We start from the raw sequence: 110,562 nt of genomic DNA, 5'->3' as shown, positions 1-110,562 counted from the left end.
GTCTAACCTAGCCAATCCAGGTGACCCTTTCCTCTTTTCCATCAAGACTGATTCAAGGAATTTAGGACTAAGCCAATCACAAATGGCAACCCTTGGCCACTCGGATTATTTCTAAAGTGGTTTGATCAGTTAAAATCTTAGGGCTCTTCAAACACGCTCCCAAACGTCCTTTTGCCTTAACATAGGCAAACACATAGTCCACCAAGGACATGGGCTACAAATTGCTGACAGCCAATCTTCAGCCCTGAGGGGGTCACTGGCCTTAAGATGAAGTAGGTACTTTAGAAAGGTACAGCAGGAAGAAGGAAAGAAATGGAATTCCAGATGACTTTATCAGTTCAGTCGCTCAGTTGTGTCTGACTCTTTGTGACCTCATGAATTGCAGCACGCCAGGCCTCCCTGTCCATCAACAACTTCAGGAGTTCACTCAAACTGATGTCCATCGAGTCAGTGATGCCATCCAGCCATCTCATCCTCTGTTGTCCCCTTTTCCTCCGGCCCCTAATCCCTCCCAGCATTAGGGTATTTTCCAATGAGTCAACTCTTTGCATGAGGTGGCTAAAGTACTGGAGTTTCAGTTTTAGCATCATTTCTTCCAAAGAACACCTAGGACTGATCTCCTTTAGATGGACTGGTTGGATCTCCTTGCAGTCCAAGGGACTCTCAGGAGTCTTCTCCAACACCACAGTTCAAAAGCATCAATTCCTCGGCGCTTGCTTTCTTCACAGTCCAACTCTCACATCCATACATGACTACTGGAAAAACCATAGCCTTGACTAGACGGACCTTTGTTGGCAAAATAATGTCTCTGCTTTTGAATATGCTATCTAGGTTGGTCATAATCCTGAAAGATGATGCTGTGAAAGTGCTGCACTCAATATGCCAGCAAATTTGGAAAACTCAGCAGTGGCCATAGGACTGGAAAAGGTCAGTTTTCATTCCAATCTCAAAGAATGCTCAAACTACCACACAATTGCACTCATCTCACACGCTAGTAATGTTATGTTCAAAATTCTCCAAGCCAGGCTTCAGCAATACGTGAACCATGAACTTCCAGATGTTCAAGCTGGTTTTAGAAAAGGCAGAGGAACCAGAGATCAAATTGCCAACATCTGCTGGATCATCAAAAAAGCAAGAGAGTTCCAGAAAAACATCTATTTCTGCTTTACTGACTATGCCAAAGCCTTTGACTGTGTGGATCACAATAAACTGTGGAAAATTCTGAAAGAGATGGGAATACCAGACCACCTAACCAGCCTCTTGAGAAACCTATATGCAGTCAGGAAGCAACAGTTAGAACTGGACATGGAACAACAGACTGGTTCCAAATAGGAAAAGGAGTACGTCAAGGTTGTATATTGTCACCCTGCTTATTTAACTTGTATGCAGAATACATCATGAGAAACGCTGAGCTGGAAGAAGCACAAGCTGGAATCAAGATTGCTGGGAGAAATATCAATAACCTCAGATATGCAGATGACACCACCCTTATGACAGAAAGTGAAGAGGAACTAAAAAGCCTTTTGACGAAAGTAAAAGAAGAGAGTGAAAAAGTTGGCTTAAAGCTCAACATTCAGAAAACGAAGATCATGGCATCTGGTCCCATCACTTCATGGCAAATAGACGGGGAAACAGTGGAAACAGTGTCAGACTTCATTTTTTGGGGGGTCCAAAATCACTGCAGATGGTGATTGCAGCCATGAAATTAAAAGATGACTTTATAATAGCTCATAAATCAGACTGAATCCAAACCTAACCTAAGCTACTACCTCTGTAGAATTTCCAGTGCTAGGAGCCAATAGTAAGGTAAGCTAAGGAATCCCTGAGTGATGTTCAAGCAAGCAGACTTTTATGTAGTGCTGACTATGCCTGGCACTGGTCTAAGTAGTGGGGTATAGAAATGAACATGGTTCAAATCCTTCCCTGGACAATGGGTTAAAAAGAGAAACCTAAGGATGGTGTTTTTTAGAAAAGGTGGTAAACAGATTACTGGGCTGGAGTAGGGGCTTAAACCCAGAAGGAGGAGGTACGACTGAGGAGACTGTCATTTGAAGGAGGCGATAATAAACTAAAACTTTATAATATGGAGTCAGAATGGCTGGACGCTCTCTCTTTTGACCACATCTGTCTTCTGTCTCCACTCTTCTTTTTCCAGGGGCCTAACAGGGATTCAGAAAAGAATGGGAGTTCTTTTCCCTCTTTGCTATCTGGCCTATTCCAACATGGCATCATACTCTGAGCTGGGAATGACTTTCCCTTTAACCTAAGGCAAAGGCTGGTGGTGACTAACACCGCAATCATCACATGAATCTGAGCATACTTAACTGCTGACTACTTCTGCATTTCCTCTCTCCTACCTGGAAGGCTGTGGTAAAGCTAGTGAGCCCTGGCTAATACAGTAATCAGTCTTATTAATCCCCTATGGCTATTCCATTAGTTACAGAACACAGCCATCATAACTATTCTTTCCTAAAATTCAGTGTGTGTGTAGAGGGGGTGGGGTCAGTGGGTATCCTCTGAATTGACCTAATTCCATCAAAACTAGTTTAATAACTTCATTAATCCAACAAGACCCTGTAATAATGATTGTTCTCCCTCTAGCAAAGTCTAGACCTATATTTCTCTGAAGACACTGCCCTTCTAAAAACAATGAGCAGTGAAAAGGAAAAGAGAACAAAGAATTTAGAAATATTACAACCTCATACCTCAATGTTTCATGACTTTTCTTGATTGATTTCTGTGTATGTATTCCTCACTATTCCTGGGACCCTCAAAACTCTCTCAAATAAATGTGTCTTCCCTCTTCTCCCTCAACATGTTTCCCCCTCGTTTTTGGTGCATATCTTTCTCCTGCCTGACAAATTGCTTGATGTCTGGCGTTGGGGGGAACCTCATGTGCTACTCAGAGGCACTTATAAAGAGGATAAACCAAACAGTGCTCTACTGTCACGACCCAACCCTACTGCACACTCTGTCCCTGTGTTCCCAGAACAATCATCTTAGGGCAATAAAATCTGGATTTATTTTTAGTGTCCTCTAGGCTGGAAAAAAATTCCAAGAAGAGAACATCAAAAATCACAGAATCTCCATCTATATTGAGATCAAGGATTCCAGAGCTGGCATCTGAAAAGCAGGAGTTCACCCAGTGGGAATCAATTGTTCCCAAGTTTGCACAGAAGCAAACCCAAGTAAAGAAAGATTCCCTCACATTAACACAGTCTAGTACAAACCATTTAACATAACAAAAATATAAATGAGCTTTAAATTTAAGGTATGATACAAAACTTTAAAACATGAATTTTTCCGTTATAAATTTGGTTGGGTGAAATGTAAGCACTGCTCTAGGAGTGTGTGTTATACTGAAGATCGAATATAAACAGTGGAAACTGCAGCATTAAGGACAGTTCACAGCTCCAAACGGAGAAGGCAATGGCAACCCACTCCAGTACTCTTGCCTGGAAAATCCCACGGACAGAGGAGCCTGGTAAGCTACAGTCCATGGGGTCGCTAAGAGTCGGACACGACTGAGCGACTTCCCTTTCACTTTTCCCTTTCATGCATTGGAGAAGGAAATGGCAACCCACTCCAGTGTTCTTTCCTAGAGAATCCCAGGGACGGGGGAGCCTGGTGGGCTGCTGTCTATGGGGTCGCACAGAGTCAGACACAACTGAAGCAACTTAGCAGCAGCAGCAGCAGCACAGCTCCAAAAAAGACCATTCAAATCAAGCAGCAGCCAGGATCAATTAAGACTGCATTGAATCCATCTGAAAAAGAATTCAGAGTAATGACAGTAAATATGATCCAAGGTCTCAGAGAAAGAATGGAGGCAAAGATCAAGAAGATACAAGAACTGTTTAACAAAGAGGTAGAAAATCTAAAGAATAAACAGAGATGAACAATAACTGAAATGAAAAATATGCTAGAAAAAAATCAATAGCAGAATAAATGAGGCAGAAGGATTGGTAAGTGAGCTGGAAGACAGAACAGTGTAAATTATTGCCATGGAACCAAATGAAGAAAAAATAATGGGAAAAAAAAAAAAAAGGATGGTCTCAGAGACCTCTGGGACAACACTAAACACACAACTTGCATTATAGGGGTCCCAGAAGGAAAAAAGAAAGGACCTGAAAAAAATATCTGAAGAGATAATAGCTGAAAACTACCCTATCGTGGGAAAGCAAATAGTCATACCCAAGTCCAGGAAGCATAGAGAGTCCCAGGCAGAATAAACCCAAGGAAGAGTGTGCTGAGAGGCATAGAAATCAAACTGACAGAAAATATTAATACATTATTGACTGGGAGATTTCTGCAGAAACTAATGCCTGTGGCTGGCAATTTCTTATGTAAGTGAATACTGAAATGCTTCCAGTGAATAATGCTTGGATAACAGATATATTAATATGTCTCCAGTCATTAAGTTGTTAAAAGCAACAAGGGAAAAGCAACAAATAACACAAGGGGGAAGTTCTCTGTTGGTCCAGTGGTTAGGATATGGCACTTTCACTGCCATATCCCGAGTTCAAGAACCCTGGTAGAACTCAAATCCCATAAGCTGCACAGTGGAGAAACAAAACCAAAAATAGAAACCATATATAAGAATTCCCCTAAGGTTATCAGCTGATTTTTCAGCAGAAATTCTGCAGGCCAGAAGGGAGTGACACATTATATTTAAAGTGATGAAAGGGAAGAACCCACAACCAAGAACTCCACCCAGCTGGACTCTCATTCAAATTTGATGGAGAAATCAAAAGCTTTACAGACAAGCAAGAGCTAAGAGAATTCAGCACGAGCAGACCAACTTTCCAACAAATGCTAAAGGAGCTTCTCTAGGTGGAAAAGAAAAGGCCAAACTAGAAACAGGAAAATTATGAATGGAAAAGCTCACCAGCAAAGCAAACATATAGTAAAGGTAGGAAATCATCCACATACAAATATGATATCAAAACCTGCAATCATAAGAAGAGGAAAGCACAATGCAGGATATTGAAAATGCATTTGAAATTAAAAGACCAGCAACTTAAAACAGTTTTGTTTATATATAGACCACTGTATCAAAACTTCATGGAAACCACAAACCAAAAATCCACAATAGATGAAAAAAAAAGAAAAACCAACCCACACACAAAGAAAAGCAATCCAAAACAACACTAAAGTTAGTTATCAAATCAGAAGAGACAAGAACAAAAGAGGAAAAAAGACTTACAAAAACAAATCCAAAACAATTAACAAAATGGCAATAAGAAGATACATACCAATAATTACCTTAAATATGAACGGATTAAATGTTCCAACAGAAGACAGAAACTGCCTGTCTTAAAAGAGACAAGACCTATTTTTCTCTCTCTACAAGAGACCCAATTCAGATCTAGGGATGCATACAGACTAAAAGTGAGGAACAGAAATCTCCATGCAAATGGAAATCAAAAGAAACCTGGAGTGTCAATACTCATAGCAGACAAAATAGACTTTAAAATAAAGACTGTTACAAGAGACAAGGAAGGACACTACATAATGATCAAGGGATCAATTTAAGAACAAGATATAACAATTGTAAATATATATATGCACCCAACATAGGAGCATCTCAATATTTAAGATAAATACTAACAACCATAAAACGAGGAAATGACAGTAACACAACAATAGTGAGGGACTTTAAGACCCCACTTTCATCAAAGGACAGATCATAAAGACAGAAAATTTAAAAGGAAACACAGGTCTTAAATGACACATTAGACTACAAAGACTTAACTGATATTTACAGAACATTCCATCCCCAAATCAGATGAATACACATTCTTTTCAAGTGCACATGGAACATACTCCAAGAATGATCACATGCTGGGCCACAAAGCAAGTCTCAGTAAATTTAAGAAAATTAAAATAATAGCAAACATCTTATCCAACCACAATGCTATGAGATTAGAAATCAATTACAGGGAAAAAACTGTAAAAAACACAGACACGTGGAGGCTAAACACTGTTACTAAACAACCAATGGATCACCAATGAAATCAAGGAGGAAATTAAAAAAAAAAAACAAAAAAACCTGTAGACAAACAACAGTGAAAACACAACAACCTAAAACCTATGGGATGCAACAAAACTAGTTCTAGAAGTAGAGAGAGGTTTAAAGCAATATAATCTTACCTCAGGAAACAAGAAAAATATCTAACAACCTAACCTGACATCTAAAACAACTAGAGAAAGAACAAACAAAACCCAAAGTTAATAAAAGGAAATAAATCCTAAAGATTAGAGCAGAAATAAATGAAATAGACACACACATACACACACAAACCCAGAAACAGTCAATGAAATTAAAAGCTGGTTCTCTGAAAAGATAAAATTGATAAACCTTTAGTCAGATTCATCATGAAAAAAGGGAGAGTGCTCAAATCAATGAAATAGAAATGAAAAAGATATTACACTGACATCACAAACATACAAACGATCATAAGAGACTGCTACAAACAACTATATGCCAATAAAATGGACAACGTAGAAGAAATGGACAAATTCTTAGAAAGGTACAACCTTGCAGAACTGAACCAAGAAGAAATAGAAAATATGAAAAGATCAATCATAAGTACTGAAACTATGATTTAAAACTCCCAACAAAGAAAAGTCCAGGACCAGATGGCTTCACAGGCAAATTCTATCAAACATTTAGAGAAAATTGTACATCTATCCTTATGAAACTATTCCCAAAAAATTTCAGAGAAAGGAACACTCCTTAATTCATTCTATGAGGCCACCATCACCCTGCTACTAAAACCTGACAAAGATGCTACAAAAATAGAAAATTAGAGGCCAGTATCACTGATGAACATAAATGCAAAAATACTCAACAAAATACTAGCAAATCAAAGTCAACAATATATTAAAAGGCTCATACATCATAATCAAGTGGAATTTATCCCAGGGATGCAAAGACTCTTTAATATACACAAACCAATCAAGGTGATACACCATCAAGAAACTGAAGAATAAATACGATCATCTCAATAGATGCAGAACAACTTTATGACAAAATTCAACATCCATTTATGATAAAACTCTCCAGAAAGTGGGCATAGAGGGAGCTTACCTCAACATAATAAAGGCCATATATGACAAACCCACAGCTATCATCACACTCAATGGTGAAAATCTGAAAGCATTTTCTCTAAGATCAGGAACAAGAAAAGGATGTCCACTCTTGCCACTGTTACTCAACATAGTATTGGAAGTCCTAGCCATGGCAATCAGAGGAGAAAAAGAAATAAAAGGAATTCAAACTGCAGAAGAAGTAAAACTTTCACTCTTTACAGATGACATGATACTATACATAAAAAATCCTAAAGAGGCTACTGGGTAACTACTAGAGTTCATCAAGGAACTTGGTAACATTGTAGAATACAAAATTAACACACAGCAATCTGTTGCATTTCTCTACACTAACAATGAAAGAGAATTAAAGAAACAATCCCATTTTCCATTGCATCAAAAAGAATGAAATACCTAGTAATAAACCTGCCTAAGGAGACAAAAGACCTGTACTCTGAAAACTGTAAGACACTGATGAAAGAAATCAAAGATGACACAAACAGATGGAAAGAAATACCATGTTCCTGGACTGGAAGAATCAATATTGTCAAAATGACTATAATACTCAAGGCAATCTACAGATTCAATGCAATCCCTATTAAATTACCAGTGGTATTTTTCACATAACTAGAACAAAACATTTAAAAATTTTTATGGAGACACAAAAGACCCTGAATAGTCAAAGCAATTTTAAGAAAGAAAAATGGAGTTGAAGGAGTTAGGTTCCCTGACTTCAGACTATACTACAAAGCTAGAGTCATAAAAACAATATGGTACTGGCACAAAAACAGAAATATAGACCAATGGAACAGGATAGAAAGCCCAGAAATAAATCCAAGCTACTATGGTCAATTAATCTATGACAAAGGAAACAAAAATATACAATGGAGGAAACAGAGTCTCTTCAATAAGTGGTGCTGAGAAAACTGGACAGCTACATGTAAAAGAATGAAATAAATTTTTTTAAACACCATACACAGAAATAAACTCAAAATAGATTAAAATACCTAAATATAAGACCAGATACTATAAAACTTAGAGGAAAACATAGAGAATGCTCTATGACATAAAACACAGCAATGTCTTTTTCATTTGACTCTGAAAGTAATGGAAATAAAAACAAAAATAAACAAATAGGACCTAATTAAACTCAAAAGCTTTTGCACAGCAAACTATAAACAAAGTGAAAAGACAACCCACAGAATGGGAGAAAATATTTGCCAATGATGTGACCAACAGGGATTAATCTCCAAAATATACAAACAACTCATGTACCCTAACATCAAAGAAACAACCTAATCAAAAAACAGGCAGAAGACCTAAATAGACATTTCTCCAAAGAAGACATACAGATGGCCAATAGGCACGTGAAAAGATGCTCAACATTGCTAATTATCTATCACCTCACATCAGTCAGCACGGTCATCATCCAAAAGTCTATGAACAACAGATACTGGAGAGGGTGTGAAGAAAAGGGAAGCCCTCCCCACACTGTTGGTGGGAATGTACACTGGTGCGGCCACTAAGGAGAACAGTACAAAGGTTCCTTAAAAAACTAAAAACAGAGCTACTATATGATCCAGCAATTCCACTCCTGGGCACATATCTGGAGAAAACCATGGTTTGCAAGGATTTGTTGTTTAGTTATAAACCACATCTGATTCTTTTGCAATCCCATGTCTTAATTCATGCACCCATATGTTTACTGCAGCACTGTTTACAATAGCCAAGACATGAAAGCAACCTAAATGTCCATCAACAGATGAAAAGATAAAGAAGATGTGGTACATACGTACAATGGAATATTGCTCAGCCATAAAAACAATAATGTCATTTGCAGCAACATGGATGGACCTGGAGATGATCATAACTAAGTGAAGTAAGACAGACAGACAAAGACAAATATCATATGATAATGCTTATATGCAGAATCTTAAAAAAAGATGATACAAATGAACTTATTTATAAAACAGAAACAGACTTAGAGAACAAATTTATGGTAACTGAAGGGGAAACATGAGTTTGGGATTGACATATACACACTATATTTAAAACAGATAACTAACAAGGGCCTATTATATAGCACAGGGAACTCTACTCAATCTAAATGGGAAAAGAATCTGAAAAAGAACAGATACCTGAATATGAATAACTGAATCACTTTGCTATATACCTGAAACTAACACAACATTATAAATCAACTATAACCCAATATAAAATAAAAACTTTTTTAAAAGACTGCATTGAATAGTATCTGATGATCCCACTCAAGACATGCTTGAAGTCACAGGATTTTCAGTCATTCAACAATAAAATGAGAAGAGTAGAAACCATTCTTTCAGAAAGTGGTCCATGGAGATAACAATCAAAGACCTCAGTAAAGTAGAGATGAAGGAAAGAACAGTTTTTCAAAGTTGTTAGTTTTTAAATGACAAGATACCTGGTATCTTGGCACTGACCTTGCAGGCAGTAGGGTGGAGAATGTTCCTCTGGAAAAACTGAGCACCCCAAGGGGAAAAATATATTGATAATGATACTCGAGAGTCCAAAGAAATGACTCACCCAGTCATTCCATATAAAACCCATGAACAGAGAACTTCTAATCGACTTTTTATTGCCTCATAAATAAATGAATGAACAAGGATTATCAAGACATTTGCGGAAAGCCTGCAACATAAAAGAGCAAAACAAAAAAGAAAAAAGAAAGAAAACCCAAATGTCCAAAAAAACCAAAGCAATAAATTATGGTATATCTATATAATAGTTTCTTTGCACTTATTTTTAATTTGCTTTCAAAGCATGATATAATATTAAGTGTAAGAAAAATGCAATAGCATGATCCTAATTTTCTTTAAAATAAATATTAATAAATGGATCAATGTTACAGAATCAAGAATCCCTACAAGAGACCCACATAGTAGTCACCTAATTTAATAGAAAGGTACCACTGCAACTCAGAAAGTAAAAATTAGTCTTTTCAATAAATAGTGCCAATTATTCTTATGGGAGAAAAAAAATGATCTCCATCCTTATAAACCATGAATAATTCATACTACACCATGGATTTTTATATAAAAGCTAAAGCAATCATACCTTTAGAACAAAGTTTATAATATATTCATGACTCAGACAGTATTTACCTTATGACCTAGCAACTCTTCTCTTAGAAATACACTGAAATAAAATGAGTGCATAAGCACACCAAAGATATATGCAAGAATCGTCAGTGACTTCCCTGGTGGTCCAGGGGTTAAGATTCTGCACCTCCAATACAGGGGGTGTGGGCGCTATCTCTGGTCAGGGAACTAAAGATCCCATATGCTGTGTGATCCGGACAAAAAAAAAAAAAGGTCAAAGCAGCTTGATTTATTATAGCCCCAAACTGGAAACTATCCAAGTGTTCATCAACAGCACAACAGAAAGATTACAGTATAGTCTATCAAATAGAAACTGCCCACCAATAAGGAAAGAATGATTACTATCTGCAGCAACATGGATGAGTCAAACAGATAATGATCAACGAAAAGAACCTGGACTTCGTATTGTTAAGATTCCATTTATATGAGGTTCAAGAACAGCCAAACTGAATCTACGGATATTGACTGGAAGAGGCACTGGAGGTGACTTCTGGGATAATGGAGATGTTCCCCATCTTAAGCTGAGTCATGATTACATGAATACTCCTGGAGTTGTACATTAAGATTTTCATGCTTTAAATGTACAGTAACAGTAGACAAATAAAATTTGGCTAGATGGGAAAAAAAAAAAAAAACATTTATAGTGGTTTTCCCTGGGTGCTAGAATTACAGGCAATTGTTATTTATTCTGTATTTTTAAAAATTCCACAGTCAGAAAAAAATTGTTTTCTTAGTGCTTTTTGGTGTTTTCATGCTACCCACCTATTTTTTTTTTTAATAGCTAGAATGCCTCTGTAAACCTTCTGTCTCCTTCTAGTACTAATTTCCCTTCCTATTACTAAAAATTCTCCTTTATGGATAAATTACTTTATATCTGCTCATCACTGCTTTTTACAGTGATTTTTGTAATTGTGATTTTTTTTTTGGTTATACCACGAGGCATACAGGATCTTAGTTCCCAACCAAGGATCAAATCTGTGCCGCCTGCAGTATAAGCTCAGAGTCTTAACCATTGAACAGCCAGGCAAGTCCCATGATTCTTTTCTTCACAAGACACCACAGTTCCTTAAGCTGTTTACATGTTTTCTTCTGCTTCAAACTGAGAAGTCATTTGGCTAAGTGACAAACTTGGGGTTAAAAAAAAATTTCTCTAGGTTACATACAGACTTTCCCCACCTTGGAACTATTCTTATATTCAAAGCCAGAAGTTATGCTTATCCCTCTCCCTTTACATATCCTTTTTGGGATTTTACAAAACTGCAAAGTTTGAAAACATGAAAGCTGATCTTATTCTAAAGACCTCCTCTGTGTCTTTTTTTGAACTCCCTAATTAGCTGGCCTTTTAATAGGATCTTTGTGAATAGATTATTTTGTATTCTAGGTTGCTCAGGTTTTTTTTATTCTCATACCCATAATTTTGGGTATGACTGTGCTAAAAAAAAAAAAGCTTTAGAATTACTAGTTCTGTGCTGCTCTACCATCTCAGGTTTATAGTTTTCGTTAATTTTGGTGTTGACATGTTTGTTTATTCTATTCACAGTCATCTGGCCATTCTAAAAAAAGCAGAGACAACAGGTCAGGGGAGTCAGAGAAGGCTTTTAAGAAGAAGCAACGATCACACCGAGAATTAGGCAGAAAGAGGAATTCAGATTACTCAAACCTCACACTCTTGTCAGAGACAACACTCAAAAACAACCTTGCTAAGAGTAAACTTTCAGGATCATTGCAGCTTCTTTTTCTATTATAACTTTTTCTAGTTATTCTTTATATCTTTTAGTAGGATTCATGCAATTTTGTTTGCCTGGCAGAAAACTATTGGCAAACCTGATCATTTGTTTATTCAACATTAAGTACTTACTACCTGACAGGCCCAGTAATGAAGATATCAGAGGAAGAACTAACTCTAGCTGGCTTGCTCTTCCTCTTCAGTACCTCTGATAATAAAAATAAAATTATCTTTTCCATTTGTTGGTTACTGCATCAGATGGAAAAATCTGGAAGTTCACCAAATTTCAAGAGTATGGTGTGGGTGGTTTGGCTAAACAGACCAGATGCTTTGCCTGGTTCAGAGGGCAGTTATTGCAAAGAGTTACTCAAGTTTACTGAAACTCATGTACAAGTAGAGAATGACCCTGCCAACAGAGGAAGTGGGCCACATAGTGTGAGTCTACTGTGGGCCAAGAAAAGAAGCAATGGCATCAAATCCAAACCCCAAAGCCACAAGAACAGGCATTCCACAGCCACAGGCCTTCATCTAGGAAGAACCTACTCCTGACATGCAAGCTTCACACTGGGGCCCTGGGGAACAGCAACAGCAAGGGTTCACTTCTACTGAATTTTTTTTTTTGGCCATGCTGCATGGCTTATGGGATCTTAGTTCCTGGACCAGGGATTGAACCTGTGGCCTCCTCAGTGAAAGCACAGAGTATTAACCACTGGACCACCAGGGAATTCCCAGGATTCCCTTCTAAAAGGTGGTAGTGACATTCACAATAACAGAGCAACACCAGGAGACTCTGACAGTTGATACTGTGACATAGACAAGATCTTTGTTTTTATGACTTCCTCGCAATGGGTAACACATTTGGCTATGTTACCACTTCCTAAGTTGTTTTTCTTTGGGGAACAGGCGGGAAGGAGACAACCTGCTGTTTTATTCATTACTGTCTAAATACTGATTCTGGTATCAATCTCCCAAATATTATTAACCATCCCTACTTCATTCATGATCTTTCGTTTGCCAGAGAGTTAACCGGGCCTGGAGCTGTCCTCACATAATCAATGAATGAATAAACCAGGGCATGCCTTTTGTATCAGCATTTTGGCTTGTGGCTTTAGCATAGTAGCCTCTCAGTGGAATGCACAATGACACAGAGCTCAGAAATGGGCTTTTCACTGAACAAGGGCCTCAAAATGAACAAGGGAGGCAAAAAAATAATAGTGGATCATCCACCCCCGGAGGCCCTGTCCTAGAGTAATGAAGAATTTCACAGACTGTCTTGTTTCCCCTTCTTACAAAGGCTATAAAAACTATTTATTGCTTATATAACTGAGTTACACATGAAACTAAAAAAATCTACGAATTGTTTAGTAACATGGCTTGCTAAAGCCACTCAGGTAATTGCTTTAAGCCACTATCTCCAAAATTAAACTAACACAAAGATATAAGCATTCTCCATTTGTCCTGATATATTAGATGAAGAACAATGAAGTCTGAAAAGTCATACACACGTTAATAATCCACAATAGTTCAATATTATTTGAAAACATGGCTATAGCCAATCTCATCTCCCTCCAACAATAAACTTGCAGCCTTGGAGACTGTGAGAATCCAGAGAAGTTCCCCTCAACACAGAAAACATATCATCTGCTAAAATCTCACTGCATAAAGCTTTCTATACAGAATCTCTGGCTGGATCCTAGGCCTGTCACTCTCTAAGGAATAAGATATATAACCTTTACTAAACAGCCCTCAAAAAAAAAAAGCTTCCTGAATTACTCAACCATCAAAAAGAATGAAATAACATGGATGGACCTAGAGATTACCATACTAAGTGAAGCAAATCAGAAAGAGAAAGACAAATACCATATGCTGTCACTTAAATGTGGAATACAGAAGACAATACAAGTCAACATATCTGTGGAACATAAACAGACTCGCAGATACAGAGAACTGACTTGTGGTTGCCACTGGGGAGAGGGAGTAGGGGAGGAAAGGACTGAAGTCTGGGATTAGCACAGGCAAACTTTTATGTATGCGACGGATAACAACAAGGTCCTACTGAATAGCACAGGGAACTATATTCAATATCCTGTGACAAGTTATGAGGGAAAAGAATATGGATAGAATATACATGTATGACTGAGTCACTCTACTGTACAGCAGAAATTGACACAGCATTGTAAATCAACTATACCTCAATAAAATTTAAAAAGAGAAATGCAAATGCAAAAACAACAAAAATCGCTCTCTGAAAATATCTACCAACAACTAAAATAGTGTATGCTGAACCATCCACGCATCAGAATCCCATTCCTCTCTAATGTTTGGAGGAAACACCCTTTCTTTTTACTGAGAGTTCGTTCTTTTTCCTTATAAATTCTTCAATAAAGACTCATTTTTAAGTGAAACTTTCAAAAAATAAAAAGAAGTCTATTCTATGAACGAGAAATTCCTCCTTTAGGATTTATCCTACAGGTTATAGACTAGTGCCAGTATGCCAAAAAAAAACACACCACTTACACAATTTTATACCACAAACACAAATACATACTATAACATTTGTTTACAACTATATAACATATTATATATAAAATACATACAAATACATATATATTTGTTTGTTGTTTAGTCACTAAGTCGTGTCCAACTCTTCCTCTGTGCATGATATTTCCCAGGCAAGAATACTGGAGTGGGTTGCCATTTCCTTCTCCAGGGGATCTTCTCCACCCAGGGATAGAACCTGAATCTCCTGCACTGGCAGGCTGATTCTTTGCCACCACAAACACAAATATTTATTATAACATTTGCTTATAATAACTATATAACATATATTATATATAAAATACATACACATACATAAATGATAGTTAACATCCTAAAGGTCCACCAATATGGGGACAGTTAAATAAGCAACGGAATTTCCAAACCACAGAATTTCTATTTGACCCTTAAGAAGAATGAGGTAGAATTATATGCACTGATAATGGAAAAGTGCCAACACAGTGAAAAAAGCAAATTACAATACAAAGCATTCTTACTATCTCATTTGGGCTTAAAAATAAAGTTCTATTTCTAGACCTGAATAGGTTACAGTTATATTAGTGAATATAATTATTCATTAAACTGTACTTTTTTGTCATACACACTTTTCTACACAGTTGGCCCTCTGTATATGCAGGTTTCACAACCTTGGATTCAACCAACAGCAAATTAAAAATATTCAGAAAAAAAAATCCCAGAGAGTTCCAGAAAGGAAAGCTTGAATGGCAACCATTTATAAAGCATTTACAATGTGTTAGGTATTACAAGTAATCCAGAGATAATTTAAAGTATTCAGAGGATATGCATAGGTTATATGCAAATACTATGTCATTTTATCTAAGACATTTGAACATCCACATAATTTTGGTGAGAGGGTCCTGGAACTACTGAGAGGTGACTATACATGCTAAAAAATGGAAATTATCTTTAGGTAAAGTCTATTTCATAGCTTTTAGGAGAACCCAGGTGGTGCAGTAGAAAAGAATCCACCTGTCAATACAGGAGACATAGGAGACTCAGGTTCAATCCCTGGATGGGAAAAATCCCCTGGAGGAGGGAATGTACCCACTCCAGGATCCTTGTCTGGACAGTTCCATGGACAGAGGAACCTGGCAGGCTATAGCTCATAAGGTCGTGAAGAGTCGGACACGACTGAACAGGCACACAACCTATTTCTTAACTTATTGAGCTGGAAAGCCATGCTTCTAGATGCTTCCAACAACCATCCAACTACTACTGAGAATATGTTTTGTTCCAGCTTCAGGGCAGGATCTACAGCTGTGAACAGACCCATAGATTCTAGGCAAACCTCACCAAGGGCTCCTTCTCCAGCCTTTATTAATCTTGGATGGTTCTCTGCAGAAACCACAGGATACCTGAATGCAGGGCAGACTACTGTCTTCAGCTTCTGGAAGGACTCCTCAAAGGTGGACCTCACTCAGCCCCTTGTCTGACAGACAGCTCCCCAAATGCCAGTAATTCCCCCACCTCTCAATACCTCCTTTGGAACTCCAATGTCCAGCTTCATCCGACCATAAGTTCAGGGACTCTGGTCAGTACCCCACTAATGTAGCTATCTGAAAGCCATGGGGAAGTGAAGACTGGCTCCTCCTCAGAAAGAAAGGCTGGGATCTCTGAATTACATCTAGTCACTTGGATGTACAAGATGGCATTGTCACTCTGCAACTTCAAACAGCCAGTCCTCAAAGTGACAATGGAGAGAAAATGAGTTCAGCAAGAGGGAGGGCAGAAGCGAAAGCAGCAGTGAACAGAAGGAAAAGTAAAAGGGAAGAAAGCTGTTAATAGAGAAAGTGAGTTGAGGAGATGAAAGGACAGGTTAGAGCAGGGAGAGAGAAAAAAGGGAGGAACTCTGCCCCCTGCCAACTTGAGAGGACACACTAGAAAGGCACAGGTCCGTCCCTCCTACAAGCTGACGAGGCCACTTCCCAGGCCAGGTCCCCCACCAGCACAGCCCCTGAAAGACGGGCTCTGCCTGCCCCCTCCCAGAGCATTAGACTAGGCTTTGTGGGAAAACTGAAATCTTGATAGCTTAGAAAGAGGCCCCTACAGCTTCATGTGCTGGTAATGTAACTGAGCACTCCTGGTTCCTGCTGTCTACCAGACCGGCCCTGGCTTTGCTTCATCATTAAAGCAAGCTCTCCTGACCCTCTGCAGGAGCCACAGCTCAGTCAGCACTGCAGGGCGGCTTCAAAGGACAAGAGTGGATTTCACTGCGCACCAGCAAGTACCAGTCACACCTGCCATGTGGTCACCCCAAGGACCAGACAACCCAGGGCAGTTCATTTCTTCCTCCTTTCTTTTCTTCATTTTCTTAGAATTTTTAAAATAGGCATTACAGACAAAAAGGTTACACAAAACAGAGGCTAGATGCTAACTTCAGAGTTCTGTCATTAGTTACACCCACCAAGAGCAACTGTATGTTAATATATGGAAGCCAAGGAGATCAAAGGAGTATGGGGTGGTGATTACTTGAAACCAAAACAAAAAACACAAACTGCATCCACCCTGAGCAAAATTTTGAGTTTTCCAAGCACACACTTGCACAGAAAGAGCAATAGAACACAGCACCAATAAAGTCACATCCTTGGCAGAGGGCCTAGAATCTATTGATGATATAATATACAGGTTCAACACCACCCAGACCTCCTTCTGGCAAACCTCCTATCAAAACAGCAGTGGTTTCAACTGACTGCATGCATTTCTTTTTAGTTCCTAGACCCTTCACTCTACTGTCTTCCTGGTATCACAGAGCCACTAGGAGTGTCAAGAGGTGGGGTTCAAGGGGCCCTCTCTGAAACCTGGCTACCCTCAAACCATCCCTATCACCTGTCTACTGCCGCCCGAAAAAACTCACAGTGAGTCATATCTTTGGATGAAGGCAGTATTTTTCCAAGTGGGATACATGGCAGGTGTGGGGAATGTGGACAATTGTAACAGTTATGCTTTTTAAGATTTGCCTTCTATTTGTGTCAGGTGATAGCTGTTTCCAATTTAAGCCAATCATAGTTTTCCCCTGAAATAACTTCTGGAGGGTTTTTTTATAAATGGCACATTTTAAAGAAAAAAATGTTAACAGTACTGACAGCAAAGAGATAAGACAAAAATCATGCAGGTGGAATACAAATGAACTGTGAGAAACAGGTAAAGCATCCACCTCCAAGCCCTTTGACTTTGCATGCAACTAGCCCTCACTGGGGCCTTCCCAGGTGGCTCAGTGGTAAAGAATCCACAGTGCACGTGGGTTCAATCCCTGGGTTGGGAAGATCCCCTGGAATAGAAAATGGCAACTCACTCCAGTATTCTTGCCTGGAAAATCCCATGGACAGAGGAGCCTGGCAGGCTACAGTCCATGGGGTTGCAAAAGAGTTGGACATGACTGAGCAACTAAATAGCAACAACAGCCATCACTGGTGTTTCTACTGCCACCATCACGTATCAAGATTTGCCAAGGTTTAGCTCCACAAAGTCAGCAGAACCAGAAGGATGCAGAAACTGCATCAGAGACTGAAGAAACAGTCTTAATGAGGGTGTTGCAGAAGAAAGGCTGGGGTGGGGGGGAAGGAGGGACACTGGGTCTGGGGTCTATGGGAAGCTGGCAGGCAGCAGGAAAGCAGTAAAAACAAGCTTAAAGATAAGGGCTCATGAGCTAGGCACATTCCTACAGAAGTCCCCCTCTTCACATGTCTTGTACCCACATGATCCTACCCAAGGTCCCAACACTGAAAGCTGACGGGCGAAGTACTGAGGCCAGAAGCCAGGCACCACTTCCCAGGTCTTCTTCGTCCCAAAGAACTTTGCAGCTCAACAGCCCCCAACCCCTACCTTTTTGTGAACACTGGCCATGAGGTCAGATAGTTTTCAGTCGTGATCTACACTATTTTCTGAGCCAACTCTCTTGACACTAATAACTCTTTAGCACAAATCAGAGAAGTGATAAGAGGCATCCGTGAATAAGGCATTACTAATGAGTAAATTCAGGTAAATCAAACCCTCTTCTCACCATGATTACCAAGACTCCCTTATATCATTTACTTGCATCATCACAATAAACTGAATATCACAATAAAGCAACTAACACAAGTTTTTTGGCTTCCCAGTGCAGATAAAGGTTATGTATTCACTATACGATAGTCTGAGGGTGCAAAAGTATTACGTCTAAAAAAACACTGTACACACCTTAATGTACAACCTCTGATGCTGGTAAAGACTGAAAGCAGGAGAAGGGGATGACAGAGGATGAGATGGTGGGATGGCATCTTCGACTCATTGGACATGAGTTTGAGAAAGTTCTGGGAGTTGGTGATGGACAGGGAAGCTTGGCGTGCTGCAGTCCATGGGGTCGCAAAGAATCGGACACAGCCGAGCGACTGAACTGAACGCACCTAATTTAAAAATATTTTATTGCTGAAAAATGCTAACAAACATCCAAGCCTTCAGTAAATTGTAATCTCTTTGCTGGTGGAGGTTTGAAGTATTGTGAGAATTACCAAAATGTGACACAGACACACAAAGTGAACAACTGCTGTTGAAAAATGTCATCGACAGACATAGGGTTGCCACAAACCTTCAATCCCTAATAATCGCAGTATATGCAAAGCACCTAATAATCGCAGTATATGCAAAGCACAACGGAGCCAAGTACAATAAAATGAGGGAGGCCTATTGAGAAATGGAGTGTTTCCTGCCCGATTAGTAAACAGGGATATCACCATCATTAGCAATTCAATTGCAGCCCTCAATCGTGAGCCTGAGCCAGGCAGCCCCAAGGGAACTCAGGAAGGAGAATGCCTGCCATCCAGCCTCCCTCAGACTCGAGCCTCTTCCTACGGTGAGAGTAAGCCCTGATCAACTGAGGATATTCATTCACAGGATACTGGCCTGATAGCTGAGGTGTGTATCAAAGGAATGATTTCAGTTAGCTCAGCCTCTCACATCTTCCACATACAGAAAATAGATATATTCCTTAACTTGGGTTATCTGGTTTTCTTTAAATAATAATAACCTTTTGATGTTCAGACTACCTACCTGCCTTTTGTTGCAAAATTTCTATATAACCTGGCTCCCCTTCTCATCTCCTTGGAGCAATTTTCTCAGGATTACTTCAGAAGCTGTTTTCTGGGCTTAAAAGTCCTCAAAATTCCCACCAAATAACACTCAACTTTAAGTTGTGAATATTTTTTAAGTCGACACTATAATCGAAAGGTTCAGAAAAATAGACACTATCTCTTGTTTTTGGCAAAGACATAAAAGACTTGCTGCCTGCCCACAGAGACTGGATTCAAAGCATTTATCTCCCTTGCTTTAGAAGGGAGGGCCCATTCAGTTTCCCAGCTCTGATTCTGAGGCTTAAAAAAGTACTAATATTCCACACAGCCCAGTGAAAGTCGCTCAGTCGTGTCCGACTCTTTACAACCCCAAGGGCTACACAGTCCATGGAATTCTCCAGGCCAGAATACTGGAGTGGTTAGCCGTTCCCTTCTCCAGGAGATCTCCCCAACCCAGGGATTGAACCCAGGTCTCCCATATTGCAGTGGATTCTGCAGTAATATTCCACATGTGCCTCTGAAAAACTACAAAAGAAGTCATTCTCAGTTCACTTCCTTTTGAAGAGCCCTTTATATACAGTATCCAAGATGGTGTGAACTTTTTGGTCAGAGCTTGGAGGGTCAACTCATGCCCACTCCCCTTGCTTCTAAACTGCTGGGTTTTAATTACTGACTCCCATTTTACAGCCAAGTCAATTAGTAGCCTTGGTTAAGTGTGAGGAGGTTGGAGGCCTAAAATACAGCTTTCAATTCAGCATGAGAAAAACAGGAAGCCTCTCCTGTCAGCAACTTCCCTCATGTGATAACTATGCCACAAGTCTAAGAGATGGATTTTGTAGTTCTGTAGGGTCCCTGGATGCTTCAGCAAGCACCTGAATCCCTACCTGACCAAGGACTGGCAGAGTGACATAGTAGGAGAGGGGAATTTTAAAAGGTGACTATTTCACTCCTCATTCAATTTAGTGAGCATTATTGCTCACTTCAGTCTCTGAAGAGCTTAATAACTAACTCCTGGGTTGAAAGGATGCTGGGTCAAAAGCCCAAGAGGCTGCTAGGTTACTGGTTTACTCCAGACACTCTAAACCAGCTGGATAAAATGTAAAACAGTCTGAACTTATTTACATATGAAATACAAACATGAACTTACCCTTAGGCCTCCAGATCACACTATTGGTTTACTGGTGACCAAACCCAAACATACCAGGAAACAAAAACAAAAAAACCTCAGGGTGCTCAATGAAGCTTTTATAAAAATTCAGAATGTTCACCTCTTTTTTTTATTTCACGGTATCTCAAAAAAATACCATTCATCCAACAAAGCAAAATATTTGCTTTGGAGGAGCTCAAATTTCATATAAGCGTCCTATGAATACTCCTTCAGAATCTCTGTGAAGAGAGCGCTGCCCATTACCCCATTTCAAGGGTGAGGAATGTTTCCAGCCAGGAAAGGAGGGACTGCTGTTGGGTGACAAAGGCATAGGCCTAGAAGGTTCCATGGGGGTCTGGCTCATACCCCAGCCCTGCCTCTCTCTCACCTGGGCCCAGTTTCCCTTAAGGGAGGTTATTTCTGTTCTTCAACAAAACAACCAGAGAGAGGCAAAGTGACAGATGAGATTTACTAGAACAAGATGCTTGTAAGGTTTACAAGCAGGCAGGCAAGTGTTGCACTGCCCTGAGTACTCAGTGGGTTACATTTTTATAATCAGAAAAAGAGAGGGGTAGGGGAGAAGATCTTTGTCTTTCTTGAGTAGTGTCACACTTCCATGATCAGTTCTTTCCCCAGGTAGAGCAGGCAAGTTTTCTTGTCCCTATTGGATCAGGCCAGGACTGTCACAGCACTTTGGAAAAGTTATTCAGGTCTCAGTACAATGTGGGTCTTTCATTTTGAAAAGTCACCTTCCCATAAATGACTGTTTTTGTGTGCACATAGCACATCCTGAGGGTCATTAACTTGATGACGCCACTGGGTAGGTTGTGGGCCTTATTCTCTACTATTGTTTTATTGCTTGGGGGGCACTGTGCAATGAACATGTCTTAGGGGTCAAAGAGTATGTTTTAGGGGTCATTAACTCACTGAGCTCACTGAGTAGGAGGTAGGTCTCATGCCACCACTGCTTTATTGTCTGGGGGCATGTCTTGTGCTTCTGTTGCATGGTTTTGTTGCTAAGCAGGTTAGATTTGATTTTATTGTTAAGCCAACCAATCTGGCTTTGATGCTAAGTGACTTGTTTTGCTTTGTGAGTCAAGCAAGCGCACATGGTCTCAGAATCTTCCCATTATTTTCTTGAGTGATCATTAATCTTACTGTAGTCTCCCAAAGCCCCCTGAAGTTCCCTCTCTATCTACAATTCCCTAACCGGGTTTCTAAGCTAACTGTTTGCTTATCCTTGTGCTTGCTTGCGTGTGCGCTCAGTCCGACTCTTTTCGATCCCATGGATTGCAGGTCACCAGGCTCCTCTGTCCATGGAATTTTCCAGGCAGGAATACTGAAGTGAGTTGCCATTTCCTACTCCAGGGGATTATCCTACTCTATCCCTATTAGTTATCGTGTTTGGAGGGTGGGGGGACCGTTTACAAAGAAAGCATGATTAACTGGCCGTTTCAAATGTTTCCAAAGAGATTTAGAAAATTGATAACAATTTTTAAAAAATGTGGCCCAGAAATCTAATCTCCAGTGATTCTTAAAATTATGGGGCTCCTGGAGAGCCCAATAAAAAACACTAACAAACCCTACCAATGAATAAGCACACAAGGGGAAAAGCTCTCCGGCTTAGTAGAAATATGTTGTAAACACACATTGCTCAATGCTCAAATGGCCTGTCTTAAGATGTCATTTACAGAGAATGATGTTGCTGATCTGACTGGAAGTTCGCTTTGCCCAGATACCACCACTCTGGATTTGTCCTCCCTTGGGTGCTGTGCTGGTTTCTCCATTTATACACAAACCTTGCCAAGTTCTCAGCAATTCCCTCAACTGGCTTTTACTGTACAGGATCCCTGGAGGTTCAATTCTGTTTTCTGGAGTCAAGCAAATACAAAACAAGTTGGTGAGAAGTTTCAGCTATTTCACTTCCTCCAGAAAAGAGAAGTTTGTGGAAGATTCAATATAAAAGGGACAGCTGTTTTGTTTTTTGTTTTTTTAATTTTTTTCCCCCCCACAGGATCAGTAAATTTCAGAGTTGGAAAAAATTGTACATCAATCATTCCTCTTCAATAATCAAAATATCTTCTTCTCACTTCTTAAGAATTTAAGACAAAAATGGCCAATTAACACTTATGCAGCGTTACCTGGAAAGCCCACACACTGAAAGTAGTAGGTAGGAAGGGGGGAATCTGTTCTACAATTAACAAAGAGCATGGAACTCCTTTCAGCTTCCCCAGTGCCCCCATATTCATGTTTTGGGCACTGATTATCCTTCAAGAACTTCTGTGCCATTAAATCTCCTATCATTCACTTGGACTTTGGGTTTCACCTAGGAGAAGGCAATGGCAACCCACTCCAGTGTTCTTGCTTGGAGAATCCCAGGGACGGGGGAGCCTGGTGGGCTGCCGTCTATGGGGTCGCACAGAGTCGGACACGACTGAAGCGACTTGGCAGCAGCAGCAGCAAGGTATAAGAGGTGTTGTAGAACACTCTGAAACCTCTAAAGGGTTAAGTGCTGTGGACAATACAACCTCAATGCATATGGAGGAAGGCAAATCCCGTAAACAGTCATAACTGATCGGATCAAATGAGATAAGAGAAGGCAGCTGGGTGCTTCTTTTCCCTCAGAAGAAGGAATTATTTAAAAATCTAGGATAATTGGCACCTGGCTGCCTACGCCCCCATCCCTGTCTCCTACAAACATTTCCGAAGCAAGGTTTCCAGAATCCCAACAGATTAGAGTTCTAGGCGTTGTCATCTCTTTTCCAGGCTGTCACAACAGCCTCCTCAGTCTCCCCATACCAGTGTTCCCCCTACCGCAATCCAGCCGACGCTTCAATGGGCTCCCACCCACAAACCCTCAGCTAAGCACTCAAAAGAGTTTTTTCAAATGGGCCCTAACCTAACTTTCCAAACTTCTCCTCCGACCCCAAAACCTCCCTAGCACTCAATCCAGTAAGTCTTTCCTTTACTTCCAGCTCAAGGTCTCTTTCCCAGAGGTCCCCGTTTCCTCCCCCTACTCTTCCAACCCCCACAGCTGCCGGAGATTAGCCCCATCCCTTGGGGCTCCGCTCAGATTTCACTCCCCCCAACAGGTCTATTCACATTTCTATCAACCGCACTCAACAGGATTGAAACATCTTTTCTGAACACCTCTGGTCCCAGCTCCCGCCCGGCCTCGCGTCCCCAGCAGGCTCGGTTCTGCGCATGGAGTGGGTCGCCCGCAGCACTCTAGAAACCGCAGCTCAAGGCGAAGAGACGCGGACGCCTCCCGCAGACGTCCCTCGAGACCGGGTGTGGCAAGCCTAGCTCTCAGTCAGCCGACTCCTCGCTACGCGGAGCCCCTAAGTCCTCGGCCCAGAGGCCCCGGCGGGCAGTGCGGGATCTTCCCAGCCTCAGCCAGCGGCGCTGCGACTGGACCCGGAGGAGCAGCCGCTAAGCGCTGGGGTGTGTATCAGGCCGGCTCCAACAGCTCCGCCGGCTCCCGGCCTCTCCCCCAGCTCTGCTCGCTTCCCGGCTCGAGTCCGCCCGTAGCGCCCGGGAGCCCGTCGCTTTCCCGGCGCCCTCTGGGGAGCTCGGGGGTGCGCAAAAGCCCGGAAGGGCGCTGCCCGCGCCTAACCCCCTCCTTGGTCCCAGCTTGGCTGGGCCCGGGTCCACCGCGGGCCTCACCTCTCCTCTCTACGAATCCGCTGAGCACTGGTTCGGCCGGGACCCGCTGGAACCTGACGAGACCGCACAAGTGGCGCCGCACCTGCCAAGGAGCAAGAGAGGTGACTAGGCTCGCCTGACGTCACGGCCTCCCCGAGCGCCGCGAGCGCGGAGTCACCTGATCACCCTGGCAACACGCGCGGGGCGGGGCGAGGCGGGGGGCGGTGTCACAGCGTGAGCCCCGCCCCGAGCAGCGAGGCCCGGAGGCGCCACCCAGAGAGCTCCCGAGCGGTTTACGGTAACTCGAGGTCCGGGTCCGGCCGTCCGGCTCCGGCTTCCCTGCTCTGGCCTTAAAGTAGGCATGGATAAGTGGGCATGGATACCCGAGGCTCCAAAAGGCAGTCACCTCAGGCTGGATCAGTGCTCAGAGACTCCAGACGTTATCCCCTCACCGTCAGGGCAAGTGCCTGGCCTCAGGGCCTGTGTCCTCACCGAACCCATAAGGGATTCAGTGCAAGGCATGCTGCAGGCTTCGCTTGTGGGCCGCTTCTCTCCGCGTCTTCTCCTTCTAGATCCAACTAGGTTTGAGGGTTTGCTTCGAAAACTGTACATGAGAGGACTGGGGCTGAGTTTGGTAACTGGATTGCTCTCTGGCAACTTTACCCATAAGCCTCACAACAAGTAGTGCAGCCTTTGCTGGAGAATATAATAGTAAGACTTCATTCACTCAGGATGAAGAACAGGCTGTAGGCCAGCCCAGTCCTCCAGTCCTGCAGCCCTCCTCCTCTGCCAACAGAAAGAGAAAGCACTGAAACACCCAGAGCAAAGCTTAGCACAACTCTGAAAGTCCTAGTTGAAGTCCGATTTGTTTTCAGTTTAGAAATTGATTTTCCCTTCAGTTTCCTCCCCTAGCTCACTATGATGGTATGCCTACATCTCTGTGACTTTCCAGTCACTAGACATAGACCGTCAGTTTCAAAATGAAAATGTAAGATCCTGTGGAGGTCCTGGTTTGAGAGCCACTGCTTATTCTATCCCTTTACTTCTTTCTGAGTTCCATTTAAGTTTTACTCTCCTACACCCTGCACCACTATGGAAGTTTCATATATGTTGTCCTTCCCTCTTAGAGTATGGGATTTTAAACCAAAAAGTTACTTTATAAATAACTTCTAGTGAGCATCTTTGACTGGCAATGGGTACTTAAGGCACGATCCTTGAAGATTAAAAGTTTATGAGTGGTGCATCTCATATCCAAGTACCACCTGTACTGTTTACTTAATAGTTTTGTTTCAAGTGACACTTGCTTATTTTTATACATTTAAAAAAGAAACTAGCATATAAATGGGGTGGGGGAAAGACAGCTGTGAAAGAGAAGAATCATGGCTCCAGACAGAGTTGTACTAAAAGGAAAGAGATTTAAAACATGAGCCCAGGTCCCAAAGAGCAGAGATTAGGAGGCAGGAAGATGGTGGGAGCAGAGCAGGGGTAGCCAGACCTGGGGTGGCTGGTTGGGCTGAGGAGAGGAGCTCTAAATGCAGGTTAGGGATGCGTGGGGGAAAAGCTGCGCTGGAATGAGGTTTGAGGGATGCAGTAGAGGGGAGAAGTCTGGGAGTGGAGAGAATGGAGAGGGGATCTAGAGGAAGAAGGAACAGTGGTTTGAGGAGGGACTACTGAAAGGAAGGGTGTGCTAACAGCATTAAGGAAAGGGAGATTACAAAAATGAGGACTGCAAGGAAGGAGGAGCAGTGAGAAGAACCTGATGGAGGCCCTATGGGAAAGCTCAGAGCTTCTGAGGCTGTAATGTGGGCAGAGCAAGGTGAGATGAGAGTGGGGGCAGGGTTAACTGCCTTGGAAGAGAGGGCAGCTGGACATATAGGGCCATGCTGTGGGAGAAGAATGGTGTTTTCAGTAAGGTCCTTGGCCACTCCCATTTTACTGAGTTGTTTGGGATAATGGCAATAAGCAGTTCATGATCTGAGCCACAGTCAGCTCCTGGTCTTGTTTTTGCTGACTGTATAGAGCTTCTCCATCTTTGGCTGCAAAGAATATAATCAATCTGATTCCGGTATTGACCATCTGGTGATGTCCATGAGTAGAGTCTTCTCTTGTGTTGTTGGAAGAGGGTGTTTGCTATGAGCAGTGCGTTCTCTTGGCAAAGCTCTGTTAGCCTTTGCCTTGCTTCATTCTGTACTCCAAAGCCAAATTTGCCTGTTACTCCAGGTATTTCTTGACTTCCTACTTTTGCGTTCCAGTCCCCTATAATGAAAAGGACATCTTTTTTGGGTGTTAGTTCTAGAAGGTCTTGTAGGTTTTCATAGAACCGTTCAACTTCAGCTTCTTCAGCATTACTGGTCAGGGCATAGACTTGGATTACTGTGATATTGAATGGTTTGCCTTGGAAACAAACAGAGATCATTTTGTCATTTTTGAGATTGCATCCAAGTACTGCATTTGTTGTACTTGACTCTTGTTGACTATAATGGCTATTCCATTTCTTCTAAGGGATTCTTGCCCACAGTAGTAGATATAATGGTCATCTAAGTTAAATTTACCCATTCCAGTCCATTTTAGTTCACAGATTCCTAAAATGTTGATGTTCACTCTTGTAATCTCCATACAGTCAGCAAAAACAAGACTGGGAGCTGACTGTGGCTTGGGTCATAAACTCCTACTGCCAAATTCAGACTTAAATTGAAGAAAGTAGGGAAAACCACTAGACCATTCAGGTATGACCTAAATCAAATCCCTTACGATTATACAATGGAAGTGACAAATAGATTCAAGGGATTAGATCTGATAGACAGAGTGCCTGAAGAACTATGGACAGAGGTTCGTAACATTGTACAGGAGGCAATGATTAAGACTGTCCCCAAGAAAAAGAAATGCAAAAAGGAAAAATGGTTGTCTGAGAGGCCTTACAATAGCTGTGAATAGAAGAGAAGCAAAAGGCAAAGGAGAAAAGGAAAGATATAAGCATCTGAATGCAGAGTTCCAAAGACTAGCAAGGAGAGATAAGAAAGCCTTCCTCGGCGATCAATGCAAAGAAATAGAGGAAAACAACAGAATGGGAAAGATGAGATCTCTTCAAGAAAATTAGAGATACCAAGGGAACATTTTATGCAAAGATGGGCACAATAAAGGACAGAAATGGTATGGACCTAACAGAAGCAGAAGACATTAAGGAGAGGTGGCAAGAATACACAGAAGAACTATTAAAAAAAGATCTTCATGACCCAGATAATCACAATGGTGTGATCACTCACCTAAAGCCAGACATCCTGGAATGAGAAGGCAAGTAGACCTTAGGAAGCATCACTACGAACAAAGCTAGTGGAGGTGATGGAATTCCAGTTGAGCTGTTTCAAATCCTAAAAGATGATTCTGTGAAAGTGCTACACTTAATATGCCAGCAAATTTGGAAAACTCAGCAGTGGCCAAAGGACTGGAAAAGGTCAGTTTTCATTCCAATCCCAAAGAAAGGCAATGCTAAAGAATGCTCAAGCTATTGCACAATTTCAGTCATCTCATATGCTAGCAAAGTAATGCCCCAAATTTTCCAAGATAGGCTTCAACAATACATGAACCAAGAACTTCCAGATGTTCAAGCTGGATTTAGAAAAGGCAGAGGAACCAGAGATCAAATTGCCAACATTCACTGGATCATTGAAAAAGCAAGAGAGTTCCAGAAAAACATCTACTTCTGCTTTATTGACTACGCCAAAGCCTTTGACTGTGTGAATCACCACAAACTGTGGAATATTCTTCAAGAAATGGGAATACCAGACCACCTGACCTGCCTCCTGAGAAATCTGTATGCAGGTCAAGAAGCAACAGTTAGAACTGGACATGGAGCAACAGACTGGTTCCAAATTGGGAAAGGAATACGTCAAAGCTGTATATTGTCACCCTACTTCTTTAACTTATATGCAGAGTACATCATGAGAAATGCTGGACTGGATGAAAAACAAGCTGGAATCAAGATTGTAACCTCAGATATGCAGATGACACCACCCTTATGGCAGAAAGTGAAGAAGCCTCTTGATGTAAGTGAAAGAGGAGAGTGAAAAAGTTGGCTTAAAACTCAACATTCAGAAAACTAAGATCATGGCATCTGGTCCCATCATCACATGGCAAATAGATGGGGAAACAGTGGAAAGAGTGACAGACTATTTTGGGGGGCTCCAAAATCACTGTAGATGGTGACTGCATCCATGAAATTAAAATACACTTGCTCCTTGGAAGACAAGCTATGACCAATCTAGACAGCATATTAAAAAGCAGAGACATTACTTTGCCCACAAAGGTCCGTCTAGCCAAAGCTATGGTTTTTCCAGTAGTCATGTATGGATGTGAGACTTGGACTATAAAGAAAGCTGAGTGCTGAAGAATTGATGCTTTTGAATTGTGGAGTTGGAGAAGACTCTTGAGAGTCCCTTGAACTGCAAGGAGATCCACCCAGTCCATTCTAAAGGAGATCAGCCCTGGGTGATGCTAAAGCTGAAACTCCAGTACTTTGGCCACCTCATGTGAAGAGTTGACTCATTGGAAAAGACTTTGATGCTGGGAGGGATTGGGGGCAGTAGGAGAAGGGGACGACAGAGGATGAGATGGTGGCTGGATGGCATCACCGACTCGATGGACGTGAGTTTGAGTGAACTCCGGGAGATGGTGATGGACAGGGAGGCCTGGCGTGCTGCGATTCATGGGGTCGAAAAGAGTTGGACACAACTGAGCGACTGAACTGAACTGAACTTGGATGTGATGGGGCATGACCATCAAAGGAAAAATAGAATGTTCCCCACCCTCATTCCCACCACTCCCTTGAGGAAGGAGCGCTATCATGAATACAAATTCAAGGAATGTTACTTGGCAGCAATCCAGAACTGAGACATGGCAAAGGAGCATGGCCATTTCTAGGATTTGACCTCCAATCCCAGAAGTGAATAGTCAGCCAGATGTAGAAGTTATTGGAGTTTCTTAAAATTTTCTTTCCTGAAAATAAAGAAAAATGCCTGTGTGAAAGGTCCTGAAACTCCAGTACTTTGGCCACCGCATGAGAAGAGTTGACTTATTGGAAAAGACTCTGATGCTAGGAGGGATTGGGGGCAGGAGGAGAAGGGGACAACAGAGGATGAGATGGCTGGATGGCATCACTGACTCGATGGACGTGAGTCTGAGTGAACTCCGGGAGTTGGTGATGGACAGGGAGGCCTGGCATGCTGCTATTCGTGGGGTCGCAAAGAGTCGGACACGACTGAGCGACTGAACTGAACTAAACTGAACTGAAGGTCCTGACAACGCAAAGTTTTGTGAATGGATTAGCCACAGAAATGGCAAAGGATTTTCAACATTTGTGAGCTCAGGAAAACCATCCAAGGATTGTGGAGGCAGCATAATGCAGGGGTAGGGAACATATGCTCTGTGATTTATCCATTTTGTAAAATCAGACAAGTTATCCACCTTCCTTGACCTTCAGTCTTATCTGTAAAATGGGTTTAATACCTACTTCATGAGACTGTCATTAACTCGAGGTGAATTCTAAGTCAAAGGAAAGACACAGATTCAGGTTTTCAGGAGGCCATTTTCAAACTCATTGTATTTGGGGGACTTCCCTGGTGGTCCTGTGGTTAAGAATCTGCCTTGCAATGAGCAGGATGCAGATTCAATCCTTGGTCAGGGAACTAAGAGCCCATATGCCACAGGGCAACTTAGCCCGTGCCACAACTACTGAGCCCATGGGAGCCCACTCACCACAACTAGAGAGAGTCTATGCCCCGTAACAAAAGGTAACAGATGGCGCAATGAAGATCCTGCATGCTGCAACTAAGACCTGATGTATCCAAATACATAAATATTTTTTAAAAATCACTCTATTTTCATTGGCCCCATTTGTTCACTTACCAACTGGATGAAGGAATGTCTCTTGGATGCCTAATATACACACTACACCGTGATGGATATGAAAGGGGTGAGTTCTCTGACTTGGTCCTCCAGACAGGACAGTGGGACAGTATGAGAGCTCCACAAAGACCCTGTGAAACTGAAGGCTAAACTATGTCATGCCCTTCTCTGCCCTTAGCATTCACAAAGAGGGACACCACGCTGGCTGCATTGGAAGGTGGGATGTATGAAAGACAGGGTCTGGAACACAGCCGGAAAGGCAAGATTTGGAGAAGTGGTGAGAGAAAAGAGCTTTCTTAGTCATGTCATCCAGATGACATGAACACCTGGGACAGGGGCTTAGTAAATATTTGCTGAGTGAATAAATGAATGAATGAAAGATTTGAACGAATAAGCAAAGGCCATACCATTAGGGAATGGTGGGCCCAGGCATAAGCCCAGCCTAGGTCGGCTGTGGAAACTAGAGAGTTGTGAGAAACAAGGTAGGGACAGGGAAGACTGTAAGAGGAGCTTTTGAAACAGCAGAATCTTCTGGTAGCAACACAGGGTCTGGAGCCAGGGTGACAGGGTTGCATTCGAACTCTTATCACTTATTGGCCACATGTCCTTGAGAAAGTTATTTAGCCTCTTTCTGTGTTAGTGTCCTCATTTGGAAAAAAAATATGGATTACATTGTTATCTACTTTATAGATTTTTTTCCCACCCTATCCCTATCCACAGTGTATCTAGAGTGTTATTTTGAAGATTAACTAAGATGATGTGTATGAAACCTAGACATGGAGCTTGGCACCTAGTCAGTGCTCCTACCGGAAAAGATGCTTTTGAACTGCGGTGTTGGAGAAGGCTCTTTTTATTAAAATCTAAATTTATTTATTTTAATTGGAGGCTAATTACTTTACAATATTGTATTGGTTTTGCCATACATCAACATGAATCCGCCATGGTGGAGAAGACTCTTGAGAGTCCCTTGGACTGCAAGGAGATCCAACCAGTCCCTCCTAAAGGAGATCAGTCCTGAATGTTCATTGGAAGGACTGATGTTGAAGCTGAAACTCCAATACTTTGGCCACCTGATGTGAAGAGCTGACTCATTTGAAAAGACCCTGATGCTGGGAAAGATTGAGGGCAGGAGGAGAAGGGGACCACAGAGGATGAGATGGTTGGATGGCATCACTGACTCAATGGACATGAGTTTGAGTAAACTCTGGGAGTTGGTGATGGACAGGGAAGCCAGGTATGCTGCAGTCCATGGGGTTGCAAAGAGTCGGACACGACTGAGCGACTGAACTGAAGCGCTCCTAACTGTTCACTTTTCTTTATTATTGGTATTGGTTTTATTAAGGCATGAGAAGAAGAGTATGGATTCAATACAAAAACAATAGGAATCTACTGAAGCTCCTCAGAATGGAAAGTGGGAATGGAGGTAATGTTTTTGTGTTTGTTTTTTAAGAATATATTTTTATTTATTTTAAAATTTCTATTGGAGTGTAGTTGCTTTACAATGTTGTATTAGTTTCTACTGTATGGCAAAGTGGATCAGCTATATGTATACATATATTCCCTCCTTTTGGAGGATGTAGTGTTTTGTAAAGAATTGTTTGGAAGCAGCATCCGACATGGTCAGAAGGGAGAGTAGGGGCAAAGGTGCAGCCCCAAGAGCTGAGGAAGGGCTGACCAAGGACTAGAAACCACCCCTTCTGGAGAGGAGGAGGGCTGTCTTTTGCTCACATGTGTGTGGCAGTTGGAGCCTGGCAGGTGGAGGTGCACAGAAACCCTATTAAAATGAACATCTCTACATGCTGCACAGGTGAAATAATGTCTTTCTGGAGCTCACAGGCTCAGTGGCAAACACTGTGGAACTCCTCTCAGAACAGAGTTTTAAAGCACTGGGAAATCCACTACGAGTTGGCTTCTGGCTTTCCTCCTGTGGAAACAGACAAATGAACACATGTGAAAGGAAAGCCAGTGAATGTGGCCAGTACGTACACAAACACCAGAAAAAAAACAAATCAGATTCTTTTCATGTTTGAGGATATTAAAGAAAGGGGAAAACAGCTTCACTTCTGTTTGCTAGCTCATTGGTCTGCCTGATTGTAACAGAATTTGAGGTCCATGTGAAGGAGAAAGGTGTCAGTCTGCTTTTGGCCATGCTTCAAGGTTTGGGGTTTCACCTGAGCAATGAGTTTCAGTTTTACACATCTTTTTTCTGATTTACATTTTCAGATTCCAATCTGCTAGTCAGGATTGTCTCCATTGCAAGGAACTAAAATGCTCTTCAAATCAGTTTAAGAGAGAGAGAGAATTTATTGGCTCTTGAAACCAGGAGTCCAGACACAAATCTGAACTTCAGGTATAGCTGGATTCAGGCACTCAAACAGTTTCACCAGGAATCACCTCTCTTGCTCTATCTCTCGGCTCTCTTTTCTGTGCATTCTCTGAGAGTGCAGCCCCTCTGAGAGTGTTAGAAGCACATTCTCAAATCAGACAAAAGGCTTTCTCTTTCCCAGAGAACTTTTTACTAAGAAAAGTTCCAGATTGGAGTCTTACTGGTTGCATCGGCTTGGGGTAAATTGCTTCTCTCTGAATGTGTGGTTGTGGCTAGGGGATGTGGCATCTTGGCTAGTTCGTGCTGTCATCTGGAACTGGGGGTAAGGCTAGCCATCTCTCAAACCCCACATTGGAAAGTGCGGAAAGAACAGCTTCCCCAGGAAAATTGAAGTTTAGTTACCAGAATTAGGAAGAACAGATGCCTAGCAAACAAAAAACACAGCTGACCCCTACAGGCCACTGATACCAAAACCACAAGCTTATTGAAGAGTCCTGTAGGCACATGTATTCAATAATATGAAATTCCAGTATTATTCCAAAAGGGTAGCTTTGACTCTAATTGGGAGCCAACTCACCTCCGGTATTTCCAGGAAAAGTGCATCCACTGGGGGGCAAACTCCAGCACTGAGAGGTTCAGCCTTGTTGAGATCATGGTATAGAGCCCACCACTGGTTTTACCTAAGTGCACTCTCTTCTCTGGAAGGATTACTTCTGAGGAAAGTGCTTCAGAGAGTACTTCATGCTTTAAATGTGTTTGCACAGCACCTTGAGTTCTCAAGAAGCACCACATAAAGGCGTGCAATTTTAATTGTGACTTTTCGAAGCACTGATTCCTAAAGTGGCCTGGCATTTAGATAATGATCTTAGAAACCCAGCCCTGGAGGAAAACTCATTTTTCTCATAGGCTGTGACTCAAGTGAGTATGAAGTTTTCATCAACTCTTAAGAATCTCCCTGATTTCTGATATTTTGAAAATAAGGAGGAAAAAATCAGCACCTATAAATTTGAGATACTCAGCCTATATGTCTGTTTGCATTTATATTTATTGAATGAACCAATGATTCATGGAGAAGGGAGCCACAGAGGATCAGATGGGTTGATGGCATCACTGAATCAAAGGACATGAGTTTGAGCAAACTCCAAGAGAGATAGTGAAGGACAGGGAAGCCAGGCATGCCGCAGTCCATGGGGTCGCCAAGAGTTGAACACAACTTAGCCACTAAACGATAACAAATGATGATTTAGCACTTGACATATGAAGAATATGAACTCAGGGAAAACATTAAATCCACATATTCATTCAGCACATGTATTAAGTACCAACCACGTGCCAGGGGCTGTTCTAAGCTCTGGAGATGTAGGAATAAGCAAAACAAAATTTTCAAAATCCTTGCTTATATCAAACTTACATTTTAGTAGCTGTGTCCATTCATATACAGCTTTGGGTCTCCTCTGTGTCACTGACAGGGATTGTCATAATCACCAGTAAACATGCAGGACAAATTCTTTGCGAGTGCTTCCTCTAAGGCAAGGCTTTTGGCCAGCGCTCTGTGTACGTTTTCTCGTTATTCTCTTCTTCCTAGGGATTAAAAACAGAATTCAGAGAGATGCACAACCTGTTTAAGAGGCCCTAGGAAGTCAGGGGTGGAGCCAAGATTGAAACTCATTTCTCCATTTCTGCCTTTTTAAAAATTATTTCATTTCTTACGGTTGTATCATCTATTTATTTGTTTTTGACCATGCCATGTGGTATGTGAGATCTTTGTTCCCCTACCAGGGATTGAACCTGAGCCCCTTGCATTAGAAACACAGAGTTTTAACCACTGGACCACAGGAAAGTCCCTTCACATCTGCCTTTTAATTTGTACCCTTTCTTCGAGTGTGGAAGGAGGATGATGCGAAGTGGTGGGATTATGGCAAACTGTAGAACAAGCTCTGTGCAAAGGGAGCCACTATCTAGCCACTTGGCACAGGGGAGTTGGCCTGGTGTAGCCAAGTCTTATGATTTTTTTTCCAGAGAAGCTAGCAAACAGAATTTTGACGTGAAAACCAGTTTTTAAAATACTGGTTAAGCTAAGTATTTTTTAAAATACTGGTGAAAGCTAAACACAATCTGTCTGAGCATTATTCAGGCCATAGGTCTGCCCTTCTATGAGAAAGCACCCCAAAACGAAAAGTGGGTTGAAAAATACAGCTCTGGGGGCTTGCATGATGTAGTTGTCAGGTTGATTTGATAAGGCTAAGTTAAACAGGTGCCCCTGTTTACCAGTAAAGCAATGTCCTTAATGAAAGTTAACAGTGAGGGAGCAGCTGGGGCGTTCCTACCCACTAGCATGGAGGAGGCTGAAGTGAGCCATCTTAGGCTGGGTTGACAGGCCATGCTTATCTGAAAGGGAAAATTTAACTTCAGGGCGGGCTCCATGTTACATCTGAGGCCCTAATAATGATGATTATGCTGTCACTGCACAAGACGCAGTTCAAAATAATTCTCTTCCTAAAAATTACATTCTGCTCGCTTCCTGGTTCTTCTTTGTCTCCTCTTGCCCCAGGACTCCCATGCTCAGCAAGCCTTTCCTCTTACCCACCCCAACGACTGGCAGTCACAGGACAGATGGTGGTCCCATCACTGGGGTGGTCTGAGACCAGAACAAGGCTGGTCACCTGTTGGTGGCAGTGCCTCTTCCTGTCCTGGCCTTTGGAGGGAGGGCAGGAGAACGTCCACATTAAAAAAAAAAAAACATTTGCACCATCAATAGGCTGAGACTCTACAAGACAATAGTTTTGCTTAAAATGAGTAAAGGAATTCCCATCTCCTGGATCTTCACAAGATCAGAAAACCTCTGTTTACTACAAGGATTGTTTCAAAAAGGAAAGTGAAATCTGGCACATGAAAAATCCCCTTTCTATCCGTTCTCAAGATAGTAACTCTGCAGACATATGCCACGTGTATTCCATCACAGCACAACAGTGCTGTCGTGCGCTGGGGACAGATTTGCTGCTGCTGCTAAGGCTGCTGCTGCCACCGCCGCCTCCACCACCTCCTTCTGTTGCCTGGAGAAAGCCGAGGCATGTGGCACTGCTGTGAGATTCTTAGAAGATCAGGCAATTGTTCCTGGCTGGGGCCCTACAACTCAGTTTGTACAGCAAGGCTCTGAATCCTACCTCTCCTGGGCCCTGGAAGCCTTGTTTTTGTTTTCTTTGGAAAACACACACAGTAAGGACTTAGACACTTTCTGAAAGGAATAGGAGAAGGAAAACTCCCCCATTCCTTACTTGAAAGATCATTTACTTCTCCCGCTCAGGGAGGCAGGGCAGTGCTATGAGTGTCCAGAGACCTGCATTCTAGCCCTGGTTCCCCTAAATCCTTGTTTTGGAACCCAGAACCATTTATTAAATCTTTTTGGGCCTCAATTTCCTCATCTGTAGAGTGGGAATAATAATAGGCCCAGACACACAGAGCTGTCACAAGGGTTAAATGGTATGGGCAGTAGAAGCTGCTCTCTGCACAGAACAAGTTCTCCAGGTCACGGGAGCCTCCATGTATCCCCACCATTGACCGCCAGAATCCACACCCTAGGTTGCTGCTGCTACTGCTGCTAAGTCGCTTCAGTTGTGTCCGACTCTGTGCGACCCCATAGACGGCAGCCCACCAGGCTCCCCTGTCCCTGGGATTCTCCAGGCAAGAACACTGGAGTGGGTTGCCATTTCCTCCTCCAATGCGTGAAAGTGAAAAGTGAAAGTGAAGTCGCTCAGTCGTGTCTGACTCTTAGCGACCCCATGGACTGCAGCCTACCAGGCTCCTCTGTCCGTGGGATTTTCCAGGCAAGAGTACTGGAGTGGGGTGCCATTGCCTTAGGCATCTGCTTCACCTTGGCCTCACCACTAATTTTTCTGGGGCTCCTTGGTCAGGTGATCAGGAGTTATACATGATGACCAGGGTTACTCAAGTGCACTTCTTTTTTTAAAAAAAATTTTATTGAAGTATAGTTAATTTGGGTTTTCCAGGAGGCAGGAGTGGTAAAGAACTCGCCTGCCAATTCAGGAGATGTGAGACAGGTTCGATCCCTGGGTTGGGAAGATCCCCTGGAGGAGGGCATGGCAACCCACTCCAGAATCCCATGGACAAAGGAGCATGGTGGGTTACAGTCCATAGGGTTGCAAAGAGTTGGACACAACTAATTCACCTTAGCATAGCATGCGTAGCACATAGTTACGCACTTTACAATGTTATGTTTAATTTCTTCTGTAGAGCAAACTGACTCATTATATATTCTTTTTCACATTCTTTTTCATTATAGTTTATCACAGGATAGTGAATCCCTGCACTGTAGAGTAGGGCCTTGTGGTTTACCTCTAGTGCAATTCTTTGGCTGCTGCAGGGGAGACCTTGGTACCAACTACACCCGGAGCCTTATTTAAGTGTCACCTTTACCTGAATTTCTGGGCTGCTTTGGCCACAGGCCAGAGGAGAGTAAGTCTGTCTACCTCCTGCTCCAGGCCGCTCCCTGGAGAGGCCAAACTGGCAGTTCCCTGGGTGTGGAGTCCACCTGCATCAGAGAGGGAGGGGCACTGTGGCCATGCAGTTTCCTCAGCTCCAGGCTAGATCCACTGCTTCTTTTTTTTTTCCCATATTTTAATTTTTATTGAATATATTAACATAATATTTGGACATAGGTGAAAAATATATTGTTGAAATTCATTTCACCTGAGCTTTTTACTTTTAATTAAAATTGCATGTATGATTTTCATTATATTTCTATTGGCGAGCACTATCCTAAGGTGTCCTGGACGAGCCTGTTCTGGGATTCCCTGGTGGCTCAGTAGTAGAGAATCTGCCTGCCAAGCAGGAGATGCAGTTTCGATCCCTGGGTCAGGAAGATCTCCTGGAGAAGGAAACAGCAACTCACTCCATTATTCTTGCCTGGGAAATCCCATGGACAGAGGAGCCCGGCATGCTACAGTCCATGGAAGACTCACTGCTTCTGAATCACTGGGGCCAGGGCCTAGGAATCTTCAAGTAACAAACCCTCTGAGAGAGAACAGCCTATCAGATCAGATCAGATCAGATCAGTCCGACTCTTTGCGACCCCCATGAATCACAGCCCGCCAGGCCTCCCTGTCCATCACCAACTCCCAGAGTTCACTCAGACTCATGTCACAGTTAGCATTTATGGCCCTCTGGTCCCTCAAACTCTGCAGATGTTTTCCTCAACCTATCTCTCCTCGTGTGTCCTGCTTAACTGGGTCATTGTCATGCAGGGAAGCCACGCCTTCAAGCTACAAAGTCCCCTGAGTCTGGGATCGTCCCCATCACCTCATAGCAGAGTTTGGCCCTTCTCCCCTCCCCCTATCCTCACCCCCCCAGACCTGTTCAGGCTTTCCCCTTGATTTCACACCAGAACCAGTGGTCTTGCTCTCACCTGTCTAATCTGGAGGTCTTGATCTGGAATGGACACCTGGTTCTAATATTCCCGTATTTAAAATTTTCCAGTGGTTTCCCATCCTGCAGGATCCAGTCTGAGGCAGTTAAAAGCCTTGTCCTCAGCTTCATCTCTCTGGCCACTCCCCTAGAAGGAAAACTCCAGCTGGACTTATCTGATGCCCAGATCTTTGAATTTTCCATGGAGCTGCTTGCCTCTGGGCTACTACAGACACAGCACCCTTCACTGGAACAGTCTTCTTTGCTACTCTTCCTTCAAGTCTGAGCTGAAATGTCACCTCCTCTGGTGAGAGGTTACAAATAGAACATCTGTCACCTTCCCAGATGTTCTCAGGTAGTGCTGACTACTCCCTCCTCTTTCCCTGTACATGCCCTCAAAATATCACCCATGACTCTGTATTGCCTTTATTTGCTTGTGTGTTTCTGCCCCTCTAGACCCATGAGGGATTTCCATCTCATTAATTTCAAATTCCAAACCTTTATCAGGGTTGATAAGGTCCAGTATGATTTGGCTCACACCTACCTCTTCACCCCAACTCCTATCACTCTGCCCTACCCACTTCACCTTGTCACTCTGGCCTTCGAACTGTTTCCAAGATTACCAGACTGCTTCCTGTTCTGGGTCATTGTTCTTGAAGTGACCTTTTTCTGGAATGGCCTCCCCTAGATCTTTCATGGCTGTCTCTCTTGAATGCTCAGTCACTTTAATCGTGTCCTACTCTTTGTGACCCCATGGACTGTAACCCAGCAGGCTCCTCTGTCCATGGGGATTCTCCAGGCAAGAATACTAGAGTGGATTGCCATGCCCTCCTCCAAGGGATCTTTCCAACTGAGGGATCAAACCCACGTCTCTTATGTCTCCTGCATTGGCAGGTGGGTTCTTTACCACTAGTGTCACCTGGGAAGCCCCTTGACCTCCAGATCTCCTCTCAAATGTCACCTCCTCAAGAATCACTTGGCCAACCAATCAAAAGTAATCTTCCCTCCTTCCATTGTCTCTTGCATACTATATTTTCTTTCCTTTATAGCACTTACCATAAGCTATAGTTAATTCATTTTAAGAATCAGCCCTATTGGAGTACAATTTACATATGGTAAAATGCACATGTTTAAGGTGTACAGTTATGTGAGTTTTGACAAATACCCAAATATTTACCACTCTACTCAAGATGTCAAATATTTCCATAATCTGTATAATTTTCCTGATTCCCCCTTCCAGTCAGTACGCCCCCTCCCCAGGGCCAGCCCCAGTCAATCTCTACTCTGCTTTCTGTTCTGTTCCCATAGCTTCATGTTACTTGTTCTAGAACTGCATTTAAATGCAATCATCCAGGGAGTTCTCTGGTGGTCTAGTGGTTAGAATTCAGCACTTTCACTCCTCTGACCCAGGTTCAATCCCTGGTCAGGGAACTGAGATCCCACAAGCTGGGCAGAGGCAGCACCCCCTAAAAAGAACAGTGTAAATGTTATTATCCACCAGCATGTACTCTCCTGCCTGGCTTATTTCACTTTGCAAAATGTTCTGGAGGTCCATTCATGTTGTAGCAGTTATCAGCATCTGTTTCTTTTATTATTGAGTAGTAAGCTATTGTATGAATATATCTATTTGCTTGTTGATGGACACCTGGGCCATTTCCATTTTCAGGCTATTACGAATAATGCTGCTTTGACTTACAGACACAGGAAACAAACTTATGGTTACCAAAGGGAAAAGGAGTTGGGGAGGTATAAATAAGGAGTTTGGGATTAGCAAATACAAACTATTACATATGAAATAGATAGACAACAAGGTCCTACTGTATAGCACAGGGAACTATATTCAATATCTTGTAATAAAATATAATGGAAAAGAATCTGAAAAAGAATATATCTATATCTATCTGAATCCCTTTGCTGTATACCAGAAACTAAAACGGCATTATAAATCAAGTATACCTCAATTTTTAGTTATCTAAATAAATAAATAAAGCTGCTTGGACAATTTGTGACAAGTCTTTGTGTAGACATACATTTCATTTTTTTCAGCTAAATATCTGTATTAGAGATTGCTGGGCATATGGTAAGTGTATATTTTACTTTATAAGATACTGCCACATTTCTTTCCAAAGTGATTTTCCATTTCACACTCCTGCCAGCAAGATATGAGTTTCAGTTGTTCCACATCTTTGACAACACTTATTACTGGTCTTTTAAATTTTAGCCACCCTAATAGATGTATGGTGTTATCTCATTTGTATTTCCCTAACAGCTAATGACATTAGACAGCTTTTCATGTGTGTATGGAATTTGTGTCACTTCTTTTTAAAGTATTTGTTAAAATCTTTTGCCCATATTTTATTTTGGTTATCTTCTTAATATTGAGTTATATTTCTTTATGTATTTTAGATACAAATTATTTGTCAAAAATGTGATTGCAAAACTTTCTTCTAGTTGGCAACTTACCTTTTCATGTTCTTAATGCTGTCTTCCAACTCACTCCCCCTTTTATAATTAGTTCTTTCCATGATCTGAGAAATCTCTGCCTATCCCAAGGTCATGTAGATTTTCTTACGCTTTCTTCTACAAGTTTTAAAGTTTTCTTTTTAAAAAATTTAGTTCTTTGATCCATCTCAAGTATGTTGTGAAGTAGAGACTGAGAGTCATTCATTTCCATATGGATATTCAATTATTCCAGCACCATCTGCTGGAAAGTCTATCTCTTCACCTGTAGTTACTTAAATTTTAATTACTGAATTTTTCATTTAATTATTTGTCTCTCCCACTAGACTGTAAACTCCATATATTTGTTCTAACTGAATCTGGGCTGTTTTCCATCACTGCTACCCCCTTGCAGGGAGAGGAAACAGAGTAAGGTTTACTCGGCAGTTAATTTTAGACGTGACCCTGGGAACAGGAGTAGGGTGTGGGACGGGAAGGAAGGAAAGCAAGACATGTACTGTGGAGTTGGTGGCCACCGTGGAGCTCAATCCAGCGGGGGCCTGCTGAGGAGCAACACAGACGGCACCTCAGAACTGTCCACCGAGCATCAGAGCAGCGAGCATCCACCCACCAATACCAGTCCAATGGGTCCAGGGTTACCCCAGCAGGGCTAACTCGCCCACACTTCCAGACCATCATGCTTGAGTCCAGATACAAGCAAGAAGGCACACGTTGTGGGGAGCAGCTAAGCCAACCTGCTCGAAGCTGGTTGCCATGGCAATGGCTGAGTAAAGGGTGGGCCAGAAGGATGGGAGAAGCACCACAAGAGGTCTCCGACCCACACTCATTCAACAAATACTCATTGTCTCCTCTGTGCCAAGCCCTGTGTTAAGCACTGGAGACAGTCATCAAAAAGCCAACAGGAGACAGACAGTAAACAGTTTGGTAACTGAATCAACATTTTATCAAGCAAAGAACTATGAAGACAAATAAAACAGGGTAGGAGAACTGTGAGGCTGAGTAGCAGGATGGGGTTCCTTTGGACCATCAGGGAAGGCCTCTGAGAAGCTGATATTAGACAGAGAGTAAATGGGGTGAGAAACTGAGCCACCTGCATACAGAGAGCAGGAACATTCCAGACAGAAGCAGCTTAGGGTGTTAGAGAAGCAACAGGGAAGTCACTGCGACGGGAGCTCAAGGCACAAAGGCCAGGAGAGAGGGTCTGGCGGGCCTCAGAAGTGAATTTGAACTTTATTTGAGTGTGGTGTGAAACCACTGGGGGTTTTAAGAAGGGTCATGGCATAGTCTTATTTACAGTTTAAAAGTTGTGCGGGCTACCATGACACATGTATTAGAATGGCTGAAATTAAAACTGATAATACCCAGTAGTGGCAGGAATGCAGGGTGACTGCAGCTCTCATACACTGCTGGTGGGAATGCAAAGTGGTACAGCCAGTTGGCAAAAAAGTTCAGTCATTTCACATAAAGATAAACAAAGATAAACTTACATTTATCATGCAACCCAACAATCCCATTCTTAGGGATTTACCAGAGTGGAATGAAGCTTATATTCACAAACCTGTTACACAAATGTTCACAGTCATTTGTGTAACAGAAACAATTCAAATGCCCTTCAACTGGTGAAAGGCTAAAAGGTGGCAAGTCCATGTAAAAATATTCTTAGTAACAAAAAAGGATGAACTACTAATCATACATGCAACAACCTGGAAGAACCTCAAGAGCCTTATGCTTAGTGAAAAAACTCAATCTCAAAAGGTTACATATGAATGATTTCATTTAGACAACATTCTAAAAATGACAAAACTATAGAAATGGAGATCTGATTACTGGTTGCCAGGGGTCAGGGAGGAGGACCAGGGAGGCCTGAGGTGGGAGTGAGTGTCACTACAAAGAGCGAGCATGAGAGAGTTCTTCCATGATGATATAACAGTTATCCATCTCAACAGGCTGTGGTAGTTACAGGAATCTCTACTCTGGATTTAAGTGCATACAACTACATACACAGCTCCCCCCTACACAAATGAATGCGGTTAAAAACTGGTTAAAACTAGGGAATTCCCTGGTTGCCCAGTGGTTAGTACTTTGTGTTGCTTTCATTGCAAGAGTGAGGGTTCAATCCCTGGTTGGGGTACTCAGATGCCATAAGCCACGTGGTGTAAGGTCTGTTGTCTAGTTAACAGTAATGTACCAATGCAAATGTCCTAGTTTTGATATTTTACTGCAGCACAATTTAAGATGTCTGAGACTCTATTATTTTTGCAGGGTCCTGTGAGTGTATATCTATTTCAAAACTAAAAGTTTAGAAATAAAACTCTAGCAAGTGCATAAAAAAACTATAAAAGGCTTTCTCTGAGATAGGGGAGATTTGCAAATGATGGAGAGTAGATGACATTTGGGAATGTATTGTCAACCCTCTTAGGTAAGATAACATATGGTCAGCACTCATTCTTTTTTGGGGCGAGTGATTTGGCCACACCTTGGGGCTTGCAGGGATCTCAGTTCCCTGACAAGGGATTGAACCCACACCCTCTGTAGTGGAAATGCAGAATCTTAACCACTGAACCACCAGGTAAGTCCCTCATCACTCATTAGGCGATATATGTTGAAGTTTTAGAAATGAACTGTTGTTCATTTCTTACTTACTTTCAAATGGTTCAACAAATACATACCTATTGTAGGTGTCACTTTAAAATACAGCAAAATGCAAACAATTATTGAACTAGGTGGTACGTTTATAGGTATTCACTCTATTATTCTTTTAAATTTGTCCTGAAAACATTCTATGATGAAAAGTTGAAAGGAGGAGAAAAGGGATGAATTGCTGATATGTGCAACAATATGGATGACTCTCAAAAGCATTGCAGTAAATGAAAGAGGCACAAGGCTGCAAATTGCAAGATTCCATTCTGCAATCAGAAAAAAAGGCAAAACTATAAGGACAAAATCAGATCACTGGTTTCCAGTGGCTGGGCTTGGGGGAGAGGTCTTATCACTAAAGAACAGAAGAAAAATTTGGTGTGGGGGTGCATATTCTATATTTTGATTGTGATGGTGGTTACACGACTGTGTTTGTTGAAATTCATAGATCTATACACTCAAAAAGGTAAAAATTAATGTGTGTAAATTATACCCTTCCAAAAGGGAAGTATAATGTGTAGAAGAACCATTAAAACACAAGCTACTGAAGATCTAAATATAAGATATAACACCATAAAAATCCTAGAAGAGAACATAGGCAAAATATCCTCTGAGATAAATCTTACCAATGTTTTCTTAGGTCAGTCTCGCAAGGCAATAGCAAAAAAAATCAAATAGGACCTAATAAAACCATAAACAAAAAGACAACCTACAGACTGCGGGAAAATATTTGCAAATGATGTGACTGACAAGGGCTTAGTTTCCAAAATATGCAAACAGCTCACACAGCTCAATACAAAATAACAAACAACCCAATCAAAAAAGGGCAGAGGACCTAAATAGACATTTGTGCAAAGAAGATATATAGATGGCCAATAGGCACATGAAAAGATGTTCAACATTGCTAATTATCAGAGAAATGCAAATCAAAACTACAATCAAAACTATCAGTCAGAATGGCCATCATTAAAAAGTCTACAAATAATAAATGCTGGTGAGGGTGTGGAGAAAAGGAAGCCCTCCTACACTGTTGATGGGAATGTAAACTGGTGCAGCCACTATGGAAAACAGTATGGAGGTTACTCAAAAAACTAAAAATAGAGTTGCCATATGATCTAGCAATCCCACTCCTGGGCATATACCCAGACAAGACTATAATTTAAAAAGATACAGGCACCCCTATGTTCATAGCAGCACTACTTACAATAGCCAAGACACAGAAACAACCTAAATGTCCATTGACGAGGAATGGATAAAGAAGATGGACTATTACTCAGCCATCAAAAAGAATGAGATAATGCCAGGTGCAGCACCATGGATGGACCTAAGGATTAGCATACTAAGCAAAGTAAGAAAGAGAAAGTCAAATACCATGTGGTATCACTTATATGGGGAATCTAAAGTACACAAATCAACATGTCTACAAAACAAAAACAGACTCACGGGGAGAACAGACATGTGCTTGCCACGTGGGCATGGGAGAGGAATGGACTGGGAGTTTAGGCTTAGCAGATGCAAACTATTACATATAGGGTGGATAAACAACAAGGTCCCATTGTATCACACAGGAAACTGTATTCAATATCCTGTGACATAATGGAAAAGAATATATATATATACACACACATATAACTGAGTCACTTTGCAGAACAGAAGAAATTAACACAACATTTTAAACCAACAATACTTCAGTAAAATTTAAAAAAATAAAATTACAATAAAACACAAGCTGTACTGTGCTTAGTCCCTCAGTCATGTCTGACTCTTTGCAACCCCATGGGCTGTAGGCTGTCAGGCCCGTCTGTCCACAGGAATTCTCCAGGCAAGATTACTGGAGTGGGTTGCCATGCCCTCCTCCAGGGGAACTTCCCAACCCAGGGATCAAACCCAGGTCTCCAGCATTGCAGGTGGATTCTCTACTGTCTGAGCCACCAGGGAAGCCCAAGAATACTGGAGTGGATAGCCTATCCCTTCTCCAGCGTATCTTCCCAACTCAGGAATTGAACTGGGGTCTCCTGCATCGCAGGCAGATTCTTTACCAGCTGAGCTACCAGGGAAGCCCAAAACACAAGCTACTGGGGGGCAAAGATCTTATCTAAGTCTTGTTTGTTTTCCTTATAACACACCTGGCATCTAATAAGCACTGAATAAACATTAGCTCATATGTGCAGTAAGGTTTTCCCCCAATAAAACCCCTATAGCCTGGGGAGCCTCAGCTGTGTAGGCTCTGCTCTATGGCTCTATGGCTCTATGAGTGATATGGCCTTGTCTTACTCACATAGGCTTGATGTATTTCCTGCTGTATTCTTGGGAACAGGGAGGTCCTTCAGTCTCATGTATCATGATGCTCTCTGTGGCCATCTGAGGGGCCAGCAATAACCCCAGGAAGTGGCACTGCTTCAACAGAGACCCAGGAAAAGGTGTTTACCTTATTCCTGAGACTTGTAAATCCAAACCAAGCTTCCTTCTCCATGTAGCAAAGACTAGCTCATTTTACATAGAAAAAAGAAGTTAGAAATTCTCCTTGCAAACATCAAACGCTAAACAAACATGACACTTAGTCTTCCAACATAATAACATTGATAACTACTATCCGGCTTTCTCAGTGCCAAGTTCCTTCACAGGCTCTGTGTTATCCTCATAGGGCTTGAATGTGGTGGCTATTGTTAGCAGCCCCATTGCACAAGTGGGATAACTGTGACTCAGAGAGGTGAAATGAGTTGCCCTTGGCCACACCCTGGGGTGCTCTGACAACCAACCCTATGCCTACTTACCTGCTTTACTGTTATCTTTCACGGAGCATCCCCACCCCCACCCCCTTTCAGCCACCAGCCCTTCCCCTACCCAGGGAACAGCCTTTATGCACAAGCACTGCGGGTCCAGCAACACTGCACGGGACCTTGGGACTCTTCTCCCGACACAGAATGGAATGTTCTCTCTGCAGTGGGTGAGCGGTGGCATTTGGGTCAAATATGGAAGGCAAGGGGCGGGTGGGGGCGAAGGGAGGGGAAGGGAGGGGAGAACATGCAGAAAACACCAGATGCTCTCTCTAGGTTTAAAAAAACACAGGCATTAGGGAACACAGATTTTTATCAGGCTGTTGGGAGGGAGAGGGGGAGGGGAAGAGCAGGCTGTAGAGGAAGTCAGGGCTCCCATCCAGACCTTAGAACTGGGTCTGGGGCCCAACGATAATGATAATAAGGATGGTGAGTGATGACAATAGTCACAGATGCTGTGTGCCAGGTGCTAAACTAAGTGCCCCACACGAGTGATCTCAGGTAACATTCTCAGTAACTCTTCAGACTTAACTACTATTATTTTCATTCCCATTTTTTCAGATTAGGAAACTGAGGCCTAGAGAGTACATACACGAAATCACGTATTTTCATACTTCAGGCTCGTGTACATTCATTGAATCAGGTCAGGAAGGACACACATCACCACTCTAACAGGAGCAGTTACCTGAGGTGGGGGAAGGGGGCGAGCATGACAAGGGTGCGGAGCTTTAGCTTTTTAATTGTATCGTTTCTTATTTTTTACAAGGGAATGTATATCCCTGTGTGTGTGCTGAAAGAAAAAAAAAGAAAAAAAAAAAGGAGGGAAGGAAAAAAGAAAGAGAAAAAGGTGGGCGGTATTAAAGACTGTATCCAGGGATCCCGCAGCTCATTCGAAGCCGGTTCTCCCAGACTGCAGATCGTAGCCCTTAACCGCTAGGCAGCACTGGTTTTCAAACAAAGTCCTGAGTTCTTGCCCCCAAACTCCTGACAGGGAGTAGCCAAAGAGGACTCGAGTTCTGAGAGACGTCGGCCCCTTGCCCCACCCGCCCGCGCTGGGATTCCCCGCGGGACAGGACCAGTCGTGCATCTCAGTCCCCGCGGGAGCCCAGCGCTCACCGTTCAGCCCCGGGGCCCGCCCACTGTCACTGAACGGACTCCGGGCCAATCAGCCCCGGGTGATGCCACGCCGGGAGACGACAGCGGCAGGAAATCAAGGTCAAGGCCCCGGACACAATGGAGCCATTGTCGGTCTCCAGTCAGTTGACTTTCAAGCAGCAGTTCCCCATCCACCCTCGCTCCTTCCCCCCATTCCCGCCCCCTGCCAGGAAGTCACCCAAACCCACTGCCTCCTTTTCAGCCTCCGCCCGAAGGAAGCCGCATTCCGGATCCTACCCAAGACCCGGGAGGCCGGGCGGCCCCGTGCGGGGGCCTGCTCTGTCCACCAGGTGGCGATAGAGCACCGCACTTCTGAGGGCGGGCAGCCAGGCCAGGGGCCGGCGCTCAATCACCCATCAGGGCGAGGGGGCACCCAGCACTTCCTGTTTTATCCAAAAAACCAAGTCGCATTATTGCTTTCCCTCACCTTTACTCTGAGGTCACCGGACCTGAAATTTCAAGGCCTCTTCTCTCAGCAAACGGCAAAATGGCCCGTAGACTGCAGCACTTTTCCTTGATGGAGAGGAAAGCCAAGTGGGAACTTCTTTACTCTGCAAATCACGGCAGGTGAAGCCTTTCCGATCTGGGTTATCAACTGGCTGGCTGATTGGTTGTTGTTGTTTAGTCGCGAAGTCGTGTCTGATTCTTTGCGACTCCATGAACTGTAGCCCGCCAGCCTCCTCTGTCCATGGGATTCTCCAGGCAAGATTACCGGAGTGGGTTGCCATTTAGTGCGTAATAATAAACATCATCTCCAAAAGGCCTTGCTGCGCCGCACCGCATCTCCCCTTGTAAATTATGTCCCCCCTGTTGTTGTGCCTTAGAATCCGCTGTAGTTTTGCTTCTTGTCATGTATCACAACTAGTAATTGGACACGTTTGTTTGGTTCTTTTCCACGTGGGTATATGCTCCAGGAGAGCGGGTACCAGGTCCACTTTTGTTTACCAATGCATCCTTAGTGCCTAGTACAGGATCTGGCACACAGTGTTGCCCAGTCGTGTCCAACTCTTTGCGACTGCATGAACTGCAGCATGCCAGGCTACCCTGTCCTTCATCATCTCCCAGAGTTTGCTCAAACTCATGTCCATTGAGTCAGTGATGCCATTCAACCATCATCCTCTCCTTCCCCTCCTGCCTTCAATCTTTCCCAGCATCAGGGTCTTTTCCAATAAGTTGGCTGTTTGCATCAGGTGGCCAAAGGATTGGAGCTTCAGCTTCAGCATGAGTCCTTCCAATGAATATTCAGGATTGATTTCCTTTAGGATTGACTGGTTTGATCTCCTTGCAGTCAGAGGGACTCTCAAGAATCTTCTCCAACACCACAGTTTGAAAGCATCTATTCTCTGCACACAGTAGGTGTGCAATAAATATCTACCAACATGGGGGCTTCCCTGTGACTCAATAGTAAAGAATCTGCCTGCCAATGCAGGAGACATGGGTTCAATCCCTGGTTGGGGAAGATCTCACATGCCAAGGAGCAAGTAAGCCCCAGTGCCACAACTACTGAGCCCATGCTCCACAGCCCACCAGCTGCAGCTACTGAGTCCACATGGGGCAACTACTGCAGCCTGGGCACCCTAGAGCCTGAATTCTGCAACAAGAGAAGCCGCCTCAATGAGAAGCCCGAGCACCACAACTAGAGAGAAGCCCCCACTTGCAGCAACTAGAGAAAAGCCTGTGCAGCAACGAAGACCCAGAGCAGCCAACAATAAATAAATAAAATTACAAATATTTGTCAACATAATAAATGAGCTGGGCTCCAGCTGCCTGGCTCAACAATCTCCCTTCCACCCTGCATATGATGGGCAATTTTACATGTATCACTTAATATTTCTGAGTTTCATTTTCCTCATCAGTTGACCCAGTGGAACCTCAGGCCCTTCCTGGGCCAGGCAAGTGGTCGGATAGGAGAAGATTCAAAACAAGTGCACCCAGTACACAGGCTCCTCCTGAGACCTGCCATCCTCACTGCGTCACCGGGAGACGTGCCCACACCATACCCCAGCCCTGGAGAAGGAAGAAGAGCCTTTCAGGGAGGTGACCAGGAGAAGCCCGCTACTGACTCAGAAGGCCTAGGAAGGGGATCCTGGCAGCGTTCCAGTCCCCATTGCTATGAGGGACTCTTGCAGCCCCTCTGCAAAGTGGGCTGGGGAGTGAGCCAGAGGATCTGAGGGCCCAAACACATAAGCACCCACACTTCACACACTGGGGTAGCTGACAGCACAGACTCTGGAGGCCTACCCCAGCTCTGTGGCTTACCAGTGTTGGCAAATCATTTTCCTTAAGCCTCAGCCTCCTTGCCTATAAAATCGGGGCAATGATAATAGCGCTGAACTCCTAGGGTAGTTTTGTGGATTTACTGAGCTAACACATAAAACATCCTGCACACTGTGGGCACTTAGTAACATTAATGTCACTACCATTAAACACTCGCTCTTTAGCTCCTTTATCACAAGGTTCCGCCAGTTTGGAGATAAGGAACCTGAGGCCCAGAGAGGTAAAGTAACTTGTTCAGGGTTACAGGATTCAAACCCAGATTTGATCTCAGAGCCTGTGCTCTTGGCAGGTGAGGCAAGTGGTCCCAGGTGCCCGAAGCATGATGGGGTCAGAGCAGGCAGAAAAGGAGAGGGAAGGAACCCCCAGGGCAGGTAGGTGCTGAGGCCACCTACAGAGCCTGGCAAGCCAGCCTGAGCCACAAATCTCCTCTCACAGCACCCCCAGAAGTTTGTGGCCCCCACTCACCCATGTTGTCCCGTTGGGCTTGGGCCCCTCCTTCTCTCCTCTTCCCTCCAGAATTCAGTCATCTTGACTAACAAAAGTGACCATGGATACCCTGACACGTGTGTGACGCCTGCTGGTCAGCCCAGGCCAGTCAGTGTGCCAAGCTGAGCTCAGGCCCCCTCCCACATGCCAGGGTGCACAGGCTCTTCCACCCCAGCAGTAGAGCCATCCTGCTTCCTCCCCTGCTCTGCAAAGGTGGGCCAGGAGCTGGGGCAGAACTGAACTTGAGGAAGAAGAGATGAAAAGGGCTGTGGAGTGTAGAAGACGCTGCCCTGTGAGGCCTTGGGTTTGGGAGTGAGTGGGCATGGTGGGGAAGGGAAGAGGCAGTCCAGCTTTGCCCACTCTCCAGAGTCAATGAGACCAAGTCTGAGTCCAGACACTGTCACTTATAAACTATGTGACTTTGGGAAGCCATAACTTCTCTGAGCCTCAGTTGTCTCAGCTGTAAAATGGGTTTATTAAGCTCACCTGAGGTTTATGGGGGGGAGGAACTTCAAAAACTAATGCATTAAAAATGTGGGACCACAGGGCAGACACCTAGTCAGCTCTCCATACATGGTCTCCTTTACTGCTGCTGCTGTTACTGATGACAGCTTGGGAACAAGGCCATGCAAAGAGTTTGGCCAACCTCTGGAAGAGGGTCAGCCAGGTTGAGTGGGGAAGCTTCCTCCTTGCCTGGTCCCACTGATGACACCAGGTCCTCGGACCTGAAGGAGGAAGCTCAGAGGTCCTGGAAGGGGGAGTCCCCCTCCCCTTCTGCACCCCAGCCCCCCATCACGTGGTGTCCTGCCAGCCTGTGAGATGGCATGGGGACCTCTTATCCTGAAGCAGCCTGGTGTCTCTTCCTTTCCTCTCACTGCTTCTCTAACTGTTGCCAGTGCCAGAGTCCTGCTTCCCTGTGCGGTGGGTGGTGGGGTGGGGTAAGGTTGGGGTTGGGGGGGGGCAGGAGTCGAGTGTGTAGAAGGCTGAAGGAGCTGGGGGGGGGGTGAATAGAGAAGATTCTCCAGTGCATAAAGAGGATGGGGCCGCTTCTACTTTAGGCTGAAATGAGGTAATTGTCCCCATACCCTTCCATCCCCTTAGCTCTTTTCCTAAGCATGATGTTGTTGGCAAAGTAAAAGAATGGAAGCTTTAATGAAGAAGTAAAAATGACTTTTTTCCAACAACAGAATCTCCAGTCCAGGTGGCCATCTGACACCCCATTTCCAGGGCTGGGGGCTGCTGCTCCTATATCCCAGCCTGTATCCTTGCTCAACCTGAGAGCAGGCGGGGCTGGGCCTTGCAAAGGCAGCCGTGCAGGCTTGGGCTCAGGCTGGGACTGAAATCCTGCCCTTCAGACCTTTTCCTAAACATTGGCCTGAGTAGGGCCCATCGAGAGCCAGGATGGCTCTGGAGTCCCAATCCTCAGGCAGGGTCTTTCAGCCCCTCCAGTAGGTGAGCCCCACCGGCTCTATTTCCATCCTCCTAACCTCCATCCCTATCCAGATCCCCCAGAATCTGGGGAGGGAAAACTCTGGGCCTCCTGCCTGCTGAGGGTCTGAATCCCTGAGGACCTGTCAGTACCCCTGGGAACTGGCCTGAGAGGACAGGTGAGCTCCCCAGGGAGACTGGCCCATGTGTGTGGAGCCTCTGGAGTTCACGATCTGATCTTTGATTAGGCTGGAATGTTCCCAGTCCGGTTCGCAGCAATGTCTAATGTCCAACAGGAGAGACTGTGGGAGGGTGTCTCTGGTTCCTCAGCTTGGAAACCCACAGGCCGTTTTCAGGGTCTGTGACTTCTGACCTGCCCACCCACCCTCTCCTCCTGCCTCTGCTCACCTCATCCCCATCCCCCTCCCCCACCATTTCTCAGCAGCCCTCAAAGGGCTTAGGCCTCCCTGGGCGTTGCTCTTGTGGTCCCCTCTGCCCCTACCTCCAGTCATCCCTCTGTCTCCCTGATTTAATTTTTACTGTTTCATTAGGACTCCCCTCTGAAGCCTTGCTGACCCCTCCCTTCCCTGCTGACCCAGGCTGAGCTGGCTGTCCCTCCACTCTGCCATATGCTAGTTCCAGAGTACTTGCCTTGGAAAGCGTCTGTCCCCTCTCACCTGCCCCAGGACAGGGACGCTGCCATCGCTGGACCTACATGTGGAAGGGCTCAACTGGAATTGATTAATGAGTGGTGGTCACCTTTAGGCTTTAGGTCAAACACCTTATCTACAGAGAGAATGCCTCTCCCCTAACTCCTGGGGTTCAGGACCCCTTTCTCTTCTCCTAAACCCTCCCCACTGGCCCCACTCCCATCACCACCTGATAAAGGCCATGGAGATGATCCCGCCGAGGAGATGACACGGGGCTACACGGCAGCTGAAGGACCCAAGTTTCCCAGCTGGAAAAGCCCTTGACCCTAGTCCCCTCTTCTGTAAAATGGATAATAGGATGGCTTTAAGGACTGAATGTGATAATCCCCATAAGAAGCCCCTTTCCCCTAACTGGTGACTCTCTTTCCCGGAGGCCTTGATCTCCTCTGGAGAGGGGAGGGCGGCTCTGCATTCTGGCACCCATCCTGCTTGCCGCAGCTCTACACCCCTCACCCCTGCCCTGTTCCCTCCCCAGGGCCACACTTTCTCAGAGCACAGAAGCCAGGGCTGCTCTGGGACATGGAGCAAACTCTGAGGCAGGGCTTCAGTGGCAGGTTTCTGCCCACGTGTCTGTGTTTGGCTTTGGGTTCGGGGGGTACCTCTGGCTCCACAGGTGCATCCTTATTCCTAAGCCCACCTGCCTGCCAGGTGCCTGACTCTGGGAAGTCACCACCTAAGCATATCAGGGAGCACAGGCATCTGGGGAGCTCAGCCCTCAGGAACAGGTGAGCTGCCAACTTCCTGCCCTGGCATCTGGAGCCCTCACTGCCCACACTCAGGCCAGCGTCCCCAAGTCTGTGCAGGGGCAGGATGAACTTGACCGGGGTAGAGGCCAGCGTGGTGCCCACCCCTTCTCTCCAGTGCCTCTCCTTCCCCTAGCCCTGGGCTCTGGGGGATGGTCTGTAGGAGGGAAAGAAGGTGTAAACCCTGGAGGCACAGAGACCTCAGTTTTAATCCTAATTGGTTGTGTGTGAATGTGGCCAAATGACTTCATTTCTCTGGACCTCAGTTTCCTAAGCTATAAAATGGGGGTGACAGGAGCAGTTCTTGCTGAGAAAGTCGTAAAGATGAAATAATATAACCTACGTGGTTCATGCAGCTCAGAGGGCCCCTATCAAGTGAGCAATACATAGTAATGTTACTGTTATTATTACCTGTCCCTTGCTGTGTTCCCAGCATCTACTCAGGATACCTTAATGCTGTCCAAACTAATGGAGTTGGAATTCATTCAACATTTATAATGCCTAAGGGACTTGCCTGGTGGTCTAGTGGCTAAGACTGCGCGCTACAAATGCAGGGGGCCTGGCTTCGATCCCTGGTAGGGGAACTAGATTGCTCATGTGGCAACTGAAGATCTCGCATGCCTCAACTGAGACCCAGCACAGCCAGATAAATAAATATTTATAATACCTTAAAGAGGAGTTCAGTCAACTGAATGAGAGGAGAAAGGGGCCCACCAGCTTCTAAGGCATGGGGTGCTCTCCTTTTCTGCCCCAACTCCTGCCGGGAGCCCCAGTGACCCTGCTGCTGGCCTTAGCTCTTCCATGTCTAAAAGCTCAAGGTGCTCTTGCCTCACTTTCCTGATGTGAAAACTCAAGCAGGAGGGCTGCCGTGCTACTCGAGGCCCAAGTACCCTGGCTGGGATGCATGCCTGGCCAGGAAGTGCTAACAAGGATCATACCTCTGTTTAATGCCTGCTTCCGGCTTTCCAATGAGGACTCTAGGACTTTCCTCTCCACAGACACAACTCACGGGCAATGATACCAGCAGGGGAAGTGGCCTCTCTGTGCTGGGGTCTCAGGGGTGACCAAATCTAGCTATGGAGCTTTGTAGCCGCTGAGAAAGTAGAGTGGCCAGCAGAGGGGAGGGGGGAGGCTGAGAGCCCCACATCCCCAAAGAGGGCAGCAGGTGTGTAGAGCACTCCCCTGGTTCCCAGGTTCTGGCCTCATCCTGTGGAGCACTCAGGGGCTAATATCCAGCACATCTGTAAAGACACAAGGAAGCAAATGCAGAGGCCACAGCTGTTAGCACCTAGCTGTGGGTCTAGGCCACCTCATCCAACCCAGGCTGCTGCCCACTAACCCGTGGCAGCGACATAGGTACTTGTGTGTCAGCTGAGGGGGCCTGGCATTCCCAGCAGGCCACCCTGAGGTCTCTCTTGGTGACACCAAGAAGCCTGAGAGAGAGACTCTGCCCAAGGACTGAGGCTAGTTGGTGGAGCTCAGGAGGCTGGGACACAGCGGCTCCACAGCCTGAAACCCCGCCCTGCCACTGGCCTGGAAACTTCAGTCAGTGGCCACAAGGGGCACTGTGGCCTCCTGCCACCAACTGGCAGCAAAGGAAAAGTGCGTGGCATCCTCAGGGAGAGAGGCTGGCAGAATTCCTGGGTGTTGGGGGTGAGGTATAGGGTACAGGGAGGGGCCTTCTCAAAGCTCTGGGGTCATGTTTCAGGAGGAAGATAAGCACCATACCAGGTTCTGTGGTGGGGGGTCTGTGTCCCGGTCAGTCCCCTCCCACTTCCCCTCCCCCTCAGACTGTTTCCCTCCCCCCAACCCCTTCACAAGCATCCTGTGATTCTCTTCATCATGGCTTATAATTCTCTATTTGCCAGATGGCTTGACTAACGTCTGTATCCCTTATGGACTGTGGATCTACAAGGTGGCACTATTAGGATGGCCAGCGCTGTGCTTGTCTTCTTTGCTGTCTCCCTAGCAGTTGGCACAGGGCCTCATTCATTTGGTGAAAGAATGAGAATAAACTCCTTTATCAGACATGGTGAGCTGTCTAAGGGCAGGAATGGCTTCATTTATTTTTGTACCCCCACCCTCCGCCATGGTGCCTGGCACAAAGTAGGTACCCAGTAAACAGTGTGGGATGGAAGACCCTCTGTGACTAAAGGTAGGTCAAGGGGAGCCTTGGCAGGTGTATTCCTGTCTACCCCTTTCCACTTGCAAGGTAGTGAGGACATGGCCTTCTCCTCTGGGTAGGTCTCCTGGGAACAAAGGACTCCCTGGCAGAGCTGGGCAGCGGGAAGGGTAGTGCTGACTTGAGAAGAGGACAGGATGTGCTCTTCTGCAAGTGAATGGGGAAACTGTGGGAGGCATACGTGGCAAGCACTCCCCTCTGGGGAAGCTCAGAGAAGACAGAGTGGCAGCAGGGTAGGTGTCTGCGCCAAGGTCAGAGGCTGTGGTCAGGCAGACGGTTCACCTGACCCCATCCATCTCCAGAGCTTCCTGAGGGGGAAATGGGGGCCAGGGCTCCCATAAGTGCTGCTCTTCAGGTGTGAGGCTCTGGACTGTAGGCCCTCCTTGTCTCCATGGAGCAAGGAAGTCTCAGACACTGAATGACTGGGGGACCAGGGCTGGGATCTCACCTTGGGCACAGGGTGGCTCAGGGAGCCTTAGTGCTGTGTCCTGGGAAGGTGTGGGGTCAGGGGCAGGGGCCGGGGGAGGTTCCCTCAGGGCTGCAGAATCACCAGGCTCTCTGACCATGGCTTGATTTCTGGACCCACCTTTCATGTCCAGATGAACTGAGGAGGAGGCAGAGGGTCTCTTGGGACGCAGGTCCCAGATGCTAAACAGATTTAGAGTCTGGAGTTTGCAGCCCAACCCCACATCCCAGAGCCTGAAAGCCACTTAAGACTACAGAGCCGGTCCCTCTTTGCCGACACACAGGTCAGGCCTTGTGAATTTCCAACTCTCTAGGGGAAGAGGAGCGCACTCGCTCCGGATCCCCGCCCCCAGCGGTTTGTTTCAGCGTATATCAAGCCAGCACGAATACAGCCGTATGCAGATTTGAAAACAGAGCTCATGTGCAGCTTGAGACATAATTTAACCTTTAATTCTGACTTTCAGGGTCGCAAAACCCTCGAAACTGACCAAATCAAAGCAAAATTAAGTGTGTGTGATTGACTAGCGGCGAGTAGAGAGGTACTGTTTCCAAGACTCTCGCTGAAACGAAACATAAACTTGACTTCCTTTTATTCAGTGGTAGAAATACTTACCTAGAATGGATGCAGGCTAGTGTGTGGGCACAAAGAGGATTTAAACACACACATGTTTATCACCAATTCTGTCAGGCCCGACATGTTTTGATAAAGGCTGATTTGGGTTCCAGACTGTTTTTCTACGGAAACAGCATCTCATCGAGTCGGAAGAGCCTCAGCAAAGCCAAGGCCAGGGCGCATGTCCTGAGCCGTCGGGGTCTCCACCGGCAGGCCTAGACTGACCGAAATGTGGTCCTAACTGGCTGACCCAGGAAGGAGCAGACATACGTAATTGTGAACCCATGATTTCGTTTTGTTTTCCTGAAGCCAACTGTGGCCCTTCAGTACACGCCCGGGCAGCGTGTACCACGGGCCAGCTCGGGTCCGAGCGGGTAGAGGCCGGCTCCAACAGGTGCGGCACGGCTGCGCCCGGCCAACCTCGCGCGGGGTCTCTCCCTAGCACCCGCACCAGCACCGGCCCGGGCAGGGCCAGAGCCCCAGGGCTTAGAGATCGGCCTGCGCACCGCCCGGGGCCGCTTCGCAGGGGTGGGGAGAAGGCGGGAGGCCGAGATGCGTGCTTCCTTGCCCCCTCCTTAAATTCCAGCGTCCTCCATTTGCTGCGCCCGGGGTGCGGCCTATTCAGTCGCCGGCCCCCAAATCGGGGCGGCTTCGAGAGCAGAGCCAGGGCTGCCAAGAGGGCGGAGGAGGGGCGGGAAGGGAGTCCGGCGAGTCCTCGGGGCACTGCCCTGTGCGCGCGAAGCTGAGCGCGCTGGCGGCCCTGCCACCTGTGCTGGCGCGCGGCGGCTGCGCCCCCGCCCAGGCCTGGGGCGCCCAGAAAGACCGAGCCAGCCCGAAGGCGGGGCTGGAAGTAGCGGCACGGCCCAGCTCCGCTGCGGCGGCGGGAAGCTGGGAGGTTCTGGCGGGCGCGAGTTCCCTGACCGGGCCTCTCCCGAGCGCTGCGTCGGCGCCCCGGGCGTCCCGAGAGCCTGCGGGCACCCTATTCGCCCCCTGGCGGCGCCGGGGACACGGCGGGCGCCGCCGCTACCACCGCCACCGCCGCGGAATGAGCTGTCCACAGTAGCACTGGGCGCCGCCCGAAGTCACGCAAGAATCTGTCCCAGGGCTGCGAACCGGGAGGCAGGTGGCCCTTGGGAGGGATAGGGGTGGTGAAGGGATGGAGGCAACTATGAGGTCTGGGGGTTTTCCTGGGATCCACGTCCTCTAAAACCCGCGTGCGCTTCTCCACCAGCGAGGTGGCTGACACCCAGGGACCTGACTCCCGACTGGTCCTCCCTCCTTTCACCCTGGAAATAAAAGCCTCCCTCTCATCCTCACCCGTTTTAGGAAAAGTTCCTCTGTCTTCCCTCCCCGAGTGAGCTGGCAGTGGGCGCCTCGGAGGCCCAACCACACCAGGACTTGCCACTCCTCCGACCTTGTGCGGAAACCTGAGGCAGCGCTAGGTTCGAAGAGGATCAGCGTTCAGCGCGGTTGTGAGCGCTGGCCTAAGCTTTGTAGGAGGTAAAATTCCTTGCCTTCCGGGTGCTGCCAATCTCAGAGGACAAACACACTTGGGAGACTTTTGTCACAGCAAGTGACCTGGCAGCAGGAGGTTCAGGAGTGGACATCGTGGAGATGGGCTAGAGTGTGAACACTAGAGCCAGCAGAACTTGCCAAGTGGACGGGGTTTGGAAGAGCAGAGGGAGAGGGAGGGAAAGAGAGAAAGCTGTTCCGAGTCCAGTGGAGTGGTGTGGAGGGCTGGTCTGGGAGCGCTGGGGAGCCGGGAGAGGCTCTGTCAGGGTGGGCTTCTGCTGGAAGCGTCAGCTTCTGCAGTGGGACACACAGAGGGAGAAGGCAGCGCTGAGGCTAGGTGCCCTCTGGGGAGCAGCAGAGGAGGCTGCTCCGAGGTGCTGGCTGGGAAGGCTGCAACCTGCACAGTTCTGAGTGGCTTCTTCAAGAGGCTGGGTCATACATTACAAAAATGAAGTCCCGGGTCGCACTCAGAGGTTTCTGTCCAGAAGGAGGAAGCCCAGGTTATGGAAGGAAGAAGGAGCAGCTGTAGGCTAGGTCCAAAGGTGAAAAGAGGAAGAGAGAGAGGCGGGAGGGGAAGATGAAGTAGCACTGGGATAGGAAGGAAGCTTCAGGCTGCGTCCTGGGGAGGAAGCCGAAGGGTAGAAGCCCCTATGAGGGGCCAGCAGGTGGCGCAGGGGCCCCAGAACCTCAGGCCCACCAGAGCCAAAGGGTAGTTGACAGTCTGGCTTTGTCAGTTTCTGCCCCATTGCACATTCCATTTTCCTTACCAAAGTCATCTCAGGTAGTTCAGAAGAAGGCATCCCACTCAGCTTCTGGCTTTGCACTGAAGATGTGGCAAACCCAGGATGAAACCTCTAAGCCTCAGTGTGCCCTCCTTCCCAAATCTGTCTAGGTCTTAGAGCTGCTGGTATCTTGCCTCCATCTGACTTGGAAAAGCTATCTTTCTGGCAGTGGAGACAGTCACTGGGTCATATATCGGTAATGTGGTCTTCCCAGTTGGCCTCAGCATCTAGGAAAGCCAGCCTGGGGTTGGATTGCTTCATGGTAACCTCTCCTCCTCACTCTGGGGCAGGGTCCAATAGGGTCAGAGAGTCAAGCCTGGCAGACAGAGAGTGAAGAGCCCACAGACCCAGGCACTGGCTGTACCAGCACTTTCACGAGGTGGACTGAGAATGCCCAGATATTGAACTGAGAGAGTTAGGAGCACGATGCCCCAGCCACCAGCTGCAAAGAGGGCTTTGGGAATGGCTCCCCTGAAGCCCCATAGTTAGACAGGGGCAGCCCTCGATGAGGGAGAGGGAGAGGGCCAAGCGCTGTCACCAAATTCTGCCCTTGTGATCAGGGCACTCCACCAGTGAGGGCCCAAGGAAGCACCATTTGAAAGAAAAGCCAGGGTCAAAAGTCTCCTGGTGGGACTTCCCTGGTGGTCCAGTGGTTAAGACTCTGTGCTTCCAAACAGGAGGCACAGGTTCAATACCTGGTTGAGGGACTAAGCTCCCACATGTCACTCTGCCAAAAAAAGAAAAAAAAAAGTATTCTGGATTAAGAGTGGAGGGCAGTTCTGGTGTGTGCAGAGACCAGGCGGGGTTGGGGGGCGGGGAACAGAGGAGGGGAAGGGTCCTTGCCTAGCAAGAACTGAAGAACTGCAAAGGCCAGTAGTACTCTTTTGCCCAGGACAGATTTCCTCACCTTTGCTAATAAATCACAATTAAAGGAGAGCCTCCATTTATACGTGCTCTGCTTGAATTTCTCCAGGGTCAACCACTTGCAGTTTCCCCATCTTCTAAAGGGGCCTGGTGAAAGCATGGAGAAGCATGCGCATTTCTTCATGGGCAGTATGGGGGTGGGGATGGGGGGCATGGCTGAGGGTCTGTGTCCCTGGCTACCATTACCCTGCTCTCCCTTGGAGCCACCTTTCCCTGCCAACTTGTTTTTAAAATTTACAAACACAGCCATCAATATCTAAGTCCCTACTATGTGCCAAGCACCGTAGCAAACATGTTCGGTGCATGGCTTCATCTGCTCCTCTGAGTAGCTTGGGGCCCCATCATCCCTTCTTTGACTAGTTCCGGTTCCCAATACCAGCCAGGCACAAGGGGTTGAAGTCTGTTCCCTATGCTGATATAGAGGACACAGTCCAGTTTTGGCGTCACTTGCTGTGGGGTGGCTCAGTAAATATTAATTAACTTTGAGGACAAACTGCATTTTAACTTACCTTTGGCTAATTAAATAAAACTGCCATGTAAATCCGCAGAGGGGACAGAGAGACAATAGGCTATTTTGAAGAGAAATTGTGCTGGGGGATAGTAGGACTGTTGGCCTTCAAGTAGAAGTTGATCTTGGCCTGCTCTGGCTCCCTTTGCATTCTTTGAAGCTTGAGCCAGAGTGGTGGGATAAGGAATTACCCTTCTTAGAGAAAGCCTCCCCTCTGAAGTTCTGGAGAACTAGAAGGAATGAGGCAGGACGCACATGCACGCTGGGGCCCCCATGCCCACAACCACAGGAGAGTTCTGTAAGGAACAAAGCTGAACCACCCAACTCTCCCTCTCCCCTCCCATTCATCCTCATCTTGAGTTGTCATGTCCCTGCAGTCCTGGGTTGGCTGCAGGTGACCTGGGGCCTAGAAAAGACAGGCTCTGAAAGCCCCTTCCAACTGTTCCTGGCAGTTTTAGATTGTTGGGGCTGGCAGGCACCTTGCTGGGCTCTGCTTCCTTCTGCTTCTTCCTGAAGATAATGAGCCATGGCAATGGCCCAGGCCCTCTGGAGGCCCAGATCCTCCTCTGACCAACTGGAAGACCTGGGGCAGGCCATTTAACCTTACCAGGCCTGGCCCTACTCCATTAAATAGGGAAATAGTAATGTCAGGCTCACAGGGGCCTGTGCACAAAGTAAGGGCTCAGTAAGTCATAACTGCTTGATGATGATGATGACTATCTCTGGTTCCTAACAACGAACTGTATCCCTAATAATGCTGGTCTGTCTTGAGACGTAGTTGGAGTAGCTACTGTGTTTGAGCCCTAAGCTGTCACTTTGAAGATGGATATTTTTTATGTGGAAAAAGAAAGAACAGCATCTCAAAATAATGTCATGAAGTTAACATGTAAGAATAGAGTGAGATAAGGTAAGGGTGAGGGCAAGGGCAGAGTGAGTACAGAAACTGCTGAGAATGAATGTGGCGGTGTGGCAGGACACCCATGTCCCTTCCCGTCCCATGTAAGCCCCTTCCTGCAGCCACGTTGGAGCCTTTGCCCCTCAGAGCTCTCACCCCTCCTTTCTCCCTGGGATAGTGTTGCCAACTCTAGGGGCCTGTGGCTCATAGCAGGTAGACCCCCACACTGTCATCTCTTAGAGGAAGCCACACGGGTCACCATGGTGGGCCACAGGAGCCCTGCAGAGTCCCCCAGAACTGCCAAGCAGGCACAAGACAACCATTTACATTCAACACACTGGAACGGGTCAGATGTGGTTCTCAAAAAGCTCAGACTTGCAAGCTTTGGAGAAGGCCCAGGTTTGGCTTCTTTTAACTCCTAAACAAATTCTTGTGGGATGTTGCAATTACTTGTGACAATCCCTCTCCCTGCCTGGGACTTTGATTTCAGATTTAGACATGTAAAACTGGGTGGCTGGCTGGGCCTTGAGCAACTTGGGGGGTGTGGTGGGAGATGGCCAGGGAAAACTCTTTGTGTTTGGAAGCGAGATCTCTAGGAATTAGATACTGCACTTATGTTTGTGTTATAGAACTTTTCAGCCCCTGTGGCAGATTTCCTGTCCCTAAAATCAGTTCACTGTGCTGTAGTGGCTCCTTCTGTCCCTTGGAACACAAATGTCTAGAAATCATTTTCTCTAAGAGTCTTATGTGGGAGTGACTTTCCAACCACTGTGACGAATTCTGCAGTCCTTACCCTGAAATGTTATCCCCTGGATAAGCAGCAAGTGAAGATGTGTCAAGGGGATATTTTAGTGCTAACTGGTGCTGACCTGGCCCAGTGGCACCTGGAAGCAGGAGGAGGTGATGCAGAGACAGCCAAGTGGATGCAGAAACACAGGAGGAACATGGCTGGGCAAAGCGTGTCTGACAGTCGGGACTCTGTGGCCTTTCTTGGTAACCAGGTGCATATGCAAACTCTGGGCAAACTGCCTAGGTCTTTGTGTTGCCATTGTACCTGCCCTTAAAGCACATTCAGCTATTCTGGGGAATGAGGTGGGGCCCTAGACCCCAGTAAGGCTCCTGTTTTCCTTCTTCCTGGCTATCACACCCGCTGTGAGAGCCCACAGAACTTTAGTTCTGGCCCTTTAGGCTTTCACACTGGCAACAAGACAGCTGGAAAAGGCTATTCCTGAAAGAGTTTTGAGCGGAAGGGCTAGGACCCCTTGCTTCACCCCTAGGCCTCTGGCAGTCAGTCGAATCTAACAACCTGCCTCTTGAAGCTGTTGCACATGACAGAAATCAGGAGTCACAAATGGCTGGGAATTTCTGGACCCTTTGTAAAGCTGAAGGTGGTGAGTAGAGTCACAGGCTGATATCTGCTGGCAAATCTGGGGAAACGGGCTCTTGCTTCTCGTGTAGGCAACAGGCACAGAATCACTAACACTGCTATACCCTCAGATACCTGTGAGCTCTCCTTCCAAGTTATCATCTTGTCTGGATGAAGCTTAGAAAGTACATGGAACAATGTGAAAAAGAGAAGGTCAGAATGAGGGGTGGTGTTTCAGGTCAACCTGATTCTTGGGGACATCTGGACTAAAGAAACCATTAATCAGTTCTACTCTAAAGAGTAGACAGCAAGACAAGAAGGGGGATTCCAGGAATCTATATATATATATATATATATATATATACACCTATATATACCAGATATAAAGGTAGAAGAGATGGGACAATTCCCCTGAGTACTTTCAGGTCTTGGAAAGATAAAACTTGGAATTCCTGAGCAAAATTAAATATTCAACTGTTTCATTTCTCTGAGGGGAAGAGGGAATGAATAAACTAGAACCATAGTACACTGCAACACAAGGCTCTGGAGGCTCAGGGCACTAGCCAATGGCCACTGAGGGACTGTGGGGGTCAGGAGAAGAGAGAGTCTCCCCTGGAGGCCCTTAGGAACACATCTGAGACATTCTACTTCTGCATGAGAAGACTCAATATCATAAAGACATCCACTCTCTCCCAACTTATCCCAACCAAAATTCCAATAGTACTTGTTAAAAGAAATCTGACAAACTGACAGGGAAGTACATTTGGAAAGAAAACATATGTAAGAATAACAAAAAGCAGTGTTTGGAAAAAGAGCAAAAGAGAAAAATACATTGTATCAAGACACACTCAAAGCTACAACTATTAAAATGGTGTACAGACTTTATTATTTTGGGGCTCCAAAATCTGCAGATGGTGACTGCAGCCATGAGAATAAAAGACGCATGCTCCTTGGAAGAAAAGTTATGACCAACCTAGACAGCATATTAAAAAGCAGAGACATTACTTTGCCCACAAAGGTCCATCTAGTCAAAGCTATGGTTTTTCCAGTAGTCATGTATGGATGTGAGAGTTGGACTATAAAGAAAGCTGAGTGCCAAAGAATTGATGCTTCTGAACTGTGGTGTTGGAGAAGACTCTTGAGAGTCCCTTGGACTGCAAGGAGATTCAACCAGTCCATCCTAAAGGAAATCAGTCCTGAATATTCATTGGAAGGACTGATGCTGAAGCTGAAGCTCCAATACTTTGGCCGCCTGATGTGAAGAACTGACTCACTGCAAAAGACCCTGATGCTGGGAAAGACTGAAGGCAGGAGAAGGAGGGGACGACAGAGGATGAGATGGTTGGATGGCATCACTGACTCAACAGACATGAATTTGAGTAAGCTCTGGGAGTTGGTGATGGACAGGGAGGCCTGGCGTGCTGTAGTCCATGGGGTCGCAAAGAGTTAGACACAACTGAGCGACTGAACTGAACTGTACAAGGAATATAAAAAGTTCAGTGCAACAAAATAGAGAATCCAGACAGTCACATGAATTCATGGGACACTTGAATATGAGAAGAGTAGTGTTTTGAGTCACTGGTGAGAAGATGGCCTACAGGATAGATAATTCTGGGCAGCATGCCAGAATTTTCCTCTGGAAAAAAAAAAGTTAGATCCCTAGCTCATACCATATATGAAAATAAATTCCACATAAAGGACTAACACAGAACTACAACTATAAAAGAAATATAAGAAAATATGAGAGAATACGTTTACTATCTGGGGATGGAGAAACCTTCTTTAAAAACCACAAAATACAAAGCCATAAAAGAAAGGATAGGTAATTTGATCAAAATAAAAAGCCTCTGTAATAACCCAAGAAACTATTATGAGGTTAGAAGGACCAGTCAGCCTGGGCCGAGGGGTAGTTCATTCTGCCTGGGAGCAGACTGTGAGACCGGATGGCCTCGGAGGCCTTTCCTTTTCCTCACAATTCCTACATGGAAGTCAGGGTTCAGGAGGAAGCAAACACTAGAGGGTAGCTGCTCCCATAGTTATCATCCTTAGAGCCCTATAATCAAGAGGCATCTGAAGTCATAGTTGTTCAGAACCGGCGCAAAACGAGTGGGTGAAGGGCATCAGGGTGCAGGAGAGGAGCAGTGAAGCAAGATGGATGGAGCAGAAACACTTTTGCCAGCGCTGGGTGAGGAGAGGGAGGAAGCCCTGACCCTCTGTCAGGCGGCATGGTCTCCAGACCGTAGGCTCACCTTTCAAAGAGGGGAATGTGGCTCAGGCAGCTCCTCCCAGGACCTCATTTTCCCTGTATAGAGAACCTCTTTGGAACAGCTTTTGGAGAAAATGTTGGCCTGTGTGGCCTTTAATGCCTCCATCCGAACCCTCAGCTCTGTGGGGATCACAGCAGTCCTGGGGTGATGGCCCTGCCCAGAGCTCCAGTGGCAGTGAGGATGGAAGCACCCATGTTCTTGGGGGAGCTGGAGGACCTTACACAGTCTGATGACTCCACATCAGAGGCCTATGTCTGGAGAATATTCCAAAAGCAAAGTTGAAACTTGTCTCATGGAGCTTCTGTCAGTAAATTCACCTTACAGGGACCATGCTGTGCTCTTAGGGGAATCCAGGGAACCACTGCGTTCAGTTACTTTCAGCTCGTACTTCCTACTTGTGAACTGACTCTGAGCTCAGAGAGTGTTTGCCTGATTCAGGTAGGAAGACATCCACATCTTAGGAAACCCTTGCTGCATTCTGAGGCCATCCAGGGAGCTGGCTTGAGCACGTGGACTTGAGGTTGGAGAGGAGGGAGGAAATTCTGAGCAGGGAGAGAGATGCCATTTGTCAACAGGAACAAGTAGCTAAAACAAGGAATGATGGGTATTGAGAAGAGCAGGAGATAGTACCAGGACTGGCCAGAACTGAAATAGACTCAGTGATGGAATCATATTCCAAGAAGCAGCAGACAACCTCAAACGCCCCAAGTTGGCCTTCAGAGCCATTTTTCAGGATTTGTAGGGTAAGGGGTAAGGAGTAAATAAGCACAGCTGGGGATAAGACAGGGGCACTTGGCCTCTCATGAAAGGATGCCACAGGGGTAAGGAGAAGCCACTGGCCCCGGGGAAATTTAAAAAATGGACTATGGAACTTAGATTTATTGTCTCCAAAAGGAAGGATACAAAGACAAAGCAATGTAAAAACTGTGGCTGAGTACCAACTATGTAACAAGCTGCCAAATTAGGGCCATGTAAAGAGACCCCGTAAGGAGACCCTGCTGTTACAACCCCCAGTACACACCCAGCACAGTCACTCAACCTTGTTTCTCACCTCTGAGATAACATTGGACTAGTCCCCCCATATGGCATAAAATACCACAGTTTAGAGTGCTTTATAATATCGCAACCAAAATTCAGGGAAACAAGGGATATTAACCTAGCTCAAAGTCCCCAACTTCCCAAATGGATAGAGCAGGCTCCAACCAGTCACCCCAGGTCCAATAAAGAGAATAACTCTCTTTCCTCCAAGCCTCAGCAACCCCACTTGCAGGCGCTTTTCATTAACAGTCCTGCTGATCAGCCAAGCTGAAGGATGCAGCCTCTTACAGACCCCCTAGAGGACGGTTCTATTTCTACTTCCAGATCAGGACCAGTGATTCTGAACCTACTTGAGCTCTGACTTCCCTTGAGAGTTTTGAAGAAAACTATGGATCCTCTTCTCAGAAAAATGTACCTTGCAAATAAAGGTATAAACTTGTGTAAAATTTCGGAAGCTTCGGTCTGGTGCTCTGTGACAACCTAGAGGGGTGGGACGGAGTGGGAGTTGGGAGGGAGGTTCAAGAAGGAACATATGTATACCTATAGCTGATTCATGTTAATGTATGGCAGAAACCAACACAACACTGTAATTATCCTCCAATTAAAAATAAATATATTTTTTTAAAACTTCAGGAGCTTTACAGACCCCCAAAAGCCCCAGTGTAAAAATGTCTGCCAAAGGCAAATGTCTCCTTTCCTTATGCAAGAGCTGTTCCCCAGGGCTGATTAACTGCTATCTTAGATGTCCAACAGGTGAATTAATATTCAGCATTGACCTCTAGTCATCCCATGCCCTTAGCAGATGGCAGATTCTCTGCTGTTGCTTGTAGCCAGAAGGAAGCAGAGCGCCTAGACAGAGACCTCATTTTGTTTTTCAAAACAGCACTCTGCTCCACCATCGCCAAAAAACCTCAGACACTCCAGGCCTGGAACAGAGATAGTGAGAGGCAAACCAAAATGCAATCTGGTCTGGTACACAACTAGGTCTGTGAAGAGGGCATCACAGACTGGATCCTCCTTGGGCTAGTAGGGAAACGAATGTAAGAAAGACCAAAGCAGAAACAGGAAGGGGTCAGAATGGGTTCCCCTCCTTTTAGCTAAATGCCGACTAGCTGATCACTCTAGAAGAGGAGTTTACTCTTTCTCTGGCTCCTCTACCTGGGAACTCAGAGGCTGTTGGAGGAAGTGCTCCTATCAACTACACAAGTTCTACATTTGTTTCCCTTTTGACCAGCAACCTCAACGAGGAAAAGGATGATGAAAGGATTTATTGAACACTACTCTGTGCTGTAATTTCTTCACATGAATTATTTCATTTAATCTTCCCAATGATCAGATGAAGCAGGCACTCTTATGCCATTTACAGATGAGGAAACTGAGACCAGGAGAGGTTAGGTAGAGTTGCTGAAGGCCACAAAGCTAGTGAGTGGCAGAGTCTGCATTTGTATCTAGATCTGATGTCAAAACTAATATTTTTAACCTCCACCTCCATGCTCCTTCCTCAAAGGCCAGAACTCAGACAAAGACCCTGGAAATCCTCCAGAGTGATGGTCTGTCTCCAAGTCCTTGCTTCCCTTTCCCTGTCCTCTGCCCACCATGCAGCAGCCTGGCTCTCATCAAGGACTCACTTTACGGCAAGTTGGTTGAAAACCATCGAACTCTCTCTCTTCTCTCTGTATGACTTTGCTATTTGAGTCCATATTCCATAGCCCTAAATTTATCTTGGAGCCTAAATTTATTTTAAACTCAGCTGAGCTCAGGAGCCTCATTTCCTCTTCAGGTTTAGAATGAAGGAGGGAGGTTCTTTTTCACTGCTGCTCTGGAATGCTATTGGGGGAGGGGTTCATTGTCACAACTCTCATTTTAAAGACTGGGAGGACAGGACTTCCCTCGTGGTCTAGTGGTTAAGAATCTGCTTTCCAATACAGGGGACCTGGGTTTGATCCCTGGTCAGGGAACTAAGATCTCACATGTCTTGGGGCAACTAAGCCTGCACTCCACAACTGGAGAGAAGCAGGAATGCTGAAACAAAGAGCCCGCGTGCTGTAACTAAGATGTTACACGGCCAATAATAAGTTAATAAGTATTTTAAAAATAAAAAATAAAGATAGGAGGGAGGGCCAAGGAACAGAGAATAGAAGAGCCAGGATTTGGTAAAATGTCACCAATGATGTTGGTGCTCTATGGAAGCCATAATTCTCTAGACACCTCCCAGCTTGTGGCACTGGGAAATAGGGAATATAACTCCTTGAAGAGCTAGTCTCCTCCACTCCCTCAGCTAGTGGATTCCAGGGAGACTGAGTTCCCAGCTCATCAAGAAGCCCAGAAGAATGCTGCCCATCAAAAGCTTAGTGGCCGAGGGCCTCCCTAAGTGCATATTGAATGGCTGGAGCCCCAAACAACAGTGCTTTGGGGGGCAGCTGGGGGCACAGTGGGCATCAAGTGATCTTTTGAGGCCAGGGTTATTGCCCTTTCCCCAGAAGCTCACCTGGAGATGAAATACCTAGGGAGAGAAGATGCTGAGGCCCATTCAGAGATGGGAGGTACATGAAGCTAGGGAGAGCTGGCAGCGGGCAGAGAAGAATCATCTCATACTCAGGGTCCCTGTCCTATGCCACCTGTGGGCCAGAGGTGAGATAAAACAGGATGACAGTACTTGCATTTAACATAGATAAGGAAGTCAGCCCCAGAAGCACTCTGGGCATCACTAAAGTCCAGCTGCTTAGCTAAGAGATGTTTACTGAGTATCTGCTGTATGCCAGACTTATCCAGGCACTGGGAATGCCTTAGTTTTGCCCTCACAGTGTTAGCCTCCCAGAAAAAGAAAAAAACAATTTTGGACAGTGATAAGCACTAGGAAGAAAATGGAAGTGGAGCTGTGAGGGAGAGGGATTGAAAGGGGGCCTCCTTGAAAGAACATGAAGGGTGATGCCTGTTTATGAAAAAGGGCCAATGTGAGAGGATCTGTAGGGAAGCATGTTCTGGGCAGAGGGCAGAGCAAGGCCGAAGATTCTTAGGTGGCAATGGGCTTCATGCATTTAGGACATGGGAAGATGACCAGCTTAGCTTAAGAGAGGTGAACATAGAGGTGAAAGGAAGGAGACAAAACTGGGGAGTCAGGAGGGGAAGGGCCTTGTAACCACATTTATGGGTGAGCTGCTGAATGGAGAATGGACTGCAGGGGGCAAAAATGGCCACAGGGAGACCAGTGACGAGGCTGTTAGGTGAGAAAAGGGATGACCATATACGATTTGTTGTCTAAACCAAGATACTTGTACAAGCGAACAGGGGTACCACAAATAATCAAAGAGGGACAACCAGAATAACCAGGCCTTGGCACTGACAAAGCTCTAGCTGCAGTCATCTTCCCCAGCCGGGACTGTCACAGGAAGTGCCGCAGTTTTTAGCAGTTCTCTTCTGACACAGAGCTCCCAGCTCCAGGAGATGGAATCACTTTTCTGTTTGCCCAGGCCCTGGCCTGATGCCCCGTGCCTGAGCATTTGGTTTTTGTCTAGAGGCCACGGGTTACAGTTGCAGCACAAATGGGGCAGGAAGCCCTTTCCCCTGGTGTGGGGGCTGCCCACTCTCAGCAACAACCAAGAGGACAGGAATGAAAGCGCTAACAGGGAGTGCGTGGCCACCGCTTCTCAAGGCAGTGTGGAGAGGCAGGAAGCCAGAGAGGCATGGACAAGCTCTCAGTTCCAGAGCAGGGATTCTTAACTCAGACTTGAGGAGGTCTGTGAGGCAGGTGAGAGGGTCCTAACCTTTCATCAGATTCTCAAACCAAAAACGACAAAAAAGATAAAGAACCTTTGTTCTAGAGAGTAGGGGTTCTCACACTTTAGTGTGCATCAGAGTCTCCTGGAAGGCTTGCTTCAACAGGGACTGCTGATTTCAGGCAGGTTCTGATTCAGTTCTGTCTGGAGTGTGGACCAAGAATTTGCACTTCTAACAATTTCCAATGGGGTGCTAATGCTCTTGGGTGAGGGAACACACCATGAGAATCACTGCTTTAGAGGATACAAGAAACATGGGGGATTATGAGCGTCCCTTTTCAGACAAGAGTTCTAATAGATACCACAGCCCTCTAAACCAGCCCTAAGTCCCAAAGGATTTCATATTTTGTATTTGGAAGAAGCCCCTAGGAGAGTGACACTCAGGACCTTCCCTTAGAGCTCAGGAAGCATCTGGGAAATAGCATTTTTAGAGGATGCTAAGTGCCTTCAGAAACATTACAAGCCCCAGCAAAACTCTAAGCTGAAACTACATGGCTGGCCCTAACGGACCCAATTACTGGGCCAATTATTGGCAAGTAGTGAGGTTTAGGGAATCTGGGCAGACCCAGATCCTCTCCTAGAAGCTGCCTCCTGTTCTCTTTTGAGCCTGTATCTGCAGCCAAGTGGGCCCAGACAGGAGGTCAGCCATAAGGAAGACAGAGGGTGTCTGCTGGGGGTATAACCTGGGGACAAGAAAAGAATCAACAGCTCCACTGGACAGAACTGAAGGGCTCATTCACAGGGCTCTTTGATCAGGTCATTGTCATGAAGATGAGAAGAGGCAGGAATAGTACCTAGCACTGTACTTTAAGCAAGAGCAGTGGAAAGAGGCCTGGAAGGGCCATTCGCCTCGTTTCCTCAGACCTTGTCTGAGTAAGTCACTCCCCCATGAAAGTGGAGGGGGAAATGAAAATGTAGATTCATTCATGAATCAAGCTTCCGAACAGGAAGTGTGGCTTGTGAGCTATACGGAGAAATCTTCCTTTACTTCAGGGAACGTTGGTTTTGCCCTCCAGCTGAATACATCCCGAGCTAAGGCACTGTCAGAGTCAGGGAGTCCCTAGGAGTTAGGGGAAGAGGAGGCGCTAGAGTGACTGAGACCAAGTCGCAGTCTCCTGGGCACCATCTGCCAGGATGTGTGACTTGAATTCTGACTGTGTGACTCGGGCATGTTACTTGATCTCTTTGTGTCTTAGTTTCCTCTTCTGTAAAATGGGGGTAATAATAGTGCCTGTTTCATAGGGTTGTATAAAGATTTAATGAAATAACCTAGACAAAACACTTAGCTTGCATATTTTAAGCACTCAACATTGAGCTTTTTTTTTAAGTGAGGGGCTTGGAAAAATTTAGGATGGTGGCAATACATACTCACCCTCAGTGTCACTGCCAGAGGCAGAAAGAGAGGGCTGGCCGAGCCTGGAGCTGCTGCCAGTCTCCCTGGGAGGCTGACAAACAAATTCCTGCTTCCTGGGGAAGGTCTGAGTTGTGAGCTAAGCAAGCAGGGAGAGTCAGGATTCCTAGGATGGTGGGGTTAACTGGACAACTCTGCTGGCTGTGAGGTGGGGATATCCTGCTCTTTTAAACATTGCAACATTCAGTGAGCCTTTCTGTGACATTTTCTCACTGCCAACCTAAGTGCCAAATGGCCTGATTTGAACAAATTAAAATGAATGAAAATCAAAGCTGGTAGGAAAATGGGAATGATGTTATTGGAAACACTCCAGAGATTTGCAAAAATAAGGTAAAATCCCCATTTTCAGAGGGAAAAATCAGTGGTTCCTTCTCAAGTTCCTGAAGTGTGGGGGACGATGCTGAAGTGAACCAGTAGTGCCTGTGCTGACCCTGAGGTTAGCTAGCAGACAAAAAGAGCTCTCTCGTTCCTCTGATCCCGTAAGAGCAGAACCTCTTCCAAAACCCAGTACCCCAAATCAAAAAGTCCTGTCTGCTTAGAAAGAAACTGTTACTGGCACTAGGAACACAGTTCTAAAAAAATCATGCAGAAGAGCCAAAGTAAATGACATACTACATGGTTAAATAAAAGTTAACATCCATTGGAGGTGGGAGTGGGGAGAGATTGCCGATTTTATCGCTTTAGAAAACTGCTAAATAAAAATGGCTAACAGTTCTGTTGACCATGCTGGACCCCCTTCCTCAGGGGCTCCCAGGGCCCATAATTCTTGCCCTAGAGTTCAGTCCCATCCCAAGTCTGGGATGTTCCCCCTGCAGCCCTGCAACAGAACTTCACCTCCACCTCTCCAAAATGACCTCAGGGCATATTCCCCGAGGTCAGGGATTCCCATTTGGAATCTTTCAAAGATTAAGGCCACGGGACAGTTAGGAAGGGGCCTGGCTTCCGGCTTTTCACTCCCTTTTACCTTACCACAAATCGTGGCTGGAGTTTCTACCACAATCTCCAATACTAGAGAGTCCTCCTCTGGGACAAGCCCAGGAGTTTGTCTGACTCTACATTGAGGTGAGAGGGAGAATCTTTAGGAAGTACCCACCTGTCCCCTGCGTGCCACCTAAATCAGAGGCACTGCCACCTGCCCTACCCATGCAAAACAGAGGCCCCTCCGTTTTAAGTCTGTTATTTTTACAGAAGTTAGTGGTTGTCAAGTGTGGAAGCTGGTCCAACAGCTGGCTAGCTGTGACTAGCTGTCTTCCAATAGCTAGTCTGCTGCTCTCTACAAAGGAGAGCCATTTCAGTAAGAAAAAACCCAAACAACAACAAAGCTTTCTTGGAATTTACACAAGGAAGCCTGAAACTGTGTTACTGTGAACATGAGATATTTCAATGACCACGCATCAGTTTTTAGAATATAACTACTGTTATACACATGTATATATGTGTAACAGTATATGACTTCCCTGGTGGCTCAGACGGTAAAGTGTCTGTCTACAATGTGGGAGACCCGGGTTCGATCCCTGGGTCGGGAAGATCCCCTGGAGAATAAAATGGCAATCCACTCTAGTACTATTGCCTGGAAAATCCCATGGACAGAGGAGTCTGGTAGGCTACGTTCCATGGGGTCGCCAAGAGTCAGACACTACTAAGCAACTTCACTTCACTTCACTGTTATACACATGTATATATGTATATTTATTTACTTGGTTGTCTCTCTTTTTTTTGGCCATGCTGCACAGCGTGCAGGAGCTTATTAAGTTGGTGCAAACGTAACTGCGGTTTTGCATTGTTGAAATCTGCCATTTGATATTGGAATACATTCTTAAATAAAGGTGGTTATGTTGTACATCATTTTAAGGTGAATTTCTCACTTTATTTTTTGGTAATGACTTATTAATTGCTGTTTATTTTATATATATTTGAGACTATGGAAATGGTAGACAAAAAGCAAATTTGAGCGATTTTCTTATTCGAGTTCAACATGGGTGGTAAAGCAGCAGAGACAGCTTGCAACATCAATGCATTTGGCCCAGGAACTGCTAACAAATGTATAGTGGTAGTGCAAGAAGTTTTGCAAAGGAGACGAGAGCCTTGAAGATGAGCATAGTGGATGGCCTTCAGAAGCTGACAACAACCAACTGAGAGCAATCACTGAAGCTGATCCTTTTACAACTACATGAGAAGTTGCCAAAGAACTCAATGTTGACCATTCTATGGTCGTTAAGCATTTGAAGCAAATTGGAAAGGTGAAAACGCAATGCGTGCCTCATGAGCTGACAGAAAATTTTTAAAAAATCGTTGTTTTGAAGAGCTGTCTTCTCTTATTCTATGTAACAACAACAAGCCATTTCTCTGTTGGATTGTGACAAGAAATGAAGAGTGAATTTTATATGACAACCAGCGACAACCAGCTTGGTGAATGGACCAAGAAGCTCCAAAGCACTTACCACGGCCAAACATGCACCAAAAAAGGTCAAGTCATTGTTCGGCAGTTTGCTGCCTGTCTGATCCACTACAGTTTTCTGAATCCCGGAGAAACCATTACATCTGAGAAGTATGCTCAGCAAATCGATGAGATGCACAGAAAACTGCAACGCCTCCAGCCAGCACTGGTCAACAGAAAGGGCCCAATTCTTCTCGACAACGCCTGACCACATGTTGCACAACCAATGTTTCAAAAGTTGAATGAATTGGGCTACGAAGTTTTGCCTCATCTGCCATATTCACCTGACCTTTCGCAAACCGACTACCACTTCTTCAAGAACTTGACGACGTTTTGCAGGGAAATGCTTCCACAACCAGCAGGAGGCAGAAAATGCTTTCCAGGAGTTAGTCCAATCCCTAAGCATGGATTTTTACACTACAGGAATAAACAAACTTATTTCTCATTGGCAAAAATGTGTTAATTGTAATGATTCCTATTTCGATTAATAAAGATGTGTTTGAGTCTAGTTATAATGATTTAAAATTCACACCTCAAAACCGCAATTACTTTTGTACCAACCAAAATAGCTCCCCGACCAGGGATTAAACACATGCTTCTTGCATTCGAAGCGCAAAGAAAAAATCTTTTATAGTGTGATTTTTGCAGGAACTTTGTTTCTGCAACCACTTGTTCCAAGCCTTCTCATATCCAGCCTAAAAGTAACTGAAAGCACCAGAAAAGATAAATTGAGGAGAAAGCAGAAATCCAAACTTCCAACTCCATTTCTAAAGGTTGAGGAAAATACCAAACAACTGAAGCCACAGCTGGTTTTTGAGTTAGAGGCCAAAACTGAGATAGCTCTTTTTGGTCAGATAATCTAATCTTCTATGAGAAGGTCCCATTAAAACTATTCTGAAGGATCACTCCTATGGCACATTTTTATTGGTAACTTCTTTCACTAAATAAGCAGTTTCAAAAGGATCTTATTTTCAAGCACAACTGTTACTTTCTGCAGAGGATTCTCTTCATCTTTTGTCATGACTCTTTTATAACCCAAACCAACTTCAAATTTAAACGACAAAAAACAAAAAGCTTCCAGTGGAAAAGGGGCATAGTCTATGGGAAAAGTTTTTCCTTCTCTTTAGTCGTGATGGCTTGGTTAACCATCCCACCACCAGAGAATTTTTAAAACGGACTTAAGAAGCAAGATAGGGAAGCCATTCACATAAAATCTAATTTGTTTTAAAACAGGAAAGTTTTCCAATGTGAGACAGCACACCTAATGCCTGAAGCAAATCAATTATCAGACAAATATACCTGCTACTGAACCCTTAAAATGGTTTTTGTCTATCCAAAAAAAAAAAAAAAAATCCAAGAGCAACCATAACCACCCCCACCAAAGGCACTGAAACAAAAGACTGATCTGTTTATACGGTCACATGAAAAATAAACATCTTTATTTTTTTGCCTACTTTATTTCATTTTTTTCAAATAAAATTTAAATCTGTACAAAGTATACTGTTACAGTATATATTTTTTAAGAATCAATGCCTAAAAGAATCACAATACTTCAATAAGCAGTACAGCAGACCTCGCTAGTTTCAGCTTTGATATTGAACAAACTCAAGCCGGCTGATGCACAACACATTTGCTTGGTTTCCACATGGTGAGTTCCCAGCACTGAGATGGGAGAACACAACAGCAAGTATGGTTATATTACAGCCCGACACACTGCGCTTCTTCATGTGATAATAGCTGCACAGATTTAATACAGAATGCTCAAATTTACTTTTTAAATTGCATTTGCTTACTTCTTAGTTGGCAAAATTCAGCATTCTTAATGGGGTCCCCAAACAGTGCAAATTAATGATATTCTACTGTATAATTGGCACATCTCCAATAAGGATTAACTTGTAAACTCAAAGAATATTACAACTTTGTCCTAAATTTTAACTAATATACATCTGGTCCATTTAACCAAAGTCATTTTGGAAAGATATTAAAGAACAATTCTATTTCTGAAAGGATATTGTTTTGACCATTCTTTAGAGAAGATAAATTTTTAAATTGTCATTAAAATGTTTTACTATAAAAATTTTACAAACTTGATTAGAAATTTCAAGATTATGATTCACAGCAGACAAACACAAACTGTTCATATTCCAACAATACCTACTCTTAGGCTTTCAGAGCACAACCATGTCAGCTGTGTTAACTAAAATTTTGAACAGTGTACTAAATTTATAAGTGGTGCTGGGTCTAGCAAGTGTAAATACACAGTATATTTTAATGAAAAGAATTGTCTTCTTTATACTTTATTTGTTTTCCCATAAGGAAACATTAATGTTTACATTCTTTAATAAAGTTAATCTTACATCAGAATATAACTTAATACTGTCAGCAACAGGGACCACACACAGTAAATAAGAAGCACATTTAAAATAAGTCTGAATTCACATAGATTAACATTTGTTGGTTAATAAAATATCGACAGTATTACAATCTTACAATATTTACAGTATGAAAAATCTAGAGTAATATATACCTTTCACAGCAGGATTCCTTTTTTTTTTAATTATTATTTCTTCCAGTTTGGGATTGTGTATACACAAAAAGTTCAAATAAAGCAACTCTGCAATATAATCTTAAAATAATGGCTACTGAGGGAAATTCTATCACAACCATTGAAAATAATGGTGACTTTTCACGGAGTCTGTGGCATCTGAGAACCTAGTTAATTAACCAAAGTCTTGCTCAAACCAGCCTCAGTTACCCAGATTAAAGCTGCAGAACTCCGGCCTTCCCTGACTGCTAAAAACCCAACAGATTTTCTCAACATGCTATAAGAAAAGAGGGAAAATAGGTTTCAGTTCACACCTCATGGCTGGAAGCCTCTGACCAGTGTACATTCCCAACTTATGCTAAAAAGAGGGCCAACTTCATCCCTAAATCATCACAAGAGTTTACTCTCCAACTATAGGGCACTGTGATACCAAGCTCACTCATTCCTCAACCTTCCAGCATTAGGATAAGGCATGAATTTGGCCCATATAATACACACCAGCATCTTAAAGACTTGGGATCAGGGCAAAGAAATATACCAGTGCAGTCTGCACTGAGATCAACAGGGAAAATGGGAAGCGATGCACATTTCCAATTAGAATGGCAAGAAGACCCACATCCCTAAACTGGAATTTGGCCAGGGCATCAGAGTTAGCACCCCCTCTCTGAGTACCACAAGCGATTAGGATGTGTGCTCTGGGCCTCCTCCAAGAGAGAGCATCTACAGGAAGTAACACCATGTGGGACATTAGTTCAGTGATGACTCCCAAGAAAGCAGATACAATTCTTGAATCTGGGGCTGTCCACAGCTCCTGAGGTCACTCATCAGAGCTGTGACCTGTCCCAACCCTGCTTAACTTTAAAAGATCTGATGGGCACAGAGCACTCAGGGATACGGCTGCTGGCTACTTTGGACTCTAGATCTCACAGGTAATCAACAGGTATCTGAGATTGAATTAGCAAACTGTACCATAGCTCCTTAAACAGACACTGTCAGGTTTGAAATCATGTCAAGCATGAACCTTCACTGTCAGGTCAGAAATCAAAGTGGGAGTTTTCCCACATCAGCCAAGGTTATTTTGTCAAAACCTTAGAGGAGTTGGACAGTTTTTCATGTTGCAAGTGATTAGTTTACTTATTTAGTCAAGCTGGATTGGCAAACCAGACTGATTTATTTAGTTAGCTTTGTTTTTTTGATTCCTATGTATGTGTTAACCCAAAGCTGTTCTATTTGGGCTAAATACACTGACAGAGAAAATTCAAACAACAAAAGTTCTCAGCAAACTTTTGTGGCATTTTCTTTTTGGATGTCATTGCAAGATCTAAAGGTATTTCTACCCAACAAAGTCTGTTTAAGTTGTTTAATGTTATTTCCTTTGTGGTCCTATACAGAATGCTATGACTTCTATATAGGTCTGAATGCTGCTCCATGTAGATTCCTTCTGTATATCTAAAAATATATACTTTTCAGTAGTTCAATACATGGTTAATCTTCCCACAGAGGAAGATTTTTGTAATCACATGTTGCAAAGTAGAAAACATCTCCTTTCTAAGAAAGGAAATACGTATACTTTCCTATTGTACACTTTTGAATAAGCCCAAAGGCATGCACCAAAAATCATTATTAAAACTAATACATGCACTAAAATGGTATACAGTTAGACTTAAATAAGGTGCTGCTTTTTCAATTTTTCAATTTGAAGAAGACATTTTGTCAGTTTGTTGACTCAAAGATCTCTCCCCACCCACCCACCCCACTCCACGGCATCAAGAGAGAAAAATAAAAAGTATGCATAAACCTTTAAACTATTCTTTATAGGGGGAAAGGACAGATATATCAACTATCCTATTCATACACTGGATTCCCAGTTTTAAATAAAACCAATATTTACTGGTAAAAATTGTCAAAGCTAATACATCCAAACAAATGTTACTAGTAAATAAGGTTCTACATAGAGAATAATTTACTTTGGTTTTATGTACTTTCTCAAAAACAATACCGGTGTCCCATACGTCACCAAACTGATGTGTTCCAGCAAAGTTGTAAGGCAAATCTTTTTCTTCTCTAGTGACATCTTGTTTCCCAATAGACAAAACTAAAATCTTTTGGTGAGGAAGGGGTTAAGATAATGGCTTACCCCTTGGCATCCTGAGCATTGTGGTTTATCAAACTCTACCCTGCTAGAAGCTGTCAGGCACCCTGACCCCTGCCTTGAACCAGGAGTGGCTCCCATGTTTAGAGATGCCCTAACTCCTTAGAAATCGCTCTCAGAACTTTGCTGCTCTCTTCCTTCTGTCTGGTTGTTAGAATGTCTAGCAAAGCTGTCTAGAATGTTACATTTTGTGAGTAGGGGCCACCATCTAACAGTAATTCCAATCTGAAATGTTTTATGCCAATACTTAGTTCCTAATTTTATCAATTAATTGCATTAAAATTTTCTCTATGGAGTTTAGAAAAGAGATCCTTAACTTGGATTCCAGAAGATGTGTGATGCCCCTGAGGTTGTGTGCAAAATTAACTGTGTATGTGGTATTTTCTTTCTGGGGGGAGCGTCTATCACTTTCATCTGATAATCAAAGGTATCTGTGACCCCAAAAAGATGATACAGGGACTTAAGAGGGCTACCCGTAATTTGTTTTATTCTAGGATTGGGAAATGGGGTCAAAAAAACTAAAAATGTCCTCAAAAAGTAGGGGGGCATATTGTTGATCTTTTCCCATTATTCATATTTGGGAAATAAGTGCTTCAAACTAGAAAAAATAATTAAGCTGATTAAACCCTATTTAAAAATAATCAAAGCCACTTTCTAAAATTTTTTCATTTTCCATGTATGATAAATTTAGTCTCCAATAAAAAGTTTGGAGACTGAATATTTCTCTTTTCTCAAAGAAAATTCATAGATATACTACTGATCATCATCCACATTTAATCCAAGACAACATAAAACCTAAGACAACTATAATGATGTAAGCCTTTAAGTTAGTTTTGAATAAAGGATTATCTAGAGTCAAATACACATTTGTCAACATTCATTTCCCAAAATTGGTCCATATTTAGATAACTACCGGGCACATTTCCACTAGATAAACCTCAAATCTGAACAATGGAAGTTTATAACTTTCTACCTCAATTAAAAACAAAGCCACAAAGTTCCACAATAGAGTCCAGCCATACACATTCACACTATGTCATAGAGAACTTTCTCATTTCAAATACATCACTGAATTTTCAACAGAATTTGCAAACTTAAGATCCAGAATAAATAGCAAAACGTGCTGAGAAGAGCATGTTGAGAATTAAAACACCACCCCCTGCCGCACCCCTGCCATCCAGAAACACACTCAGGCATTCCAAAAATAAACCAGCTCTGAAGAGAGGCCTCTAGCTTGTTGGTTTTAAGTATGAAGCTCCTAAAAGGCTATGGGAGAGGGAGTATAAAATGAAATAATAATTTACAAAAAATAATTTCATTTAAAACACATTTCTGTTCTATTGACAAAACTGTCTTTTTTTTTTTCTTTTTTTTGCAATTCCAAACACTGTCGCGCAATCTAAGACAAAAAATATGTTCACAGGTACGCTTTTTGTTCTCCTACTCTTTCTAGAGTACATCTTGAGGTTATAAGAATGCCTCTAGTTAAAATAAAGTCTCTTATCCCTTGCTACCCCCCTCCTCAAAAAGTGAGTCAACCTTGAATTCCAAAAAGGAATATTCATCTAATATAGTTATTTCAACACCAGTTATATCACATAGACCATAAGGAAACTCCATGAGTATTATGGAAAACTACATGAAAGAGGGAGCTGCCACTTGCCACCCACTTCACTTTCAGCTTTTTAAGCCAATGCCCAGCTAGACTCAAATCTCATTGACTTCACTGAAAACAAATTAACATCCAAAATCAGGCCATTTCAGGCTGGAAATTGGATCTCAAAGACATCACTTCATATATATATGTATGTATATATATTTTTTCTACCCTAACTTTCACTTTGTCTATTCAAATAGTTTAATAAAACTCACATTTACAAAGGATTTTATTGGCAAATAAAGGCCCATATTAAAAATTTTATCAAAACAAATTTTTGTTCTACATAGCTAACACTACGAAATATTTTCTTGGACTTATAAAGAATATTTAATTGCATATAAGTTTTGCTTTGGGTGGGATATTGAAAATGTAAGAAATTAGAAAAGACTAGAAACAAAAGTGAAAGTGACTAGTCTTAACTTTCAAAAAATCAAGTGCAAAGATAAATAGTGCAAATAATGAAAACTAGAAATTTTATAGGCAACTTTACAGTCTTTCCTGCTTTTGCACTTTTACATATTGACAACTTTATAAACCCTAACAACTGTATGCAGCATGGAAATGGGCTATCATTTATCTCCATTGACTAGACTCAAGGAAGCCTTTCAAAGACTTGTCTCACAGTTATTTAAATCACTGGTTCTTGACACAGGTTTGGGAATTCACTTCTTTTTAAACAATTCCTAAGGGAGGGGTTTAAGAAGGCTCTGCACTGACTTAAGTTATAGTATGTAACCATCATAATTTAAAATCTGACATATAATACTACTGGATGAAAATCATACTAACTGCCAACTCTACAAAATAAGTTAAAATAAAAATAATTATTATTAATGTATTTGACATTTATTAAAAAAATTACATTCCAAATACAAAATCAGAACCTCTTTTTTAAAAGTTATCTTTAAGAGGTTTTATCACTAAAATATACAGATTTGGGTAAAATGAAACATTAAAGTAATCTGTCAAAATCACTGAGATTAAGTCCATACCAAACTAGAAAACAGTTAATTCAAATATAGTTGAATTGTGTAACTTTAAAAACGAGTATTATAGCAACTTTTCATCTTATCAAAATGTTATTGGGATACTGAGAACAGAAATCTTAACACAATCAGTTTCACCCTATAAAGGACATAAGAATTTCTAAGATATACTAAATTATATTATTAATATTTGCCACCAATGAACTCTTGGGATACAATTTTAAAGTAATATAGAAAATGGAAAAATAAACAGAAACTTGAGCTTGAGGGCAGGTATGTTGCCTAATTTCAGAAATATATATTCTTGAGAGTCTCATAAGGGCCACAATGTTAAATAGTTGCTAGGACTGCAAACAGAAAACAAATAGAAAAGACACCTAAGATTTCAATTCAATGTTTTTAACTTGGTTTATTGTACTTCTAAAAATTTATGTGGAACAAAGGCTCAAGGTTCTATAAAGCAAGGCATAATATGAATCTTTGTGGACTGCAAAGCTGAATAATTTGATCTAAAGAACATTCTGAAAAGCAAATGTAAACTACATTGTAACATGAGTCCAGGAGAATAGTCTGTATGATAAAATATTTCTGATAGTTTAAAAATAAATATGAAAAAGTTTGAAACTTTTAAAATTTCTTCCCCTCAAAATAAGTCTCTAGCACCATTTGCCTTAACCAGAAAAGTTGCCATTCCACAATTGTGCTATTTATATTTGTCCAGAAAAGCAAATATCCTATACCTGAAAATAGATTTATATACTGCATCATCATCATCATCATCATAACACAGACCAACAGCTCTCTCATAACCAACAAGGGACCCATTTTTTCTGAAAACTTCCTTAGTGAACATCAGCTTCACTGTCCTTAGCAAACAACTCTCATTTAAACTCAGTGTCTTTTCCTACCTCCAGTAAAAATTTCTCCCACTTTACCTCCAAACCGTTCCCTTGTATACCTCTCACACTTCCATTCATGAACACTTCAAACAGCTCTCCCCCTTTCTGCTCTCAAATTTCCAAACCAGTAAGTCTCAGCTCCAGGAACTTACCTAAAATACACATACTTCTTACTTTCTTCAATTCATACATATCTTAATAATGTCAATGCTATTCAAACTGCCAACTTAAGACTATAGGGAAGACAGCAGTCAGAAAACACTGCCCAATTACCTCATAATACAGAAATCTTTCTGGGGTCAGTTAGCTATGTTCTTTTCTAAGGCAGGAGTCAGCAATTTCTTTACTTCCTTCTTGAGGAGGTAAACTGGAGTGCCACTGGCAGGCCTATGGCAAGAAGTATGCTGCTAAGTCACTTCAGTCGTGTCTGACTCTGTGCGACCCCACAGACGGCAGCCCACCAGGCTCCCCCGTCCCTGGGATTCTGCAGGCAAGAACACTGGAGTGGGTTGCCATTTCCTTCTCCAATGGATGATAGTGAAAAGTGAAAGTGAAGTCGCTCAGTCGTGTCCGACTCTTAGCGACCCCATGGACTGCAGCCTACCAGGCTCCTCTGCCATGGGATTTTCCAGGCAAGAGTACTGGAGTGGGGTGCCATTGCCTTCTCCAATGGCAAGAAGTACAAAAGAGAGCAAAACAAGGAAAAAAGAAGATGGGAAAAAGAAAATTCCAGTGTATAGGGTAGGGAGGTAGGTCAAATGTCACCAACAACTATCTGCACTGGAAACTGCCAATCCACTCCAGCTCAAGAGGAGTTTGATCCATTCCCCAACATGACTATTAACTCATCAGCGGATGGCCATCACTGAGCTGGTCAATGTGAATACCTAGGTCACCTGTCCCGTAAGTTTGACTGCTACTTCATAGTAAGAACATAAGTCCTCTTAGGATTTTTCTGTATTAATCCAGTTTAGAGCAAAACACATGCTAACAAGAGTACTTCCAGGTTTCTCACAATTCTAGAATATAAAGGTTTGGTCCTTGAACTTGGAGGCTTCTTAAATTATTAAAGTGCACCCTAAATCAAAAAAATTAAACTCTTTAGCTTAAATTTTTTCTAGGAAATGTTATAAAACTTTATAAGCAAATTACTAATAACCACCAAAACAAAGTATATATTTGCAAAAATCTTGCGATTCCAAAATGAGTAAAATATTTCTGGTCCATAAGTAACTTTGTTTTACACAGAGGATCACCACCATGTTTCTACCTATCAAACAAGACAATTTTCCACAAAAGTAAAGCACATCAGGAAAAAAGAAAGGAAATAAATACCAAACACAATATGGGGACAAAATAAAAATGAGTAGCTGTGAAATTCTTTTTAAAAAAAATATTTCTAACAAGTGACCTTTGCCATATTCAACCTTCCTAAAGACATAAATTGCCTAGGACCATCCAACATCAAAACTTGGTAGTCAGTTTAGCAACTGAAAGGTAACAAACTGTTGGTTTGAAACCAATCATATATTTCACTTTTTACCTGGTTCCTGCATTATGAAATTCTGCCTGACTCATGCTAATGCTAATTTAGATGATCGCCATAGTAATGAAATTTCTGCTCTAAAAGAGCCTGTCAAAGGGCCTAGGCCTTAAATTTAGGTTTTATTTTAGGAGCAAATAACTCTTCAAACATTAAAATCAGCTTTTCTTAAAAATTTATTGCAAATCCTTTATATTAATGTTGCTGGGTAAAAATAGTGATTTTAATAGCAGTGATCACTTAAGTTTCACATAATTTCATTATGAATGGTCTAAATTTGGTTAACTTTCAATTAAAATAAATATTATGATTTAAAAGTAGATAAACTTTAACAAACAACTTTGCACAAATTACTTTAGTGAATTTATTCACTTAAGCAATTCTAATAAATTCTCTTTCCTATTCATTTCACTCTCATGGGGAAGTGTGCATATATATATGTGTGTATATATATATATATATATCTACAAATTGTTGATATCCAATTTTATGAATCATCAACTATAAATGTTATACTCAGTTATCACCAACCTTTTTCAAACTTAAGTGGCTAAAGATTCTCTTAGCATTCTTTATATAGCAAGCAGGATCTCATTCTGATACTGAAAATGAAAAAAGTCATCAGATTTGGTATCTCATTTTTTATGGGGGAAAAAATCTTAAAAGTATGTTCACATGTAAAATAAGACAAATCAGGGAGCTACGAAAGCCACCAGAACAACCATTTCAGAAATCTCCACTCTGAAATCATATGGAAATGTGTGTATGTGTAATATGAAAAAATGAGTGGGAATACTGAAGACAGGGTGAACCATATGTGGTGGTGGTTTAGTTGGTAAGTCATGTCCAACTCTTGCAACCCCATGGACTGTAGCCCGCCAGGCTCCTCTGTCCATGGGATTCTCCATGCAAGAACACTGGAGTGGGCTGCCATTTGCTCCACCATGTGTGGGAGATAAAAATAATCATGCCCATGGTGGGGTCAATCATGGCTGGCAGATAACCCAAAATATAAAAGAAAGAAGTTTAGAGAGTTTCAACATTGCTAAATAAAAAATGTTAAAAGCACAGAAAAAAAATGAATGAGACAACCCCCACAAACATCAAGTTTCATAGGAAAAAAGGTAGGAAAAAAGTGACCTTATACATCTTTTTTAATATACCAAATCTTAACTGACTTAAAGATTATATAAAGTAGTTGGGTCATGGTACCCACCCATACTCTCATTATCAATGGACTTATCTTTTCCCCTCCCTTCCACCCAAATTTAGTTGTTTCCTGCAGAAAATGTACAGCATTCCTATATCAATAAGTATAAGAAATGAAAACAGTGAGTACAACTGATATAGATCCATTGACTTTTATTACAAATGTACTTGATCACTTGGCTTCAAAAAGTTTAAAATCAATACCCTATTTTCTGTATGCCAGTACAAAGCAAACTGTTTTACAAATTAAATACCTAAAAATTTGACAAAAATATTAAAATTTGATGAAAAACAATTATAAAAATCCTTAATCTCTCTCTTCAAAAAAGGAGGCAGTCTTCCCAGTCCTATTGTACAATATTAATAATATTCACCATTTTTAGAATAGGTAGCTAAATTATATTTTTTCTGTTAGCATACAAAACTCTTAGACTAATAGATTTTATTTGTATATGCTCCAGTTAAGTTTGTGAATGCCATCTGATTGCAATATAATCAACTATCTTTAATTGAGTCCTAATTTACACTTATTTAATAATTTGCATAGTTTAAAAGGGAAAAAGGTTATTCTATAACTAATTATCATAGGCTATTACAGTGCTATTTTTCAAGGCAACAAGTACTTGCTCCCAAATGAAATTATCTGTCTTCTTTAGGCAGGGGTTAAAATTACTAGCAGCTTTCTCCATCACCTGAAAAACCAAATTGCGATAGTTATCCATCTCTAGATGTGAAGACCTATAAAATACATTGATATATTTTTCACTTTGAGTCAAATTTCAACCCCTGCATGGGACAACTACAAAGTGAGACTTCCAGGTTTTTTATTTCCCTGTTGGTTTTGGTTTCTACTCTCCATGGCTTTTGAGAAGCTGGAAAAGTCTGTCTTTCTGACTCACATTGTCTTTTTTTCCATTTGGCAAATATTCATCTACCTCCAATCTGTATCTAGTGGAGGAAAAGCCAACATGGCTTTTCTTGTGAACTTCCTTTGTTGTCAAAGGCATGTATAATGATTTCTACAGTTCTGGTTAGTTAACTTTAGCTCCCTCTGTGGCTGGATGACTGCTGCTTCCAACATCAGCATGATAAATAGGAGGCACAAATAAAAAGTAGCTTAAAAAAAGATTTGGTGACTTAAAAAAAAAAAACAAAAAAAACAAACAATACCAAACACACACACTTATATGGGCATTTAAAATCTGGTGGCTGATCTCTGGATTAAATTACTTGACAATGTCTCTCATTTTAAAGAATGTAATGCATTTCAAGTGTTCTTTCATACTTAGGCAAATAGTATAGTTTAACCAAGCTCTTGGACCTTAATTGTAAGACAAAGCAGATCATTAAAAATAAGGCATACTTGTCATGAATTAATTTTTGTTTACATGTTTTTGGCACATTTGATCATACTGTCTTCTATGAATAACACATATGGTCAAATATACCATTTCCTTTTTTGTTTCAGCACAAACAGGGTTTACCAACTAGTAAAATAAAAACAAGGAAAAACTCCAACATAAAACACTGAGTTATAGAACCTTGGTAAAGTACCGAGCACCTGGGGGCAAGGGTGGAAAAAGGATGAAACAGGAGAGGGGAAAAGGGAAGGTTTCGGGTACTTGGGGAGGTAAAGTGAGATGCAAAAAAAAGAGCATCTTTACAGTCATTAGTCTTTTCTATGATCACGTCTTAAGTCTTAAAAGATCTGAATGTGGATTTCTTTTAAAATCCACTGACCATAAATCAGACACTGGTTTCAAAATCTTAGTAAGATTGTGTTTAACTGTTATAGTGTAAAGATAATTGCACAATACATGTGCTTCTTGATCCGGTAGGATTCCAAGCAGAATCTGAAGTCTATAGCTATGAAAGGCTTCACTTTAGGTAACTCGGACCCTAAAGAAAACCTCATGAAAGAACTCGCATCTCAAAGAAAGGACACTTTGCCTAAGTTTGCTGTGTTTTTGTTGACTTGCACTACTTATTGCTGGCTACTATAAAACACTGATCTAGGAGTACTCCAACAACCTGTAGTACAAGGCTTAACTTTAAGAAGCTATAGTAAACAAGAGACAAAATCAAAGCAATTCTCTTTCCTAACTAATAACAGCACAGAGAATGCAGTCTTTTCCATATCACAGTTAAAGTACAGTGAACAAAACAGCTCAACAAACCTTAAGACAAAAAAGTGCAGGTTATTAATGTTTACATGCAGTTGATAAGCATTCCAAATGTCACATTATGCACTGTAAAAGCTCAACTTTACTATGTGGAAATAAGAAAAATGCACCTTGGGGGAAGGGGAAAAGCAATTTAATCATTTCCAGTGATTTTGTAAGTAAAGAAACTCCTAACTATTGTACGGTCACCTCATATTAAACATTGTATGAATATTAAAAGCAAACAATTTAATGGGAAAATGCACAGTACAATGGAAATAGCTTGTTATTCAACACATACAGTAGATCTCAAAAACAAAGACAACACACTCAACCAGGGAGCTTAAAAATACCAAATCAAAACCCAAAGAACCAGCAGAAAAAAAATCCTTCAAAAAGACAACTGTTTCACCTTCCTAGGCCAATGCTTTACAATGTGAGAAGCACTGATACCTTCCAGCTCCTACAGGTGGTGTCTTCTACATACAGCAGTTAGATCTATATGGCTGGATTTGCCAAGATAACAATTCCATCCCCAGAACTCTCTATGTCAGACAAGACCCCTTTTTTTAAAAACCAAAATACTTTCTACAGAATTCCAAACCAAAATGTACTGTTTAAGGCATCTTTTTTTTATAACATTTTCTCTTCACTCAAAGATGATAGTCATGCAGCAGTTTAATGATAAAAATATATTAATATTTTACTATACAGCAGCAAGAAGTTAGTTGTCAATTAAAAGCACACAAACATCTTTAAATGAAAACCTGTAAAAGACTATCGTTACAAACAATTTCAGTTTGGAGGACACCAGCTTGGTAAAGTGCTCTCCTAAGCTTTGCATTTTCATACCCTACACCTTGAATATATGAGTTATAGAACATACTTTTGATAGAAGGCTTGTACACTTGGGGAACACAAATACACTTAGCATATAATGTAGCCAGTAATAACTAGCACCACAGCTACATGGAAATCCTTTACATACACCAACTTGGCTTTCACTTTTAAAATGAAGCTCAGAATCCATGGCTCAGTAGGATAACTATAATTGTGTTGCTCTGCTTGTTAACAGGTCTACATAAGTTAATAGCACTGGCAAAAATCAAAGGATAGCTTCAGACCTCTTACAAGTTTAGGAGACAGTGCTAGTGACCACAAATAGACTCACTACCTGATGTCCAAGTACAGGTTCACTGGAAATTGCTGCACGTTAGTTAAGTTTTTAAAATCTTTCTACACATAATAAAAAAAATATATTATGAACGATACAAGTACATCTCATATACACAATAATGACAAAATGCCTACTCAAAGCAAACAGATGCAGAAAAATATTATGGGAGATTTCCTTTTCTTTCTTTCTCTTTTTTCTTTTACTATTTGAATAACTTTGGTTCCAACCGTAAAAATCACAACTTAGCAAATTTCATTTAAATGCCTTTTTTAATAATTTCTTCATGTTCACAGAAGTTTCACTGACCATTTTATATGTTTAAGGTCCAGATGCAATGCATATTGTATAAAAGAGAGCACTTATTGTTTACCTTGCATGAATTAAACCTACGTACCTTTAACTCTACAAACTTCTGCATAACATTTAGACAAAGCTCAGACACACAGCATGCCTAGCCCTCATATATATACACATCTCTAATCACAGGTATATAGGGTGTCAAATATACTATAATAACCTCCATGTAAGGTTTGAAATTTGGTAACAAAATGAGAAAAACTAAAAATATTATTTTACGTGTTCTAAAATATCTCTTTTTTGTGCTAAAGTCAAATGTTAGCTCAACATGAAAAGGACTTTTATATAATTCAGCAATATTATAATCTTGACCATTTTGCAAACACTTTTAATAATAATAGCTTAAACGTGTACAAAAGTTCTTGGTTAATTAGGGAAATAAACACTCAGTTCTTTATATTTTTTAATCAAGTAGGAAACACAGTTCATATAATGTTATTACTTTTTGTATTTTTTTTTTGTTTTTTGTTTTTAGCAGCTGCTTACTGTTTTATATGGTGGATAAAGTGGACAACATCCAGCGATGGGTGGCAAGTCAAGAAGAGAAACTGTCAGTTGGTGGAGGTTCTGTGGGTGGTGCTCCCTTGGAGTTAACAGGTTTTTTTTTTTTTTTTTTAACTTTTTTAACTTTTTATTTTCTCTCTTTCTTTACAGTATAGTTTCTCTGTGTGTGGCTGTGTGTGTGTGTGTGTGTGTGTGCATGTGTGTGTGGGTTTTTTCCATTCAGTTTGATCAATCTTCTTCCCCTTCTTCCTCACCCTGCAGCAGCAGGGTGGCAGCGGCTGTCTCCTCCTGCTGCTGCTGCTGCTGCTGGTGAAGCTGCTCACAGGCAGCTCGCTTCTCCCTCTGCTTCTCTTGAATCTTCTTCATCTCCTCCGAGTACTTGCAGAAGGTGTGTCCAAACTTGGCCCACACCTTGTAGGGCACGGTGATGGAGTTGCGGTAGGTGGGCTTCACCTCGCTCACTCGCATAAACACGCCGTACTTGTTGGAGCCCACATCGAAGAAGAAGCGCTTGTTGTCCACAGTCAAGGAGGTGCCCTCGGGCAGCTCAGCCGGCTCCTCCTCCACTCCGTAGTCGTCGATGAGCTTGGCCAGAGCGTCGCGGAACTCGATGAGCCCCTGTGCGGGCAGTGCAATGGTCTGGCCCTGCGTGGAGCCCAGGCCGGGCCCCCGGTTGACCGTCTGGCGGATGCGCAGGAAGCGGCCGCGCTGGTTCTCCTTGAGATCCATGTAGTACTTGCGGTTCTCGCGCACCAGGAACTCGCTCTTGAGCGCCCGGCGCGGCTCGTCCTGCGCCTGGGCCAGGTCGGGCGGCTGGCTGGGGCCCAGCTGCGCGTAGTGCTCGATGAAGTCGCCCAGGTAGTCGCGGAACTCCACGGCCACTGACATGGAGAGAGTAAGGCGGCTCTTGTTGCCGCCCGCGCCCACCTCAGCGATCTTTAGAAAGCGGCCCTTGGCGTTCTGCTTCACGTCCAGGTAGAAGCGCTTATTCTGGATGTCCACCCGCTTGGAGGCCAGCTCCTGCGTCTCGTGCTGCAGCCCCGGGGCCCCGCCGCCGCCGCCGCCGCCACTGCCGCCGCCGCCGCCCCCGCCGCCACCACCGCCCCCGCCGGAGCCCGAGCCTGGGTGCCCCAGGGAGCCGCCCGAGCCCAGCGCCGCACCACCCTGCTCGCTGCCGCTGTCTCGGTCCGCCATGATGCTGCGCTCCGCCGCCGCGCCGCCGCCGCCTGCCGCTCCGCCCGCCGCCGCCTCAGTCGCCTCAGCCGCCGCTGCTTTCCCTCCCGGCTCCGCCTGCTGCCGCCGCAACCCCCACAGCCAGTCAGCCACTCTCGCGAGATCTGCGGGAGAGACGAGACAGACGAGACCCGGTAACAGGGCACTGACTCCCCAGTACAGTAGCAGGGCGCCCTACTGTACGCGCCCACCCGCCCGCCGGCACGTGACCCGTGCCCCCTCCCCGCTGCCAGTCCCCCATCCGCCCGCCCGCCAGGCGGCGCCCACCCACCGGCCCTCACCCTACACCCCTGGCTGGGGGGTGGGGGGGATCAGGACGCGCCGCGTCGCAGCTGCTGCCGCCACGGCCGCCACCACTGTAGCTGTCGCTGTTGGCCAGACCCTGGGCAGCCTCGGCCCCGGGAGTTGGGGGACTAGGGGGTAGGAAGGGGACTGCCATACTAAGCACAGGGAGCGGGCCTGAGCTCTGTTTTCCAGTGACCCCAAAGAGGATGTAGGAGGAGGGGCCTGCGTAGCGCAGTCGAACTGCTGCAGAGGGGACACCGAGTCACGGCAACCCCCTCCTCTGCGGGCCCCATCCAGACTCAGATCCAAACCCAGACAGGCCCACCCGTCGTTTGGCTGGACCGTCTCCTACCGCAGAGCCCTGGCCGCAGAGGCGGCCGAGGAAGAGAAGAGGTGGTGCGGCTGTAACCCTTAGCTGCAGAAGGGGCTGCCAGGGATGAGGACGGGGCGCCGGCAGCAGTGGTACGGAGCAGCAGACACCTAGCCCGTCCCTCCCCTCTCCCTCCCCTCGCTCCCGCCGCTCCCCCTCCCCGTGCACGACAGCGGCTCTGGCCTCAGATGATCCCGCTCCCCCCTCCCCCCAACCGCAGCCCCGCACAGTCGGGCGGGCGGGCGCACTCACCGGTAGGGGGGAGCCGAGCAGAGGACGGCAGCCGCACCAGGGCCGGGGTGCCCGCAGTGCCTTTTTCCGTTGGCTCTGCCCTTCTCCCCATCCAACAATCAAAAAGAAACCCCGCACTCACCCCAAAACCTTCAAAGAGCCCCCTTGGGGACCAAGACTGCCCGCCTGCCTCCCCCTCCTCCTTCTGAGATTTGGGGAAGGGGGGCACCCAGTTCAGGGCTGAGCCCAGCCCCGGTTGCCGGCCAGCTCTGCGGATAAACCAGGCCCTGCCGAGCCTTCAGCCCCTAGCCCCACTCTTCCTCTCTGGAAGGACCCAGAATGGAGGAGAAAACCAAGCAGGCTTTAGGAAATTCACGAGCTAAAAATGTCAGGAATTTCCTGGGAAACGCAGTTCCTTACGGGATTCATTAACGCAGGTTCGCTCGCCCCTTTTACTCATCCTCCCAGAAACTCCTAAGTGTCAAGGAGGTCCCCCATCTCTCAAAAAGTAAACCACTAAATGATCGCTGGTTTTTAGGAAGACAGCTAGGTTACTGACCATTACCAATGACAGCTAAACCAGTGACAGCAAAAAGGGGTCTTCTCTGGTCTCAGGAAGGGGCTCAGAAATAGATTTCTGTCTTCCTAGATCTGAAGCATAATCTAGGGCCTATTTTCCTTCTCCCAGATAGACAGCTAATGCTTATACTCCCTCACTGCAGTCTTCAGTCTTAGCAGCTGTGGGAAAGCTAGGGCCTATCTCCAGGGCACCTCCTACCTGTGATCCTAGATGGCCCCATCACCTTCTTCAGGGGTCTTAGAGGATACAGACCCCACAGCCCTATTGCTGGTTTTCTTAAGCATGGATTGCTGCCTCCATCCTGAGAAGAGTACGACCATCTCATCTGTAGGCTCCATTCCCATTGAACATCCCCCAGCCCTGCCCCCAAAAGTAAGGAAACTTGCCTCCCTCAACCTTAACCCCCAAGACATCTGAGTACCTGGCTGCCCAAGCTTCCTGGAAACGAGAGAGGTAAAGAGGGGGCTAATGATAAAGATACCCAGACCAGCCCAGGGTATAAGTCTTATCAACGCCTGAGACCTTAAAGCTCCCTGATACATCCCTTCATCTCCTGGGCAAACCTGCCTGCTAAGTATTCACAGCTTCCTTTTTCTCTTCCAAGGGCTCCATTCAACCCTGTAGTAGCTACTTCAGCTCTGGGCTGACGTTCACTACTTCCCGCTAAAAAGGAAGAAATAGGGCAGAGCACTCTGACTTCCGAAAAGAAAACTGGGATAGTCCTGTGAACCTGTCTCAGAACTACCCACCTGTCCAGTTGTCCCTGAAATGGCTCTCTGAATAGGAGGCCCACTGTGAGAGACGGAAATCACAGGTTTGGGGGCCCATAAAGAACTTCCCCCTAGTTTAGAAGCATCCTGTAGCACTGAGTTAGTCCCCTTTCATTGCTGATTTTTCTGCGCTCCCGCCCCTGTCCCCAAGTCTGTCGGGAGGAGATATAGGAACAATTGGTGCACTGCCCACCACACAAAAATAACATGTGTGAAGAAGCGGCGGCTCCTCTAGGTTTGCATGGTAGCGATCAGGACCCTGGATAGACCCCGTCCCAAACGGGGTCGGGAAGGCAGGTCTCCGCACAGAGCTGGGCGGGGCATTACGCTCCCACCTGTAAGTTGAGACTACTACGACCAGGTTAAGACCGATCTAGAAGAGCCGCTATTCTTTCTCGTGATTTTACCTCGCACTGAACCCAGCACTTGTCCCCCTCTGGAGAGCTCAAAGAAGCAAAGACCAGTAGGGCTGTGAGGAGAAAGCATGCGGCTGCCAGTCCTTGTCACTCTTCCATACTAAAAAATCGCTTCCCCCAGAACCAAAAAGTAGAGCTTGAAACTGCCCGCCTTCTTGAACCAATTCTGGGGTCTAAATTTCTTTCCCTGTCCCAAATGTTTATTTTATGTCCAGGGTTCTGAAGTGGTTTGAGTTTGGGAATGCCCTTATTTTCTGAAAAAATGATAGTCACCAGGAACTGATGTCTTAGTTTCTGCACAGAGGCAACTGATAAAGTTTTTAGACAAAACACAAGTTAAATATCATTTGCACCCATAAACTGGAATTTTAAGCTCAAATAAGCTAACAACTGAGACCTGGAACTCTCCACATAGATATGTATTTATTTCATGCTTTTTATTATATATTTATAAAATTTTGCCATTATATATTAGCTTCTTGCCTAGTTTATAAATGTATCTAAAAGCAACCAAGGTTAATAATGCCTTTCCCAAAATAATACAATGATAAATAGGATATTTAACACATTTTCACTACTTAAACAAGAGAGTTTATTTCAGGATAAGCCTGTGAGTGTGGACTTTTGGTCAGAATGGGAAAGGTGGTGAAAGGCGGCTTTCCTTAGGCTATAGAATACAGTACCCTTAAAAGGCTGTCTGAGAGAAAAGTCTTAAAACAAAGAGGTTAGAACCTTAAATAGAATTTCAAAGTTAGATTTTCATACTATTTTCATACAGAAAATCCATGAGCAAACTTGTGGATTTAAAAACACATCTAGCCATTTGTTAATTACCAAGACAATATGCTAACTTGGTAAGTGAAAAGCCAATTCTAGTGTCTAGATGTTTGCATTGTTATTTTAAAACAAATAGTTGCAGAATTAAAATTATAGTTTCAATACAATGTAGGAAAGACAAAGGGAAAACGAAATACATTAATATGCACAAAATATCTGTGTTAATGAAAAAACCATAAAAAATTCCCTTTCTCCTCAAAGTTTGCTTACATTTTTAAAACCTGATAAACATCTCTAGATTTAGTGTGCTCTCTTATTAACAATACACATACATTTTGAAGAGAATTGAGATTGCTTTATTTTTAATCCCTCTATTTCTACATCTTTAACAAACTCTTAACAACAAAAAATTGTTTGCTAGAGAAATAGATACTAGGCTGAACAAGAAGGAAAAAAAAAACCCTCATTTTCCTCAGCCTGAACTACAGATGAGTCTGAAATAATCTAATTCGAAAAGTTAACACACATTTACAAAATAAACTTGGAGAGAGGGAATCTACCTCTGGATAATAAACTCTTTTGATTATGGAGTTTCCAACAGAAATAACACGCTCATTAGTATTTCACAGAATCACAGATTTCCCAAATAAAAGAGAAGCAAAACCATTAGTACTTGTGTTTTCAAGTGCTGCTTAGGTTAAATGCCTATCTTAAACCAGACAACAATTATCTTCAATACCCAAATCATTAAAACTAACTGGAATGTTGTACAGCAACTGTTCAAAGTAGAGGAATTACCCATTTCTTCTCATGGCTAGCTATCGGGAAAATTAAGGGAAACTCTCAAGTAAATCTTAACATTTTAACAACAACGACTAATAGTATTTCAATGATCATTTTTAAAAAGTCTATCCCCTTTGTATAGCTTACTTAATCTTTAAAACTATGCCTCTCCAATGCTATTTCAATGTTTAGGGTTAAATAAATGAACTAAACATTTAAAATCTGAAGAGAACAATCCATGTGATAGAATCTTCACGTTTCACAAAATGTTATTTTAAGCATTTGCAGAAGAATTAAATAAATGTAGCACACACTCTAAATTCGATAAAAGATTCAGAGAACCCGACATTTTATATACCCAAAAGATCCAAACAGAACCGATGCAAATGTCAATAACTCTCTTTCGTCTGATTCTTAAATGATTTTACTAGTACCCAAAGGAATGAAATCAGCAACTCTTTCCACACTCTAGTCAACACTCCAATTTTCAAAGCCGCAATTCGAAAACGTCAGTTTGGGCGGGGAGCAGTGAGGGTCTTGAAGTAATCAAAAAATTCCTTTTCCTCCTCTGACAGTCTACCAAAAGATGTCAAACCAAATTCAGCCTGTTATAAAGCACTGGGGCTTCCCTTCCAAGGACACGGGACTCAAGCACAGACACCACTGCAAAAACCTGTCCCCAAACGCCTGGTCCGACCGAAACGTAAGGGGCCCAGGCAAGAACGAAATTAGAAGCCTCAAGAGGGTCCCGCAGAGACAACGGAAATTAAAGTAGCATTTATTCAAGGGTAGACAGCAACGAACCAACGTTCTCCCAGCCGGACTCTTGGCCTTTCTCTATCCGAATTCAGGCTCAAGGCAGATATATTTGTGGGGGTCCCTTCCCCACTGACATCTCAGCCGCTGCCGGGGCCTACCGTCGCTCAAAGGGAAGACCCTCCAACTTCACATCCGTCCCCTTTTGCCCTCGGACAAAAGGCAGAGGAGGCTATGGAGCTGACCTAGCTCTGTGGGGCAGCAAAAATGCCTTGTCCGGGCCACCCATCCCTGGGCCTGGCTTCATCTGCGCTGTCAGCACCAATGTATTCTTCTTTATTTTTGCAACGCATACTGGGCGGGTGTATGCATTGCGGGGGTGGGGTGGGGATTGAACAGAGAAAGGAGGGGTTGGTAGTGGAGCCTAGAACCCTCCTTCCTCTCCCCTCCAGCCAGGGGTGCTGTGCAGGGAGTGTCGGCCAGGTCTGGCGCACTGTCCCAGGCCCCAGGTTAAGGTGGCCAAGAGAAATGAGGCTTAGGGATTTCTAAGCAAACGGCACCACTGGTGGTCTCCAGCGCCAGCGGAGGTAGGATTGTTTTCTTTTCTTTTTTTTAAAGGGGCGTGTGACTTTCTTTTTTTGGAGGTGGGAGGGAGTTCGTTCGTTCGTGCACTCCGGAGGAAGGGGGGGCGCTTTGCTGCACTGCCAGGGTCCCCAGAGGGAGGGTGAGGGGATGTCTACAACGGTACAGTAATTATTCCTGGGCTATAAGAGGGCAATCAGAGGGAACAAGGTGGGCGGCACCTCAAACTGTGGCAGTGGCAGCAGAGAAGGTCGCGAGGGGCTTACCCGGGCGGGCGGGCGCTGTCCTGCCGCAGGTGAGGGAGGGCGCGGGCTGGAGGGAGGGAGGGCGCGCGCGAGGCGGGCGCTAGGCAGGCGCGAGGAAAGGGGGAGGGGAGGAGGCGCGCGCGCGCACACCTGTCCTGGACAGCGGCGCGAGCTGAGCTGCGCCTCACTCGGGCTCTGCCGGCTGAGGAGGGAGAAGGGCGGGCTGGCAGGCGGGGGCGGGACGCCGAGGGGAGGAGGAGGAGGCGGCTCGGATGGCTGGCTCGGCTCTCGCTCGTTCTCCCTCCCGCTGGCAAGTCCGGCTCACACCCTGCCTCTCCCGCTCACTCACAGCCCCCTTGACTCTCCCTCCTCCTCCTCCTTCCCCTGCGGGATCCGCTCGCTGCCGCCGCCGCCGCCGCCGCAGACGGCAAGTCGTGGCAGCCAGACGTCGGCGCGTAACCCGGCGCTCTGTGCGTGACTCCGGGCGACGTCAGCGCGCGCTCCCCGCTACCCACCATCTCCCCCCCCACCCTCCTCCCGTGGCTCGCGCCCTCCGCCCTCGCGTCCCTCCGTTTCAGTTGCCGCGGCGGCGGCTGCCGAGCGCGTTCCCTCCGCCCTCCATCTCGCGCGTGCGCGCGCCCTCCCAGCCGTTGGCGCGTCAACAGCCCACGGCCCAGGCCTTAAGGCGCGTCTGAGGAGGGGGCTCCCTGCGGCCTTTTTGCCCGCCCTTCCTCCAACCACCGCCTGTAGCGCCCCCGGGAGGACTTCTCGGTTGTTGGGCTCTGAGGGCGGAAGCCAGGCTCAGGCGGGGACGGAACCCTGTAGAGCCTGCGTCAGCTCCAACTTAGGGCCCTCAGCGTCGTAGTCAGTGTCGCTACCACCCTGTCACCCCCCCCAACTCTCCACCGTTCCGCTTGCATCTCTTAGGAGGCGACAGGCCTTTCATCTCCCGGGAGGGTCTCACCTTGGCCTTCAGACGCCAGCCGAGAGGGGCTGGAAGGGCAGGATTAGCATAAAGAAGAAAGGGGCTAGACCAGGTTCAGGCTCTAGCCCCAGGAACCCTTGACAGGAAGCGTGGGGTTGCTGCCCAACCTCCCACGCAGTGTAGGTGAAACTGGGCCCTTTTGAGGGACTGTGACTAAGGACAAAACCCTGATAAATAATATTTATGCGTCCTTGGGCCGAGAGGGAGAGAGTAAAACGGATGAGTTAATTTTCATAAATTGCTACGCTAGGGCTAAATGCAAAACTACAAAATGTCCTTCTAAAAGTTTTATTGAAATCTTACCAGGTTTGACAAGACTTTTGGTACAAGTTAACTTTTTCCTTCACTTTGTATGCTGTTACATCTCATTCTTGCAACACTGCGTACACAGAAGACGAATCAATTGAAAATGGCTGCAAAAGAAGCAGAAAACAGCCTTAGATCTTTATTATTTAAATAGCTCTATGAAAAGTCAATCTGTGACTTAAGAAAATTTAGTCAATGTTTTAGCTTATTTGATTATATTTTATTTTGAAGTAACTGCAATACACTGAGATACTCTTTTTATTAGGCAATAGATTTTTTGTTTTGTTTTTAAGAGCAGGCTTCTAAACTCAGGGCTTTCCCAAGAAACTTATCTAGCTCAACCTTAGAGGCAAGTAAGAGAAAGGTGAAATTAACCCCATTTTATTGATGAGAAAATGGAGCTGCAGAAATATGTCAGTTATTGAGAGTTGCAAGCAGTCTGTCACCGATGACGGGAAGCACCATAGGCCTATTAATACCTGCTTTATCCACTAAACCAGAGATTTCTTGGTTATCTTTTGATCCCCGCCGCCCCCTCCCCCCACACACACACTTAGGTATTGTAGGCAGTACCTCATGTCTGAGAGAAACAGAAACAAGTTTGGAGACATATTCCTGGAGACCCCAAATCACTATCACTAAAAAGTTTGAATTAGAAAATTTCTGCCATAGAAAATTACAACTCAGCAATAATTTATTGTGGAACAAGCTTCCATATTAACAAAATAACAAAATGTTTATTAATCCCTAGTTAGAAATGAGAAAATTTCAGTTGACAGGCTTCAGAATGGTGGGTCATTTCCTTTGAATTGCTTCTTAATTCACCTCATCTTTAGGTGGCAGCACTACTATATAAATATGTTCAAAACTACAGTCTTCTGCAGCTTGGTATCCTAGAGTGTTTTGTCCTAAGTGCTTCCAAGTATATTGTGAAGATTAGAAGCTGGTGAAAATATGAAATCATAGCTGAGAATTAGAATACTTAGGAGGCTACAGAGGAGGAAAAACAGGTTTTCAGAGAAATGAATAAAATACATGGAGTTACTAAGGGAAAAGATTATAAAGGTGTGAGTTTTTTTTTAACTTACAAATTTATTTTTATTTTTTAGCTATACGAGGAGAAAGTAGCATCTTTAAAGACCTCATATTGAAACAGCACAAGATAACCTTCCAAAGCAAACCATAGTTTCTTAATATTACATATTTTTCAAGTATTTAGAAGTTTAGAGTTGTAAGTGGTATAGTTGCCAGTATTCACTATAATTTTTAAATTCAGTTGCAATTTTCCTCACTAATTGCATTGCATCAAACTTACAAAGATCCTGAATGGGACCTTGTTGTTGACCCTTGTGGAAGAGAATAACTAACTCATCTTGGCCCCTTTTCTTGCTTCCTATATTTTTCATGTAAAAAAACAAATCATTGCTCAAACTCAAAGAAGTGAAAAGACAAACAAGTGTAAAATGATAGCAATTTACAGATATTCTGTATCTTAATTTCTCCCATATTTTTTTGAGGGTAATAAATTGGGCTATATGGGGGTTATTTGGATCCAGTGTTTCCTAAGTAGAACTTTGTTGTAATTAATCTTGTATATTTACAGTAGTTCTTCCTATACCCCTATATCCAAGCAACAAAGCAAAATTGACTTTACATGCATTTCAAAATAGACTGCATTAAATTTACAATTATAAATACAACCACCAAAAAATATAGAGGTATGACCATCAGAAGTGGGAAATCAAATCATTTCTGAGTAGGCAATAAAGTGTTAATAGATCTTTCTTGATGGCAGCTTCCATTTTTCTCAAATCAAACTTGGAGGAGTCTCAAGCAAATTGGTAGAACTCAAACTCAGCAGTATTATGTTAAGATTTTTAAGCTCTCTTGCACCAGCAAATCATGCAGCCTGGGGGCCTTTGCTCCAAACTTCTGCCAACTCCATTTTGGCAGTAAAGTGTTGTGTGGAACAAAGTTTGCACGTGTTTGGGGTGTGAAGTGGTTCCTCAGGCATTTATTGGTTTTATTCCAGTTTAGGGACTTGAAGACAAGGGTCAGAAGCATGAGGCTTGTATAGTTCATATGTGCCCTGAAACAGACTATGCTAGTGATCTTGAATTTTCACTTAAACAAGAGTAGCTTTCTTTGTTCGTGTCTGAGTTATTGAAGTGGACCCTTTAGTTTACGCCTTAAGTGCTCACATGATATTCAACCAGTTCTCAGAAGCAGTTCTCAGGATTCTCTCTGTTGAGGGTATAGAGCTGTGGAAAAATCACTCCTCATCCTCTTACCCACAATATCACTAAAATGTAGCCCACTAAATAATAATATGCAACTTGAGGGCAAAAGGGCCAGTAACTATTTAAGCTTGACCCCTTTGTCAACTTATATGTAACTGTGAGTCTCTAATCTTTTTTTGTATCAATTGTCTAACTTCAGCTTTTTTACCTACCTCCTTCATTCATGAAGTCTGTGGTTAACAACACCTGGTCCAGATATGTGTGCTAATTTTTCTTATTTCAAAGGTCCCTTGTCCTGTTGGAAATGTATATAAACAATCTCAGTTTCTATTTTTTTTTCAAGTGATTCTAATAGAAAAATCCTTGTGTAGTCTGAGGTAAAAGAATTTGAAAGCCATTAAGAATGCTGTTAGGGGTTCTCTGGTGGCTCAGATGGTAAAAGAATATGGCTTCAGTGCAGGAGACCTGGGTTCCATTCCTGGTTGGGGAACTATGATCCCACGTACCATGGGGCAACTAAGCCTGTATACCACAGCTAGAAGAGAAGCCTGTGAGATACAATGAAGAAACAGTGCAGCTACAAATAAAACAGAAATAATAAAATAATATTTTTTTTTAAAAAAAGTAATTCCCAACTCTAACATATGAATGAAGTTGGAGTTGGCAAAGAAAGCTGGGCCTTTCCAAAGAGTGGATCTATTGGATTAGAAAGTACCACTGAACTTTGTTGCACATTTTATGTGACCCCACAACTCCTTTGCTTGCTTACTTTAGGTTATCAGCATGTTGCCATTTTATTACATGGAGCAAGGCTAAATACATACATTCATGAGTAGGTATGTACATACATCTGAGGCCAATTTAGGCCATTTTTACAACCCAGTCCAGTAGCACTTGGCAATTCGATGAAAATCAGTTGTGTTTATTTCTGTAGTGAGTAAAATATGTCAAGGGGAAAATCTAAATACATCATGGGAAAAATACAGAGGGAGTTCTTTTAATACTTTGTGTCATGTAGAGTTTTTGTCTTTCAAGTAGAACTTTTCTTCTTGTCTGCTTTCAGTTCAGTTCAGTTCAGTCGCTCAGTCATGTCTGACTCTTTGCAACCCCATGAACTGCAGCACTCCAGGCCTCCCTGTCCATCACCAACTCCCAGAGTCCACCCAAACCCATGTCCTTTGAGTAGGTGATGCCATCCAACCATCTCATCCTCTGTTGTCCCCTTCTTCTCCTGCCCTCAATTTTTCCCAGCATCAGGGTCTTTTCCAATGAGTCAGCTCTTCACATCAGGTGGCCAAAGTATTGGAGTTTCAGCTTCAACATCAGTCCTTCCAATGAACACCCAGGACTGATCTCCTTTAGGATGAACTGGTTGGATCTCCTTGCAGTCCAAGGGACTCTCAAGAGTCTTCTCCAACACCACAGTTCAAAAGCATCAATTCTTTGGTGTTTAGCTTTCTTTAGAGTCCAACTCTCACATCCGTACATGACCACTGGAAAAACCATAGCCTTGACTAGATGGACCTTTGTTGGCAAAGTAATGTCTCTGATTTTGAATATGCTGTCTAGGTTGGTCGTAACTTTCCTTCCAAGGAGTAAGCGTCTTTTAATTTCATGGCTGTAATCACCATCTACAGTGATTTTGGAGCCCAGAAAAATAAAGCCAGCCACTGTTTCCACTGTTTCCGCATCTATTTGCCATGAAGTGATGGGACCGGATGCCATGATCTTCGTTTTCTGAATGTTGAGCTTTAAGCCAACTTTTTCACTCTCGTCTTTCTTGTCTGCTTACTCAAAATTAATTATTAACTGTAAATATAGTTGAATGATTAGTTTTTACTTTCTAGATATTATTGATAAATCAATTTTACTTGATAAGTATGTAAATAAAGAAATGTTTTTAATTACTATTTTAGAATATCATTAATATACATATTACATAAGCATATTACAGCTAATGCTTAATTTACATGGCTCTTTTTTTCCTTTGAATTTCCTTTTGGACAAGAAATATTAGCTGCTACTTCAGAACTGGTTCTTGGAACCCACTGCTATTTATCAATCAGCCTTATTTTCTTGAGTCATTTATTGAACAGTATTAATACCTATTTGCCAGACATTGTTTTAGATGCTTGAACAAAACAAAATCCTTGCTCTCGTAGCGTTACCAGTCTAGCAAGACAAATAATGTAATAAACTCATATATAATATGGTGCTAAATAATAAGTGTTAAAAAGAAAAAAAATACAGGTAAGAGGAAAGAGTTTTCTGTGTGATTGTGTATGAATGTGTATGTGCATGTCTCCCACTTGACATTTTAAATAGAGTGATCAAAGAAGTCTCTCTGAAGAGGTAACATATGATCAGAGACCTGAAGTAGTCATGGGAAGATCTGGGGAGATGTGCCACGTGTTATGTTCTAGGTGTTTATTTATGCCACATAAAGTCAGTCACTCAAGTATAATTCAGGTAACGTGTATAATCCAGTTAAACATCATATTAGGTATACATTTTTTTTTTCTAAAGAGAAAAAAACTCATTAGGTTTTCAGAAAAGTTTTTCATTTAATCCCAGCATTGCTCTAGATTTCCCATGATTAGTATTCCATTATTTAATACAATAAAAACTTATGGCTCTACAGACAAAGCTTCATAGTCCCTCCTTATCTGCAGTTCTAAAACCATAAAACTTTTTTCTTAATTCATTTTGTGGCAAAAATGGATCTGAATTGACATAACGGTTTAAGTCTTCATTAATTCCATTTGGTGTGGCTATTGATACATTTCATTATGGAAATATGTGTTTGATTAAGGTATGCTGCCCAGGACAATCTAAGTTAAGTAAAACATAGGTAACATAATACCTTACATTCCTAAAATATGAAAGGAATTTTAATTCAGAAACACATCTGGCCCCAAGGATTTGGGATAAAAGATTGTAGACCTGTATCAGATTTCTTCTTGGTTCTCTGATTAAATATCATATTGATGTTAGTCTTTAGATATTTTTTATTCAAAAGTACAGTGCTTATATAATGCTCTTATTATATGCCTAGCACTGTGTAAATACTCTCTATTATCTCATAAAATCCTCACAACAACCTTATGAGTAAGTTCTATTATTCTTGTTTTATAGATGAGAAAATTGAGCTACACAGAGATTAAGAAACCTGCTAAAAATCACGCAGCTACTAAGTGACACTTCCCTGGTAGCTCAGATGGTACAGAATCTGCCTGCAGCGTGGGAAACCTGGGTTCGATCCCTGGGTTGGGAAGATCCCCTGGAGGAGGGTATGGCAACCCACTCCAGTTTTCTTGCCTGGAGAATCCCTGTGGACAGAGGAGCCTAGGGGTGAGTCCATGGGGTTGCAAAGAGTCGGACACAACTGAGCAACTAAGCACAGCACTAAGTGACAAAGCTAAGAACTGAACATAGACAATTTTCCTTCATAGTTTGCTATGAACTAACTCTCCCTCTTTCTATCCTTTTCACCCTCCCTTCTTCCTTGGAGAAGTTTTGACTATAAGCTCTTTCTAAGAGCGTGGTTTCTCCCTTCTACTCTGAAGTATCAGCTATCTCAACTTTACATTTCATTTACCAGCAAATATCTATCAATAACTTTTTTCATTTTATTTGCTCCTGCTATAATTTCAGCTGTTTCTATTTCAAGTTGACATTGGAAATTTACTTATTCTCGTTTTCATTCTGATAAGTTTCCAAATTAACATCATCTTTCACTATCCTTTTCACTTGAATATCTTTGGACAATTATGAGACACCTCACTTATTATTGTGGTCTTGTCAGATGTCAAATTACATAAAAAGTTTGGATCTAGTTTATTGAGCAGTAGCATCTGCCAAATAAACCTCTGTCACTGCATTGTAAGTTTCCCTCACTCAATGAATTACATAGCTTACTTCAGATCATTTTATTCTAGGCATATTAAGTTTATGTTTTGGGGTTGGAACTATGTTTTCATTAGTTTGTCCTCAGATAAGACTTCCTCCATAAGTAATTACAAACTGCAATGGTTTCTCCTGTTATTTATTTACTTATTATTTGTTGAGTACCTAAAATCACAAGATTGATTGAGTATATATCATGAAGTTGGGCAAAGACTCTATTATAGGTAGGGTCAATTTAAGTAAGTATATTACATTGAACTTTCTAAGAATCTATTCTTGATTGTTTCAGAGAACCATTGTAAAACATTAAACAAATCACTTTAGTTGTTCTCTGTGAAAATTAATGTGCTGTCCTTGAATACAAAGATGAAGGTTCTGACACACACTAAGTAAAGCATTATCTTCTGTGTAATGCTGATAGACATTCTGAGCCAAACACAATTTCTCTGGGGTCACTCAGCAACTCATATATGCTAAGTTTAGGGGTGCAGTTCATGGCCACTAGATCTAAAAAGGAATTAAACCCATCAATTTTACCTCATTAACATATTGCTTAAGCAAATGAGCCAACAAGTCAGTTATTAAATTGCTGAGAAGGTAGAGAGACTGAATAAATATGTGTGTGTTGTTGAGATTGGCTATAAAGTACATCCGTTTATTATTTGAGAAATTGAGGGCTTTACCAAGGCTTACCTTGTATAACTTTCCTAAAATCTCCATGGACAGAGGAGACTGGTAGGCTATAGTCTTGAAGAGTTGGACATGACTGAGCAACTTTCTCCACTAGTTCTGCAATATTCTGTATTCCTAGTGCCCAGTACAAAAATCTGAGGCACACCACTAATATTTAATCAAGATGTAACAATGTTTTGGGGTAAAGATCTTAATATTTACAATTTATCTCAACTGCATATAAACAAACTTTAATGAACTCATGTGATGAACTACTTTTTTAGCTCTTCTATTTCCCGTAATTTTTAGTTAGGGGAAACCTCCTCTATTCAGTGTAAGTGTTAGTAAGTAAGTGTTAGTCGCTCAGTCGTGCCCAACTCTGCGACGCCACGGACTGCCGCCCACCAGGCTCCTCTGTCCATGAGATTTTCCAAACAAGAATACTGGTGTGGGTTGCCATTTCTTTCTCCAGGGGATCTTCCCCGACCCAGGGATTTGAAGCCGGGTCTCCTGCACTGCAGGCAGATTCTTAACCAACTGAGCTACGAGGGAAGCCCTCTATTCAGTGTAGTGGTCAAGAATGTGGGCTGAGTAATCATATGTCCTAGATTCAAAACTCTGCTTTCAAATTCCTAACTTTGTGACTGGCAAATTATTTAACCTCTGTAGGCCCCAGTTTCCTCATTTATCAAATGAGGGTAATAATACCAACTGCCTCATAGGTATATTGTATAGGTTAAATTAATTAATTCATAAAAAGTATTTGGAAGAGGATCTGGCGTACAGTTAAGTATTCCATAAATGTGAACTCCCACCCACTGTAGCACCAACTCTTCTTGGCCTTCACTCAAGGTCCAAGCCAAGTTCTCCATTTTTTTTTTTCCCTTCTGATTTCAGGCTCACGGGTGTTGGCCTGAGATTAAGGCTGTCCTCTTTCTCAACTACTACACTAGCCAACTACATTGTTCTTGAAAACCTCCAAGTATTCTTTCCTTTTCTAGGTTTTGGGCCATTTACTCTATCTAAACAACTCTTTATGGGTTCTGTAGAGAAGTATCTCTTCCATTTACACATTGTAAAGTTTTTCTCTGATTACTAGAATATGAATTCCTTGAGAGTTCGGACTGTGTCTTATTTATCTCTATTATTTCCGTCCCTTCCCCCTCCCTGGTGCAAAAAGTGGAAAAAGAAAAAAAAAGAATTAACCCATTTAGCCTTTGTATTTTTTTGTTCATTTTATCCTAAGTATTGTATTCTGAACCTCCAGTTTTCCTGCAAAATGTCTTGCTCCTTTTATCGCTGGAAGTTTTCGTTTCACCTAGTGATGCTAGAGTCCTATCTTGGATCATCATTTCCTGGCAGGTAAGAGATTCAATTTATCACACAATCCATTCATGCATTAAAAAAATTCCCATTTAATTCACTTAGAATTTAATTTCTCTTAAAATTCTTTTGGCTCCAGTTAGACTGATTTTTTTTTTAATTTAATTAATTAATTTATTTTTGGCTGTGCTAGGTCTTTGTTGTTGCACATGGGTTTTCCCTAGCTGTGATGAGCCAGGGCTACCACTCTTCATTGTGGTATGTGGGCTTCTCACTGAAGTGACTTCTCTTGTTGCAGAGCACAGGCTCTGGGGAACTGGGCTTCAGTAGTTGTGGTGCATGGGCTTACTTGCCACGTAGCTTGTGGATCCTCCTTGGGTTCATGGCCATCTCACCAGGGATGGAACTTGTGTCTCCTGCATTAGCAGGCAGATTCTTCACCACTGAGTCACCAGGGAAGCCCTAAACTGATTACTGTCTTTAAAAATCTATTAGTATTTTTGAAAGGGGTACTGTTTTGGAGAACTCTGTCTCATTCCTTATTTGAAGACAGGGCCATATCACCCTAAATTTCTTTCTTTTTCTTTTTTTTGAATAAACTTGACATGTTACATTGTATACGTTTAAGGTATGCAACATGTTACTTTGATACATTTATATATTATAATAATGATTGCCAAGGTAGCAGTAGTTATAACATTATATCATATAGTGCCTGCCTGGATGCTAAATTGCTTCAGTCATGTCTGACTCTTTGTGACCCTATGCACTGTAACCCACCAGGCTCCTCTGTCCATGGGATTTTCCAGGTGAGAATACTGGAGTAGGTTGCCATTGATTCCATCGGATCTTCCTGACCCAGGGATTGAACCTGTGGCTCCTACATTGCAGGCAGATTCTATCACTGAGCCACAAGGGAAGCCCATATGATACAATGCTGCTGCTGCTGCTGAGTCGCTTCAGTCATGTCCGACTCTGTATGACCCCATAGACCGCAGCCCACCAGGCTCCCCTGTCCCTGGGATTCTCCAGACAAGAACACTGGAGTGGGCTGCCATTTCCTTCTCCAATGCATGAAAGTGAAAAGTGAAAGTGAAGTTGCTCAGTCGTGTCCGACTCTTTTCGACCCCATGGGCTGCAGCCTACCAGGCTCCTCCATCCATGGGATTCTCCAGGCAAGAGTACTGGAGTGGGTCGCCAGTGCCTTCTCCGATATAATACAATAGTACTATCTACATTCATTAGACTGTATTGTGCATTACACTCTATGGTTTATTTACTACTCATTCAAGCTTGTACCCTTAAACACCATCACTCTTATCCCCCTATCCCTACCCCAACCCTGGTAACCACCATTTTAACTCTCTCTTTTTTTTAACAGGTTTAACTTTTTTTAGATTCTATGTGTAAGTGATATCATTACTCTCAGTTTCTTTACATGCAGAATATGATTCAGATCTCACTTGGAAGAGATGAGGATAAATTAGATCATGCTCATAAATTTTTTTCTTTTTAATACATGCAAAAGATATATGTAACACTGGAAATTCCCTGGCCCTCCATTGGTTAGGACTAGGTGATTTCATTGTGGAGGGCTTGGGTTCAATCCCTGGTTGGGGAACTAAGATCCTACAAGCCACGACATGGCATGGCCAATATATGTACATGTATATAGTATATATAATAATATATATTAATGTATAATAATATATGTAACATATTTGAGGTATGAAGCTTAATCATATAATGAACTACCCAATCCAAGAACTAGAATATTTCCCCCAAAATTGTATCTACAATTGTGTTTCTCCTCTATCTCTTCCCTTGCACTCAGAGGTAACCAGTATCCTAAACTTAATGCTGATCATTCCATTGCTTTTTTTTTTTTTTAATTTTATCACAAATGTATATGTGCTGAAACAATATACTGTTTGATTTGTATTTTTTGAGCTTTATGAAAGTGCACTCATTCAATATATAGTTTTCTGGGATTTGCCCTTTTAACTTAACATTTTGTTTCCAAGATTCATTCATGTTGTTGTGTATAATGATTGTTGATTTTCAGTACCATATAGCATTCTATTATGTGAATATATCACAATTTATTTTCATATTGATACATAGTTGGGTTCTTTCTAGACTTTTAAATAATTATAACATTGTTGCTATAAAAAATTTTACATATACCTCATGGTCACATATGCAAGTATTTTTCTTGGTCATATATCTAGAAGTAGGGTTGTTGGGCTGTAGAGTATGCAAATATTTACTGTTGTGAGATAATTAATTTCAAAAAGTTTTCTACTCTTCCCAACATTTGTAAGAATTCTTCAGTTCAGTTCAGTTCAGTCGCTCAGTCATGTCTGATTCTTTGCTTCCCCATGGACTGCGGCACACCAGGTCTCCCTGTCCATCACCAGCTCCTGGAGTTTACCCAGACTCATGTCCACTGAGTCGGTGATGCCTTCCAACCACCTCATCCTCTGTCATTCCCTTCCCCTCCTGCCCTCAATCTTTCCCAGCTTCAGGGTCTTTTCAAATGAGTCAGTCAGCTCTTTGCATCAGGTGGCCAAAGTATTGGAGTTTCAGCTTCAACATCAGTCCCTCCAATGAACACTCAGGACTGATCTCCTTCCGAATGGACTGGTTGGATCTCCTTGCAGTCCAAGGGACTCTCAAGAGTCTTCTCCAACACCACGGTTCAAAAGCATCAATTCTTCAGTGTTCAGCTCTCTTTACAGTCCAACTCTCAGATCCATACATGACCACTGGAAAAACCATAGCCTTGACCAGATGGACCTTTGTTGGCAAAGTAATGTCTCTGGCTTTTAATACACTGTCTAGGTTGGTCATAACTTTTCTTCCAAGGAGCAAGTGTCTTTTAATTACATGGCTGCAATCACCATCTGCAGTGATTTTGGAGCCCCCAAAATTAAGTCCCTCACTGTTTCCACTGTTTCCCCATCTATTTGCCATGAAATGAAGGGACTGGATGCCATGATCTTAGTTTTCTGAATGTTGAGCTTTAAGCCAACTTTTTCACTCTCCTCTTTCGCTTTCATCATGAGGCTCTACTTACTCTTTAATATTTGGTATTATTACCCTTAATATTTTACAGGTTTAGTGGAGGTAAAACGGTATATATCTACTTTTTATAGGATGGAAGAAAGTCATCTTTACCTAAAGCTTTTTAAAGTTCCTCTTCCTTTTTATATTAAGAACTTACAGCCTCATTTGACATTACTGTGCCTGAGAGTTCCTTTGAGAGAAAGTCATTTATTTGTGTGATAGTTTGCAAGGGTATAAAAACTGCTAACTGGATAGTTTGAATATTGCTTTTCAGTTGATCTAGTGTAAATACCAAATTATACACAAACTAGTATTTTTTGTTAATACTCTGTAGCAATGGAAATATACAAAATTGTATTCTTTACTATTGACTCATCATAAATTAATCTAGTCTTGAATTTATACCTGTCTATAAAACTATTTTAAGTAAAAAGCTCTGCAATGTGTTGATCTGGAATATTTTCACTTAATGAAGTTTAGTAAAGATATCTTTGTATGTTTTCTTGTATTTTCAATTTGCCAGAGATTCAGTTTGCCCTCTTTTGACATGGTTACATGATGCAATGCAAATTAATCTCTCAAAGAAATTTCAAAACTCCAAATGTTCATCTTACTACTGTTACCCACTGAATTGACCCACACACAATAACCAGGAAAATAAGTCCAAACAGATGGTACCCTAAAATGTGTTTGTGTGTTTTTTAATTGAAAAAGTCATCTTGTATATAAATGGTTTTCATCAGTAACTAAAAACACATGGAGATGAAAAAAGAATTCAAAACAAATGGCATATATATATATATAATTATATATAAGTAATATATAATATAATAATGTTATATATGATATATTATTATATATAAAAAGAAGAACTTTTATAGCTCTTTGTGTTTATTATCTTTAAAAACAAATATCAAATAAAAATATCAGTTTGTCATTTATCTGTTTGTTTTTTTTTTTTACCTTTGAATGAAAGATTTTTGAAGGCAGGGACTGTGTGTTTGTTTTATGTTTCTTTATTATATCATTAAATATAGTGTCATATCTCAAAGGGAAACTTAGAGAATATTAATTGAATGCAAAAGTCCCATCTCTAGCTTTAATATTTGTTGACTGACAAAATAACTGAGTGAATATTCATGACCAAACCATGAGAAAGCTGCAGTTGCTTTCTTCTTTATTGTACTATAGCTATTTTTGGAAATAATCATTCATCTGAGTGATTGCATTTATGCCAGGTGAGTGTTTTTCAACTTTTTTTATATAGCTAATATTTTTTTTAGTCAAGTTGCTGTCAGTCATTTGTTTCTTTCAGTGTTCTCTTTTAAAACCAAGTGTTAAGCCTCCTTTCCTTATTCCTACAAGTCCAGATATTCACTTCCATACTGATCAAGGGACATCAGGTGCTGCTGAAGTAAGAATGACTCCTGCCAAAGTTCCCTCTGAGTAGGGGATAAGGGGTCCTTTATACCAAGCCACGTAAGTGAGCTTTATGTTTGTTTTTGTTACCTCGTAAGTGGTGATATACAAGGCAAAGCTAGAGGTTTAAGCTTTTACTTCTAATATGGATTGCAACATGACAACATCCTCACTGCCACAGGCAGCCTTCAAGGAGCCCCTGATTCCTGCCTTCTGGTATTTATACCCTCTTCCCCGTTGTATGGGACCTTCCCTAGTGGCTCAGATGGTAAAGAATCTGGCAGCAATGCAGGAGACCTGGATTTAATCCCTGGGTCGAGAAGATCCCCTGGAAAAGGGAAAGGCTACCCACTCCAGTATTCTGCTTGGAGAATTCCATAGACAGAGGAGCCTGGCAGGCTACAGTTGATGGGGTTGCAAATAGTCAGATACTATTGGATGACTAACACTTTTCTCATTGTATGAGGATTGTTTTGTCTGTAAACAGAATATGGCAGAAATAGTGTCATGTCACTTGCAAGATTAGCTTATAAAAGACTTCAAGGACCCAGGGAACTCAGACCAAGTTAGAATCTCAGCTAGTTCAAGAAGGAACTGAGGTTGAGACTTAGACCCTGAGCCAAGAAAGCCCAGGTCTTTCTTTCTTGGACCTAAAAAAGTGAGAGAGAGAAAAACCTGGACATAACATAACATAATTAGAAATAAGTAGGAATTTCACTGAAAAATAGTGGAAAAAAGAGAGCACGTAATAAAAAAGAAATTAAATACTGATCCACACTACAACATTGTTGAACCCTAAAGATAAGCTAAGTGAAAGAAGCCAGTCTCAAAAGGCCACATATTGTATGATTCCATTTATATGTCATGTCCAGAATTGGCAAATCTATAGAAACAAAAAGTATTATGACAGTTGCCTAGACTGAAAAGGTTGGGAGTGGGGGAGTTTGGTGTGTAATGGCTTCGTTCAGGGTTTCTTTTAGAAGTGCTGAAAATATTCTAACATTTTTGTGATGATTGTTGCAAATCTCTATAAACATACAAGCCATTGGATTGTACACTTTGAATGTGTGAATTGTATGGCATATGAATTACAGTTGACCCTTGAAAAACACAAGGAGTTGGGGTGCTGACCTCTGCTCCTTCCCCATGCTGGCCCCACCCCACACAGTCAGAAACTTCTGTGTAACTTCATATGTATCTCAATAAAGTTGTTTTTGTACAGAAGAACTATACAAAAAGGTCTTAATGACCTGGATAACAATAATGGTGTGATCACTCACCTAGAGCCAGACATTCTGGAATGTGAAGTCAAGTGGGCCTTAGGAAGCATCACTATGAACAAAGCTAATGAAGATGGTGATGGAATTCCAGTTGAGCTATTTCAAATCCTAAAAGATGATGCTGTGAAAGTACACTCAGTATGCCAGCAAATTTGGAAAACTTAGCAGTGCCACAGGACTGGAAAAGGTCAGTTTTCATTCCAATCCCAAAGAAGGTGATGCCAAAAAATGTTCAAACTACCACACAATTGCACTCATTTCACATGCTAGTAAAGAAATGCACAAAATCCTTCAA

The 110,562-nt window shown here is 43.4% G+C and overlaps 1 protein-coding gene across 9 annotated transcripts; it reads right to left on the bottom strand.

Moving 5' to 3' along the window:
• Nucleotides 1–25,180: 25,180 nt before the first annotated feature.
• PURA (purine rich element binding protein A) lies at nt 25,181–96,134 on the bottom strand. 9 transcript variants are annotated; one of them, XR_011464829.1, is made up of 3 exons: nt 96,032–96,134; nt 33,987–34,156; nt 25,181–32,173 (listed from the first exon to the last, which is right to left on the bottom strand). XR_011464829.1 is itself a non-coding variant. In XM_070374452.1 (2 exons), exon 2 carries the CDS (start codon nt 89,231–89,233, stop codon nt 88,268–88,270), a length of 966 nt encoding a protein of 321 aa, XP_070230553.1. In that variant the 5' UTR covers nt 89,234–89,376; nt 96,032–96,119; the 3' UTR covers nt 83,978–88,267. The 9 variants fall into 9 exon arrangements, 6 of the variants coding, with proteins under 6 accessions (XP_070230553.1, XP_070230551.1, XP_070230552.1 ...); XR_011464828.1 differs by lacking the exon at nt 96,032–96,134 and adding an exon at nt 95,218–95,590; XR_011464827.1 differs by lacking the exon at nt 96,032–96,134 and adding an exon at nt 95,089–95,564.
• Nucleotides 96,135–110,562: the final 14,428 nt, after the last annotated feature.

The sequence above is a fragment of the Bos mutus genome, chromosome 7, assembly GCF_027580195.1.
Source record: "Bos mutus isolate GX-2022 chromosome 7, NWIPB_WYAK_1.1, whole genome shotgun sequence".
NCBI lineage: Eukaryota > Metazoa > Chordata > Mammalia > Artiodactyla > Bovidae > Bos > Bos mutus.
The sequence above is the reverse complement of the archived record's forward strand: the minus strand, read 5'-3'. Positions and strand labels throughout refer to the sequence as shown.

What these genes read in the sequence shown, in the direction of transcription:
- PURA (XM_070374449.1), bottom strand. Translation starts at nt 90,270, where the DNA reads ATGGGGAGAAGGGCAGAGCCAACGGAAAAAGGCACTGCGGGCACCCCG. An exon ending in TGCTCGGCTCCCCCCTACCG is followed by an intron (nt 89,377 to 90,179) that starts GTGAGTGCGCCC and finishes TCTCTCCCGCAG; the next exon opens with ATCTCGCGAGAGTGGCTGAC.